At 42.3% G+C, this 144,179-nt stretch overlaps 1 protein-coding gene across 1 annotated transcript; it reads right to left on the bottom strand.

The window, feature by feature from the left end:
- Window positions 1–30,217: 30,217 nt before the first annotated feature.
- On the bottom strand, window positions 30,218–142,853 carry LOC137379822 (thyrotropin-releasing hormone-degrading ectoenzyme-like). The gene is made up of 20 exons (XM_068051197.1): window positions 142,715–142,853; window positions 140,490–141,760; window positions 113,577–113,850; window positions 106,634–106,760; window positions 85,173–85,327; window positions 84,924–85,037; window positions 83,537–83,674; window positions 80,553–80,618; window positions 73,297–73,362; window positions 70,095–70,282; window positions 67,143–67,231; window positions 63,720–63,853; window positions 63,562–63,617; window positions 60,960–61,107; window positions 57,001–57,098; window positions 54,438–54,545; window positions 36,633–36,800; window positions 36,389–36,529; window positions 36,164–36,245; window positions 30,218–30,962 (listed from the first exon to the last, which is right to left on the bottom strand). Exons 2-20 carry the CDS (start codon window positions 141,221–141,223, stop codon window positions 30,819–30,821), a joined length of 3,030 nt encoding a protein of 1,009 aa, XP_067907298.1. The 5' UTR covers window positions 141,224–141,760; window positions 142,715–142,853; the 3' UTR covers window positions 30,218–30,818.
- Window positions 142,854–144,179: the final 1,326 nt, after the last annotated feature.

The following is a 144,179-nucleotide window of genomic DNA, read 5'->3' as shown; positions in this document are numbered from 1 at the left end:
TTACACAGAAGGAAAGGAAAGAAAAACTTGCACTGATATAGTGCCTTTCACAACCTCATGATGCCCCAAAGTGCTTATAGCCAATGAAGCAATGATGTTGCTGTCTGAAATTGAAGTTATGTAAATGTAACAAATAGGGGTGGCACCTCTCCTTTCTCTTTTTTTATTTTTTTTAGTGATCAAACTCCAGCTGAAGCTTAGGGGGAGATGGTGGTGTAGTGGTAATGTCACTAAACAAGTAATTATAGTGATCTAGGCTAATGCTCTGGGGGGTCTGGGTTCAAATCCCACTATGGCAGCTGGTGGAATTTAACTTCAATGAATTAATAAATTTAGTTAATTAATTAAAACCTGGAATTGAAAGCTAGTCCCAGTAATGGTACCATGAAACTATCATCACTTGTCATTAAAACCCATTTGGTTCACGAATGTCCATTAGGGAAGGAAATCTGCTGTCTTTACTTGATCTGGCCTACATGTGACTCCAGACTCACAGCAACATGGTTTACTCTTAACTGCCCTCTGAAATGGCCGAGCAAGTCATTCAGTTCAAGGGCAATTAGGGATGGGCAACAAATGCTGGCCTTGCCAGTGATGCCCACATCCCATGAAAGAATGAAAAAAAACAATTACAGGCATGAGAACAGCCAACTCCCAAAGCACCATTTTAGTTTTTATGAAGATAGTTTCCTTATTACTAATCTTAATTACTTTGAAAATATATGGCTTGATATTAGCATGTGAAAGCTTGTGTTCATAAAATTCTTTAGTCTGTCACCTTTCAAAGGAACAGTTAAGCATTTGCTCACTAATATTCACAGTGTAATTTCAAATCTGTACTCTGCAAATTAATTTTTATTTGAAGGAATAGCTCCCTGCTTGGCTGCTGGATTAATAACTACAAATTTGAGGTGTCTATGTTCTTTCTGCAACAGATCGCCAAGAGTGCATTTTACACTACAAGTATTGGTACTGACACAGACACGTACTATGCCAAGTGATGATTTTTTTTAATCCGTCAGCTGGAAACCTGAATTAAATTTTAAAAAAGGAGAAAGGAACAGAAAACAGGTGACTGCTAGCAACTAAAATAGCCACTGAAATTGGCATCAAAGTTCCTTGCGTTAAGAGGGAGTCGAATTGTTTGGCCATTGTTTATCCAGAACAATAACTTGAGAAGTTTGGAGTGGCTCACCTGGCCAGTCTCCATTAACAAGACATTACAGGCAGTCTTGGGACATTGGATTGGTGGAGACGGACCTCTGAAAGGTAATCACTTGAACAATGGGACCCTGAAGGAGAGAAGGGAAGTCCTAGACATGAACTAATTAAGTCGCAAGAGGAAATATACATTGAGCCATCATGTGACAGGCTTACCATCTGTGTGTTTAAGCTGTTTTTTTCTCTCTGCAGCAGACAAGCAACTGACACTGATCAGAAGAGACCCAAGTAGGGCTCCTCTCTCTATCTCTTTCTCCACAGTCCACCTGGCAAATTTCAAATCCTGCATGCTGGCCATGCCCACATAATTCTATCATTGCTGCAGACAGAGACCCTGTGAAGGAAACCATCTGCACAGCTTTTCTCCAGGAAAACCCCGAATCTGCTCAACGCTACAAACCAGAAGCTTCAGGACCACTGAGTTCATCCGGAAGACAACTGAGTCACCAAACTCCACAGAGTGTATACCCCTTTTTATTACTCCAGACTCTAATCTGACTAATCTATCCTTCCCCACTCTGTAACCTATTTGTGTGTGAACCTCACATATGTGGGCTGAATTTTATGAGTACACTGCAGGGGTTCATTTAAATAGAGGGGGCAGAGCGACCACCCCCGATGACGTAAGTGGGCAGCTGCCTTGTCCCCGGCAATGGCATCTGGCGTCACTGCACAGGCGCCATCGCCATTTTTAAAGGGCTTTAAGCCCTTAACACGCATTCAAATTTTTTAAGATGGATTGCACTTAATATGTTTTTAATAAATAATTAGGAGATGGAGGCCCTTCCCCAACGCCCCCAATGGTTATTTCATTGTCCAAATTGACCATCCATTGATTTGACAAAGACCCAAACTTTCCCCCCAACCTTCAATCTTTTGCTCCTCAACCCCTTCCCACCATCCCACAGCCAGGTAAAATTGATCTCCCCACTCCTCCACCCCTCCCACCCTGAAAATTCTATTGCTCATCCCATCTCACCAGGTTCTCACCCAGAATTCCATGCAGAGTTCCGAAGGTGCGCAGAGCAAATATTGGAGTGGGATGGCCACCGCCTGCAGGTAAATTAATTTGAATGTCATTCGGGTTCATTTTAATATTGAGATGAAGGGCCCGCCGCCTAGCAGTGGAGGGGCTGCACCGAGGTCCCCCCGCCGCCAATAATATACAGAGGGCCCTTCTCGACGTCACGGGTCGAGGTGGACCTCTCCCCGTAGCATTTTACTGGCCCCTGCACCATGACCCGAAGCATCGAGGGACTGGTAAAATTCAGCCTGTGTGTGTGTGTGTGTGTGAAAGTTGGAGCATAGTTTATTATTTTACTTAGATCGGTTTAAGGACAATAAAGCCAACCTTTTTCTTTGTTAAACTCAAGAAAACGTGTCCGATTGGTTCTTTTATGATCATAGCACATAAATAGTGAAACACTTACTGAATTGGCAAGTACATTCACTTTTATAAAAGAAATAAACCCTGTTGCGGTGAAACAAGAAGAAGGAAAAGATGGGAGCCCTTTGCCACCTCATCACCTGATCATAACAGTACAAAGCTGTTTTGCTTCACACCAACGTTACATTTAGAGAATAACTGGAGCCTGAATCCAGAGTCAAGGCCCAATTTAACATCAGAGTGAAAGTATTTCACTCCACTTCCTTTCAGCTCCACATTCGGGTAATTATTTTTTTAAAACAAGCTTATCTTTTTGGTGGCAAAGTCAACAAATTTCTAGGCCATGGCATCCTTTGCAATGTATTTTACCCTGGTGGCTTTGATGTACATGTAGTAACCTGCTCAGAACTTCTCACATATAAACTAAAGGCTTTGAACAATAGTAATAGTCTACATAGGGTACAAGTATTAAGAGTGTCAAGCACCTAACACTGAAAAATGTGAGCACTTCACAAAGGGTTAAAAGCGAAGTCTGAAGGAAGCGATGTCTTAGAGAATGATGTGCTAAATTACTTTGTTAACATCCTGCAAACTATGTCTGATTGAGCTTGTCAAAAAGCGGAGACGGTAAGGCAAAATTATGGTAGTATGACTGAGAGATACGGGAGAGGAAAATATCTTGGATTCAGTCCCATCAAAATTCATTAGCGGACTCCAGTATAGCCTAATGAGCAAAAGCCATGTATAATTACAGATGTAATTTTAAACTAGGGCCTCTTTTTGCAGACTATTTAATCAGTAATAGTAGCCTTTGTGGCTGTTTAAGAATGGAGGAGGAAATGCAGTACAAAACAAGGAGCAAGAATTGGTTTGTGGTATACAAGAAAATGCAATTGATTTTAGTATGTAAGGAGTCATTTACTCCTTTACAATGACATAATTTATTATTGTTATGTTTTCAAAGAAGAGAAAATGTCAGCCTAAGCAAAAGTTAACCAAATTATGAATAGAAAGGGGCTATTTAGGGATTAATAAGAATGCATTTTAGTGAATAAGAAAATATATCAGAAATCAAATTCGAAAAAAAAATTATAGCTCACTGATGTTGAAATATTTATTTATCTATTGTTACATTGTAACTTTTCTGTATATTTTATGACAAATCTTTAGAAAAATATAAAAAGCATCAATTTTAGTAAAATGTATATTTTTATGTATGCATTTTGCTTATGCAAATAATCAGCACATCCTTCATTTTTTTCAGCTAAATCTAACAATCAGAAGGCCAAATGTTGCTCGAGTCTGACAGGCTTTTATAGATGTCAGAATGATTTAAAGATTGCTGCAGATGTATGCACATAGGATATGGCTGCCTGATTTGCTTGAGACCTAATTTTAGATGAACTGCCATCGGCAAGTCTTGAATGAAATGTGCAAATAAGCAAACAGCAGTGAAAAAATCCGGTGCATTTGTGATCAGGGTCTCTTTCCTTGATAATGTCTGGAACTAAATAGACTTTATTAACGGCAGATGTAAAATGTGCTTCATCTTTTTAATCTTTGCCATGGGTATTTTGTGTATTTTTTTTACACACAAGGGAGCATTTCTTTTAAATGCATAGTCGACAAAAGACTGTTAGTTACAAACTTCTCCTCCCAAATTTGCTCAGTTTCCAACACTGAATTTTTAAACATGTCGTCATATCTTCTGTCAGGACACATTTCGGAATGAATCTATCCTGAACATTTTTTAAAATCATTCACTCATCTAGCTTAACTTAATTAGTCAAATGCCATGTTATGGCCCACATTTTTTAAAAAAGCAGGGTTAAAAGGAATATTCAGGAGGAATAGGAGACTCGCAGATTGCATATTTTCATGTGTAGACATTGGGGAATTCAGGAAATTGAAAATGCTCATTGTCAGTTTGTGATTATTTTAACAACCCATCCAACAAGAACACTGAACTGTTTCTGGAGGGGGAATTTTAACTGGGAGCGAGTTTTGGGCAGGCAGTGGGTGGGGCAAGAGTCAAACTCATCCGATGTCATCAGTGTGAAGCCCAGTCAATTTTAACTCCCAGATCTTATTTGCATCTGATTGCTGGGCAATTGCATCTGGAATGGGCAGCCCACCTCACTTTCAGGGCGGGATTTCGAATGGGCCTCCTGAGGTGTGTTTAAAGCATAATTGCACCTCGTAAGGGGAGGTTGCATCACTTCTGGCAGATTTGTTTCTGATACTGCTGTGGGGAAGAAATGAGTTGCAAGGTTGCCCCCAATTTTCTATGATGCCTCCCTGGAGGTACTGGTGGAAGAGGTGAGAGTAAGGAGGAACATTCTCTTTCTCACAAAAGGGAAGAAGTATCCAAAAATCAATGTACAGTGTTACGAACCCCGTGGAGAGGAGATCAACAAACAAAAAGAAACAAACAAATTTACTGAACGACCCCAATAAAGAAAAACAAAATGACAAGATTTCACTTTTATAACTTTTTCTCGAACAATCAAGCCAAAATCAATATAAATTAAACATGAATTAACAGACAAAACATGGTCAAGATATATATTACAAGTTACACATTAACTATTGTTATGACTGAGGCAGGAGAAGTGCACTGTTTATTCTAGTCCCACTTCTTCACAGGTCACAACATATATTTACATTTTTGCACTTAACGATACGGTCAATCATATGCTCTACTTTTCCCAATATAAAACACACCAACTAGGTTTCTTTAACAAACAACAAAATTATCAGTTTATTATAAAACAAGTCTTAAGGAGCAATGAAGTAAAGCATAAACACACAGATTGAAATATAAAAGCTCCTATTTTACCTTAGCCCCCCCACACACATGCACACGTACATACACCAGTTAACCAGAAAAATAAAATAGAACTTTGCTTTAGAGCTCTGTTACAAAAAAAACAGATAAAACAACACTTAGGCTGAATACTTGCTCATCCTTCAAGAAATAAGAGAAGATATGGAAAGATGTCCTTTGTTTTGGTTTGGCATCTCAAATGCGCATAGATGGTTGTCACTGGGATCTTCCTAGAACAGTGCTTTCTAGGTGATGTTGAAGATCAGTTTGGGTAGGCTTTCCAAGAAATGTAGCAACAGAGGTTTCAGATAGGCCTTACAGCAGAAATATAGCAATGGGGTTTCAGTTCCCACACATTCGATACACAGGGTTTCTTCAAATTTCAGGAGGAAAGAGGAGACTGACACACTGGATATGCAGGGTTTCTTTCAAAGGGAGAGAAAGAGATGAGCTGGGTTTCCTTTGCAGGCAAACACCAACTGTCTTCCAAGCAGTTTACACTCCAACTCACTGTCCAGAGCGAAACCAAAACAATGTCATAAGAATCAAGCCTCCTGACCCCTATAAATCTTGACCTGTCACTTCTCTGTAATCATCTTCTCCAAGTCAAAACAATAAGCTGGGTAATTATCTGCAAACAGGTGCCTTCCAGTAAGGGCTTGTTTACAAAGCCAAGTCCAGGAACCTTCTGGTGACCTCTTTTAAAAAAGCACAAAGTTCAGCATTTCTTCAAGCTTCCAGACAAATCAATGTCCATAATTCAACTATAAGTCCTTAAAAAACATATTTTACAAAAAATAGAAGCACTTTCATAACACTATCAAATACAACAAAGATCGATCTCACATATAAGCTCTGAACTTCCTCAGGTAAATCTCCAGCTTCCCATCGGACAGCAGTTCCCCTTCAATCCGAACTCCACGAGTACGGTCTCCACCAAAAACGGCGCACTACTCCAGAACCTCCTCAGCTCTGCTCAGGACATTCTTGATGGCATGGATCCATCAGTATTACCTTAAGTAACTGAAACAGCTGCAGCCACTCATATTTGCCTATGGTCAGCTCCTGGATTCAGCCTCCACTCTCTTCAGCTTGCCTGTACATTGCAATCTTATAATATGAGCTTGGATGGCTCTGAGTCTGTTTTATCTGGTTCCAAACAGTTCTGTCTCCCCAGAACCCTGAAGTTTTTATCTTCGCTTTTAGTCAGGGACTGTCTCAAAAAAACAAGCTTTGAAACTAGAATCAGTGCACCTAAAAGAACATTCAACAAGTCATCGCTTCAGACAACTGCTTGCACAAGCTCCTCCACTGGTCTGGCAAACCGTGGACTCCATCACAACAGCAGGCTTGGAGAGAGGTGATAGAGATGGTCAGTTCTAGCAGCATCACACCCAGACCCGAATTCAATCCAGGAAATGGTTCCAGGATCAGAATGAGCAGCAAGGGGGAGAACAGCTCTTTATTTCCAGGTGTTATACAGAGATGGAGAAAGTGTCTTTGACCCCTCCCCCAGAAGAGTGAACAATCTCATCTTCTTTTCTACTAATCACAAGTCCACATTATATCATTTCTCATTCCTATTCCAAGCAGATATTCACCTCCTGCTTGTTGCCTTCACAATAGCCACAAACAGCATGCTGTTCTCATAAGGTAACAATTGTAAAACAAGAAACTGCTTTGATGACTCCATTCTCAGTTCACACTCCGGCCACATTCTTTCCACTGATCACCTCTCATCCCGTTTGCGGCTCACTTCTTCTCATACTCAGTTTACAGGTTGCATGAAGACGGCCAGACATGCACAATCCTTCTCAATAGGCACTAACTAACTCTCACTTTCTGTCTACAGGAAAAAAACAGTTCACGACACTTGACAGAAGAGAACCAAACAACATCCAGGACCTGACCGAAATGAAGTAGGCAGGTCTGAATATTGTTGGTTTAGCAACAGTGCAAAGTTTGAGAAATAACAAGGCTGGGGGCTTAATTGAGCAAGGTGTCTGCCTATTGCTCATCCTCTTTCATTTACCTCAAACAATTGTATTGACAATGTCATGCAGCATTGTGAAGCCTGACACCTACTGTCTATCCTATTTGTGTCATGCTAACAGTTCTTCCTTTCTCTAGGTTCTTCTCAGCATCTGGACCCTCCTGAGGAGGGTTTGAAGAAGGACTATCCTCTGGAGGGTGCATAGTCATATGTTCCATCCCTCCAAGCACTAGCACAGAGACTGGCACCCCAGGTGGGTTAGACAGTGGGTTTAGAGGAGTCTGCACATGGTAAAGAATCTAGCATAAAAGTGAACAGGAGCTATTGGAAAGGATAGCCCAGGGATGGCTCACTAGAGAGAAAACTCACCTCTAAGTTCTGCTGAGGAAGACAAAGGTGATGACTCCAGGGGTACAGCCTTCAGTAGAAAACAGGTTTCAGCACACATTTATGGTGTATTGGATAGACCGCCAAGGAGTTGCTGGACCACATCTGAAAGTTTGGTGGAGTCAGCTTTTGGTTTGCATGACGTACTTTCCGAAAGCATCGACGCTCTGCAGCCTCCCATGGAGCATGTGGCAATCTCTATAGATGTTGCAGCCAGAGCATCACACCAGGAGTCAGTGTCACCAACTTTTTAAAGCTCCAAATGTTACCATCTAAACTTTTGGTTCCAACGTATGTTCAACCTTGAACAGATTGGTTGACCATATTGATATTGCAATGGCCTCACTGATCTCCTCAATTCTGCTGTCCCACAGTTCAGTGCCAGAAAATCAGCTGGCCAGACAAAGTGCTGCAGTCTGCAGCTGGGTCCCCGCAGGCTCAAGCTTTCAGATGTCATCCACCACCAGCATCCCCAGGAACAGCAGGAGTAGTCTTCTATCAGCTATGCTGAAGCCACTGGGGAGCACCTTGTAGACAGTTAGGAAACCATTATGGAAGATAAGGCACTTAAAGGTGATGCTTGAAAGAGATATTAGCTCAAGGCAATCATTGTGTTTTACATTAATCTTTTCACATTTATCTGCAGTATGGTTTCATATGCATCACTATTGTCAGGATGCCATAGGGTGGTTGTTTCAAATGCTCTTTGTTGCCGGGATGAAGGAAATAACAAACACTGTTAATTATAAGAGCTTGTGTAACATTTCAGGGGAATGAACAGGTAAACTGTAGCTCTGAGATACCCCATTACCCCTGGCATCTCTGGATACAATGGATGCTCTTTCTTCTGCTCTTTCCATGCTATTACCCAAATCTTCCTAATTAGATGATGAATATTCCTCTTTGTAAGGTTGTGAAACATGCAGTATGCTAACGTAATGCGCGATACTCTCTGTGGGCCCGTCCGATCCAGGCACCTAAACATTGTCATACTCACGGAATCATAACTTGCAAACAATGTCTCAGATACCACCATCACCATCCCAGGGTATGTCCTGTCCCACTGGCAGGACAGACCCACCAGATGTGGCAGCACAGTGGTTTATCGTCGGGAGGGAGTTGCCCTGGGAGTCCTCAACATTGACTCCGGACCCCATGACGTCTCATGGCATCAGATCAAACATGGGCACAGAAACCTCCTGCTGATTACCACTTACTGCCCCCCTCCCATGCCCTTGGCTGATGAATCAGTGCTTCTCCATATTGAACGCCAATTGGAAGAAGCACTGAGGGTAGCAAGGGCACAGAATATACTCTGAGTGGGGAACTTCAATGCCCGTCATCAAGAGTGGCTCAGTAGTACCACTGTTGACCGAGCTGGCCAAGTCCTAAAGGACATAGCTGCTAGACAGGGTCTGTGGCAGGTGGTGGAAACCAACAAGAGGGAAAAACCTACTTGACCTTGTTCTCACCAATCTACCTGTCTCAGATGCATGTTTCCATGACAGTATTGGTAGGAGTGACCACCGCACAGTCCCATCTTCACACTGAAGATACCCACCATCATGCACCATGCTAAATGGAATAGATTTCGAACAGATCTAGAAACTCAAAACTGAGCATCCATGAGGCACTGTGGACCATCAGCAGTAGCAGAATTATATACAACCACAATCTGTAACCTCATGGCCCGGCTTATCACCCACTCTACCATTACCACCAAGCCAGGGGACCAACCCTGGTTCAATGAAGAGTGCAGGAGGTCTTGCCCAGGATCAGCACCAGGCATACCTCAAAATGAGGTGTTAGTCTGGTAAAGCTACAACTTGCATGCCAAACAGCGGAAGCAGCATGCGATAGACAGAGCTAAGCCATCCCACAACCAACGGATCAGATCTAAGCTCTGCAGTCCTGCCACATCCAGTCGTGAATGGTGGAGGACAATTAAACAACTGACAGGAGGAGGAGGTTCCACAAACATCTCCATCCTCAACAATGGAGGAGTCCAGCACATCAGTGCAAAAGACAAGGTTGAAGCATTTGCATCCATCTTCAGCCAGATGTGTTAAGTGGATGATCCATCTCGGCCTCCTCCTGAGGTCTCCAGCATCACAAATGCCAGTCTTCAGCCAGTCCGATTCACTCCACATGACATCAAGAAATGGCTGAAGGCACTGGATACTGCAAAGGCTATAGGCCCTGAAAGCATTCCGGCAATAGTACTGAAGACGTGCTCCAGAACTAGCCGCACCCAAAGACAAGCTGTTCTAGTACAGCTACAATACTGGCATCTACTCAGCAATGTGGAAAATTGCCCAGGTATGTCCTGTGCACAAAAAGCAGGACAAATCTGACTCAGCCAATTACCACCCGAGCAGTCTATTCCTGATCATCAGCAAAATGATGGAAGGGGTCATTGACAGTGCGATCAAGCAACACTTGCTCAGCAACAACCTGCTCAGTGACACTCAGTTTGGGTTCTGCCAGGGCCACTCAGCTCCTGAACTCATTACAGCCTTGGTTCAAACATGGACAAAAGAGTTGTACTCCAGAGGTGAAGTAAGAGTGACTCCCCTTGACATCAAGGTGGCATTTGACTGAGTATGGCATCAAGGAACCCTAACAAAACTGGAGTCAATGGGAATCAGGGAGAAAACTATCCACTGGTTGGAGTCATACCTAGCACAAAGGAAGATGGTTGTGGTTGTTGGAGGTCAATCATCCCAGTCCCAGGAAGTTACTGCAGAAGTTCCTTAGGGTAGTGTCCTAGGCCCAACCATCTTCAGCTGCTTCATCAATGACCTTCCCTTCATCATAAGGTCAGAAGCGGGCATGTTTGCTGATGATTGTACAATGTTCAGTACCATTTGTAACTCCTCAGATACTGAAGCAGTCTGTCTCCATATGCAGCAAGACCTGGACAAAATTCAGGCTTGGACTGATAAGTAGAAAATTACATTCCTGCCACACAAGTGCCAGGCAATGAACATCTCCAACAAGAGAGAATCTAACCATCTCCCCTTGATGTTCAATGGCATTACCATCACTGAATCCCCCACTATCAACATCCTGGGGGTCACCATTGACCAGAAACTGAACTGGACCAGCCACATAAATGCTGTGGCTACAAGAGCAGGTCAGAGGCTGGGAATTCTGCGGCGAGTAACTCACCTCCAGATTCCTCAATGCCCGTCCACCATGTACAAGGGACAAATCAGGAGTGTGATGGAATACTCTCGCTTGCCTGGACGACTGCAGCTCCAACAACACTCAGGAAGCTCAACACTATCCAGGACAAACCAGCCCGCTTGATTGTCAACTCCAACCACACCTTCAACAAACACTCCCTCCACCACTGACGCACAGTGGCAGCAGTGTGCACCATTTACAAGATGCCCTGTAGCAACTCACCAAAGCTCCTTCGACAGCAGCTTTCCAAACCCACGACCTCTACCACCTAGAAGAACAAGGGCAGCAGATGTGTGGGAACGCCACCCCCTGCCTGTTTCCCTCCAAGCCACATACCATCTCGAATTGGAATTATATTGCCATTCCTTCACTGTCACTGGGTCAAAATCCTGGAACTCCCTTCCTAACAGCACTGTGGGTGTACCTACACCCAAAGACTGCAGCAGTTCAAGAAGGCAGCTCACCACCACCTTCTCAAGGGCAATTAGGGATGGGCAATAAATTCTGGCTTAGCCAGCAACGCCCATATCCCCCAAACAAATAAAAAAAAATCTTATAGTGTGTTCAGTGGGAATAAGGTGATGGAATAAGCTAATATGGTCAAATGCCTTACTTTGTGCTGTAAAATTCTATGGTTGTGTATACTGTTTTATAAGAACAAAAGTGTTACATGTGCAAAGTGTAATGTATTATTCTGCTGCAATGGTGGATCTATGCCCCTTTAAGGTTACAAAGCCTAATGGTGTAGCTGAACACAGCATGAAGTAAATCAGACTTTAGTTACCGTTTTCAGGAAAGTTTGCAAATTGGAAGGTGATTTGATGCCTTTCTTTCTGCTTTTTTAATACTTTGAATACGTTGAAGTGTGATATCTGAACCGAGATGAATGCTCTCAACTTTTATATAGATATATGTGGCTGAATTTTGTCATGTACCATCAAGTCCCACTACTGGAACCAAAGGCAGATGGTGGGACGTGGGGCAGCATATTACCTCTGGCCAATTAGTAGCCCAATCAGAGGGCCGGCAGCTCACCTCCAGCAGTGGCCATTGCTAGGTGTTGCAGCTCCATAGAGAGGGTGCCTCAGTGGCGGGTGCTCTCAAAGAGAGTTGAGGTAGGTTGGGGAAAGCCAGGGCCTGGCAGCCAGACTGCGGCAATCAGGGGTGGGTGGGTGCCGTTGCCACGAGGACAGTCGTTGTTGTCAGCGGACCCCTCTGTGGGCCATGGAGTGTCCATTAAGAGGGGCTCCGCCCAGCTCACGGAGGTGGGAAGTGGCCCTTAATTGGCCACTTAAGTGGCTCAATTGGCCACCCAACTTTCTCACCACTGTCAATATGGCACAGTGGTGGGAAGATGTCTGATTCCCCTCCCAACTCCTTCCCCGGACATTTTGCCAGCCCTCTTGTCTCCCTGCCTGTCGCTATTGGGCTGGGAAGATTCAGCCCATGGTGCCAAATACTGAATCAGTTTTTTTTTTATTCTTTTCTCTTGCACTGTAAAGATGGCTACAGCTACTGGTGAGTGATCCTGCTTTTTTTACTCAATCTAAAAATGAAATACTCTTAGAAATTAATTGCATGTTCACAAAAATAAAATCAGTGCTCAAATTTCAACTGTATGCTATTTTGGAAATAGATAAAATAAAAAAATTATGATTCAATGGTTATGCCTGGATAGATCTGTTATTGGAATCATCTCATCACATTGAAGCAGAGAGGTTTGGTCATCAAAACAACTGCAATAATTCAATACAAAAAAAAATTCAGCCAAGTACATTATCATAACTTTCCTTTGCTCTTGTTCACAACTGTAAGCCTCAAGAGGCTTAAGAATTGGAATAATTTGAGCTATTCTTCCTTTCAGATCTCATATTTATTAATATATGCCATACAGCGTACAGTAAAAAGAAAATCCTTGCAAAGTTTTAAGCCAAAAGAGTAAAAATATTACTTTGCCTGAAGTGCAGTGAAAGTTGCAGCTGTCTGTTCTTAAAGTAAATCTGAGATTGATTTTACCATTTGCTTTGAAAATAACATTCTATTTTAATATTACACATTATTGATATAAAAACATTTCTAGAGGGCAGCTTACTTTTTCTCCGGAATACACTATTTCAAATTGTGTGAACAATTTATTTGTTACACAAAGCTATAAATAGCGTAACCTATAAATATATATTCTTTGATCTAAAACCAGAAGACCACTCAGTTAATACCTGCAGAGTGAGGGAGGTTATATATTTAAGTCCAGTTCAAATCTGTTAAGGATTAACACAATCACCTAAGTACTGTGATAACAGTACAATATTATTTGATTAGGAGGTTCCTTTAATTTGAATTTAGCCTCCTGCTGAGATAAGTAGAATCCATTCTGGCTGAAAGCTTACACCACTGCCTGATACTGGTCTAAGCAGTGTATAGGGCACATAAAAGTAATGTTATGCAGGATTTTCAAGAGTTTCACATATTGGTTTCTTGATAATTGGAAACAAACACTTCAAACAATATTCCTAAATCTCCAATGGCACACCAAATCATAATTTTCTATAAAATTCAACTAGTATTCAATTTGGTACTCCTGTATCCAAACAAAGCATTGACTTTGAATATAATCATTCATAATTAGGATGTCAAGAGATATAATGTGAATCAAATTTGTGACTTGAAAGGATAAAAATTAGGTTTACGAGTTCTTGACTCCCATTTCCGGACAGAACTCTGAATCATTTGTTGTCTACTTTGGATTACAAGTTTCTATCGTTTTTGGTAGGTAAAGAAAGAAACAAAGAACAATTTATATAGCACCTTTCACAACCTCAGGACATCCCAAAGTATTTTTGTTAAGTGTAATTACTGTAGTAATGTAGGAAATGCAATGACCAATTTGCACACAGCAAGGTTCCCCAATCAACAATGAAATAAATAACCTGAATATCTGCTTTTAGGTTTTGGTGAGAATATTAAACTGTAGCCCAACTGTCTGTTTGAAAGACATTAACTAATCCTTTATCTTGATTTTGGAGTTTTACAAATTTGTGTATGTGCACCCATTAATGTTAAAGCAGGAAAGGCAAGCAGTAATAATCTTGTTTTTATAATAGCAACATTGTCACATTTGCATTGCATTACAAATTTGTATGATTCCTATTCCTTCGAGGCCTGGGTGTTCTTGTACGCCAGTCGCTGAAAGCAAGCATTCAGGTGCAGCAAGCTGTTATGAAAGGTGAATGGTATGTTGGCCTTCATTGCAAGGGGATTTAAGTACAGGAGCGAGGATGTATTACTGCAGTTATACAGGGTCTTAGTGAGACCACATCTGGAGTATTGTGTGCAGTTTTGGTCTCCTTATCTGAGGAAGGATGTTCTTGCCTTGGAGGGAACGCAAAGAAGATTTACTAGGCTGATTCCTGGGATGGCAGGATTGACATATGAGGAGAGATTGGGTCGACTAGGCCTATATTCACTAGAATTTAGAAGAATGAGAGGGAATCTCATAGAAACTTATAAAATTCTAACAGGGCTAGACAGGCTAGATGCAGGAGGATGTTCCCCATGGCTGGGGAGTCCAGAACCAGGGGTCACCGTCTCAGGATACAGGGTATGCCATTTAGAACCGAGGTGAGGAGAAATTTCTTCACTCAGAGGGTGGTGAACCTGTGGAATTCTCTACCGCAGAAGGCAGTGGAGGCCAAGTCATTAAATATATTCAAGAAGGAGATAGATATATTTCTTAATGCCAAAGGGATCAAGGGTTAGGGGGAGAAAGCGGGAACAGGGTACTGAATTAGACGATCAGCCATGAATTTTTTTGAATGGCAGAGCAGGCCCAAAGGGTCGAATGGCCTACTCCTGCTCCTATTTTCTATGTTTCTATGTTTCTATTGATGTATTTCAAGGAAATCATGGTTTTTGATCTAGGTCAGAATTCAATGGCATTGAGGCACTGAATTCAAATAGATTAAACATTTCAATTGAGGCTGATTGATCCATTGTTCATAAGAAGATCCTCATCCAAAGCTTGCCAATTCTTCTAACTGAGGCCTAACCATTGCTTTGTACTTGTTTATCATTATTGTGGAGGCTGTCAGTTAGCTGGAGTGTGATGTAGAAAGGCACTGACAGGGTGGGTTCAATCCCTGTATTGGCTGTGGTAGTTTATGTCTCCTTGCCTTACCCCATGCTTGTGGAGTGGTGCCCCTCACTATACATTGCCAACTGTTTCTTGCTAATGGAGAGAGATTCCTTTGGGACTATGACTAGAACGATTATTACTTCTTTATTTTTGTTCTCAATCTTTCTATTTGTAAAACCTCAAATGCTGTTGCCTTTTTCATAGCTTCATCTACCACCACTCACATTTTCAAAAAATTATGTTGTTGAAGTCCTGATCCATAAACTTTAATGTTTTTCCATTGGGTGTATGCTTTCTTTTCATTTGAATGATGTGCTATTTTAAAGGCATTGTTAACCAACTTAAAAATAGAGAAGTGTCATTGTGCATACTTGAAGCCTTAATCTGCCTTTTCACCAACAGTAATTGCAGCCTATGATGCTCAATTGGCTGTCAGAACTGTTTAAATCATTACATACTACAAGCATTAAAACAAAAATAAAACATTTTACAGAAACCAACATGGGGAGCTGAATTTTGTGTTCTCACAAAATTGCTTCTAGTCTGGAATTAATGACCAATTAGGCTATTACACTCCTACAGATTAATATCATTCTTCACATTTTCTCATGCATTTCAATTGCACTAATATGGATAGTGTGGGCTCTCTCTAATTACTTTTTCTTTATTCTTTCATGGGATGTGGGTGTCTCTGGCAAAGTCAGCATTTGTTGCCCATCCCTAATTGCCCTGGACAACTGAGTGGCTTGCTAGGCTATTTCAGAGGACAATTACAAGTCAACCACATTGCTGTGGATCTGGACTCACATGTAGGCCAGATCAGGTAAGGACAGCAGATTGCTAAAGAGCATTAGTGAACCAGATGGGTTTTTACAACACTCGATGATAGCTTCATGGCACTATTATTGAGATTTACTTTCAATTCCAGATGTTTTATTAATTAATTAATTAAATTTAAATTCCATCAGCTCCATGGTGGGATTTGAACCCATGACCTCAGAGCATTAGCCTGGGCCTCTAGATTAGGCATCCAGTGACATTACACTTTGCCACCACCTCCCCCTGCCCTTGCCTTGTGTAGAGTAGATTAAGTGGTGATCTAATTGAGGTGTTTAAGATGATTAAAAGAATTGATAGTTTCTTTCTATTCACCCTGTTTCCATTGATGGGTGAGTCCAGAACAAGGGGGCATAGCCTTAAAATTAGAGCTAGGTCTTTCAGCAGTGATGTCACACAAAGCAGTGTGGAAACCTGGGCCTCTCTTCTCCAAAAAAGCTGTTGTGGGTATGTCAATTGAAAATTTCAAAACTGTGATTGATAAGATCTTTTGGGCAAGGGCTATGGCACCAGGGTGGATACATGGAGTTGTTACAAATCAGCAACAATCCATTTGAATGGTAAAACAGGCTGGAGGGGCTGAAGGACCTAATCCTGTTTCTATATTTCTACTTACAAAGAGGCCTCTAGCATAGGCTGGCAAACAAACTGAAAACAACATTCAAAGCTGCCAAGCATAAGCAGGTGCAGTTGGCCAATAGTCCCCGAGTCTGATAATAAATATGCTGTAGTAAAATCTTAAATGGAGAAATCTCAACGTCATTTTTAGAATTAGGTCCAACTCAGCAACATTTTGACTCCACTCTCCTTGTTTAGTTCCCAAACCCTGGCATTGACAAAAATGCAGTGACAAGAATGCTCAAATAAAGCTAGCTAAAATATACACACCAGGGAACATCTTCCTTCTGTCAAAAAAGCTGCAACTAACCTTGAAGAAACCAAACATGCATATAGGACAGCAGATGGGCATCTTCCCAAACATTCCTTGGAGGAAAATAAAACGTACTTTCAAAGTAACATTTCAGCAGTTTATTTGCTGTCTCCAAATTCTTGGAAAACAAACAACAAATAACCAACTGTCACAAATTATCAGCTCATCTTATAACTTTTCTGTATCACATTTATGTGCAGCTAACATTGGAAGAAAAGTAACACCTGATGAATTGGTTCTGACAGCCTCCAGTTCCACGTCCAGCCAATCTGATTAATACTGATAGTCTTCAACCCCGGTGAAAAAGTTGGATTTTCTTTTAAACGCCAAAGAATTTGGCGCCAGTTGGAATATTGTTTGCTTTACAAAGTTGACGGTTAGCATACATGTGACTGTTGCCGGCAATTTTCTTCGGGATTCTCCCAATCAGCTGCCATAACTTCAGCAGATGATCAATGCAAACCCCCAGTTAAACTGCGTAAACAGAGGTTCCCACCAATCTTCTGCTGAGGATATGGCAGCCGATTGGAAGAACCAAGCCCCCCAGATCCCATACACCTGTGTGTATTTTTCTTGACATTAGGTTTGCCAACACTCCCACTTTCATAATGAGTCTCCTGAAATCGAGCATAGCTGCTGGCAACTCGAGAGAAAGGTTTGTTGTATTGCCAGTCTTTGCATATGCATCAATGCAGCAGTCTATCCATGTGGCCCACAGCTCTAGCTCCCCTTCAGTTTTCACTCAGGCAGCAGTTGCACTAGGTTCCACTATGCAATGTTTTTTTCCCAGTTCCAGCCCCAGTGGCATCACCCCCACCACCGCAGGAGGAGTGTGTGATGTCCAAGAACGGAGCAGATTTTAGTTCAGAGTTGTCACCGTCACACAAAACTCAAGTCCAAACCAGAGTCCAAGGAGATAAAGAGAGAGGTGAGCGTTTGTTAAAAGTGGCACCAGCTGGGGAGTCTGAACTCACCTTTTACAGTGCAGGGACATTCTTTCTGAAGTTTCAGGGTGAGTATCAGCGGATTACTACAGGTTACAATTCGGATGTCGGGTTGTTACATCTAATACTACCAGTTACCTATAGAGTTATTGGTTTACTCTTGGTTATGAGGAAAATCTGAATGTTACCACCATTATTATTAGTTATCAATGCAATTTCAGTGAGTTATCAATCATTGATGGAATCAAAGTTTCTTGCCACCTCTGGTTCCACATTGTAAATCATTTCCACCACCTTCGGTTGCCCCACTTTACCTGCTCACAGGTGATCTCCTGTTTCTTAAGTTCTCATACAACACAAGACTATGAGCAAAGATACTCAACCACAGGGTTTTACAAGCCAGTGCAGTAACATTTGAAGAAAAATGTATACGGCGACTATTGAGAAATAAGTGTTCTCTCAATTGCAGGAAAGATCTTCACAAGAGTCCTATTAAACCATCTAATAGACAGCCTTGTAGATGATGTCCTCCTAGAATCAGAGGGCTGGATTTTGTGCTGGAAACGGAGCTCCTAGTGCCGTGAACCCCACCTCTGCCTTTTTGTGCCCCCCCCTCCCCGGAGCGTTCCTCTAAATTTCACGAGCTGTGATCCCCGTCCCTTTAAAGACAGGGATACCACCTCCAATCAGAGGGCTGGCAGCTCAGCAGCTCAGCAGTATCGGTTGCGCCACCGAGAGCAGTGGCCACACCCAGTACTGCAGAAGCCTCGGATCCAGAGCGAACGGTGGAACCTCGGACTTCAGGTAAATGAGGCGGGGTTGCTAGGGCCAGTACAGAAGGCCCCGGAGAGGGGGGCGGCAGGGTGGTCATGCAGCCCAGGGGGCGAGGGTCCCGGGAGGTAAAATGGTTCCCAGTGGCCCCACATTGCACACAAAGGAGGGACCACACCTCCAAGCCCGCAGGAATGGCATCTCATGTTAAAAGGCATCCTCCCTGCGTGGCAGAGGCACACCTCTCTGCCATAAGATCCCAGTGGCAGCAGGAAGAGACCCTTAATTGACCGTTAACAGGCTACCTAAGGGGCTCAATTCGCCTCTGGGCGGGAAGGCCTTTGTCGACCTATCTCACCCCTGGGAAGATCACTTGCCAATGGTCCACCCACCCTCCTCCCCCCTCACCACCCATCGTGATACTCCATGCCCCCCACCTCTGACCCTCCCTCAGGGGACCACACAAAAACCCAGCCTGGGTGTGGTTTTAGGACTAACCATGGAACACCTGATATAGTGATTGTAGCAAGACAACTAAAAGAAAAGTGCAGAGAGCATCATCAGGATCTACATATGCTGATCATAGACCTAACTAAAGCTTTTGACAGTGTGAGTCAACCTGGTCTGCAAGCTAGGATGTCCGAACAAGTTTGTCAAAATCCTGCGCCCACTGCATGATGACACGGTTGGATGTGTTTGTGCCCGTGGTAAGATGTCCAATGACTTTGCGATAACCCGTAGCATAAAGCAAGGATGCATCATGCCTCCCCAGTGTTTCAATCTCTTTGCTGCAATGCTGAGGAAGCCACTAGAGACAAGTCTGCAGGCATCAACATTAGGTTCTGTTTACAAAAACTTCAATCTCTCTTCAATCTCTCCAGACTGCATGCCTCCACCAAAGTCACAGAGGCAGTAAACAGAGAGCTTCTGTGTGCAGATGACTGTGCCCGAGCTGTCCACAACAAGGAAGACATCCAGACTATGGCAAACTAATTCTTGAGTGCTGCCAAAAACTTTGGTCTCCAAATCAGTGTCTCCAAGACCAAGGTTACATTTCAGCCAGCACCAGATACACACTATGAAGCACCAGCCATAACGGTTGATGGCACCAGTCCCAAGGCTGTAGAAAAATTCTCATTCCTTGATAATGTGCTCTCTAGGGATGTCACTATTGATGAAGATATCCGTGCACGCATCCAGAAAGCAAGCTCTGCCCACGGCCAACTCCATGATCGTGTCTGGAAGCAGCATGGCATTAAACTGAAAACTAGAATCAAACTCTACCAGGCCATTGTCCTTACCCCTTACTGTATGGGGCAGAATCCTGGGTCTGCTACTTGCGCCACATCAAAGCTCTGGAACGCTTCCACCAGAGACACCTGAGGTCCACCATGAGAATTCGATGGCAGGACAAAGTCACAAACAACAAGGTCCTCCACGGTGCTGGGCTCAACAGCATGAAGACCACCCTGCGGAAAATTCAGCTTAGATGGGCAGGCCATGTCTCCCACATGGATGATTACAGAATTCCCAAGCGGATCGTCTATCGGGTACTGTCTCAGGCCAAACGACATCAAGGTATTCAGTACAAATGATATAAGGATACCCTAAAAAAGTCTTACAAACTTCTGTATTGTAGACCATCTCTCTTGGGAAAACACTGCAGCCGACTGGCCCCCAAGCACCAACAACAAGGGCGGCACAGTGGCGCAGTGGTTAGCACCGCAGCCTCACAGCTCCAGCGACCCGGGTTCAATTCTGGGTACTGCCTGTGTGGAGTTTGCAAGTTCTCCCTGTGTCTGCGTGGGTTTTCACCAGGTTCTCTGGTTTCCTCCCACCACCAAACGACTTGCAGTTGATAGGTAAATTGGCCATTATAAATCGCCCCTAATAGAGGTAGGTGGTAGGGAAATATAGGGACAGGTGGGGATGTTGTAGGAATATGGGATTAGTGTAGGATTAGTATAAATGGGTGGTTGATGGTCGGCACAGACTCGGTGGGCCGAAGGGCCTGTTTCAGTGCTGTATCTCTAAATAAATAAATAAATAAACAACAATATGAACTGCCAGCTCTGTGGACGTCTATGCCAATCCCGCATTGGACTCCTCAGTCATGAGAGGACCCACAGAAGACAATGAAATCATTTACAACTTGAACATACTCGAACAACGAGGAATCTACCATGAATCAAATGTTACATGTGGTCAGAACATCACATGATCAAAGCTCCAGAAAGGCCTCCTTGGCAACCCTTCCTGACAGTTAATAGCCAATTACATTTATACTTAAAGCTGATTGTTTCTTTTATTGAAACATCTCATTTTATTTCATCTATTTTACAGTGCTATGCTGACTGATTTCATCTTTTTGATCCCTTTGCTGATGTGCCAAGAACAAGACCTGCTTTGCCAAGATATTGGTTAAAAATATAAAACAAAGTCTGTTTCTGCAAGCTCGTTCCAAAATGAAACAGATGGAATTCAGTTGGTGTAGCATCCCATCTCAGGTGGTATTTTGGCATTTTCTTATCAATTTGGAACTGTCCCAGTTGTATTAGACAGACATTGTGCAGCAAGGTTTTGTGCACATGCATAAAGATATGGCATTGCTGTCAAACTCAGAGCCACATTCCAGGACAAAACTAGATGTCAGCTCACAATAAGTACACTTCAATTCTTGAGAGGATTGGGTGGTACATTGGTTCATCGCTGGTGCCTGGATTTGACTTCTGCCCAGACTGATGGCATGAAAGGCTTCTGTGTTTGTTGGCTGTCAGGAAACTATGTAATGTTAATTCAAAACATCTCCTACTTGGCCCACAACACAAAACAACCTTTAATGCAATTCTAATTGGCATCCTCAGTGGCTATTGTGGAAATGTAAAATGCTGCACTAATATTACTCTTCTCGGGTTTATACTGAAGAGCATCCTTACTGATTGGAAAAAATGAGCACCTAATGCACTTGTATTACATTTTTCTGTGTTATTTTTAGGATGGCATTTAGTTAAAATGTTAATGCCTACCTAAAAATAGAATGCAGAGGAAGGTAGTGAGAAAGCTTTACAGTGCAATCGTGGTTTAAGGACAGCTAAATGCCGACATTTGGGGCTGAATTTTCAGGTCCCGCCAAGGTTGGCAACAGAGGTGGGGGGGCCCAAAACTACTGGTGCTGGCTGGAATACACAATAAACAGGAGGATATTGAGAGGGGTAGAAGAAGTGAGAGACCTTGGAATGCATGTCCACAGGTCCCTGAAGGTGGCAGGACAGGTAGATAAAGTGGTGAAGAAGGCATATGGAATGCTTTCCTTTATTGGCCGAGGTATAGAATACAAAAGCAGGGATGTAATGATGGAAATGTATAAAACGCTGGTTAGGCCACAGCTGGAGTATTGCATACAGTTCTGGTCACAACATTACAGAAAGGACATAATTGCTCTGGAGAGAGTACAGAGGAGATTTACGGGAATGCTACCAGGGCGTGAAAGTTGCAGCTATGAGGAAAGATTGGATAAACTAGGGTTGTTTTCCCTAGAACAGAGGAGGCTGAGAGAGGACTTAATTGAGGTGTACAAAATTATGAGGGGCCTAGATAGACAGGAAGGACCTGTTTCCCCTAGCGGAGAGGTCAATTACCAGGGTCACAGATTTAAGGTGATTGGTAGAAGGATTAGAGGAGACGTGAGGAAAAACTTTTTCACTGTGAGGGTGGTGAGTGTCTGGAATTCACTGCCAGGAACGCTGGTGGAAGCAGAAACATTCAATTCTTTTAAAAGGTACCTGGACACGCATCTGAAGTTCTGTAACCTGCAAGTGGATCAGGTGCTGGAAGGTGGGATTAAATTGGGCGGCTAGTTTGTTCGGCCAGTACGGACACAATGGGCTGAATGGCCTCCTTCTGTGCCGTAAGTTTTCTATGGTTCTATGGTGTGCTGGTTTTCCAACCCCATTCCCAGCGGTAACCATTTTTGCCGAGGCAGTTTCAGGGCTGGCATGGTTACCTGCCCCCATGAGGTAGGCAGCCAATTAGGCTCATTAACAGCCTTGTTAAGGGCACTTAAAGGAGGCTGACTGGGATTTTCCAGTTGGCCTCTAGTTTCCCAAGCTGGCGTGGGCAGCTTAACTGTCTGGAGGTGGGTGCCCAGCCAGGGTCCAGCGCTCCAGGCCGGCCTAAAGGCTCTCCCTCTCTCCCTGCCTTGGGTGCAAGTGCAACCAAAGGCCATCCTGCAGAGGGACTTCCCCCCTCCCTTACTCCCACAGTGGTGGCCTGGCTGTCGTAATCTTTAAATGTTTTTTATTTAAAGATTGAAAAATGTTGGTGAGATGGTGCCTCCATATTGAAGCGCCCTCTCAATGACTTAGCATTCATTGCAGGCTGCTGCTCCTCTCAAGCCGGAAGGCAACTGATTGGCCCCGCATGCTTCATGAACCCGCCCACTGCCCTTAATTTGACAGGGAACCTGTCTCCATGCCAATTAAGGGGGAGCCTCCGTGAAAATCCCAAAGAGGATTATTCTCCCCCCATCCCCAGGGGTGGCGAGGGGTGTGGGGGGGGGGGGGCGGGTTTGAGACCCGGAAATAGCCTGACTCTTGTTTCCAGCCCCTGCGTGAAAATCCGGACCTCGGTATACAGAACAGGAATGTCCCAATGCTAATAGCCTTCTTGAGAACAAAATTCTCAATTTTTTACTGGATATAAACTATAATTCATCTTGGGAAGCTATCTAAAAACAAGTATGAATATTGAACTTACTCTCCTTACAGTAATAAGGATGGATTTAAGACACATATCTAAAAGTTGCAGCACTTCACTGGCAACATGGTTTTTTGATAGGATTGATTTCTGTATTTTTTTCCGGATAAACATAGAAAACACAAGCATAGTAAAACAACAAACATTGAATGATTCAGAACTCAATCGCTTATGGAGAATCTATTTGACTGGAATCTGGTGGTCGCATTCATCTTTCAAGTTGTAGTAGGAATTATCTTTATGGTGCCTCATTAAAACTGCATCAGATACCTTGGATTGCTCTGGTGTCTTTGTGTTAGATACACATAAGGCTAAACTTCATGAGACTTCAGTCTTGGTGTGGAGCCTCACTTGATGGGAATACAAATCGAAGAGTCAGACATGCAGACCTCCATCCTCCAATTCTCTTCTGTTCTATGGTTGCAATCAAAAGTAAATCATGATGACTTGGAAGAAATGGCATTTTGAAAGAGTCGATCACTCCAAAGAAATGATGGGCTGGATTTTAAGCTGCCCTCGACGTCGTGATCCGTGGCGGGGGTGGGGCGCGGGGGGGGAGCGGAGGGCCTGAAGATGGCTCTGGATGAGGCCCACCACAGACCTCAATGCCGGCAGGGCTCGTCCTGATCCACCCGGCAACGGCGAGGCTCCATGGCGACCCCACCACCATTGGGCGACGGGACCACAATTTGATTATTTAAATCAATAAAATTAATAAATTTAAATATACTCATCTTGAGGGCCCGCTGTGATCTTCAGCGTGGCGGCTGGCACTCCCATGCCTTCAGATCCCCGTCCAGGGAAATGAGGCACCACACTGGTAGGGAGCGGAGAGGAGGTAAGTTTATCAGTGCGGGGCCAGTTGGGGGTGGGGGGGCAGGGAACGGGGTCAAATAAATGTCATGGGTGTCGGGGATGATGGGAAGGTTTATACTTTAAACTTTGTGCAGTTTTGGGGGGGAAGGTCAGATGTTAAAGATAAGTGGTTTGGGGGGAGAGGCAAATAATTAATGTCATTGTTATTGGAGGGTGGGGGAGGGGAGCTGACGTCATTGCCAGGGATGGACAGCCCACCCTCTCCACCTGATTGGGAACTAGGCCATCCTGGCTATTTAACTGAGCCGCTGCACATAAGAATCCAGCCTGATGTTAGCCGTGGCTCAGCTGGTAGCACTCTTGCCTCTGAGTCAAAAAGTTATGGATTTAAGAGCCACTCCAAAGATTTGAGCACAAAATCTGGGCTAACATTCCAGTGCAGTACTGAAAGAGTGCTACACTGTCAGAGATGCCACCTTTTGGATCAAACGTTAAACCAAGGCTCCAGCTGCATTCTCAAGTGGATGGGAAAGATCCCAATGGCTCTATTTGAAAGACAAGGGGAGTTCTCCCCAATATCCTGGACAATGTGCATCCCTCAACCAATATCAATACAGAAGACCATCAGGTCGGCATTACATTGCTGTTTGTGGGGCATGCTGCCACAAGTTGGTTACTGTATTTCCTACATTACAACAACGACTAGGCTTCAGCAGTACTTCATTGGCTGTAAAGCACTTTGGGAAAGGCGCTATGTAAATAAAATAGAAGTCATTGGAATATTTGGACAACTAAACCATAGAAATGTTACAGGGCAAAATAAATTTGTATGAGCACCATACATTTTATGTATATTCAATAGAAATAAATGCAAAAAAAGGATAGCAGCCAGGAAATTTATGGATTTGTGTGCATGGAAGTATGACATTTAATTTGGAGCTTGAAGTCAGAAAACCTTGCAAGCTTGATATTAATATCATTGTCAAATAAATTCCTATATTTTTCATGAATATACATTCAAACATGTTTTTGCCTGGCAGAAATGGCTCACATCTAATCTAAAGGAAATATTCAAATATCAGATGAATCCTGGACTTGTCACTTATAAGCAGCTCTAAAATCTAACAGGGTAGAGAGGCAGAATTAGTGGAAGATCATTGAACAAAATCATATTGAAACATGTTATTTCGAGTATTGTATGATCACAATGTTCAACATAATGAAAAAGTTATTGCGAGAACAAAAATTGAAACCTTAACTTTGATTTTTATTTTGCCAAAATTAGTGAAGACAGGAATTGCACCCTTTTAAAGTTTACTTAGGAGTATTCAATCGAGCAAATTTGGGAAGTTAAAAACAAGCAGCATACTTACTGCTCAAGTCCTAACCATTTCCGATTGTTATGTTAACCACAGGGTTTTGCAGGCAGATGAGGTTCCCACCTAAAACAGACAGGAGTTTTGTGTATTTATAGAAATCAGGGCCCCATTTTGTCGGTAGGATCCTGATGCAGTTTTAACCAGAGTTTGAGTAGGGAGGCCGCTGCAGCTTTTCTGCTGAGTGGAAACAGATCTGCAGCTGGTCTGAAGACAGAAGAGGCCCTTCCAGTAAGTCTGAAATATTCCTTTTGGGGCCAGGATCAGCATGAGTGTTCCTCCAAGCCCCACATGGAAGGTCACAGCCTTGCGAGCTCCTCCTCCTCCCTCTTGTGAGACCCTCCCGAAAAATCTTCAACACTACTTACCTGGAAGCTGGTACAACATCTTCATCTGTCGGCGGCTATTCTGCACCCTCGTCACACCCATTCCAGGCAGGAGGTGGACCAGTGGAATCTAAATGAGGCCTGGCAGTTAAAATCGCTGTGGCCCCCTGCTGCCTCTGCCAAGTGGGAAATGAACTTGCCAGAGCGATTCCCCATCAGAAACCAATTTTGAGTTAAAACCTGTTGCTTGGTCTTGGCTCTCCAGGCTGGATCTTATTCAGCTCCCAACATCGGGCTCCGTGGCAGGGGAGGGCCGGCAGATAGCAGCAGCCTGCCATGACGCCCTACACTGGGATTGCCGGGCCTGATCTTCCCAGCAACAGCAAGGCTCCTTGGCAGCTCCTCCACCGCTCAGTGACGGGACCCAACTTTAAATATTGAAATGAACTTTATGCATACATTTAAATACAATTCCCCGTAATCTTGCTGTCAGATCAGGATCTTCCATGAGAAGGGTGCCACTCATGCACCTTCACTTTCCCGTCCAGGGAAAGCTGTCGCCACTGAGGTGGGGAAGGGGGGATCGGAGCATTTTCAGTGTAGTGGGGAGGGGGGGTGGGTGGGATGATTTATAGCGTAGAGGGGGGAAGGGGTGAACTCTGAACTTTGTGCAGTTCAGGGGAGAAGGGATCAACTCTGCAATTTCAGTGTAGTGTGGGGAGACGGGTCAGACATTTATTGTCAGTGCAGTGGTGAGGGGAGTACAGAGGCAACTCTGCATTCTCTGAACAGGGCTGGTAGCCCTTTATAAAAGGCGCCAGTGCAGTGACAGCTAACGCTGTCATTGGTGTTGCCGAGGCCGTCCACACCACATGATTGAGGGAGCTGCCGCCCTGCATATTGTAATGAGCTGCCAGGGTCAAGAACGCAGTGGTGTGGGAGCATGCGACCCGTGCATGCTGGCTGCCATTTTTTACGCCCGCCACCACTCCCCATGGCAAGGAAACAAAATTCAGCCCTCCATGTGCCATGCCATCGAACACCGACAAGACATTTTCTACTCAATTGTATTTATGCATTTGTAACTGATTAAGATAAGCTTTACTTCACAACACCTACCATGGTATAATATATGGAGATTGATACAATGCTGGGAATTCACAGAAACACAGCAATTAAAATGTTCAGTTGCTCTTTGTCCCACAGCTCCCAGGCAAACAAGTGTTTTAGCTTATTAATCTGCAGTTTGATTACATTCTTTATGTGATATCGATCTGGGTGTCAACCATACAACAATAAGTATAGATTTACCAGCAACCATCAGATACCAAATGGCAACAAAACTTAGCTGATGATTGTTGCTGAAATTAAATTCAATCTTAAGTTTGTTATAGTTAATTTGTTATTTATTAACCATATGTGAATAAAGCACATGAAATTTCATATCATCTGGTGTGCTGAGAAAATGATTAAAAGATGTTGGGATGAATTTTCCAGTGGCCGTCGGAATCCCAATGTCAGAACCATATGCCGGTCCTGTCCCTGATGGTGTCCGAGTGCCACCTGCCTGCGTGATCTTCCCTGAGATGGCCAATTTACAGGCTGCCTCTGGGAATCCAGTCCAATTCGGAGTGGCAGGCAGATGGGGTGTGCAGGCGGGAGGGCCCATCGGAGCACCAAGGCTGTGGGCGGCTGGTAGCCCCACCAGGAGAGGTAGGAGCTGCTGATGTAGGTGAGGGACTGCTAGGACACCTCAAGTTGGAGGCACCCTCTGAAGAGTTATGAAATTGTTCAAAGTAAGTGTGATTACAACTGCCGGCCAGCATTGCGGCCTGATGATCATTGCGGCTCGGTGGGGGGGGGGATTTAAAGGAGGCGTCGATGGCCCCAGGCTTGCCACCGGGGAGCCTTCTCCAATGAACTGGCAGCCTCTACATGGGGCAGGGGGCCCGTCCCAACTGGCAAAATACCACTGCCATCACAAAATGAACCCTAAATAGGGCCTTAACTGCCCAAATTGGCTGCCCACCTCCATGGCACCCTCCCGGCCTCCAATCCCAGCTTCATGGGGCCATGAAAATTAAACCCATTATTTCAGAACTTGAAAAGAAATAACTACTTTAAGCAGAGCATCAAAATGAATTTACAAAACTCATTTTCTCCACGCTAAATTATCTAGTGGGTTCTTAATTGATTTTCCTCTTCACATTCAAAGTGGTGCATGGAACTGGATAATATCAATACTTACAAATGAAACTCAGTTTTCTCAGTTTTTACTGCTCTCTGCTGCCAGAAAGTTAATCTCATTTGACAATATTGTATAGCTTCTTACCATGTACACCACTTCAATCAAAATGTCACTTTAGTTCTGTCATTGCCAGGATCATCCTACATTCAACAGTTTGGTGTAGAAATTTGCTTGGGCCTATTTTTGGGTCCAGACTTGGTGCTACGCAGGCAAGCAGAAGGCCCAAAACATGTTTGAAATTAGGCCTCGGGCCTCAGTAGCATGTTCTGCGTCAGCTGTCACCACTTGTAATGCACCAACAGGCAGCTTGCAGTTTGAAGAAGCTGAATGGTAGGCTACCTGCTCCACTAGCAGTGCCCTGCACATATGCCCTGGGAGAGGAGTAGGAGTGGGCAACAGTGAGGGATGGGGAGGGGAGTGGGGGTGGAGATGAGTGCAGCGACAGCAAAAACATTTGCTTCTCTTGGCTCCACAGGAAGGCTGCCTAAAAAGTGGGCTCAACGAACTGAGCAATGATGCAAATACACAAATAGGCTGGAATTTTACGTTGGGCGAGAGGCCCTGTCCACCGGCCGAAAAGTCGGTGGTGAGCCCGTCTTCGCCGGGCCTGGGGAGCCAGGCTGGGATTTCTCACATAATAAAAGCAAAATACTGCGGATGCTGGAAATCTGAAATAAAAACAAGAAATGCTCGAACCACTCAGCAGGTCTGGCAGCATCTATGAAAAGAGAAGCAGAGTTGACCCGAAACGTTAACTCTGCTTCTCTTTTCACAGATGCTGCCAGACCTGCTGAGTGGTTCCAGCATTTCTTGTTTCTATTTGGGATTTCTCACACCCCAGGCCCTTAATTGGACATGAGCAGGACTTACACCTCCTGGAGGCAGGAAGTACTGCCTCATGGAGCTGCTGGCTAATCAGCGGGCCGGCAACTCTTAGTCCCAGCAGCGCCACCAGGAGCGGTTGCCACTGCTGGGACTACACCCAACCACAACAGCAAGGACGGCCCCGGAACTACGGTAAGATTTTGGGGCCTCGGCGGGGACAATCGGCCGGGCCCCGGCGAGGCAAGTGGCCAGGGTTGGGGGGTGGAGGGGTGGAGTCGGTTGTGGGGGAGGAGTATGCATTGGGGGCGGTTGGGGCTTCGGGGACGGCACTCCGTGGGGTATAGGGTGCACAGGGCACCCCCGCAGTCCGCAAGAAGGCCGCCTGGTTTTACCAGGTGGGGTTCTTGAGGCCTTTGCTGTCTGGCCGCTGAGGATAAAATACCAGCGGCGGTGGGAGGAGGCCCTTAAGTTCCAGTTAAGTGGCCACTTAAGGGCCTTGATTGGTCTGGGACGGGCGGGCCGTTTCTTGCCTCCGCCATGCCGCATAAAATTGCAGCGGGGACGGGAGGGGCTAGGGAACGGCCCCCCACCTCCCACTCAATTTTACGCACCCCATCCCCCCAACCCCGCCACCAGCTCGCATGTTTGAGGACTATAAAATTCTGGCCACAGATTTGGAGTGAGTTGTCTCACTGCTAAGTTTGCCAGCATTGCACACATTTTACACCCAATAAAATGAGGAGTTGCTACCTGTTGGTATTTGCTGATTTCAACCACGATGGAGGGTGCCACAAATTGTTTCAGCATCCCTGGGTTTGGGGAAGGCAGCTGGCGAGGAATTTCACTGCCTTGTTTTAATGGAAGTTGTACACCCGAAATGTTAACCTGTTTATTCCCTTTTGGATCCTGAGTGACCTGCTATTTTTTTTGGGACTCTTAGTTTTTGTCTTCAGATTTCCAGCATTTTCAGGTTTTTTTAAATTCCAATAATAATGCCATCTGGAAGTTTGCAGATCTTCACATTGAGCAAGAATATGATTGGTCTGAGCTATAATGGGTTCAAAAATATGTTTAAACTCGTTGTCAAGGCTTACACACAAGTAATGGTGATTTGGGAGAGGTTCTGAAGGAAGATATGTTTGTGTGAAAACATACACCAGTGTGGAGGGCAGTGGGGTGAAAAAAGTTTTTTCTTAAAAAAACTTAGACAGCAATGTATTAGGTTACTGTACAAAATTTTATTAGGCTTAAAATTTCATATGTTTCTGTTTAAAATACATATGCTATAGGTTTTCATTTAGAAAATCCACATTAATAACATAAATGGGCTAAATTAAAACTTTCTTTTTATTTGTCAGTGTTCTGTGGAATGCTTCTCAAATTGTACTTTTTTATTTAAAAAAATTGGGTTTAACCTCCAATTATCATGGTTTTAAGCACATGTTTGTATTTCTGTAGGCTGCATAAATTAATTCCAGTGTCCAATTTTCCATACTGATTGTCCATAACAGTCATTGTGCTTTAAAACATTTGCATAATATTACCATTTTTCGCTACAAGAACATTGCAAATACACAAAATTGAAAATTTTGAAAGCTAGCATGCTGGAATACAGAAGGGACAAAATAATCATGCATAAAATACATCTCAATTCATACCTTTCTCCACTGACTGTTAATAACATGCACTTTTAATCCTCCCCTCCAAGGAGAAATGATGTAATCTGCAGAAAAATAACCAGTGCAAAATCTGCAGTGCGGTTCTTTTTCCCCTTTCTCACAAATTAGAGAATTTTTAAATAATACAAATGCATCGACGTACTTCATGCTATAAATATTTAGAAGTGTTACAAACTAACTGTTCAGGGATTTCCTGAGCCATTGGAACAGCTCGGCTTCAAAGAGACCATGCCATCGAACATTTGCTTCCACAATTTCAATGGCTTGTGCAAACGAAGCATCTGTTCCCTCTCCGAGATTCTGTATAAACTCCTTCAGCTGTAAAATTGAAAGCATTTTATAAGCAGCTTGGAATCATAAAAAGCTTGCTGTTGTAAAAGCTGGTGATGGTGTCTTTTACAGACAGATACATTAAATAAAAAGTCTGGATAATTTTATCTGTAATTTTGTTTTTACGTCGGAAAGCTCATTTGAACTGTATTTATTTGTGATCTGATGCCTTGTAAACATAAGGGGGTAGGGTTAGGGGTTTAGACCTCCACCCACAATAGGCGCTAAGCTGGCAGGAAAGGCCTTGCCATTTGCCCAAAGCTAATGTTGGGTGCCTCACACAATTTTCAGATTCTGGACTCATTTGAATGTAGGTTGCGAGCTGCAGGCACTGAATGGGTGGTCCTGCCGCAGCCCTTTCTTGAGCAATCCCTTTAAGGACCACGGTTAGACTGGCACACTCTGTCTATCTGAACCTGAAAACTGCAAACAGTGACCTGCAATGAACCTGGGACCTCAGTTTGTATCTGTAGACTGCACTCCTCCTCTACAAAATATGTGGGCTTGCTGCCACCCATTTACAGGCCCACTTGAGAATTGCATCAATGGGACTGGCGAGATGTCCTAGCTGATTATCCACAGATGAGACAATCAGCTGGTGGCAGTTGAAAACAACGCCCTTTGGTTTCTGAAGTTGAGGCTGCAACATCTCAACTAACAACTGTTTTCTGTTATAACATCAATTTCGAAATACTTTGTTGCTACAATAAGGCAACTTCAATTAACTGGTTTAGTTGCTTCCCAATTCAATTTGTTTTAACTGTTTGGGATGTTGTCAAACTGCTATGTTCCATTGACTAAGAAGCAATTAATAGATCAAATGCGTGAAATATCTGAATTACATTAATCACTCTGAAGGAGCTTTGCTCCAATTTGAACAAATTTACATCACAAGCATTTTGAGTAGTCACATTTATCATGAAAGAACAAATCAACAAAACCAAACAGTAGATTATGATTAAAGTAAACAAAATACTAAATAACTGCATATATTCCACATAGAATTTCTAAGCTACAGTTGTTTTGTTAAGTGCTTCATTTTCTGTTGATAAAAAGATTACTTTTCGCACCGTGTACCAGATGACCTTTTACTGGTTACACAATATCACAGCATAAGAGTTCTCATGTGCTTTGTCTAAATAAACACATATAATGCAATGCACTGCAAAGTTCTCAGTCTGAGATGATTTCGAAATCTTATATAATTCAAGATGTATTTAAAAAATCCTTCTTAAACTAGTTAAATCTTAAAATTGCACAGCTTTTTGGTGGTAGTACTGCTTCGTAACAGTATAATGCTGTTAGATTGATTCTGAAAATAAGTCAATAACTTCCATGTTTCAATGAGTCAATAGCTGCCTTCTGTTTAGTTAAATGTTGAACTGGTACCCCTAGGATTTTATTCACAATGTGGGAGTTATTTATTTCTGAAGACGCTGCTGTTGGCAAGCGATTATTGCTATTTTATTCTGCGATCTTAAAAGGTGTTGCACTACAATATCTGCAATAAATCATTACAGCATTTTTGACCAACCAGGAGTTCGGCTTTACATTTCAGAGGGTCTCAAAGGGGTTAAGAGTTGCCCAGAATACACAACCTCTAATATGATGCCTCTCACAGTCAAAACAATCAATACCAAGGAATGTTTAAGTATGTAACTCTTTGGCAAATCATTGATATAACTATAATAATGATACAAGCAGAAAATGTAAGAAATAGGAGCCGTAGTAGGCCATTCGGCCCTTCAAGCCTGTTCCGCCATTCAATAAGATCTTGGCTGACCTGATCACGGCCTCAACTCCATTTTTCTGCCTGCCCCCCATAACCATGACCCCGTTGTAGATCAAAAATCTGTCTAACTCAGCCTTGAACATATTCAATGACACAGCCTCCACTGCTCTCTGGGGTAGTGAATTCGAAAGATTAATGATCCTCTGAGGGAAAAAATTCCTGCTCATCTCTGTCCTAAATGGGAGGCTCTTATTCTGAAACTGTGCCCCCTAGTTCTAGATACCCCCACAAGGGAAAACATCCTCTCAGCATCTACCATGTCAAGACACTCAGAATCTTATATGTTTCAATAGGATCACCTCTCAATCTTCTAAACCCCAACCCGCTCAAACTTTCCTCATAAGACAACTCCTTTATTCCAGGAATCAACCTGGTGAATGGTCACTGTACTGCCTCCAAAGCACGTATATCCCTCCTTAAATAAGGAGGCCTAAACCATACACAGTACTCTAGGTGTGGTCTCACCTATACCCTGTACAGTGGTAGCAAGACTTCCCTACTTTTATACTCCATCCCCCTTGAAATAAAGTCCAGCTTTCCATTTGCCTTCCTAATTACTTGCTGTATTTGCATGCTTACGTTTTGTGATTCAGGTACGAGGACATTCAGATGCCACAGCATTCCGTAGTTTATTTCCATTTAAATAATATTCTGCTTTTCTATTCCTCCTACCAAAGTGGATAACCTCACATTTTCCCACATTATACTTCATCTGCCAAATTTTTTGCCTACTCACACAAGCTATCAATATCTCTTTGTAGACTCTTTATGGTCCTCCGCACAACCTGCTTTCCATTTACCTTTGTATCATCAGCAAATTTGGCTGCAATACACTCGGTCCCTTCATCTATGTCATTCATATAGATTGTAAATAGTTGAGGCCCCAGCACTTGTCCCTGTGGCACCCCACTAGTTACAGTTTGCCAACCTGAAAGTGAACCATTTATCCCTCCTCTCTGTTTTCTGTTAGCCTATCCTCTATCCATGCTCACATCTTACTTCCAACACCATGAGCCTTTATCTTGTGCAGTAACCTTATTTTGTGCCACCTTATCGAATGCCTTTTGGAAATCCAAATAAGCTGCATCTACTGTTTCCCTTTATCCACCCTGCTTGTTACATCCTCAAAGAATTCTAATAAATTTGTCAAACACGATTTCCCTTTCATAAATCCATGTTGACTCTGCTTGATTGTATTATGACATGATTTTCTAAATGTCCTGTTACTATTTCCTTAATAATGGATTCCAGCATTTTCCCAATGACAGATGTTAGGTTAACTGGCCTACAGTCTCCTGAATTCTGTCTCTCTCCTTTCTTGAATAGAGTGTTAAATTTGTGGTTTTCCAATCTGCTGCGACCTTCCCATAATCTAAGGAATTTTGGAAGATTACAACCAATGCATCCACTATCTCTGCAGCCACTTCTTTTTAGACCCTAGACTGCAGGCCATCAGGTTCAGGGGACTTGTCAGCCTTTAGTCCCATTAGGTTTCCTTGTACCTTTTCTCTAGTGATAGTGATTATTTCATGTTTCCCCCTCCCTTTTGCCCCTTGATGTTCTACTGTTCTTGGATGCTGTTAGTGTCTTCTACCATGAAGATAGGTACAAAATACTTGTTCAAAGTATCTGCCATTTCCTTGTTTCCCATTATTAATTCCCCAGTTTCATTCTCTAAGGGACCAGTGGTTGCTTTCGCTCTTTAGCTACTCTCTTTTTGTCTCCTTGTAGAAGCTCTTACTATCTGTTTTTATATTTCTGGCTTGTTTACTCTCATAATCTAATTTCTCCCTCTTTCTTAAGTCATCCTTTGCTGGGTTCTAAAATTTTCCACATCTTCTAGCCTACCAATAATCTTCACAACATTGGGCGCCTTTCCTTTCAATTTGATCGTCCTTAACTTTGGTAGTTAGCCATGGATGGTTCATCCTTCTCATAGAGTCTTTCTTTCTCAATGGAATATATCTTTGTTGAGAGTTATGAAATACCTCCTTAAAAGTCTGCCACTGCTTACCTTTTAACCTATTTTCACAGTCTGCTTTAGCCAAATTTGCATTCATACCTTTGTAATTGCCTTTAAGTTTAAGCCACTAGTTTCAGACCCTCAAACTGAATGTGAAATTCATCATGTTATGATCACTCTTCCCTAAAGAATCCTTTACTATGAGATCATTAATTAATTCTGTCTCATAACACATTACCAGGTCTACAATAGCCCCTGTTTCCTAGTTGGTTTCACAACATATTGTTCTAAGAAAGTGTCCTGAATACACTCAACACCGCTCAATTCCTTCTTGTATACTCAAAGTGAAGCCTTGGAGAAAGCTAAAATTTGAGAGGAAGCCTTGATAATATTGTTTATTTACAAAATCTAAAATATCAGTTAATTTAACCCTGAAACTGTTGGTGGTAATTATGTGGTCTTGACAATTCTCTATGAATCTGCCTTAGTCTTGCACATTTGAAAGTTAAATTCATAATTAGGAATTATTTAAAGAACCCAACAGGATAGAAATTGAATCTTGTTGCAACAATTTAATGGTGGGGGGGGGGGGGAAAGGGGGGCAGAAGGACCAGTTTCGAGGCCCAATGTTCTGCACCCAAAATACACATGAAAGAAATCTAACCTAACAATGGGTCAAGCCATATTTTAGGAGTCCCTGTCAACTCCCCAAAACAGACATTAATCATTTTACATATGCAAATGAAAGAACCAGCACCTGTGTTGAGGAACTGAGTTGAGATGAGCTGGGCCAGTGCTGGGTTTGTTCCGCTAAGGATTCCTCAGGGACGGATACTTTTTTTAAAAAGTTGTTGCTGTGAAGCAGGACCACTCCCCATTTCTATAATATCCCAATTGCCCCTTTTCAGCAGCACTCTTCCCTCTCCCCCCTCATTACCACTCCTCCTCCTCTGCTGAGACATAACTTCGGGCCACCACCAATGACAAAAAATAGCCTGATATTCCATTAAGTTACATTAATATTAATTTTCTTAAAATGGCTGAGCTGCTTTTGGAGGTACAACAGGTGGCTGGCTCATCCAAATAATATAAATGAGGCCCCAGGTCCAATTTCAGACTGGCCTGGGGCCTTGCAGTTGGGGTGTGTGGCACCCACTTGAGGCTCACAAAAGGGCCTTAATTAATTTCAACCCCTCCTTCTTTGTTTAAAGATGTACCTCCTCTGGTGTATTACAACAATTATGCTAAAATAAATGGGATACTGACAATCTCTTGCTCGAGCTTGGGGTCAATATGAATAGTGAAAACATGAGCTTTAGATACGAGCTGTTCCAGCAAGGGCTTGTTCTTTTGTTTGAATGTTGTATTCTTAAGAGAGATAACGTGAATCAAGTTCTAACAGAGAAAATTCTCATGTGTGCTGGAACCATTTACCTCCTTAAGTTCAGCATCCGTACTCAGAAACTCTGTCACACCTTTGATGAGTTTGGAGTTCATAAACAAAGCTTCGCCATATCTGTAAAAAAAAATTCTAATGCTTAATTAATAACATATGCTCCCTGCCTAAATCAGACATTTTATTTTGGCTTCATTTTCAAAACAACATTATATTTGCCTGTTCCAATGAATGATTCCATTGAATAATTGTGCTTTGTTTACCTTGAATTAAAAATGGCCCACTTATCCCGGAAAAATTTCCAGGCTAAATCTCGTCCATTTGGATATTTAGCCACATGAATTATAACATCTATTGTATTCTGATCAGGAACCAATTGGGAGTTTAGTGACAGATTAAGAAGCCTGAAAAGAAAAATCAGTTATATAGGTCCTTAAAATATTTTCATTTTTAAAAAAGATTAAAAAAAAGAACTTCCAGTTTAACACAATTTAATAGCTGATTAACCTGTTCAGCAAAAATGTATTTTTGCTGCATGCCAAAGCCTCCAGTAGAATTTTCTTCTCCGAAACTGCAGTTGAGGATTGGTATTTGCTCCAGATAAATTCCCACACATTGTCATCCATGAGGGAAATCCCAGTGCAATAGACAATGTCTCTAACATTTGGTGGTATTCTGAAATGTACCAGTAAAAATGTTAGGATTTGACAGTATCATGCTCAATATAATATCTTGAGCAATTGCTCCTGATACCAGGCTGTCACGAGGAGATTGCTGTGCTTGCATATTGTGTTTATGCACTAATAATGCATGCATAGGGCGTCATGAGTAACATACAATTTATACTAATGCATTTCAATAGCTTGATGACAGTCCAGGTGAACCTTATGTTTTATATAACTGCTTGAACTCATGATTTGAAGATTATTCTGTACAATACACAACATTAAAAAAATTGAAGCTTAAAAAAGAATTCTTATTTACTTCTTGCTTGAAGTGGTTTTCTGCATTCCATGTTTCAGTCACTTTATGGAACTGGCTATTACTAATTATGCAGGGTGTATTGATGCCAGTAAATGTGTTATAAATGGAATAACTGGTGGAAGAAACAGCAGGCTTTAATTTGGGTCTAAATTAAGCTCTTTAAACAGTTTTCCTTTCGTCAAAATATTTACAGTTCTTAACTATTCTAGTTTCTGATTTTTGCCTGAAAATATGGGCTTTTATAACTGCATGATTGATAAAGCAGGAGCTTCAAGTCCTCCCACCCCAGAAATGATACCAGATCAGAAAATCAATCTTATGTTACGTGGCAAGAAATGTTGGCAAAGTATTTTTCTAATTCGGAAATGATGAGGATCCACACAGCTTTTTAAAAACTAAGAGGCAGCACAGTGGCGCAGTGGTTGGGCGGCACAGTGGCGCAGTGGTTAGCACCGCAGCCTCACAGCTCTAGCGACCCGGGTTCAATTCTGGGTACTGCCTGTGCGGAGTTTGCAAGTTCTCCCTGTGACCGCGTGGGCTTTCGTTGGGTGCTCCGATTTCCTCCCACAGCCAAAGACTTGCAGGTTGATAGGTAAATTGGCCATTATAAATTGCCCCGAGTATAGGTAGGTGGTAGGGGAATTGAGGAAAGGTGGGGATGGGGTAGGAATATGGGATTAATGTAGGATTAGTATAAATGGGTGGCTGATGGTCGGCACAAACTCAGTGGGCTGAAGGGCCTGTTTCAGTGCTGTATCTCTAAATAAAAAGAGTAGGATACTTCTCATGACTTTGTCACCTCTAGACTTGACTATTCTAACATATTCCTAGCTGGCCTTACACTTTCTACGCTCTGTAAACTGGAGGTCACTCAAAACTTTGCTGCCCATGTCCTTACTCGCACCAAGTCCTGTTCACCATTACCCCTGTGCTCGCTGACCTACGCTGGCTCCCAGTCAAGTGGCACCTCAAATTTAAATTTCTCATCCTTTCTCTCTATCTCTGAAATTTCTTCCAGCCCCACAACCCTCTGAAATATCTGCACTCATCTAATTCTGGCCTCTTGAGCATCCCTGATTTTAATTGTTCCACAATTAGTGGCCATGCCTTCAGCTGCCGAAGTCCTAAGATCTGGAATTCCCTCCCTAAACCACTCTGCCTCTCTTCCTCTCTTTTCTACTTTAAGATGCTCCTTAAAATCTACCGCTTTGACCAAGCTTTTGGTCACCTGCCCTAACATCTCCTTATGTTGCTCAGTGCCATATATTGTCTTATATTGCTCCTGTGAAGCATCTTTGGATGTTTTGTGTTAAAGGTGCTAAATAAATTTGTTGCTGTTGTATGTTATCTGAAGTGGAAAGATAGTAAACTGACAAGACACTGAGTCGCAGGAGATTTTATACTTTCAAGGTGCGATTAGTAAAGGCTCCCTGATGCACACTAATGGCGATGAATGTTCCTTTACATAAAGAAATGGCTATGCATGTACAACAAGGAGAACTGCATTTAACAATCTCCTTAGTGGTGAGTTAAAAGGACAGTCCTAACATCTGACTGTTGAAGGTGCAATCTATCGTATATGCATAACTGATAAGTTTTCAATATACTGCATTTGTAATGATCTGCTGAATAGCCCTGAATTGCTAACTCTTTAACACAACACAGGTAAATGCTCTGATAATATTTATGAATACCTTTTGATGGTTTGAAGATTCTTGTTATGTTTCGTGTTACATTATTATCATGCAGTAAATAATGCTAAAGTGACGTAGGTTGGCATTAATGCTAACTTGTGTATTCTGATGTAGGTTTAACATAGTGAATATTTGATACAAATTTACCTAACACAGCAATTCAGCCCATTATTGGGGAGCAGGGGTTGGATATAATTAATTAACATCATATGACATGCTCCAAATGAAAAATGTTGTATTCTACCAGTGCTCTATACACCCTTAGACCAGCCTTTATTACTGATGATAGACAGAATTCAACTCTACCTCTGAAATGAGACAGAACACTAGCATGGCAAGGAATGAAACCACTGTACGTAAAAGTGAGATAAACTTTAAAGATTAAATAAATAAATCAGGTAAAGTTAATTTTCATTTCTTCGCTAAAACCAATGTACATTCCAGTGCAGTTGCCATCACTACAACTAAATGGAACATTTGTAAATGGTAGAATTTATTTTAAAAGACTCTTGTGCAGGGGGAGATGGTGGCATAGTGGTAATGTCACTGAACTAGTGATCCAGTGGCCCAGGCTAATGCCCTAGGGACATGGGTTCAAATCCCACCACAGCAGCTGGTGAACTTAAATTCAATGAATTAATTAATTTAAAAATCTGGAATTGAAAGCTAGTCTCAGTAATGGTGTTATGAAATTATCATTGATTGTTGTTTTAAAAAAAACATCTGGTTCAGTAATGTCCTTTTGAGAAGGAAATCTGCTGTCTTTACCTGGTCTGGTCTACATGTGATTCCAGACCCACAGCAATGTGGTTGACTCTTAACTGCCATCTGAAATGACCTAGCAAGCCACTCAGTTGTCAAGGGAAATTAATGATGGGCAACAAATGCTGGCCTTGCCAGCAATGCCCACATCCCATGAATGAAAGAATAAAAATGTGCTGCAATAAGCATTGTAGTTCTATTCACTGAACAATGTGTGTAACAATGAAGTGACAAATGAAAAAGAATATGGTATTATAACATATTTTAATCCAATCCATGTTCTGTTCTTTTCACTGATTTATTGATAGTCCTACAAAAGCTTGGTAGCCACCATCAGTCGAAGGATCTTCCATGAGCAATGTTAGCTTAAGAACCGAATGCTGGGTCCCTGAAGCCCTGCAGAAGAGCTTGATGGAGCTTTGAATAGGAGTATGGTCATTCCACCACTCTTCAGCATAGTACAAGGCCCAATCACCAAACACCATGGCATCTTTTCAGTGGCTTTTTTGATTCTCAGTGCCTTGTCTTCTTTCATCACTGTCCTCCTCCAAAATGATCATTGCTTCAGTAAAGATGGTTCATCTATGAAGACACTGGCCGGAATTTTATGCCGCCCCTGCATCCCCCCCCCCAACAAAGAGCGGGTTGGTGGCGGGGCGGGGGCATAAAATGGAGTGGGAGGCTCGAGGGGCCCTTCCCGACCTGCTCCCACCTCCGCCGCTATTTTACATGGGGAGGCGGCAGCGAAAATCCGCCTGCCCAAGGCCAAACAAGGCCCTGAAGTGGCCAATTAATGGCCACTTAAGGGCCTCCGCCCGCCGCCACGGGGATTTTACCCTTGGCCAATCGGGCAGCCCAGGTTTGAGAAAAGCCGCCTGAGAAAAGCAGGCAGCTTCCTGTCGGCCTGGGGGTGGGGGGGTGGTGGGTGTGGGTGGCCCTCATGATCAGGCACCCTGTGCCTGACGAAAGGCCACCCCCAATGCCCCAACCACCACCAACACCCAACACTCCCCCTATCCTCCCAATCGACCACCCGTACCTCACCGGGGTCCGACCATTCACCTCCGGCGAGGCCCCAAAACCTTACATTTTGCCGGGGCCGTCCTTCCTCTTGTTCTCAAAGTTGGGTCGCAGTCCCAGCAGTGGCCACCGCTCTCGGTGGCGCTGCTGGGACTAAGAGCTGCCGGCCCGCTGATTGCTGGCAGCTCCTTTAGGCAGTACTTCCTGCCTCAATGAGGTGGAAGTCCCGCCTCAGACTAATTAAAGGCCTGGGGACTGCAAAATGTGGTCCAGATCCCCAGGCCCGGTGGAGGCGGGTTCGCACCGACTTTTCAGTCGGTGGATGGCTCCCATCTGTTGAGGGTAAAATTCAGCCCATTGTTCCAGAAAATACTTTGGACTGAACACACACTGGAAATGAAGACAGATTAATGCAGATGGCAGAGTGACACACATCCATTTACACAATTTAACAGATGGGTAAAAACACAGGTCTTCCTTCATATGATTTTATAACTTTACAAACTGCTATTAACAAGCAGGTTTAAAAATGTTATGAGCCTTACTTTCAAGTTAATTTTATTTTACACTTACCAGGTTGTTCTAAAAGTAGATTGAAATGTTTTCCAACCATCATTTTGTACCAACAATTTTGGGGGGTTTTGTAGCTTCTTTGTTTTGATGTGGATTATTATTTATTATATTCAGTTTTCATCTGATACCCTTGGAGATCATTGTTGTATTTGTCGCAACCCACTGAAATATTACTGATTTAATTTGCTACCATGGTCCAAGAATTCATGCCATATTTCTGTGATTGATCGAGCAGACTTTGTACCAAAAAAGCTTTATGTTTGGTTGATTCTTTGATGGGTATATACAATACAATTCAGCTTCACAAATATATGGTTGTCTCCATTTTATGTTTCCACTTTCCCTCCTTTACCTCAGCAATGTGATAATTCACATTCATCAGCATATATTTTCAATACATTCTTGGGATGTGCTCAGTGCTGGTGCGGCCAGTATTTATTGCCCCTCCCTAGTAGTTCTGAGAAGGTGGTGGCAGACCGCCTTCTTCGACCACTGCATTTGTAGCGATTTGATACAACTGAGTGGCTTGCTCGGCCACGTCAAAGGGCAGTTAAGTGTCAGCTGCATTGGTGTGGGACTGGAGTCACACATTGGTCAGACTGGATAAAGACTGCAGCTTCCCTTCCCTAAAGGACACCAGTGAACACGTTACTTATTATGGCAATGCAACTTTTATCACTTTTACTGATGCCTGCCTTTTTAAAAAAAAACTGAACTCAAATTCTCAAACTGCCACAGTGGAATTTGAATACATATTCACTAGATTACTAATCCTGCAATTTATCACTACACATCCTACTTCTCATCAACTGCTTCACCCCTGTGCATTTTAAATTAGTTAAAATTATTCAAATTTATAAGAAGCACCTGATTGGACGTCTTGTTGCTAGGAGTAGGTTATGATGCTGAACATTGGAGCATGCAGCGTTCATGAATGAGCAGCAAATGTAAAAACTTATTGCCAGGTAACTATCGAAATGTTCCACGTGCTGCAACTAGTCATCACACTAGGAAGTTTATTTTCGCTGAAACGTTTTCACACAAGTACTTCACAATTATTCCATAACTAAAAATTCATTTAAAAGGGGATATTTTATCATTTGGGTGGATGGTTGACAGAATATGTGGGCTGACCACCCGGGGTGTGTATCGGGAGGTCCAGATCATTTAAGGGGCCTCATTTGAATAGAACTGGGTGTCCTGATGCAGTTTTCTGGATTCAAGTCGGTACAATATTGTACAGCCTAAAGGCCTGCTACCTGACCCGAATCCGACGGGACCCGACAACATGTGTCAGGTTTGGGTCGCACTTCCGGGTCCGGCATTCAGGCTCGGGTCGGGCGGGGTCAGACACGGTCTATCACAGGTAAGTGGTGCCACTGTTAATTTAATTTTTGGACTAGAAAGGTGGTTTTGTTACAGTTATTTTAAGCTTGTGCAGATCAGCAAGAAAGTGAAAAACGGAAGGTAAATTAACTGATGGTCAGGTCGGGCACAGGAAAAATGGAAGGATTCGGGCTGGGTCGGTGTCAGGTCGGATGTGGTTCTGTGCGGCTCAGGTCAGGTTTTTTTTTTGGGCAGATCCGAGCAGGCCTTTAGTACAGCCCGCAGATTGCCAAGCCAGCAGCAACATATGGCCATGATTACAGGAAGACTTGGTGGAGCCATCCTGCTCCTCATGACACGCAAAATATTTTTTTCACCTCCTATTGAGGAGTTCACTGCTTCTTGGCCGACAGGTTCTACTTGATGAAATGTCTCTTGCGGTCGCTCCGCTCAGTAGGCCATAGAAATGGCTTTGAGGCCTTATCTACATATCAAGAATTTCAACTTAAATGTAACCTAGAAGCTCTCGCCTGATTCAGACAGGCACCTTATTAATTTATTAAACCAGCAGAGGGAAGATGACAGTGGGGTGGAAACCCAGCAATAAGTTTATCGCTCTGATTTCTACTCCTGTACCACCTGGTTTCTGCCATGCAGAGGGAGTTAAACCTTAAGGGACATCTGTATTATACCATACTTAATGTAGCGAGCTCTAGACCTAAGATGTTTCCTGAGGATTAGAAAATTGATCAAGAGTTTGCTTTGATACCTGAAATCCAAAAATGAACATTCATAAAAATATGCTCATGGCTACTTCCACAATCTTCAGGAAAAGACATTACTTATTACAGCTCAGAAATTAGGAATCAAAAGAGTGACGTGTTCAGAGCAACTGTCAGTGCTTGACACTGAAAAATTCATCAGAAGCTTGGTCTGCCATATTTTTGTGAAATAGTATATTTAAATGTTTATTTGCTTAACCATTAATTCATTCCTAATGTTTTCCAACATGATAATTATTGGCACAGTGAATATTTTAGTCTGAAGCTCTAACAACACAATACTTAACCAGCCCTCCAAACTTAGTCATTATTGGTCTAACAGATTGCACAGGAATATCACTGCTCAACTTACAGCTCTCAGGTAGTAACAAGCCATTTGGGGATATATCCTATTATTAATCCAAACTTGGCATCAGGTGGCAGGACCGTATCTCCAACACAGAAGTCCTCGAGGCGGCCAACATCCCCAGCTTATACACACTACTGAGTCAGCGACGCTTGAGATGGCTTGGCCATGTGAGCCGCATGGAAGATGGCAGGATCCCCAAAGACACATTGTACAGCGAGCTCGCCACTGGTATCAGACCCACCGGCCGTCCATGTCTCTGCTTTAAAGACGTCTGCAAACGCGACATGACGTCCTGTGACATTGATCACAAGTCGTGGGAGTCAGTTGCCAGCGTTCGCCAGAGCTGGCGGGCAGCCATAAAGACAGGGCTAAAGTGTGGCGAGTCGAAGAGACTTAGCAGTTGGCAGGAAAAAAGACAGAAGCGCAAGGGGAGAGCCAACTGTGTAACAGCCCCGACAATCAAATTTTTCTGCAGCACCTGTGGAAGAGCCTGTCACTCTAGAATTGGCCTTTATAGCCACTCCAGGCGCTGCTCCACACACCACTGACTACCTCCAGGCGCGTATCCATTGTCTCTCGAGATAAGGAGGCCAAAGAGAGAATCCAAACCTGTTGTTAGGTCTGTGTTAAAGATGGCAGCTTATAAAAGTCTTTTATCCTTAATTATACTTTTTGATGGGTTTTGGTTAATAGCATATTTTTTTAAAATCCCTCCTACTTTCCTCTCTTGACAGTATTGACTCCTTGCGCAAACAGGCCAATATTCATGCATGTGAACATTGACAGTTATTTGATAGCAGGGGTGCATCATAGCCCAACACAGTGTTATTTATCCAATATTCACTCGTGCACTTCCAGCAAGGGACGTTAGATATCAATCCATATTCATTGGCTGATTTTCCTCATCCTAGTCCAAGGCCAACTACAATGTTCCGACCACTGTCCCGATGAGATCAAGTAAATCACAGCTGAGATTAAATCTGAGGTGGATACTAACTGCAGAAACCTGAGCTCACTGACCGAAGTGATACAGATGGTAATACATGGGCAATATACTCCCCACATTAGAGTTAGAGAAATAATAAAATAAAGATAAAAGTCCAATAGTGAGCCGCTTCTTTGTTGATTCAATTAGAACAGTGCCAAAAGCCAGCCTGTAAATATCCTACCCAGAGGGTTATCTCTGAATGATTTTCCATATCCAGAGTAATGCTCTGTTGAAAAGGATTGAATAGCTGACAGGAGCACAAGAGGACAACTGAATGAAAATAAATTAGACGGAAACCCAGTATGAGCAGCAAATACAATATTCAGTGCGACTCTCAAATTCTTCGGTCAAAATGTGAAAATGTTGATTTCTAAACGTGCTTATATGTAATGGGGTTAATTTTATTAGAGGTCCATTCTGTCAATTGAGAAACCTCGCCCATTGGCACCACAGATCAGAAATACGGGCACATACTGCCCACAATTTCTTGACCATTTATTTTAATGGTGGAAACTTCATAGGCAGCACATATCTGAATTTCCAATTTGCACTGCTAGAGGACAAACCGCGCTGTCTTGGTTGCACAGCCATATATTACCTACATAGCCATGTCATAGAATCATAGAATGTCTGGAGCACAGAAGGAGGCCATTCAGCCCATCCTGACTGTGCTGGCTCTCTGCAAGAGCAACTCACCAAGTCCCACTCCCTGACCTTCCCCTGTAGCCCTATAAATTTTTTCTCTTCTGATAATTGTCCAATTCTCTTTTGAAGGCCTTGATTGATATATTGATATATATAAAACATATATATATATAATATATATATAAAATTACAGCAATCATCTCTAATAGTATTCAATTACTTTTGGAAACAATTCCCATTCCAAAATGAAGTTTTCTTTAAATATGCAGGAACTCTTTGTGCATTGTGCAGGCAATTGGCAAGATATCACGGCCAGATTTTTACAATTATCCCATGCCACATCTCAGTGATCACGCAATATTTAGAAGAAAAAATTATTGCCAGGACAAAAGTATTTATAACAAACATCAACCAGTAATTTTAAAAATGGTTACATTGACCCAGTTTGTACTGTTTTCCTCTGTAGTACAAATGCATTTTCAATGGTCTATGTCAAATGGTATGGCAAGTACTAAATTATGTCCTAACTTAATTATAATTAATCAAATATGTTGTTTTCTATCACCAGAATGTTTTTTTATTCTGATTTTTTTTTTTACAAAAAATTATGTTTGGTTTGAGTATTTATGATGCTTAAGTACCAGTTTGTAGATGCAAGCCGAGGAAGGGGTGGGGTGAAAGGGAAGAGACAGCAACCTTCATGAGGTCTTCCTGTTAAAGTAAGTTTTCTAATTTAAAAACCTGAAAACTAATGCTGTCAAGAAGACGACCGAAGTCTGGTCACCAGCCTCCCGGTCTAAGCAGTAAAGACCTGCTGGAAAATGGATTCTCTCAGGGACAACAAAGCCAAGAAATAGGACCAGCAACAAGAATATACCAGCTCAATGTTGAAGACCTATCGTGGGCAAAAAGTGAGCTACTCACAAAAGACCTCACTGGCAGGAACGTGGATATAGTCACCCTGCAAGAAACCCACATCACCGACCACTGCAACTCGTACCTCCAGGGTACCAACTCATTACAAGCAGGGATAACAAGACATACAGCCCAGTCACCTACATCAAGGAAAACCTCACCAAAGACACAGAAGACCGAAAATCAGATGAACCCTCCTCCATCTACATCAAAGTAGGTAAGCTCATCATCACAACTGTTTACAAGCCCCCAAATGACCTTTGACCCAACATTATAATACAGCCTGCAGCACACCCAACCATCTACACTAGTAACTTCAACAGCCAACATCACATGTGGGGGTACCCCAACAACAACACTGCGGGAGAACAACTGTCATACTGGGCCTCTGTGTATGACTTGAAACTTTTGTACGATGCAAAGCAGCCTGGCAATTTCCTTTCCGCCAGATGGAAGCAGCACTACTCACCTTATCTTTGCTATATGACCCATGATGTGCTCCTGACGAGTGCTGCCCATCTTCCCCCAGTCCCAACATCGCCCAAGCCTCATCCACATCTGCCTCAAGTGACCATCCAAAAATTCAAAGCCACGCTGGAATCCCCAGAAGGGTAACTGGAATGACTACAGCAGACAGATAGAAACCACCATTAACTGGATTCCACCACTCCCTGAAAACTACAACCACTTTACTCGACTTCTCAAACTGGCAGCCACCAAATTTGTTCCCCGGAGCTTCAGAAAAACCTTCATCCCTTTTTGGGCCCTGGAAGAATACAGGGAAAATGAGGACCCTGACATGGCAACAGTGCTTCTCAAGTCCCTTGATAAAGGATGCCTCATAAAATGGCGAGAAACAGCAGAGAACATTGACTTCACACATTCAAGCCAAAATGCATGGAAACTCCTGTGCTGCCAGGGAGCAGCCGAGCAAGAACCGCACCAACGGCCCAGGGTCAATGCCGATGCAGTCACTTCACAACTCCTAATAAACTCAAAGACAACAGTCAGCAGGAAAGATATGCGGATGGTAAAAGCAACCCTGATACAGTCTCTCAAGACTGTTCCAGAGCAGACAGACTTCTCAAGCCCTTACGCATAGCAGCCTGTAGCTACCAAGCCAGGCAAAACAGCAGGAGTCGATGGAATTTATCCAGAATTCCTGAAGAACATCAGATCACAGGGATGGAAGTGGCTAGCAAAGCTGTTTAGCAACCTCCATAGCACAGGTACCATTCCATACATTGGTGCCAATCTAAGATAGTGGCCATTGCCAAGCCAGGGAAACCACTCGATGATCCACACAGCTACAGCCCCATCACCCTGCTCTCAATAACATATAAGGTCCTGGAACACCTCCTATTAAACAGACTGTGTTCAGTCATGGAATCAGTGATGCGCCCTCCCCCCCACCCCCCAACAGGCAGGGTTACGCACAGGCCGCAACTACTCCGAGCAGGTCCTGACACTGACCTCACATATTGAGGCCGGTTTTCAGAAATGCCTGAAGAAAGGAACCATCTTTGTTGGCTTATTCTGTGCCTGTGATACAGTATAGCATACAGGCATGCTGCTGAAACTCTCCAAAATCATCTGCTGGGTGAAAACTCCATGATCAGCAACCGACAATTCCGTGTGCACCTTGGAGATCATATCAGCCGCTCACCCATAACCAACAACGAGCTCCCACAGGGAACAATTCTCGCACTGGCCCTCTTCTATATATGTTATATATATATATATATATATATATAATATATATATCCTCCCTCCCACAAAGTCAGGGCTATTCATATATGCTGACGATTTGGCCCTGGCTTTCCAGGCTAAAGAACTTCAGGACATTGAGAAAACACTCACTGAAGATCTATGTTCTCTGGAACTCTACTTCAGAAAATGAAAACTCTGACCAAAGGCGCCAAGACCGTCATTTCCACGTTCCACCCAAACAACTTGAAGGCCTGTTACGGACACATGATGAGGGGTGTGGGTGATTCCCACAGTTCAACTCCCGCCTGACTGCAACAAGTGTTTTTTTTGTTATTAGGGTTTAACCCCTTGGTGTTTTATCTGTCAAATAAGCAGACAGCAATAGGTTTTCTTGTAGGGTTAAAACTGATCAATTATTTCTTGATCAATATGCCTTATCCTGAAATTTTTGCAACCACATCCACTCACACACACACACACAAACACAAACACACACAAAAGGGGTAAGTTGTTTTAAGTTGGGTAGGTTTCAGGGTTGAATTCTCTTGGAAGCTAAGTTCTCGCTGGTTGCAGGCCTGAGGTTTTTATAGGTTTCTATCTTGGTTGAAAGTTCAGTTGAAGGCAGCGGATCACTTCTAATTCACTGCTGCATAAGTAAAGATACCCTTCTGGCTTCTTCCAGGTCCTTAGCTGGAAACAAGTTTCTTGGTGAGGCTTCTTTCTGGGTGTCTCTCCTCTCTCTCTTCAGGGAGCTACCTTTAAGGTTAAAAATGATTTTACACCTTTGTCTCTGTTGGGAGATGTGGATCTCCCTCCCTGTGGTGACCAACAATGGCTTAGGATATGGCTACTTCACACCTTCTTTGTTTCAGAAGAACCCATTCATTCAGGAATGTTTCAGAATGGGTGTAATTGACCCCTGCCAGTTCAAAAGGTATTTGAATATACAAAGGCCAAGTCGTTTACCTTCAGTGGCCATGTTTAGCAACATTATCCATTTTTTAAAAAAGGTTAAGTCAATTTTTTTTAACTCTTCAGTTTTAGTCTGGATTTTTTCATTGTCACACTTCTTGTACACATGACACCAGGGAAGAATTTCACGTCCAGTTCTGCAGTCAACCACTCACCCATTACCGAACGCCAAACAACCTTGCATCACTTTTGACTATACATTGACCTACCGCTAACACCTCCAGAACACCGGAGCCAAGGTCAAGGCAAGAGTGAATCTCATAAGAAAACTGGCGGGTGCCACCAGGGCCAGCAGAACCAACACACCATGCACTGCTTCACTTGCCCTGGTCTACCCAACAGCTGAGTACTGCTGCTCAACCTGGCTCAGGAGCCGCCACTCAAATGTGGTCGGTATCCACCTCTGGGAATTCATGAGGATTATTTCTGGAACGTTGAGATAAACACAGTTCGAATGGCTTCCTGCGCTAGCACACATTGAACCTCCAAGTGTCCACAAGGAAAACATTCTCCTCAAAGAACAACACCGGCCGACAACTAACAATTCACTCCCATTGATACAGACCTCAAAAAACCCCACACACTCGCCTGAAATTTTGCAGCCCCTACTGGAACACGCTCCACACCCTACAAGCCAACAGCAGCCCCACCTCTCAATGGTGCGCCTCCTGGTTGACTGCAAACATCGCCAACCGCAACCTGGTAATTGAACTGAGTGGTGAAGTCCCAGGTTTCAACCTCCCATGAAAAATCTGGACAACCTTCAACCACTTGAGGATGGGCCAGGGAAGCTATGGCGATTTGCTCCAAAGTGAAACATGAGGACCAGCTCAAATTGTGACTGTGACCATCCGAGTCAGACCATCGCCCAAATATTGAACTCTTGCCCTGAGACATCCATTCCTGGTGGCATCACAACCATTCGCACTGCATCAGCTGAAGTTGAAAGGACTGTTAAGCTCGACATCGAACTATAACTGCTTCCCCAGCCATACAAATATATATGTAGAAACCCTCTGCCATAGTTCCGAAAGAAAACTGAGTGTAACTGTCAATTTTAAATTTTCAAAAGGAATTTCCAGCATGTGTTCAATAGTCATCAAGTTTTCAAAACTGATACTTCTTTGTGGAGTCACGATCATTCTCAGTGAAGGACCAAGTCAAGACACCAGCTTTATTTCTGCAAAGTTTAGTTTAGTTTTAGCTAATATCTTTCAATATAAATATAGAGTTAATGCCAAAGAAATCTACTGATTTCTCAGCTGTCAACTTTTTGATTGCGTTACTTCTCAATAATTTACAAGAAGTATTTGAAGCAGAGTATGTCACCGATATAAACCAAATTAATTTGTAAATGTACTCAGTCCACCAAAAACAAGCTCCCTGCCTGCCTAACAGTGGCTGTACTTCAAAAATAATTCACCAGCTGTGATGCACTTTGGAATAACCTGGCCATTGATTAAAGATGAGTTCTATCTTTACTTGATCATATTTATAATACAAAGCCTCTTTGGAAGGCTGCTCCACCATCACCTCACTCTCACTGAAACCTTATCAACACTTTTGTCATCTCCAGACTTTACACATTGAACATGCTCCTCCTGAAGTCCAACCTCCACAAATTCTAACCCAACCAAGACGCCCCCACTTGCATCCCGCCCTGCTCTCCAAGCACCCCGATGCTTCAAATTCCAAATCCCTCCACAGCCTCACCCTACCACACCTCTGCAGCCTCCTCTAGCTCTACATACAAGCCTTTTTCCTTCAGTCTTCGAATTTTGCCCTCCTCTATATCACCTTGTTCAATTGCCATGGGAGAGTTTTTAGCCACTCCCTTCTCTATAACTCTGCATTTCGCTATTTCTGTTGTTATGACCAACCGCTCCTGTCAAAGCCCCCAACCAAAATATACGATTCTGATTGTGGTGGGACCAAAGCACTGTTAATTTAATCCTGTTGCTCCACAGATCGGCTAACATATCATTTAAAACTTTCCAAATTAAATAAAGACCCAGCCAAATTGTACCATCTATTAACCCCGGAATGAGGCTAACCAAACCAGGTGTCTTTAAATCAACAAATTAACTCATTAATTAGAAGAACTAAATTCTTAAACACTATGAAGATATAAACAACATTTAAAATAGAAAAAAGAGTCCTTGCAAATTTACAGTCCAATATTGCTTGAAGTCCCCACAGAATGTTGCTTTGAAGTCCTCACAGAATGTTGCTTTCCTTCTCCAGCGAATTTCAACAATTAATGACTTGTCAACACTTTCAACAGAATCAATCTGAAATTCGAGTTTTTGAGGGATAAAAGATTGTCACAGTCTAACATCCCATCCTTCAGTTTAAATTACCAGAGATCTCTGTTTTGGCTTGACTTTTTTTTAGAATTTTGAGAGATAATAATTAAACAGACTAAAATCCTCTTCCTTCAGTTTAAATGGTTGACAGCTCTTTTTCCAGGTGCTGCCATTACAGCTGTGTCCTTTCTCTGTGTGTTCTGTTAGAACAAACTGTCTTCAACTAAAAGCCAGTTCAAAACGGAATTGTAACAAATGTATTGCATGAGACTCACTCCCAGTGACTGTTTCTATGGTAACGAGAATGCACCCTTTGAATCGTAGTCTCCAAATGGCTGTTTGTAAGGTAACAAAAATGCACCTTCCTATAACTCCTAGGGCTTGTCGGCTCTTAAAGCAATACTGATCCTCTGCAAACTTAAAGACAAACCGAATATTCCAAAAAAAAACTACAGGACCATGACACTGTCCCTGTATTTAAAATCCTCCTCAACAGTTATATTTTTAGCCACACTTTGGATCATCTCTCCTACCTCTTGCACTACTACTTGGCATCCATTTCTCCTCTGTAAAACACCTTGGAGAGCTTTTTTAAAAAACATTAAAGGTGCTATAGAAATACAAGTTACTAGTGGTGGTCATATAACATCAACTTTGATTTATTTGCATGTTTAACATAGTGGAACACCTTAAGGCGCCCACAGTTCAGGCTAGGTTTATATCCCAATAGGGCCTATCCTGTCACAAAAAAAGCTGCATTCTTCACTGCAGTTCTTGGGTAATAATGAACATGTCCTGCAAAGTGGTACATTCCTGCAATGCCCTACAGAAGGAGTTTGGAATATCATCAAGGCCATGCAAGGGAGATGCCAAATAGAGCACCCGAGATAAAATTGTACAGGGCATAAATAAATTCTCACGAAACTTTAACAATCCAGCTTACAGTGTCATTATCAAAAGAAAGCATAGCAACATGTTTCCTGCCTTGCCATTCAAGAAATGTGTTGTAGTGCAGTATAAAGGTTGGTTTGGTGGGGGGGGTGGGGTTGGTGGGGGGTGTGAGGGGGGGGGAGGAGGGTTTGTTGAAGGTGAAGGAATCTGGAAGAGGGAGAAACAAGGAGACAAATGGGTATATTCAAGTTTCAGCAGTACAACAAAACTTGTGACAGGGACTACAGGAAATTAGACTGAAGCAGCCAACAGCATTTGGTTCCTTGTATTATATTGAGAGAATGCTATTTAAGCTAACACCTAATTAAATATGCACACATATGCATGCATTTGAATAACAGAAGTGTTTCATTTTGCGTTTTGTGCACAAAGTTCAAACAGTGGATTGGGAATTGAATCAACTAGAAACCACACTTAAATTATATGCCACAAGAGCGGTATTCACTTCAGATTTTGATTGTTCAGTAGAATTAAGTCTCTGGAAATATTCATTGAAAAAGACCCAGAAAGTCATTATTTTTTTTTTATTATTCATTTGTGGGATGTGGGTATTACTGGCTAGGCCAGCATTTATTGCCCATCCCCAATTTCCCTTGATCTGAGTGGCTTGCTCGGCCATTTCAGAGGGCATTTTAAGAGTGAACCACATTGCCGTAGGTCTGGAGTCACATGTTGGCCAGACCAGGTAAGGATGGCAGATTTTGTTCCCTAAAAGGACATTAGTGAACCAGATGGGTTTTTACAAAAATGGTTTCATGGTCATCATTAGACTAGCTTTTTTTTTAAATTCCAGATTTATTAACTGAATTCAAATGTCACCATCTGCCACGGCGGGATTCAAACCCATGTCCCCAGAGCAATAGCCTGGGCTCTAGATTACTAGTCCAGTGACATTACCACTACGCCACCACCTCCCTTTACTAAAAGCCAAGGAAGCTGCAGCTTATGATCAGTTCAGCAGTTTCTGGGTGAACCAATAAATTGTGCCAGCTTTCAAGGCTCTGGCCATTGCTATTACAAATGCTTTTACTGAAAATATAAAGTTATGGTGCTGTGGCAGAGACCACAGCTTAGTTTGAATTCTAAAATGACTCAGGCGTTGCCATTGTTTGCAGCACAGCATTGAAAAGACTTCAAAATACAGAATTTTAGTTTACACAGGCCATTAGAATCATACTTCTAAATAGAATGTAATTATTTTAGAATAATAAACAGGAGGCCTGTTAAGCACTAGGTTACTGGTCCTGTGTTTAATCACATGAATCATATCAGCCAGATAATTGGTTAAAACAATGTTGGGTCATCCATCACAGCCGTGATGTCATTGAGATTGACATTCTTCCCCTTGGTCAAATTTTCAATGAACCAAATAACATTTCAGCAGCTTTCAGCGTAAAACATATTATGATGAGTGAAATACAGTAATTTTACCTAAAGTATGACAAGATGTATAAATTCTAAACCTTTAAATTCCTTTCTTTTGAATAACGCTTCATCCATATTGTTTCAAACCCCTTGCTATAAACATGCTAATTCTAAAACACAGCTACAGATCCCCACAATATACACAATGGGTATAATTTTGATCTAGGGATGTAGTGTAAAACGAGCACAATCGGATCAACGGCCCATTATACACAGTTGAAAATTGGGAGGGATGTATAATGGGTGGCTGAATCAACATCACCAGTTTTACACGAGCACCCAGTGTCAAAATTACCTCCATGTATTGCATTGCTTGCTGCCCCTTTGATGACTACCAACCTTATAACAATCCTAATTGGAATTTTTGTGTTTTCACATATTAAAAAAATTAAAAGGCAATTGGATAAATGTTGATAATAGATAGTAGAGTCAAAGGCAGTAATACAACCTTAGATTTCAAATTCCAGTGAGACTCTTGATAGTTCCCCTTAACTCCACCTTATTTCACTCTTATTATCTATTGATGTGAACAAAATTTAGCTTCTTCACTCAAAGGATTGTGTATCTTTGGGATTCTCTACCCTAGAGAGTGGTGAATGTTCAATCATTGAGTCCATTCAAGACGGACAGATTTTTGGGTAGTAAGGGTATTAAGGAATGTGGGGATAGTGCAGGAAGATGGAGTTACCATAATCCTATTGAATGGCGGAGAAAATTCGAAGGGCCGGATGGCCTACTCCTGCTCCTATTTATTATGTTCTCGTGTAAATATACAATTATGATATAAATGATATTTTCTACTTTTTACTTTGCTATTTCATACTTCGACAAGAGTAAGTAATCTGTGCAAAGCCATTTGTAAATATGTTGTTTCAAACAAAGGTGATAATCTTAACTTTATGTTGTGCACCTGTTATGATCGCTTGCCATCCATTCTGAAAGAAGCAACACAGCTTTGTTGTGGCAGAGGGCAATACCAAATTTACAAGCCAAGATAATAACCTTCCGACGCAGTTCCCTGTTTGGAAAGGAAACAACTAGTCAGTGAAAAAGTTTTCCACCCAATGCAGAGTAAAGTGCTGATGAATTTTCAATGGACCTTATGACAGCTTAGCCTTATGTTAGACACAGATCTTGAAGTTTCACAAGTGGTAAAATTGCTTTTGCCATGGAGACATCAATTCATGCTGCCAAACATGTTCATGCAATGTCTTTATTGTAAAGATCTTGCTGTCATCAGCACACTGCACATGACAAGGCAACTTATTTTAAGGCAAAATATGAATGTTATCAGCAATTTAGCCTATTTTTTAAAATTGTAATGACTTGGTTCATGCAAAACACAGCTGAAATGTAAGTTTTTAATAAGCTTTGTTTTCTTTGTATTGCATAAGGGCACATTCATTGATCAGTTGTAGCCCCTAACAGAATAGTACATCATCACACTAGCTTATGCTACTTTTTCAGAAACTCTACTGACCCTAAATTAGTGCAGAACCACCCCGAGGAAAGAGCCTAGGCAGACCACAGCCACCAATTAAATTCATCCAGGTAGGATCCAAAAACCATCAGAATCTTGTGCATTTCGATGACTGTTTTAAGAGAATGGGTTAGGTTTTCAACTAACTGCTCCTATCAGGCAGAGCAAGTCTGGAGCCCACCCGATGGAATCGGACCAAGACCTGACTAATTTTCATGGTCGGGCATAATGAGTATTCCACTGACAAGCTGCTCAGATTTCGATTAGGGGGGCCCCAACAATCCAGTGGCTCCACTGTGGCACACCCCCGCTGCACCAGAGCAGGTAACAAAGTGGGAGAGGGGGTGGGGTAACGAAGGTTAGGCTACACAGGAATCGATCGGGACCTGGAGAAGTATTAATTAGCTGCCACCTGATTTCTGCAGGCACTCAGATGGCTTATAGCAAGGACTCCACCAAGATAGCAGCAACTGAGACGTCAGCAGGAACGTTGCATTCACCAATAGTTACCCAAGGTTATAGGGTTTTATAAAAAGGTTAACATTCAGCTTGCGACAAAATATTATTTCAAAATATGCATGTGATTTTCAGTTGGGTCATTTCCTTCATTCTGATCATTCATGACGTAACATCAGCTGCTACAATTTGGAGTGCATTCATAGCAACTTTCCTTACTGTGACTGCATGCAAAAATATGTGGTTCCGATCATAGGCTTTGTACTCTAGAGATCATATGTAACTTTGCCATAGCTTCAAATTTCACATAACAATCTAGAACTGCAAAGGCTATGGCTGGGAAATATGAATAGCAATGTAACACCAATGCACTATTAAGTAGGAATGAGAATTTGTTTATTTAAGCTTTGCCGTCAGCCTTGGTAGAGAGGCTCGATATTTGTCCCTTTGGGAAGGCCAGAGCTGTGACTGTATTTCATATAGACAACCACATGCTGGACATGTACTCAATCCGTCATTAGGGGACATAACACAATTTTTAAAATTGAGAATACCACCTCTAGTGACAAGAACTTTGACATGTACCTCGGATATCAACATGTACTCTGGTATTTGCCTGTCAGCATTTTGATGTCTATTCTGTCATTAGATGGATAAGGACCAGATTTACATTTTTGCCATTAACCAGACAAGGGTTCACTGTGTAATCTGCATCGAGGTTCCCATGTTTTGCAGTCCCAAATAAGCTGCCGGGGTTGAGATAGCACCTTCCTCCCCCTTCCCTCTAAAGCACTACAAACATTAAAAACAAAGTCATCTTATTTTGAGGTCGGGGAAACAATAACCTTTCTTTTGACCTCAAGCTCCTACCTAATGGCAACTATAAATATTGGGAAACTTATGGAATGTATGGGAAATGAGGACATGGCGACCAGTACAAATGTATCCAAACCCCTGAAGTGTTTCCAATTGGATAAATTGAAATCACTGCAAGTAAACTCAAAATGCTTCATTTTAGAGCAAGTGCAACGTGAACCCTTTCTCACCAGTAAGCTACTCGTATGAATGTGCCACCACTTGGAAAAATTCACACTCATGATAATACCTACTGGTCACTTAATTTCATACATGGTGATTCCAGGATTCCAGGGAGTTGTTCCCTGCAGCATCATTACTGACAAATTTACAATGGTACTAAAAACATTGTTAGCAGGGTCAACCCAGGATGAAAGTAATTTGGGAAATGGTCAGTAATTCTGCAACCAACCTGTTAAATTTAAATTATGTAATTCAACTTCAGTTTTCAAACTCAACCACTAAGAATCAAAGATTCTCAGACATTGAATTTTGCAGTTCAACAGTAACATGTGTAAAGAATGTCCTATCAACAGTCCCGAAAAATGATGGATGAGCATTGCACTGTTAATTTGACCACCATAAGACCCCATTTGAATTATGTCCCAAAAGTTATCAAATTGCTGACAAGCCAATATATCTATAATCAATTTTTAAAACTGGATAAAGTAAATGATTTAACTCAGTCTGGTATGATGCTTGAACAACAGAACTGTTTGCTGTCTCCTCTGGCCATCCCAGTAGGTTGTATGTTGGTGCAACTTGTTGCAGAATATATTGCTAAAGGAAGAAAAACAGGATGAGAAAACCTGTAAAGTTTTGTTAATATAATTTCATAAATGATCTAATATTAGCAATGTGTTAAGTTATGAATACTGTTGTATCGCATTTTGATAATGGCATACCCCTGAGGACTGTAAAGCAGATCTTGACAAATTCACTTGTTTGGCGTCCAATTCCTACACCCTGAAATTGTTCACATTTTTACACTTGTCAAATGAACATATAATTGCAGCAAACACTTAGGTCCTGAAATTCTGATCGTGGCCAAGGTGGAAAACCCAGTAGAACTCCTGGATGGGGGCTGGAAATTGGGAACTAAAGCTCATTCTGCCAGGATTCAGCGCATGTTTTACAGTGAGCCACTTAACAGACGGGGGCGGGTGGGTGGGGGGCGATGGGGGAGGCATGTCCAAATCATAAGGCAAGTGGGAGTGTGTAAGTGGGTTCCTGGGCTACACTGGGAGCTGAATTTTATGAGACCTCCAGCATCAGGGGTTGTGGCAAGGGGACTGGAAAATTCTTCAAGGAGAGGCCCGCCACGACCCCCAATGCCGAGAAGGCCCCGCCGCATTTTACTGGCGGTGCCAAGTGGCGGGCCCTTCATTTGCCTACTAAAACTTATGCAAAAAAATGTTAATTAACTTACCTGGCCGTCCCGCGCTGATATTCCAGCTGATGGCCGGAAGTCCCTTTTGGGGGATTCATGGCAAGAAACTGGTGGGGAAGGGGAAGGAATGAAATTATCAGGGCGGGAAGAGGTAGAGGAAAAACACTTTTTATTGGCCGTGGGGATGGTGGGAAGGGGTTAAAGGGCAAATGTGACGAGGTTGGGGAGGAAAGTTCGGGTTGGGAATAAAATAGATTTTCGAGATATAGGCCAATAAAAAAAAATAGGGGGGGCGGGGGGGGGGGGGGGGGGGAGTGGTTGGGAAAGGGCCTCCAGCTTTTAATTATTTTTATAAAGGGAATGCACATAAATGTAACTTTAAAAATGTAATTTTTTCCTAAAGGCTTGAAGCCCTTTAAAAATGGCACCATCACACCGCAGTGGCACCGGATGCTGTTGCTGGAGATGGAATGGCCACACCACCACCCCCACCCCCACCACCCCCCCCCCCCCCACCCCCGTCTATGTCATCGGGGGGCAGTGGCTCCACCCGCTCCATTTAAATGAACCCCTGCACAAAATATCACAGTTTGCAGCGCGCTAATAAAATTCAGCCCTGGGTATTCTGCCCAAGATGCACTCATCCATCCTCAGGGTACCTTCTAACAGCTGAGAGTTAGTGTGCATCCCAATAAGACCCCAGGAAAAGGCAAACCCTAACGTTAAGTAGAAGCCAGATTATCCAATTTGCCTTGTTCCACCCTCGGACCAGCACTATGCTGCTCTGAATCTCTCAGCATCCGTTGGGATTCCAAGCTTCTTCACAGCTGTGGACCATGTACCCCAAATATGTGATTAACCCTCTCCCAGTGATATGGGACAGGGTCTGTGTCTTTGACCACAAGTATCCAGGAGTTCGACTCGGTCAATCGTCTCACGTAATTTCAGGCCTGTCACTTTACAGGAATTTTTGACCATTTCTCCACAGAATGGATTTGAAAATGAGTTATATTTGTTTATTTTTTACGTTGAAGTGGGTTTGCAGTTTAAAAATTGTCCCTGCAATCATATACTGCAAATGCTGAGACAAAATGGAGTTTATAATGTCAATGAACCAAGTGTTGAAGATTTATCCCATGACCTCTGAGGATCAATGGGATAACAGATAATTGGTTACCTCATTTCAGACTTCCTACAAACATCCACAGCTATTATTGTTAGGGTGCCACTATTTGAACCCAGTATGGGGGGTCTGCCAAGAAATCATTTGTGGAAGTAGTAGATTTTATTGGCAGGCTTACTGGTGAATAAAGCTGAGGACAATTTTGCTGATACAGGGACAACTGAGATTAGCGAGAAATGGTCTAATTCAGCAATGAGGCTGACCAGAAAAAAATGAATGAACGCGCCATCAGTGAAAGTGTGGCATATTTCAATATTTTATTTGCTACGGGGCATAATAAAGAGTTATGTCATATGGGGTAGGGAGGATAATGGTTGCTACAAATATTTCTGTTCACATATCAATTGCGATATAAACAAACTAGCCTGTAAATCAGAATTTGTCCTTATCCCCTCAACCTGCATTTCGAAGGATTAGAGCAGTGCACACAAGGCTGCATTTGAAAGACACAGGGCTGAATTTTATGAGCGCACTGCAAATTGCGGCAGCACGCTCTGATCTCGTTGGTCCACTTGCGCGGATCCGCCAACGCTGAGACCCCGCTACATTTCGCACGGGGCTCGTTTAAATGGAGGGGACGGAGCGGCCGCCCCCAATGATGTCATCCGGGGGCAGCCGCTCCATTCTCGGCAATGGCGTCCGGTGCCACCACACAGCCGCCGGCGCCGTTTTTAAAGAGTTTCAAGCCCTTAGAAAAGTTTTGAGTTTGTAAGTTATATTCCTGTGCATTTCATTGAAAAAAAATCAATAAAAGCTGGAGGCCCTTTCCCAATGCGCCCCCCCCCCCCCACCGCCCCAATTGTTTATGGGCCTACATGACAAAAATAAACTTTAATCCCAATCCGAACTTCCCCCCCCACCCCCCCCAACCTCGTAAAATTTGCACTTCAACCCTTTCCCACCATCCCCACAGCCAATAAAAAGTATTTTTCCCGCTCCCCCCACCTCCTGCACTGATAATCTCACTCCTCCCCCCGCCCCACCTTTGGAGTTGCGGCCAGCGGCTGTAATATCAACGTGGTAAATTGATTTGCATCTTTTTAGCTTAATTATAATTTTGAAATGAAGGCCACTCTGCTTGGCAGTTGTGGTGCCGAACCAAGGCCTCACCGCCACCGGTAAAATGTGGCAGGGCCTTCTTGGCATCAGGGGTTGTGGCGGGCCTCTCCTGCAAGAATTTTACGGGCCCCCCCTGCCATTACCCCTGATGCCAGAGGCCTGATAAGCTTCAGCCCACAGTATCTAGTTGAGGTCATAAGATGTTCCTGTTGTTATGCCTTTCCATTTTACATTTCCATGTTATGATTGGATTAAGCAGAATGGGCACAATCCTGAACATAAGATGCAAGGACCACTTATGGGAATGGCCAATACTGCTGAACCCAAGGGAATGTAGAAGGAAGTCCTGAAATTTGTAACATGGCCCTTAGCTTCACTGTTATTTGATTAGTTCCTATTCTGAGCCACTCCTTTCTCATACACATCCCTTAGAAAAGAGCTGATTTACTTGTACTTATTTGTTTGCTAAGATAATAATAAAAAATACAAGTCAAGCTCAATTGCAGAGAAAGATAACAGGTGAGGGGACTTCTAGAGCACTGTTTTTTTTTAAATTATCATTTATTGGCATAATTTCTCAAATATCAGAGGTTTCATCATGGATGGATACCATTTGACCCATCACACCCAATTCTATGTTGTAGCTGTCAACGTTAATCCAATTTCCTGCTATTGTTCCTAACCTTTAATATTTTTCTTCAAGTATTTAATTAATTCCCTCTTTAATATCATGACTGACTCAGCTTCAATAGCTATTTGTGGTAATATATTCCTCATCCTAATAACCTGTTTAAACAAAGTTCTCTTGTGCACGTACATTTTCAAGTTAATTTGGTTAGCTAAGTCATTAATAAATCTAAGTAGTCCAAATTATAATTAACATTTAATGTCACTTTTTATCATTACCTTTCAGAACTAATGCTAACAAAAGCCTGTACTTCTTATTACGTTGCACATATTTTTGCTATTGAGTACATGAATCTTGCTGAAAATTGAACACTAAACTTACACTAAAAATGTTGTACTCCTTGTTCCGATCCACCAACTTGTCTAGGTAAAGCAGTACATTACTTGCAGCATGCCATGGAAGAAACTCTTTCTCCTTATAAAGATATTGTATAATCTCCAGGGGAATATTCTGTGGTAAATAACCAGCTCTATGGCAAACACAGAAGATCAGTCACAGATCAGTATTAAAGTACTGATAAAAATTAGAGCAATTACATTTCTAAGTATACTTATTGCACTAAAGCAACTTTATATTTCAAACAGTTCTCATGCAGAAAAGGTAAATAAAACAGCAATCTAATAAAATTAAGAAACATCATCGGTCTCTAATCACTTCAAACTGCAATGTCATCCAGTGTATTATTTTCCTGTCTCGTCTACGCACACTCTAACTTTTCCTGTCTCACGCTAACACATACTCTGGGCTAACTTTTCGAATTTACCGTCTGGACAACAAGCATCACTTGATCAGAGCTCGGCTGAAAAACAGATGATCGGCAGCAGAAAATCCTTCTGCACCTGCTTTCCTGCCTAAATCAGTTTTCAGACAGACCTTAAATGGACACCCAGCACTCTTAGCCAAAACAGGAAGGAGCTCTTTAAATATACATATCAGGTCCTGCCCTTGATTTCAATTACCTTGAAGAACGGGGCAGAGCATGCATAGCACAGTCCCACTTGCACCAGGCACTGAGAGGCTCTTGGCAGTCCTTAAAAGGAATGCTAGAGGCCTCACCAAAATGGTACACTTTTCTTTAAAAAAAGAAACATTTTTACAAGGCCAGGAAGAGCAGGAGCAGCAGCTGCTGGGCCATTCTCGTTTTCCCACCGACATCTCCTCTCCCTCTAACATGCCTTGCATGACAGCCCCCTGTTTGCTACAGCCAGCTGATTTTCCTACACAGGCATCCAACAAGCCTCAGTGCAGCACTTATTGAACAGCCAAAGCATGTTAACGAGGACCAAACCTGAAAGCAAGTCAGGGCTCCCAAATGCCACACTAGGCAGGCACTATGGGCACACCATCAATATTGTACCTGTTGGTGCCCAAGCAGAAGACCTCCCCCTTGGACTCCCATTTTCCAGAACTCAACTCCTCCCAGTGCATAAATAAGGCATATAGTGAATAGATGGCTATTATACCTAATAGATAATAGAAGAGCTCTCTATTTCTGGAACCAAGTATTGCAATACACACAGTGTTAGGCATATAATAATGTGAATTAATTCCCATCAGATTGGCATTAAGCATGCCTTGAGGGTAATAAAAAGGTAATTCCCAAGAGCATCTTGGCATGGGTATAATTAAAAGAAGAGATCTAACATGAATACACAGTACAATAAACAGCAAACAAAGCTAAGTGATGATACCTGCCATTCTATAAAGACCCCTGACTGGAAGTTCAGGCAATCTAAATGCAAAGTAAACTGACAAGTTACTATCAGCCTAAGTGACTAAATCTTTTCTCGGGGGACAGTCGCTGGATACTATTTACTAAATCTACAGTTAACCCCTTTCATCATTCCCCTTACATACTGGCATTAAACGCCACAATTTTTAAAAGGGAGTGGGTGTGCACAACAAATTTCAAAGTAAAAAGGTTGAGAATTGAAACAGTTTTCTTGACAAATTCTTGGCAAGATTGATGTTTTGTAAATGGGCAGCGACAAGTCAAAGAGGCCCTGACGGTACACCAAGGGATACTAATGCAGGAACACTCAATACCAACTTTTGAAATGGGGTTAAGATGTAAAATAGCACAGAGCAACATCAGACGATGCATTAAGTATTCCTACACCAATATCACATGGCATAATCTCCAAGTTGCAAAGTGATCTTAGAAAAATGCAGAGGCGATAATATAGTAAAACTGTAGTCATCTTCTGATTTACGACTGCGTGATAACAGTACTTCAAGGGATAATACTGAACTATGCTTATTTGTAATATAACCCATTATTAGTTTAATGTACTACTTGAACCTTGAAAGGATAGCCTACTAAGCATCATTCCAGCAAATCAGCTAACTAACTGTACAGTCGCATGAAGAGAAACAGTAATAGTAAATCTCTGATAGAGATACTGTATACAACACTCTTGAGCAAATACATACAAACTGTACAGGGCAAAAGTTGTGTTCCAAAAGTCCAATAGCCTTAATAATCCACAGGAGAGTAATTATCTATGCAGGACTAGACTTATTCATCTAATTAGTCGCTAAAGGCTAAAGTATCAATAACATTGAACATGCAATTTAAAGGAGGAATGGACCAGCATATCTGAAATTAAGTTGAGGTGGCAGGAAGAGCAAGGGCCTCCATCACTTTAAATAACAATAGCACTTAATACACAGACAAATACAGCACACAATCCTTACAACAAAACCCAAATTCAATTTAGTTTAAATCATTAACAACTTGTGTTATAGAGTACATAAAACAGCACCAGAGCAACTACTATTACACTGGTTAAGTTTTCTCCCAACCCCCATTACCAGTATTTTCTGATTCATTTTTTTCCTTGTTCATGTGGACTTTTAGATTAGTGTCTGTAGTTGCAGAGATTTACAGAGTTCCTACTTTTACATTAAATACAAAATATACCTGGCTAGATTGAAAGCATCATCGATCAGACCTGCCCGGTTGCCAACTGAGATCACCTGTTAGGGTCAACCACAAGAAGAAACTATTTCGCACTGAGAAACACACCAGATATTTGTGTTTAAAACAGTATAACTAACATCGCAGCGCATATTATTTACCTCAGGATTGGTCATGAGTTGTTCAATTAACAACCTCCAGTTCCTCAAATCATAGTTAACCCTAAAATAGCCAGTCTGATTAAGGTTTCCTAAAAGCCAACTATCTTTATCCAAGAAGCTGATTCTGTGATGCTCTATCAAATAGAAAGAAAACTAAAGATTAGTTAATTCAAAATTAGCATTCAGATACCTTCCATTTGACAAAGAATGGTTTCTGCCATCCTGGTACTTCTTCTATGAAAAAGAAAGGCAAGGAAGAACAAACTTTTGAAGTGAAGTGACTGTTGTAATTTAGGAAATGCAGCAGCCAGTTTGTGCACAGCAAGGTCTCTCAAACAGTGATATAATAATGACCAGATAATCTATTTTGAGTGATGTTGATTGAGGGATAACTATTAACCAGGACACTGGGGAGAACTCCCTTGCTCTTCTTCAAAATAGCATCATGGGATCTTTTGCATCACCTGAGAAGGCAGACAGGGCCTGGGTTTAATATTTCATCTGAAATGTGGCACCTCTGACAGTGCAGTACTGCACTGGAGTGTCAGCCTCCGATTTGTGTACTTAAGTCTGTAAAGTGGATCTTGAACAACTTTCTGACTCAGGCAAGAGTGCCACCACTGAACCACAGCTGAAATATAGAGGGTGAACACTGAACATATTACAGTTATTCATTATTGTAGTTTAAGAACTGGAACCAATTAACAGCCTGGCCCTAGAACTAACTCAGTTAAAGGTCTGAAAGAACATAACTTAATGATTCATCATGGGTAAAGTCTAAATTTCAATTGCTAAACCTCATTGGTACTATGAATATATTTATTTCAATATTCATCTCCACTCTTCATCTATACTTTTGGAATGAAATACAGATGCTGATTTTGAAATAATATTTAGACATTTTTAAACAGTTTTCATCAATTGAATTTACTCAATGGACTCTAATTATCACAACATTTTCACTTGAACCCAACTGAAAAGATTTCCAATAGAATGGCAAAGAGTATTATGGGAGGGTGAACACAGATGTATCATTATAAAATAAACAAGAAGTAATCCCATAGGCTGTTAAAAGATCATCAACTAGTTTAAGTAGTCATTAGCCAAGATGGAAGATCTTACTGGATATAAAGAACAAATCTTTACATATTGAAATATTGGTGTAGTTTTAAACGTGGGGTGTGTTTGGGTTGGGCGGGAAACCCCTGTGGGGAGTTCATTGAGAGTCCCTGGCCATTTTAACTCCCAAGCCTCACTTGAATAACGCAGGATATTCGCTCTTCTCAAACCTCTGACAGCACTGATGTCAGAGCTGATGGACAAAAGCAATAATATGGTTGGGAGCCCGAGGACACTGGGCACCCAAGGATATGGTCCTGGCATAATGTCAGTGCATTGGAGGGGGCTCGGCAGTAAAGGCCTGCTACCCAACCCGAACTCAACGGGACCCAATGACATGCGTTGGATTCGGGTCGGGTCGCTCTTCCGGGTTCGGCTTTCGGCCTTGGATCAAGTCAGTCCGGGTCTGGGTCGGGCTGAGTCCGGGTTGGGCCGGGTCCTGGTCAGACACAGTCCCACCGTATTACCTTTTGCTCTGCTGAGACGGTGAGTTTAGTAAGCATCAAAAGTTGAAAAACCTGCCTGAGCTGGGAATCCAGGATGTCAAGGAGGGAGACTCTGAGTCTGCGTAGTGAGCGACTCTTTTGTTGCTTCTCCGCACAAATTGAAAAAGTGAAAAACGGATACGGAATCTGAAGGTAGGTAAAGTGAACATTCCAGTGGTTGGGTCGGGCTCAGGTCGGGTTGGGCTCAGGTAAAAATGGAAGGACTCGGGCCGGGTCGGGCTCGGGTCCGATGTGGTTCTATCAGGTTTGGGTCGGGTTTTTTTTTCCTGGCCAGAGCAGGCCTTTGCTTGGCAGCCAATAATGGAGGCGAGAGGGAGAGGCAAGGCTGGGGCTTTGTTAGCCCAAGGGATCCTTGCAGAGCCCAGGGGAGCATTCCTATTCTTCTTGGCCTCCAAGGATTTGGGATCTCCTAGTACAAATACACCAATCACTATAACTTGCGCCACAGGTTAGCAAGGCCATAAAAAAGCAAACCAAGCTCAAGGCATTATTTCTAGATGGACAGAATTGAATAGTAGGGAAATGTGCTAAACCTGTAGCGAACCTTAGTTAGACCACACTTAGAGTACTACGTTCAGTTCTGTTCACCATATTATAAAAAGGATATAGAGGCATTGGAGTGGGTGCAGAGAAGGTTTGGAAAGGTGATGCCAGAAATGCATGAGGAAAGGATGAACAGGCTGGGTCTCTTTCACCTTGAAAAAAAAAGCTGAGGGGTGACCTAATAGAGGTCTTTAGAATTATGAAAGGTTTTCATAGAGTAGATACAGTGAGAATGTTTACACTTGTGGGAGCAAGCATCACTAGAGGCCATTAATATAAGATAGTCACCACAAAATCCAATAGGGAATTCAGAAGAAACTTCTTTTACCACAGAGTGGTTGAGAATGCGGAACTCACTACCACAGGGAGTGGTTGAATCAATTAGTATAGATACATTTAAGTAGGAGTTAGACAAGCATGTGAAGGAGAAAGGAATAGAGAGTTACTATGATAGATTTGGGTGAGAAAAAAATGGGAGGAGGCCCCAGTGGAGCATAAATGCCGGCATGGACTGGTTGGGGCGAATGGCGTGTTTCTGTGCCCTATATCCTATGTAGAATAGTAACATTTTCTAAAACGTATTGTGACTTCTGACCACTCTGCAATCCCTGCCACAGTTAGACTGTTGGGGTTGACCCCATACAGGCTGCAATTTTTTACTGTAAAGTAGACCATCCACTGCTTGTTCTCGGGTAAGGTGGTGGCAGGTGTATGGATCAAGATTGCAGCACAACTCCCCTCACTAATTTAACAACACTCGCATACCCCCACTAGCCCACACAATATCTGGCGGGGGAAGGGTTAAAATCCACTCCATCATCCTAACTTTCTGTCAAAAGGAATTATCAAATTACCTTTTTGACTATAGTAGTTCATCAGCAACAATCAGGGATTAAAAAAAACACTTTTAAATCTTATTTGCTTTCAGCACAAAGGCGAGTATTAGATGGCCTTGATTCTCGTTCATGATCATGTTAAATAACACAACAGATCACAGTCTGATGCATATACTCATGATAACGCCACTTAGATTTTAAAGCATCACACCACCAGAGAAACACATTTAAGAAAATGATCATATGAGGATCTGAGGACAATGCATTATTTACACCATAAAAACAAGTAAAACACCAACGAGAATATATAATTTCAACATCAAAATTTCTTAGCAATTGTTTACAAAGATTGAAATTCTGCAAGTTCAAAAAACCAGATTTATATAGTTGAACAAGATATTAATAAATTGTGGCAATACCTGTTTTGTTATTAATCCATATCATTGTCTCTGATAAGATATGGCTTAAGTTTCCTACAGCAACAGTGAGGGGAATTTCCCACAAATAGCTAGAAAAATAAAACACGAAAGGGTAGAAATTACTGTCAGCAATGTTATTATACAAACATTTAACCCACTCATACCAAATTCCTATCTCCGCTATATACAAAGGCATTATTCTGTTCACACAGTAATATCACAGATCTGTTATATAAATATGGAGTGCGAAAGAAATAGAAAGACTACTTTCAAATATCTATCAAATAAATTGTGGCTAATTTGATCACACCTTTCAAATGAGGCACATGTGCATTGGCTGTGTATCCAAAATCAATTGAAGACACTGCAGCTTGATTCACAATATCCTCATGTGGTAAATCCATGTGTACTCTAATTCCTAATGGTCCCAGCTTTAGTGAACTCATTCCAAATTTGATCAGTATCCATATCTTACTTTCTAATGCAAATTCACTTCAGAAGCCAATATAAATTTAGAATATCATACAATAGTCACTTTGCTGTTTGTAGTATCTATAAATGATTTGGAGGAAAATGTAGATGGCCTGAATAGTAAGTTTGCGGACGACACAAAGGTTGGTGGAGTTGCGGATAATGATGAGGATTGTCAGAGGATACAGCAGGATATAGATCGGTTGGGGACTTGGGCGGAGAAATGACAGATGGAGTTTAATCCGGACAAATGTGAAGTAATGCATTTTGGAAGGTCTAATGCAGATGGGAGGTATATAGTAAATGGCAGAACCCTTAGGAGTATTGACAGGCAGAGAGATCTGGGCGTACAGGTCCACAAGTCACTGAAAGTGGCAACGCAGGTGGATAAGGTAGTCAAGAAGGCATACGGCATGCTTGCCTTCATCGGTCGGGGCATAGAATATAAAAATTGACAAGTCATGTTGCAGCTGTACAGAACCTTAGTTAGGCCACACTTAGAATATTGCGTGCAGTTCTGGTCGCCACACTACCAGAAGGACGTGGAGGCTTTGGAGAGGGTACAGAGGAGGTTTACCAGGATGTTGCCTGGTCTGGAGGGCATTAGCTGTGAGGACAGGTTGGAAAAACTCGGATTGTTTTCACTGGAACAACGGAGGTGGAGGGGCGACATGATAGAGGTTTACAAAGTTATGAGCGGCATGGACAGAGTGGATAGTCAGAAGCTTTTTCCCAGGGTGGAAGAGTCAATTACTAGGGGACATAGGTTTAAGGTGCGAGGGGCAAAGTTTAGAGGGGATGTGCGAGGCAAGTTTTTTTACACAGAGGGTGGTGAGTGCCTGGAACTTGCTGCCAGGGGAGGTGGTGGAAGCAGATACGATAGCGACATTTAAGAGACATCTTGACAAATATATGAATAGGAAGGGAATAGAGGGATATGGGCCCCGGAAGTGCAGAAGGTGTTAGTTTAGGCAGGCATCAAGATCGGCGCAGGCTTGGAGGGCCGAATGGCCTGTTCCTGTGCTGTACTGTTCTTTGTTCTTTGAAAGGCAAGGTCTGTGCTTTCCTTAATAATATTTTGGCTTTTTGTAAAATTCAGTTTGGTGTCATGTGTTTGCTCATTGCTGGGGATCCAGGAATAATGAACTATTCCAAACTCCAATCCAATTCCAAACTTCCAATTGTAAAATTCCAATTTATTTTTCAATTCCATCACTACACAAGGTAATTTGTGATCCGACTGTTGATATTACAGCTGTACAAAGCACAAGTGAATGGTAAAAGCAACACATTATCATCTCGTAAAACAAAAATAATAACTGAGCTGCAATTGCAAATAATCGTTTCCTGAAACAGAATGCATGAAGTATTGAATTCTTTTCAAACATCAAACAGAGCACACGCTGAGTTCAAGGCTAATGAATAACATTTTGGTGCGATTTGCTTTGTCTTGGTGTCAGATCTTGCGCATTCTGATGTGAATTAAACATGCTGGATTTCCACCATATCAGAAAAGCTGGTAATGGAAATGTCAATATTTATTTGTAGCTTGTCAATGGACTGGAAGTAATTATGGTAGGTTATACATTTAGCCTGTTCTGATTTGCCCTTGTGTGGAACTGAGATTTAAAAATTCTATAAAAATTTCAGTAAATGCAGCATCCACATAATGGACACATTGGGGGGGAATTTTTCCAGCATCTTGGAGGTGGGTTTGAAGGATTGGGCTGGGAAAATAGCAAAAAAAAAATGCAACGAGCTGGCTCCTTAATGTGTTCCTGCCTCCTCGCACTTTTACCAGAGGCGGTTTCAGAGCGATAACGGCAACCCACCCAACAGCGAAGGGAAGCCAATTAAGGCAATTTTGAAGGCAATTAGCAGGAATTTTGCTGACGGTGCACAGGACTTCTGCTGTGTCTGTAGCTTGTTAGCCAAGAGCAGAACGGGATGTCAGAGCACCATGAGATTCATATGCAGTGGTCATTGAAAGGACAAAATTGGCAATCCTCAGGCATCCACAGGCAAACGCTTGCAATTGTTTGCTTGTCACCTGCTGGGCATGAGGAATTGGCTGCCGGTCCCATCAGCAGTATGGCACCTCCATCTAGTGCTACCCTGTCCTCCATTCACCTCAGCAGCACAGAGCATTCACTGTGGGTCTGCTGGCTGCCCTTCACTTCAATCAACCACTCTGATTGGCCCTCCCGCGTCTTCAGGTTGCTCACCGTCCCTAATTGGACGGAACTCCCGGAAGCGGCTTCTTAATTGGCCTCCTCCATGAAGATTGCGCCCACTGTCTCTCTATGCACACATACAACGTTGGACTTGCAACTCAAACTGGAAAATTCAGCCCATTATCTCATCTCCCAATAGCAATTAGGAGTTGCTTATATTGTACAAATATCAGTGTCAGCTTTTACACCGTGTGTCCTGTTTTCTTTCTAACTCTCTGTGCATATAAAATAAAACTAACACCGTTACCTGTTATTTGAAAAAACTGGATTCACAGATTTTGTAGTGAGATCATAGATGAAATGTTCTTGGCTGATTGTTAAAATATCAACACTGCTCTCATTCCTAACAATGGTGACAACAGGATAGCCCATCTGTAATGTCCATCGGTCCATAACTTCTTTGATGTTTATGTTTTTCCCAAATTTCTGCAATGCCTATGTAAAGGCAAAAATACTGGTATCTGAAGCATCACAAATGTTTTCAGTTAAAAGTAATCTCGATCGCAATAGGTTATTCAATGCCTATTATAATAGGGCTTGTACAATCACTAAACTTTTCACTCAGATGACTGCAGTAAAATAAGGAATCTCTCATACTATACTGAAGCTCTAATCAACCAGAAAAATTGTGCCTTGTGAGTAAGGAGTTATGACTGAATTGTATTTGAATAGGTTTTTAACTGGGTTTACAACAATGTGTATTTCTGTAGTGCCTTTAACATAATAAAACATCCCAAAGTGCTTCACAGGATCATTAGGGAAGCGAAGGTAGACACTGAGGCACAAAAGGATATTACGGAAGATGGCCAAAAACATGGTCAAAGAGGTAGGTTTTAAGGAAAACCTTAAAGAAGGAGAAATAGTGAGCTGGAAAGGCTTAAGGAGGGAATTCCAGAGCTTAGGGCCTAGGCAGCTAAAGGCACGTCTAGCAATAGTGGAATGATTAAAATCAGGAATGTTCAACAGATCAGAATTAGATGTGTGCAGATACAAACATAAACAAACCTCTGAGGATTGAGAAGCTGGAGGAGATTACAGAATTAGGAAGAGGCGAGGCCATGGAGTGATTTTAAAACATGGATGAGAATTTTAAAATTGAGGGATTGCTTGACCATGAGCTAATGTAAGTTATCAAGCACAGGGATGATGGGTGAACGAGACCTAGCACAAGTAAGGACACAGGTAGCAGAATTTTGGATGACCCCAAGTTTATGGAGGGTAGAATGTAGGAGGCCAACCAGGAATGTTTTGGAATAGTCAAGTTCATAAGGTAACAAAGGCGTGGATGAGGGTTTGAGTAGCTGATGAGCTGAGGCACGGGCGGAGTCGGGTGATGTTACAGAGGTGGAAATAGGCCTGCATCGTGATGGCACTGATATGTCATCGGAAGCTCATCTCCGGTCAAATATGACACCAAGGTTGCAAACAGTCTAGTTCAGTCTCTAACGGTTGCCAAGAAGAGGGATGGAGTCAGGAGCTAGGGAATGGAGTTTGTTGCAGGGACAAAAGACAATTACTTCAGTCTTCCCAATGTTTTGTTGGAGGAAATTTCATCCAGAACTAGATGTTGGGGGCGAAGCAGTCTGATAATTTAACAACAGTGGAGGAATCGATAGAGATGGTGGTGTGGTAGAGCCATGTGTTGCTAGCGTAAATATGAAAATTAACACACTGTTTTCGGATAATGTCACTGAGGGGCAGCATGTAGATGAGAAATAGCAGTGGGCCATGGACAGATGCTTGGGGGACACCAGGGGTAATGGTGCAGGAGTGGGGAAAGATTGCAAGTGATACTCTGACTATAATTAGATAGATAAGAATTGATCCAGGCGAGTGCAGTCCCACCCAGATGGATGTGTAGCTTAAACTAATTGCATTAATATAATTCAAAACCACTCATAATGCAGGATTTCATCTTTATCTCAAGAATATAAACTTTTGACTTGCCTGAGATTATAGCTTGAAGTTGAACCAAACCAGTAAAATCGAAGGAATTAAATATTTCTAGCATGGAAGGACAAGGAGGCAGGAGAGTCTCAAAAGAGGTTATGGAGCACATGCAAGATGAAATGATGAAAGTCCACAGGTAGAACAGGACACAATCTATTAATATTGATGAAGCAAGTGAGTTGCTTTACTTCCACATCAGCAAAGTGTATCTCTGGCAAGTACTCGAATAAACTTGAGGACTGATTTTCCAATTGGGCAATCCCAGCAGGGGAAGCATGGGTTAGGAAACTGCATTCCCACAAACCTTAATTTTCCTTCCAAAACAGATGGAAAATCAAGGATTGTGGGCCCATGATTTATCAACCCCAAAACTTTGAAAACCCAAAGCTTAATTTGAGTTTAATTTTGAAGTGCATTTTACCAAATGCAAATGCTTTACCACTATTTAATGTATATATTGTTCATTGTTGTTATTATAAACTAGTAAGAATCAGCTAGATGGTGTGTCTTATAAATGTTTGATTCTTACAGGACAAAAGATTACTTTTGAAACTTTAGTACAAACTTAACTATCATAGCTTGTGATAATATCGTTTGACTATGTACGGAGATGGACTGTATTGAGTGTCAAACTGAAATTTATTATTTACCAAACCATATACCTCTTAGTTCAGTATTATTAGTTATACAGCATACTTTGCATTTTTGTAGTGACAATAAATTGTTAGTCACACATTGCTACTATACTTGCACATACTGCACACACTCTCTCTATTCTAACCTCTCACCCAAACCTCTCTTGCCACTTTGAATGTCTTCTTACTGCTCTGTCCCTCTCAGTTCTGCTGGGCTCTTTAGTTTAATTAGATAACAATGTTAACCACAGTTAACCCTTCCATATAGCTATAATGAGATTTAATTCAAAAACCATCCAACCACTACAAAAACGTATGAGATGAATATATTTTAATATTTAGAAATAATGAATAAAAGTCTGCAGAATTAAAGCTATATGAATCATAACATTCATATATCACGATTATGCTGAAACTTGCAAAATAACTTGTCATTATCTAACTCACTACACATTTGGAATCCTGTGCTGCAAATCCAAGATGTCGCGATATTTTGCTACTCATCGTGACCCCCATCATTGTAAAAAAAACTCCACTAACATGATAAATAACTGTTCACAACTAACTCAAATTGTGTATGGTATGCAGAATGATCAAGGTTAGAGGGTGATTCAAAGGCTAATTGCATACCAGGGTTATGCTGTTAAAAGTGCTCGAGCTTTTTGATGTATTCTTACATTGTAACACATGCTGGTCTATGTAATATCCACTAAATAATACCAGTGGAGTCCGTGGTGATTAGTACCAATGGTCTCATGTTAACATAAATACAGGATATAACATGCAAAACTCAATAGAATGTTGCCACTATAATGTTTCAGTTCAGATTCTTCCCACACGTTACAATACTTAAAAAAGGGTTACCTCTGTAAGTTTGTTCCATAGATCATTTCTTCCAGCATTACCATACATGTGTTCAGTCAAAAAGTCCTAGATTGGGCAAAGATAAATCTGAATTGAGAAGACCCTTGATCCATGGCTGAGCAAAAAACTCTACCAAAAAACTGCAATTGTGTTAAGTTGTGCACGATTGGTACATGAGTTTACTTGTGGCCACAAATACCTTAAAACTATTAAGTCAAATAATTATATATCTTGACGCTGAAACTCTTCCACGTGAAATCTCACACCAGGAACAATATTTACCCACATTGTCCTAAAAGTTGACGGTGAAGAGCTGGCCAATCCTGAGTTATCAGTAATCCTGCCAGTTTCATATCTCTCGTGTCGTCACAGCTAATTAAATGATTTTTGTGACAACTTCAAAGGCAAAGGGCACTATGAAGAGCGGAATTCTGCAGAATATACTGCATAGTAGAGCCAAAGAAAAGCTGATTCTCCTGAAAGGGCACTTTTGGAATGAATTGGTGTGATAGCATTGTTCTTTCCAAATCTATGATGCTCACAGGAACGAAGGAAAAGCAGCAGTGTACCTGGCAAAATGTGACTGCCAGGGAGACAACTCTAGCCTCAATTTTAACTGGGGCGAGGAATGAGTGTGGAGCCAGCTAGGTGGGTGTCAGGCTCAGGTCGTTTTAACTCCTGGCCCTTAATTAAATAAGTCAGGTCTCACTTTCAACATCAACCTCCATGGGTGCTGGCAGCAGGAAACATCCCAGTTTTTTTCTCCTAAATGACTGGGAATAATTACGACCTTTTCCCTTCAGCCATTGCTGTCTGCTGGAACAATGCAATCAGCGAGCCTTACATAAGAATGATTCTGTTCACTCTGCGTGACGACAGTGTAAATCTATTCATAAAAGTGTCAATGATATTGTTATCAATACCAACTGGAGGAAATCTTCATGGATGCATTTCGAAGGTTATTACACTGACTTCCCCGACTATGTCAAACAATTTGCCATGAATGTGAAATTGTGTTGTCAGCTAATTTTGATAAAAGTTTTAACAGTCTAAAGGGGGGGTAAATGGCAAGTAATGTTGAAATAATAATCTTAACCAAACCATAACAGCTGCAGAATACATAAACTTTGTGCTGCCTGCTAATTTGCATGATAGCTGTGTGCAGTCAGTGTTAAACCTGCTGCTGAGTGGATGGATGTTTCAACAGGGGGCCGAGGTTTGTGTGATACTAGCACCACTTAAAGCTAGCCTGCACTACTTAAAGTCATCTTAAAGGGGAGGTACATTCAAGCTGGAGCAGGTGCTAGAACTGGTTGCTAAAGAGAGTGTAAGCAAGAAAGACATTAAATTATGGCACAACAGGGCCTATCCTGTATGCTTCAACATTCTCTGATGTTCCTCTAGACTTGGCGAAAGAGGTGAACAGGAGGAACGAGATCCTCTATCCAAGGGAGACCCTCAAAATAAACTGTACAAATGCAATTGGAGGAATGTCAGTGTCAGGGGTCTAATCCCAAGGACCTAGACGCAGTGCCACAAGAAGTTCAACGACTTCACACGAATGGTCAAGGTCAGTGAATTTGGCTTCAAATGTCATATACCACCAACTGCACCAGTAGCTTCATACACTGCTTGATGCAGCACACCCCCATCACTCAGCTATCAACAATCTCTATCAGTCACGTCTCCTACCTCACATTTATACCTTCACGTCACCCTTATACACTTAGCACTGCTGCAAGCCTCACACTTACATCTCAAAGCTTACACATACTGCCAGCTATTCAACCATGACAGCCACATCACTCAAACATATTGCACCACACGCACCGACACACATCTCTCTGCAGGACAAGGTAATGCATGACCAGAGACAGGAGCATGGATTCATGTCCTTACCCCAATGGAGGCGATGGTGCCATCATTGGAGCAACCATTGCAGAGGTTGTGGCCAGCGGTGGGGCTGAAACATTCAAGGATGACTGTATTCTCATACCTAATCAATTGTGCAGGGAAGTGGGACTGACTGATTACTCCACAGAGAGCTGGCATGGACTCAACAGGCCAAATGGCCTCTTTCTATGCCATAAATGATTCTAATCCTCCTTCCCACATCCCACAACCTATTCTGTTTCAAAAGCTTGTGTTTGCCTGTCCTCCTCTCACCACAACCTTCCCCTTCTGTCTTCCTCCTTTCAGATATCCAGTCTGGTCAGGCAGTGGTGGAGGAGCACAACTGGAAGACTAGGAAGACAGTGGTGAAGAAGAAAAAAACCGTCACTTGCACTCACACTCACCGCCACTAGTTCAGATGCTGACACTGCGTGTATTTTAGAGAATAGCTTAGAGGCAGGATCAGCATGAGGTCACCCCAGGCATGAGTGGTCTAGAGGCAGGAAAGGATAGTACAGGTGTCATTTCACTGGATGCGAGATCACACACAAGTTCTGCTGCAAAGGAGTCAGATGAGGACTTGGACGGGGTGGCCTACAGAAAAAAGCTGAGGGGTAATTATCATGAAATGTCTGGTGCTTGGCACTGCTCTCAGAAAGCCTGCGGTCAATGTCAAGGAGCTTGGAGGAGTCCGGCACAAACTTGGCACAGGGTTTTGCATAGAGCTTGAAGCACATCCTTTCCAGTGTGGAAATGCTGGCCAACTCCATTAGCACACTTGTGGGCCCAACCGTGGTGGCCGATGTCAGCTTCCATTGCGGCACTAGCAGAAGCCACTCAACATATGGGTGCTGTAGTAGACTGAAGTCATGCAAGCTCAGCCATGCTAGTCCTTGTAGACGTTAGCAACTTCAGCCAACTCTGAAAGCCACCAAACACTTCTACAATTGCAACGAGCCAATAGAAATCAATCAGCAACTAACCTGTAAGTAGCTGATGATGATCCCTTTAAATAGTGCTGGTAGCAAGACCCTTCCTGGTGCTGAACACATGTTCAGCTGTGCAAGGTTAACAGAGGATGTTGGCTGGAGTGTTGAGCTCCAAAATGGCAGCGCTGACCTCAAATCAGGCACCCAGCACAGCCAGCACCAGAAGTGTGCGTACGTGCTGCAGGCACCATTATGAAGACAAAACAGCACCCATAGTGACAAAAAAAAGGTTCAACAGAGCTGAATTTCACTGCCAGCAGTTTTAAGACACAGGTTCATTGGAGACTCGGTCTGCTTTTGGGAATGCCTGTTTGCCTTGAACTCGAGAAAAAATTGTTGGGAGAAAGCCCGGACTGTAACAATGCACAGTCACAGTTCCTTAATTTCAGTTGACACTGGTCTTTATTATGTATATAGTACATTCATTAATGCATTTTAATTAACATCTCAGTAGTTCCATGAGTGTTTGGCCTTATGCTGAGGCACATTGTGTTAAAAAAAAATTTTAAACAATCCCTGTGGAGCTAGGAGCAAAAACAAATTGCTCTCCACTATTATAATTGCACTGCAGGTAAGCAGCAATTTACTTCTACTGATTATTACACGTTATGGAAAGATTAACAATTCATAAGTTGTGCTCAGAATGGATTCGACAGACTAATGTTAAACATCGTGTGCTACCAACAGCATTCGTCAGCTGGGAATTTGCAATGAGAATAACAGTGAGGCTATCAGCGCTCTCCGCTATAGTGGAGGAAATCTGACAGCAACTTGTGGTGCTCCACATGCACAGTTAAATGCAGAAATTCAGAAGCTCCTGTCAGAGATACCCTGCTCCTCCACAGGGTGCGCTGTTGCAGTCCTCGCCGATAGATTTGGCACTGAAATGACCGCAACGACAGTACTTGACCATTAGCTCTGCACTAAAAATAGCTGAACAAGTTAGGGCTGGTGCATTCAGGACTAAGTGAGTTTTAAGTGGCATGGTAAGTGATAATCACTGGTGAATAGCCTCTCTGGCCCTGAAAATTTAATTTTACAATTGTGGAGTCTCATTCATTCAGAAGAAATCAGTGTTGGAGATTTTAGATTTTTTTTTAAACTTTTTCTGTCTATCTCATCTCTCCCCCTTAATGCCATCTGTCTTTTCCAATCTTTAATTCACTTTCAGTACATCATTTAAATCTAATTTATATTGTCTGCTTTATATTCCCTAGATTGGTCCCTGTGTGTCTAAGTGAAGATTCTTTAATCTGATTAGTTGAAGAGCCTCACTGTTGTTTGCCTTGTTCACAGACACCACAGGTCCCCTGTAGAGGCGAAAAGACACAGGATTAAAGGAAATCTTTGCTGATAAACCAGCAAAAAGTCTGTGGATTACTGTCAGTGAAAGTCATTCCTTCACCACTGAGAGCTAAAACCAGGCCATCAATTTTTAGCTCGTGAATGTAAGATATCTTGTTGATTCCAAATGCTGGTCGAACAGTAACTACTTGAAATAATGATCTGTGCCCAGTATAAATTTATATGACTATGATTGATATTTCTAAGCACATTTCTCCAATATTTGGTCTAGCCAGAGCATCATTCAAGGACACTGTTTATTAAATAGCCTTTGCACATTATAAAGTACTGATAGCATATTCAGGATACTGCAGTTTACTTACTGTCCCACTTTGGTGCCCATCACCAGCTAAATCAAATATACCAGAGCCAAATTAAGTAAACCAGACTCAGAGAGAAAAATTGCCATGTGAGCTGTGTTTAGCACCTTTTAGGTTAGTCTTAGCACACAAAGCAATTTAGATTCTTAACTACCTTCTCTTCTACATCAGCAGTGTATTTTATCAGCAACAAAAGAATATTTTGTGCAGGAGATAATATTCAATTTCTCACACAAAATATCCTGGCTTTTGAAGGAACCTGATAACCTATGCCAAAGGGTTTACTATTAGAGATTGGCTAGTCTCATTTAATCCACTCAGCTTGGGCTAGATACAAACCAAGATCCCAGAGGCAAAAGGGTTGGTGCTGATCCAATGAATCAGACAGTCCTCACAGCACCCAGAAGGCATTAGCTGGAGATCATGCTTTATGAATATACATTCATATATTCCAAGTTAGAGGGGAAGATGACAAGTGTTCTTTTTAGGGGGTAGTTGTCTTAGGTCTTGAGTTGACTCCAAGATGACATGTCAAGCAATGGAAATTTGGAAGTAAGTCAACAATCTATAGAAAATTGGTAATCCTGTATCTGGGCCAGACAGGTGTGTGGTATTCCAAGACACTTAAAATTGACCAGCTTATTGATGGATAATAAAAGCAAAATACTGCGGATGCTGGAAAACTGAAATAAAAACAAGAAACGCTGGAAATACTCAGCAGGTCTGGCAGCATCTGTGGAGAGAGAAGCAGAGTTAACGTTTCAGGTCAGTGACCCTTCATCAGAACTTCACAACAGCTTATTGATGGATCCTGGCAAGATAGACCTGTCACTAGGTAGTGGCATCCTCCCTATTTCTCTCCAAATAGACTTGCAAGCATCAGATGCTCAATAGTGCACTGTGCAGGTAAGTTCATCTCCAACAATACTCTGACATACACTTGGGGGTCCCAAGCTGAGGCTTTTATCAACGTATGACTAAATTTTCTTGGATTAGGTAAGTGCAGTGTCTCTCAATTGCAGAGAGTGTGCACTTCATAACAGAAAATAGAAACTCTACTTTAATAGATTCCTCAGTAATTTGGTTGGAGATTCTTAAACATGATGTTGGGCTTCCAGTTATATCAGAAACTTGGCTGAATAAAATGAATTGTAATATGATAAAGCTTTTGGCCAGCATATCTAGTTTTTAGTTTTTTGTTTTAGTTTTAGTTTTAGAGATACAGCACTGAAACAGGCCCTTCGGCCCACTGAGTCTGTGCCGACCATCAACCACCCATTTTATACTAATCCTACACTAATTCCATATTCCTACCACATCCCCACCTGTCCCTATATTTCCCTACCACCTACCTACACTAGGGTCAATTTATATAATGGCCAATTAACCTATCAACCAGCAAGTCTTTGGCATGTGGGAGGAAACCGGAGCACCCGGAGGAAACCCACGCAGACACAGGGAGAACTTGCAAACTCCACACAGGCAGTACCCAGAATTGAACCCAGGTCGCTGCAGCGTAGATACAATATACACTTCAAAATAAGAATTGCATTACCAAGGAATTGTATGACTGTGCAAGAACTGTACCACATCCATAAATATCTATGTTTTCACAGCCTTTAAAAGGTCACTATAAAGCATACAGGTGTTGAATGCTATTTGAACACATGGTTTGAGCAGTGAAATACCAGTTGTACCCAAGATCAAAGGTCCTCTCTCTTTCTAAGATTAGGAAATACATCTGTTGGCCCAGTTTCCACTGGCTTGATTATGGCAGTAAATCTGCTGACCGACCTCAGAATTTCTGATATACAGACATCCTCCTTCATCAAATTATTACCACCACCATTAGCACCAATCCGCATTTTCCTGGTAAATAGCTGCTTCTGACAAGGATCTAACAGTTCAACTAGTAGATTCCTAATGGAACCAGGAGTTGCCAAAATGTGTCTCCCACAGTCTGGCACCTTCCTGCCACCTGCTTTGACATGGGTGAACCTGTTGGCCCAACTAGGCACTTATTCTTTCTTTTCCCCACATGCCTTCTTTACAATGGGTTAATGCCTACTTAACAAAAGAAAAGGTCACTCAGAGAGGCTGCCGAGTGCCGCTTTTTAACAAAGAAATCAACAGTTGCCTCATGTATAACTAAGACCCCACGTAAGAGTTCCACAGGGTAAAAGTCAAAAAATACAATGCTGGAATATCTTCATTGGCTGAGAGAAATCCTACAAAAATGTCTTTGCTTAGATTATAAATTATATCATGTTCAGTTACATTTTACCACACAGCCTCAAATATATAACCTCAAGTTAAGAAATGGCAATTAATCAAATGCACAATATATTTTAATAGAATGTACTATTGCGTATGTTATTCATTGTATCTATCTTCTTGGCAGATATTGCCTTCTAATAGGAAAAGTATATTAGACTGTGGTATATGCAACAAATCTATATTATGTCCTGGGCCATTCACAATAAACACACGTTAAATGCTGAATACCTTGTTTAAGCTGTAAAAGTTACAAAATCTTAAAGTTACTAACATTGCAAGCACTCTCCAAACCTTAGTTATTTGCATTCTTGGGGTTTTACTGTACTTTCATTGAGAAACATGCACAACATACACAAACATCAATAAAATATGCACAACATTGTAAAATGATCATACGTAACCAGATATAAAATAATGCCTTTTCAAGACCTACCTGTAATCCTATTTGAAATATGTGCTGTCCCATAAAGTTAGCCACCATTCGAATCAATGCAGCACCCTAGGAATTAAAATTAAAGATCATTTTCATTAAAACAAATAACTAGCCAGCAAGAATTTAAACAGGAATCACCTCAATTTATGTTTTCATATGCCTGTATTCTTTTAACAGAAAATAACTGGTCACATGATGAACATATATGTACCCCAATATTTTCTTCTGCCTTCTCATAGCATAAATTTCCATTTGTTCTGTGATTCTGTGATTTGTTCTTGGACCACCCACCAATTTTGTTTAATGGCTCTGAGTGCAAAGGACTATGTAAGTTCAAGCTATGATACCCTGTATCTGTGGGAATCCAGCAATGTGAACAAGCCCCAGTGCTCTTTCTTCCTGCTTATTCGCCTGATGACGCCTCAAGAAACAGTCCATCAATGACCTGCCAAATCAGCATTTGCACACAAACTGACTGATGTTGGTGATGTCAATAGAAGCAGTTTACAAGCCAGAGGCATAGAGGTTTAGGGCTATGGTAATCTTCATTGCCACCGTGCATGCCCTGATGTTGGGCTCCAAGTCTCGCTCCAACAAGTGGCACATTTAAGTGGGTGTCTCTCTGTTGAGGCACAGCTGCCTTAAGCACAATGAGGTTCAGATACAATGTGCTAGATTTTATAAGTTCGCTGCCTTCAAAAATGGTGGCCCACCCGCGCGGGCTGCACATCGAAGAGCCGCCGCGATCTCATTTAAATAGTGGTGGAGGGGGCAGGCTGTCTGTCCCTGGCAATGGCGTCAGCTGTCTGTGCGCAGGAGCTGATGCCATTTTTATAGGGCTGTTAGCCCGACCGGCTTATTTAAATCTTTAAAGATAGACTGAATTAAATTTAATAGATTTCTTTGGCCCCTCTCCCACCGCCCCCCATAACAATAAAATTAATTATTTGCCCTTCCTCCCCCCCAAAACATTTACCTTTACCATGTGACCATCCGCTCCTCACCAAACTGCACAAACTTTAAACTACAACCCTTCCCACCATCCCCTACACCCATGACGTTAATTTAACCCCATCCCCCCCACTTCTGCACTGATAAACATACCTCCTCCCCCCTTCCCACCGGTGTTGCACCTCGTTTCCCCAGACGGGGATCCGAAGGCGCGGAAAGGTCGGCCGTCGGGTCGAAGATCGAGCAGGCCATCAAGAGGAGGCGTAAATATATTTAAATTAATTAATTTAATCGATTTAAATATTCAATTTGTGGTCCCTTCGCCCAGCAGCGGCGGGGGGGGGCGGGATGGGGGGGTTCCGCCACGGTGCCTCACTGCCACCGTGAGAATCGGGCCAGGCCCTGCTGGCGTCGAGGTCCATGGCGGGCCTCATCCGGGGCCCCGCCCACCACAGATCCCAATGACGAGGGCTCCTTAAAATCCGGCCCACTGTTTTATTTCTGAAGACCCACATGTTGTAAGGCCTCCTTAACCCTCTCTTTGCAGCCTATGCTTTTGTTGCTTTCCTTGCTGCTGCACTTTCTCCTAATTTCAGAGCCTCGGGAATAAGCCCAGCAGCATTCCCACGTTCAGCAACTGCGAATAGGCATACCCAGAGAAAGTGTTCAGGACATCCATAAATTCCGTCTTCTGAAATGTTTCACAGCCAATTGCGTCTTTAAGAAAGCAGCCAAAACCTGGGGCCCAAAAGCACCCTGAAGAACTAATATGTCCAGCTGCAAACCTACCTTAATGGAGTTGAGGACCCTTGCTGATCAGCCAAGATTTAATTTAATGGCAGAGCAGACTTAAGGGGCTGTATGGCCTACCCCTGGTCCAATGTTCCTTTAAATAGCATTTTTGAAGGCTGCTTCCCACCTGCTCCCACCATGATTTGCTGGGCAGGCTTACGGAGTAACATCTCAGGTTCTTGCGGACACCAGTTTCTCAAAGGATCCTCGTTCACACACAGGACTCTTACTAACATATATTAATGATGCCTGCATTTGTTCAGCTGGTGCTCAGGGATGCCTAATCAGTGCCTGAACCAATATGGCTTCGGACACACTTCCTGTACCATTCTGGCACAGGATGTCGCACTACAAAATTTGACTTTGCGCTGCCCTTTGGGCCCAGAAAACGAGCAAAACACATACCAATTTCTACCCCGCTCTTTCTACGTCTTTCTAACCATTGTTTCAACTGAAATTAATTCTTTCCTTCACCAATGTTTGTTGCTAAACCTCATAGAATCATAGAATAATACAGCACAGAAGGTGGCCTTTCGGTGAAATCTGTGTCGGCTCTTTCGAAGAGCAATCTAATTAGTCCCACTTTTTCCCCATATCCTTGTAATTTTTTATCCTTCAAGTATTTATCCAATTACCTTTACCAAGGCTACTGTTGAAACTCTATCCACCATCCTATCAGGCAGTGTATTCTAAATCCTAACCAGCAATTGTGTAAAAAAGTTTTTCCTCATGTTGCCTCTGGTTCTCTTGCCAATCACCTTACATCTGTGTGTTCTGCTTATGACGCAGCAGCCATTGAAACAGCCTCTATCTACTCTACCCAAACCTTTAGTGAATTTATAAACACCTCTATCAAATCTCCTCTGAGCTTTCTCTGCTTTAAGGAGAACAATCCAAGCTTCTCCAGTCTATCAACATGACTGCAATCCTCATCCCTGGAACCATTCTAGTAAATCTCTTCTGTATGCTTTCCAAAGCCTTCATGTCCTTCCTAAAGTGTGTTGCCCAAAATTGGACACAATACTCCAGCTGAAATCAAACCAGTGTCCTATATAGGTTTAGCACAACTTCCTGGCCCCTGTTCTCCACAGCTCCATCCATAAAATCCATTAGACAAAAACTCAGGAGTACATATCAATGTAAAGTTAAGTTTCAACATTTAGAAAAGGTAATTTCAGCTCTTTTTGAGATATTAATCTCGAGTTTCATGGACAATGCTAAACAGTTGTCAGCCACAGCACCTTCTTGTATGCAATCCAGTCAAAAACTCTATCAATGTCTGTTGCTTGCATGACCTCCTGGGATATCGGGTGAGAACTCGCCAGGCCATCAAGTAGCATCACTTCATGAAGGTCATCTGTCAGGAATCGCTGTTTCTCCTGAAATATTCACACAAATACAAAATCAAATCTTCGTGGATTCACAATCGATCGAACAAGCGTTATCAGCTTTTAAAAACACATTAAGGTCCTTGTCAAAATTACTTAAATAGCTCAGGTAAAAACTGCAAAGTTTAAAACGCTGGCACAAAATGCTAGTGAATCACAAATACATAAAGTTGTTACTCTGACTCAAAACTCATCATCAAGCAAGTATCTTCATTAACACAACTTATGTAATAAGCTCATTATCATTTTTATAGGGTTCAAAAGCAAAATTAAAAATGCTTTTACTGAATAGGAAACACTTTTAACAGAGGGGTGGATTCCAAATGTTATTACAGAAATGTAAGAAAGGTGTCTGGATTTAGTTCAAGATAAACAGTGTGTAACCTGCAAAAGACAAATAACATATATTGTCTATAACAAAAACAAAAAATGCTCGAAACTCAGCAGGTCAGGTACCATCTGTGTAGAGAGGAACAGCTAACGTTTCAGGTCAGAACTGAAAAAAGCTGAAATAAAAACAGGATATTTTAAAAACCTGGCAAAAAATACTCATACTTATTCTCACAATTACTCACTTTTTGCAGTTCTGATGAAAGGTCATCGAGCTGAAACGTTAGTTATTTCTCTCTCCACAGATGCTACCTGACCTGCTGAGTATTTCCAGCATTTTCTGTTTTATGCCAGATTTCCAGCTTCTGCAGTATTTTGATTTTATAGTATATATGCTCCCTGATGTTCTCGGGTGGAGGTCCATTGAAATCAATGAAAATAAAAAGCAGGCAGTTTCTATAACGGGTGTCCACATCATCACTTTTACGCCGGAAAAGCAAGGTGAAGATCTACCACAAACTTGATAAACTTAGCCAATCAGTTATAGAAAGCATGAAAAGACAGCACATTTTTAAAATCTTTTGACTGCAAGCTGAAAGTATAAGTCTTATGATAAAAACTAGTACTGAAATTTTGCCTTGGGAATCAAAAACTTAATCATGCATTCTTTGAACATTATATTTTCTTCAACAAAGAAAAGCACATTAATGGGATGCCTTTCTGAACAAATTTCACACTTGATGGTTCAAGTAATTATAGTATAATAGGCACTAACAGTTACATGCACAGTAGATTATACCTTGGAGCATTGTTATAAATAGAGTGTCGCTGATTCTGACAGAAATATAGCTAGTTAGTGAGGTGCGTAATGAACTGTAGATAGTCTGCAAAAATATGAGCTATGACTTACCATATTAAAGTCTGGGTAAAGGTAATCAGTACCAACATATTCGAAATAGTGAGCAAATCCCTCCTTTAACCACACATCTTCCCACCAAATTGGGGTCACAAGGTCGCCGAACCACTGAGAATAAAGACAATTCAAGCATAAAAACAGAGCAACAGGAATGCCCAAAAATCTCCATAAGGTTTGGAAAGAGATCTTAAAATTGTGATTACAAAATGATAAAGAATTCTTATTTTGACTCAGCATTTATACCTGATGGCAGATTTCATGTACGACAACCATGGTGACATCCAGTAAATAGGGAATGGATGAGACTCCAGGATCTAGCAAAATCTTTTGTTCTACAAAGACACTCAGTCCCCAGTTTTCCATAGCGGCATATGGATATTTAGGTACCGCTAACAGATCTGTCACAAAAGAAGACAAGCAATTTGTTTTTCTTTCCTCAGTTGCACTACTTCTTGTGAAGGAATATTTATGTCTGTTTTCTTAAAAGGTGTTTTCAGTACATTGGTATGAATTATATTAACAAACATCAAATGCATTGGATGTAAGGCACACCTCTCCCAGGAATTAGCATGACTGGAGATTGGGATAAGCAATCTGTAAAGGTGCATCATCCAGTGGATAGGATGTGCACCGATGGGCCTGATGATCTCTTCTTACCCTTCTTGTCGAATATCAAAGTCAATTTACTGGAGTACTTTAGGAAAGACTTGAGGGCATTGGAAAGAGTACAGAAAAGATTCACGAGAACGGTTCCAGGGATGGGGAACTTCAGGTACGAAGATAGACTGGAGAAGTTAAGACTGTTAATCTGTTAATTGTGTGTCAATGGTTTGATTATATGCAGGTGAAGGGTGTTAATTGGGGTCTTAGTTGAACACTTATAAGCAGACACTCACTGAGACTGCTGGAGGGTTTGAGTGAGGAGCTACATGTTTGTAATCCTTTTACTCTGCACAATAAATGTGAAACTGAGTAAATATAGCCTCCAGCATTATCCTTCCATAACAAGCTTTCTGGAATTTAACGAGAACTGTTTTTCTTGGAGAAGAGAAGGCTGAGAGGTGATTTGATAGAGGTATTCAAAATTTTTTTTATTTTTTTATTTTTATTTTATTTAGAGATACAGCACTGAAACAGGCCCTTCAGCCCACTGAGTCTGTGCCGACCAACAACCACCCATTCATACTAATCCTACAGTAATCCCATATTCCCTATCACCTCCCTACACTAGGAGCAATTTACAACGGCCAATTTACCTATCACCTGCAAGTCTTTGGATGTGGGAGGAAACCGGAGCACCCGGCGAAAACCCACGCAGACACAGGGAGAACTTGCAAACTCCGCGCAGGCAGTACCCAGAATTGAACCTGGGTCGCTGGAGCTGTGAGGCTGCAGTGCTAACCATTGCGCCACTGTGTCGCTCACTTATGAGGGGTCTGGACAGAGTAAATAGGGAGAAACTATTCCCAGTCTTGAAAGGATCAAGAACGAGAGGGCACAGATTTAAAGTAATTAGTGAGAGAAGCAAAAGTGGCATGAGGAAAAACTTTTTCACACAGTGAGTGGTTAAGGTCTGGAATGCACTACCTGAGAGTGTGGTGGAGGCAGGTTCAATTGAAGCATTCAAAAGGGAATTATACTGTTCTATGAAAAGGAAAAATATGCAGGGTTAAGGGGACAAGGCAGGGGAATAGAACTAAGTGACCTTTCAGACAGCCAGTATGGATATGATGGGCTGAATGGCCTCCTTCTGTGCTGTAACAATTTTGTAATTCTGTTTTGAGGACTCCCTTTTTCTAAGGTTATTTTCTTCTTTTTGCCTTTCTTGAGTTTATCTGCCATCTCTGCCTAACAGGGTGGGAAATATGCTCCCCCCATTCTTCTACCAACCCTATCTTGAAACCATTTACTGGGAGGTGCACGAGAATTGTCAGTTATCTTTAGAAATCAGTGTAGCTGGTATTATATAATATTGATTTGGGGTGTAAAACCAGCATTCCACTCGATCCCATGAATTTGCCGTCTGTCAAGTTCAGTTAAAACATCCCCATCAACTCTTCAGTCATGAAGTAGCTGAATGAGAAGGGATGGAGTGTATAAGATGCTAACTAGATTCAAAATATTAATGCTGAGCCCCAGTAAAGGTTTACCTGTGACTATATGAAAATTGGATAAAGTTACAAACTAGTGCAGGCAAGTTCAGGACAAGGGTTATGGTCCATCGTTGAATATATTTAGGGCTGGGATAGACAGACTTTTAGTCTTTCAGGGAATCAAGGGATACGGGGAGCGGGCAGGAAAGTGGAGTTAAAGCCCAAGATCAACCATGATCATATTGAATGGCAGAGCAGGCTCAACGGGACGTATGGTCTACTCCTGCTCCTACTTCTTATGTTCTTATAACATTGTCACATAAAGAGTGATCAACACCAGGAGTAGACTTTTGGTTACAGCAATGGAGGGCATAAAAACACTGGAGTTATTTAAGAAGGAGATAGATGCTATGATGGTAGTGAAAGGGGAATCATAGGTTTCTATGGGAGGGTGACCTTATGAGCCAGATGGCTTCCCTCATCTTTGCATAGCTTTGTGACCTTTTCCCCCATCGGAAAGTGCTTCCAGTTTGCTCCACCTCACAGCAGCATGAACGAGACAAGGAATTCAGCTTGTGAAGAATTGTGGAAATAGTGTTGGTACTCTAACATGTTCTTCCACCAACTTGTTCTGCAGCAAGTTTCAGTTTTCTGTGAAATCAGCTGCTGAAAGGAAAGCTCCCACATCTGGAAATGTACATACGTATGAGTGTTTAGTGATAGCAGATATTTCCAGGCACTGCAGATGTATCGATAAACTTCTGTTCCACATCATCCAAGTGAAATCTTGCCTGGAAAACTTATTACCGGCATTTAGACACAACAAACTCTGTTTCATCAATATGAGGAATACAGAAGCATATTTTGCACAATTTGTGAAGGTCTGGTTTGTACATTGGCAACTCATTAGTGGACCTCTTTCATGAGTTCTTGAAGCCCTATAAGTTTTAAACACCATAGCCATACACTCCTGTAATTTCATTCACAGTTTGCATTTGCTTATTTTCCATTTTAAAAAAATGTAATTTTAAGCCCATATACTATGTGGGTGCCTTTTAGATGCACTTTGTTTCAGCAAGTGTTCTAATTGCTAAGGCAAAGGGTAGACAATTTGCTAATCCACCCACATACACCAAGATAGTTTTGGTACGCCTCAGTGCTGATGTCAAAGATAAATGAAAAATGTAATTCAGTTTACATGATGGTTATTAAAATGTCACAAAATGATACATGAAAAATATTGAGAAAAAAAGAGAAGTTTTTTCTTATCTACAGACTTGTCAATTGCTTGCTACATCTTCTCACAAATTCCATAAAGAACTTTTTTAGAAATTAAAAAAATACAGCTAGCTATTACCTTCATTCACTGTACAGGTCTTATTGAAACACAGGGATGGATTTTAAGAGCCTGCTGTCAATCTCGGCGGCGAGCACATAACAGGCCACATGCTAAATGACACGGGGGGGCTGTCCGTCCTTGCAATGGCGTCAGCTGCCTTGCACATGTGCCCTGCCGGCACATTTACATTTTTAAAGAGGAAATCCACCCAAATTTAAATAAATAAATTCACAATGCCCCTTTTCCACACCCTCCCCCCCCCCACAATAACAATTACATTATCTATTTTCCCTTTCTCACTCTAAACACTTACCGCTCACATCTGACCTTTCCTCCCCAAACTGCACAAAGTTTAAGGTTCAACCCTTCCCACCATCCTCTACACCCAATACGTGTATTTGACCCCATCCCAACACCCGCCCCGACAAATTTATCTCCTCAGATGTGGTGCTGTGTTTCCCCAGATGGGATCTGAAGGCACAGAAGTACCGGCTACCGCGCCGAAGATAGTGGCGGGCCCTCAAGATCACTGGTAAGTCTCTGTTAATTCATTAATTTTATTCATTTGCATATTTAAAGTGTGGTCCCATCGCCCAGCGGGGGGGCTGCCACGGACCTTCACCGTCACCAAGAGGATCGGACCGGGCCCTCCTGGCGTCGAGGTCCGTGGCGGGCCTCCTCCGGAGCCACCTTCAGGCCCCCGCCCCCGCCACAGAACCAGACGCCTGAAGGAGAACAAAATCCAGCACATAGGAACAGGAGTGGGCCATTCAGATCCTCGAGTCTGGTCCGTCATTCAAGGAGATCATGGCGGATCCATATCTTAACTCCATCTACTCGCCTTGGTTCCGCAACCCCAAATAACCTTGTCCAACAAAAATCGATACATCTCAGTTTTGAAATATTAAAATTGCCCTAGCCTCAACAGCTTTTTGGGGAAGAGAGATCCAGGTTTCCACATTATGTTAATGACCTACTCATGGATATAGGCAATAAGGAATTGAGAAGGGATGAATAGGTGGGATTTTTTTGGCCCTGTGGGCACAGATGTCACAGTTTCTCTGGAGAGTGGTGTTGAGCCTGCTGCCTTAATGCCCTTAGTAATGCCATTCCATGAGGCACTTCGGGCATGGGCCTGATCCCACTTGCATTGCAAGAGGTAGGCTGATAGAAACTGGTTCCCCTGAGAAAGCCGCTTCCCCAAGACGCGAGAAACCTCAGTTTTCCATACTCCAAGGCTACCATCCTACTCATGCACCACTCATCTCCATCTCACTCAGGGAGCACCTCATAGCCGTAGCAGATTAAGAATCAGAGTAAGTATGTTTGTTGGCATAAATGGCAGTCACAATTTTAGGAAGTCATAGAAGAAAGGGAGAAAGGACATTACAGGCACTTTGTGGTGAGTATTGCTGCTTAAAATAAAGGCAGCTTGATCACAAAGAGCTGTCATCGACCTGAAACATTGCGCTGAATGTTGTTCTCCCCAGGCATTGGGTTCCATGGCGGGGGAGGGGTCCTAAACATGGCTCCGGATGAGGCCCACCACAGACCTCGACGCCGTAAGAGCCCGGCCCGATCCTGCTGGCGATGGCGAAGCTCCGATACGTCCAATATCGTTACGCATCACTGTAGGGCACATTTTGCAAGGTTGCATTTATGACATAGAGCCTCACTGGACTGTAATCCCAGATCAGAGGTAAGTCTGTAACACTAGGGGCTTGATTATGCAGTCTGCACTCCTGTATTGCAAGGCTCCATGCCAGGAGCACAAACACTCAAAATTACCCCAATAATGAATCCAAAACCTCCTACAGTTATACATGTAGCGTTTGACACAAATTGGTTTGTGGATTTGGTCTTCTGGCTGCAATATTTGTGTAGTAAATCTATAGTGCTGTCAGTCAGCCTTTAATAAACAGGCATCTAAGTATAGATGAATTGATGAATGCAGCAATGGTTGCCATGTCAACTGGAAAATAAACTGAAAGGTCATTATTTAGCAGTAAGACGCAACTCGGTAGAAAATATCCTTAAGTATACACTGTGCAGCTGCAATGGATTTAAGTGTTAACATTTGCCTGCAAAGTTTGGGCATGGCAAACTCTCAAGATGCTGTCATTGAAGAAAACAGCCTAAAGGTATCTTATGAAGACCAAATGGAACAGCATTCATGTCTAATAGGCACTGGCTCTTTGGATGGATGACAGCATCATGCTGGCTGCGCACCATGCGTCCTCACTGCATTTGCTACTTATTAAAATTTATTTATCATTTTGCAGTGGTATAAAGTTTTATTTCACAATTTCAAATATTCAAATATTGGGTTAATGGACTTGCTGACTTTTTTTTAATTTAGCGAAGTCAGTATCGCATTCCAGAGCACCAAGAATGAATGCTTACAGCAAAACCAGGTTCAAAGTTGATCTGCCACCTCCCCGTGACCCTCCTCAACACCACCACCTCACCAATATTATAATCTTTTACTCCGCAAACTGGAAAGGCAGCATGTACAAAATAAAATGTTTTAAAGTCACTAAATCATGAGATGACTATTTGTTGTAGGTCCATTGTGTATCAGTGGAGGTACAGCTGTGCTGTAATTTGCATAGTGTTCACTGTTAATATCAGGGTATCCAACTCACAAGTCCTAATATTAACTGTGAGCACTGAAGCTGATTCTAAATTTGCTGCTACAGTTTTTACCATTGTAGTCAGTGCATCATGGTTATGTCTATCAGGAGACACATTGAGCTCCAATTGTGCTACTGTATATATGGATATGCTACCTGCATTTCAGTTTGAATCAATGTAAAGCAATCAGCATCTATTGCATGGAGAGACACTTCCGTGCTGATTTCACAGAAATGTTGACATTGAAATATGACAAAAGGAGATGCTTATTTCCATCCTTACAGGAATATCGCAGAATCTTCCAGCGCAGGAGGCGACCATTCGGCCCTTCATGCCTGTGCCGGCTTTTTGAAAGAGCTATCAAGTTAGTCCCACTCCCCCGCTCTTTCCCCACAGCCCTGCAACTATTTCATTTTTCAAGCAGAGGTTCAATTTCATATTCTAACAGTTCAGAAAGCTCTCTGCAATGTGTTCGACTTTTCTCTAACATCCCGCAAAATTAAGTATCTCCTGCTCTCGTACAGATCCATGGCAGGGGTGGGGGAGGTAAGTAACTCTCCAGTACTTGCGTTTATATTGAGCTTTTACTGTAAAAAAAACATCCCCAAGGCACTTCACAGGAGCATTATAAAACAAAATTTGGTACCAATCCACATAAAGCAACATGATGACAGACCAAAAGTCTGGTCAAAGAAGTAGGTTTCAAGAAATGTCGTGAAGTAGGAAAGAGGAATAGAGATGGAGACGTTTGGGGAGGGAATTCCAGAGCATAGGTCCCCGGCAGCTGAAAGCATGGCCACCAATGGTAGCACGATTAAAAATCAGGGGTGCTCAGGAGGCCTGAATTAGATGATCGTGCTTAATATGCGAGCCATATACAGTGCGTGTGGTTAGCCAGTTCAACAATCGGCAGCGACAAAATGATCTTCCTCTGCTTCTACAATTTCGGACTTGATGCCCACATATTCTCCACCAGGGCTTCACTTGACAGTGATCAGGACCCAGACTAGGGGATACTGAGGCCAACACAGTGCTTACCCACCATTTCCCACAATTAATTCAGCACAGACCAAGGATTAACACTGGTTACTAGTCTGCAAGCCTCAGTACCACAGCATACTGCATGTCCTTTCTAAGCTCAGGAGGGATCGCACAAGAATTTTCCCTTCAACGATATGAAAACAAGGCTTCTGATTACCCAGCACCTCACCTCCTCTACCCCACAGTAATATTCCCATTTAAAGCTATTAAGCGCAAAATATATTTTTAAAAATCACATTCTAGTGAATATAGCACTACTCACAGATGAATCAGTTGTTTTCACTCCAAAACAAAATGTCAAACCACTCTACCACTGTAACCAACATTAATCCAAATTTATTAAATGTTCAGCCCTCAATTGGCAAACAAATCCCAGTGATAAAACTGAAACTATAATGCCTGACCTTTGCCAGTGCTTGTATGGATGATGTTTATTAAATGACAATCCATTCATATTTTCAACTGAAATGCCATTCTTATTGCCTAATTGGGACACCACAAGCTTTCTGTGTCCCTGAAACATCATTCTCCAATCAACATAAATGCTGCTCACTGCTGAATGGGCAGAATTAATTATTTTCAACTCTATATACATTCAAGGAACCACTGTTTAGAGTAATTTAAAAGGTGGAAATGTTATTCTGATCATACACAACATGGAAAACATCAAGAGTATGCTCGGAAATAAACTGCCTTTCCGTGAGGTACTAGCAGAATTAATGGTTTCAAGTACCGCAGGTGGGCCAGCAAGTGACTCGCAGCCTGCTTTATTTTGGTGCCAAACTAATTAATGACTGTTTATGCTGGCAACATTTCACAAATATTTTCACTGAGCATTTCTTTCAAACATCCGTTCATCACAAAAAGTAGTTCTGAAGGTTTGTCCACATATGCAAAGAGTAGCAATGTTGCTGTCCTCTGGCCAGTTCTATAGAAGCCCTTCCTGTATCGTAATGCTTAAAGTGTTGAGTAAGTCGGTTATCCCACCCAGTGTTCAAATTATGACGAGAACTTTAAGGAGAAGTATTAGTAAGCGTAGACGTCAACATTCCACCATGCATCCCACACCAATCATCGCAACAGGTTAAAGACCTGCTTCCATGGGCACAATGATGGCTCTCAGTAGACAGCATGAGTCAGTTCTGCAGTCTGTTTTATTGTACCTGAGTATGCACATATCTCACTGCTTCTCCTGATGGCTTCAGGTGACTTGAGGAGTTCACCATTTGAACAAATACAGGTTTAGACCCTTTCTTGTGCCACTGATATACGTTAACAGTTTATTTCCCACACAGTCAGTGTTTTCAGCGCAGTATCCATGGACCAAGATTAGGACTGTTGCAGCTGCCCTTCAGCCTGTGCCATTCCTGACCATTATCCTCGGTGCTGCTCCTACCTCTTAACGCCCCCCTGTTTTGCTGGGAAATTCTCACACGACCACAAATTCCCACCCACGTGTGCAGCAGTGTCCCTGAAACACAACAGCTGGGGATAGAATCCATGAGTAATACTCAGAGGCAGGGGGGAAGAAAATGTTAATCTTGGAGAGTAGGGAGGTAGGAATGCCAGTTTTAACTGAGGGGGAGAGGGAGAAAGGGAAAAGAGTACCAACATGACCTGAGAAGGCAGGGAGAGGAAAGGAAAGAGTTCTAGCTTGAATTCAGGGGAGAAAAAGAATCTTGCATCTATAAAGCATCTTATCTGTCCATCATAAAAGACCCAAAGTAGTTCACATACACTTGAAATGACGTCACTGTTATTTTGTAGGCAAAAGGGGAAGTCAAGGCACCCATATAAAAGATCCCACAAACAGCAATAAGATGAATTAGTGACATTGGTTAAGGGAGGGATGTTGGCCTTGACACAAGAGCTCCATGCTTCCAGAAACCTGGTGGTGGAGTTTGTGTCAGAACTCTTCCCAAGGGACCACAGTGATCCCAGGATCGCCCTGAGGACGGAAGGCAGCCACAGGTAAACTGCTGTTTCATTCACCTCCACCCCACCACTCCTCCCCAGCAGCACTGTCAGCCACACTCCTGTTTCTGCTCTTGTTCCCACTGGGTAGATACAGAAAATGGTGAGGGCATGGGAAATGTGGTCGTGTTACTCTTTCAATTGGTATGGCATACCTCAGGTAAGCTGCATCAGTCTCTGGCGCCTGGCAACAGGTCTCAGTCAAAATCAGCCCTGTGATCTTTCATAATCCTTTAGTTGAGCAAAATAAGTACCTACAGAGAGGCCAGCCAGTGAACGTTGTAATAGACAGGAATGAACAGCCTGAAATATTGATCTGAAAAGATTAATATGAATTTGGAATGTGTAGGTTATGCTGATTTCTTATTATGCTGGAGTTTAGATAGTCTCCAGGATATTCTGTGGGTGGTTAAAATGCTGAGCACTAAGCATGTTTGTCCAGATGGACATCACTCTAAACAGCAGCAATAGTAAATTAGCCACAATTACTTTAAATCATGTTCCAGTATCTTCTTTAGAGACCTACATAGTTTAACTTCAAAATTCATAGGATGTGAGTGTCGCTGGCTAGGCCAGCATTTGTTGCCCATCCCTAATTGACCTTGAGAAGGTGGTGGTGAGCTGCCTTCTTGAACCACTGCAGTCCATCTGATGCGGGTACAGCCACAGTGCTGTTAGAAAGGGAGTTCCGGGATTCTGACCCAGCGACAGTGAAGGAACGGTGATATATTTCCAAGTCAGGATGGTGTGTGGCTTGGAGGGGGAACTTGCAGATGGTGGTGTTCCCACACGTCTGCTGCCCTTGTCCTTCTAGGTGGAAGAGATCAAGGGTTTGGAAGGTGCTGTCAAAGGAGCCTGGGCGAGTTGCTGCAGTGCATCTGGTAGATGGTAGACACTGCTGTCACTATGCGTCGGTAGTGGAGGGAGTCAATGTTTAAGGTGGTGGATGGGGTGCCAAGCAAGCGGGCTGCTTTGTCCTGGATGGTGTTGAGCTTCTTGAGTGTTGTTGGAACTGCACTCATCCAGGCAAGTGGAGAGAATTCCATCATACTACTTGAGCCTCGTACATGGTGGACAGGCTTTGGGGAGTCAAGTGGTGAGTTACTCGCTGCAGAAAAAATTCAATTACTCACTCTTAGGTTAAATATCATGAGTTTATAAAATTTGTTTTCAACATTTTTTAGCATACTTCAGAACAAAAAGAAGTAGAATATCATTGTCTTTTTACATAACTTTTTTAAGTTTGTATACTTCCATTAAACAAATTTGTCATAGTCAGCGACCAGCTTCACCAGAAAAAATTGCAAAACCCTTATTATATTTTAATATCACGTTCAACAATAAAAAAGACAAAGGAAACAATAAAAAAAAAGACTTGCATTTATCTAGTGTCTTTCATGACCACCAGACGTCACTAAGCACTTTACAGCCAATGAAGTACTTTTGAAGCGTAGTCATTGTTGTAATGTAGGAAACATGGCACCCAATTTGTGTACAGCAATCTCCCACAAACAGCAATGTGATAATGACCAAATCATCTGTTTTTGTGATGTTGATTGAGGGATAAATATTGGCCAGGCCACCAGGGATAACTCCCTTGTTCATTGAAATAGTGCCATGGGATCTTTTACATCCACCTGAGGAAGTAGATGGGGCCTCGGTTTAACATCTCATCTAAAAGACGGCACCTCCAACAGTGCAGCACTCCTTTAAAAGGGTCAGCCTTGATTTTTGTGCTCAAGCCCTGGAGTGGGACTTGAACCCAGAACCTTGTGACTAAGAGGCAAGAGTGCTACCAACTGAGCAACAGCTGACAAAGAAAAATGAGGAAAAGGAGAGATAGATGGAAAAGACAAGGAAAGAAATCATTTACAAACTCTGTGCTCACTGACAAGTTGAAGAGCTGCTTATTTTACTCTTAAATTAGCACCGACTATTTTCGAGGGAAACTGGAACACATGGTATTATGCGATTTTTAAAATATATCGGCTGGATTTAATGCCCTCCACCACCACCTCCCCCCCCCCCCCCCCCAACCACCACCACCCTGGAGATGGGCTGGGAGGCAAGGGGGGCCTATAGAATTGCAATGGGAGGCAGGGGGTGGGGGTGGTTGAGGACCCGTTGTCTTCCCGTTGTACCGCAATTAAGTTGGGAGTGGAAAAGGCTAAAAACAGCCTTTCCCACCTAGAGGCCAATTGGGGCCCTTAAGTGGCCAATTAGTAGCCATTTATGGGCCTCTTCCCACAGATGCTAGAATTATGCCAACAGCTGGGGGGGAGGGGGCCTCTGCCACATGGGTAGGTCGCCCAGTGAAATGAGGTGGCAAAGATCGCCCCTCCATTAACATCTCCTCATGCCCCCATTGCCAGGGCCTGCCAGACTGGCTCCAGAGACCCCACCTCACCACCCTCTTGTCCTGGCCTCTAGTGATGGGCCAGCTCCCAGGCCTCCTGTATTAACAGCAGTAGCCACCGCTCCCAATGACGCTGCCTATACTACTGAGCTGCCAGCCCTCTGATTGGCCGACAGCACTTGGAGGCGGGATCCCAGTCTTAATAGGGACAGGGATCCCTGCGCGGGCTGTTAATTGCCTGAATGGTGTTAAATTGCACTGGGGAGCGCAGAAAGGCCGAGGCGGGGTTCCCCTCACCTCTTTGGCCTGGCACCAGGAGCCCTACTGGCACAACTAAGTCCAGCCCTATGTTTGCTTATTAAGGTGGCAAATCTGGAGATGGAACTATCATCCCCCTTGTCAACAAGTGACATCAACTAACAAATTCACCTTATCCCTGTAATCCGTGGCAGGATGTCATTTCATTCATGACGCTCTTTATCGTCCAGCTTCTGGGAGCAAGACAGACAAAAGAACATTAATTAGTGCGAAAAGCCTTACATTATGGGTTCACATCCACGAGCTACCAAAGTATGAATAAACCAGCACTATGCGAAACTTCAGTGCGAGGAAGCCAACATCCCTTTCAGATTCAGAATCTAGCAGATGTGGCAGGTCTGTGCTTCTGAAGAGAATACTACTTTACTGATTGAACAAAAGAGCACCCCAGTATTCCAGGTATTTTATACAATTTCTTCCAATCAGGCTGGTTCTCGCGTTGCATTTTGGCACAGGCTGATAGTTTGGTTTCCTTGTCGGATGTGTCAGGAGTTTTGAACAATTTTTGGTCAGACCATAAGGAAGGATACTTGAGTCAAAGCAGTCCACTGCACTATAGGAAAAACTAATAGCTCTTTTCATCCCACAGCTAGAATAACACCTATCAGCTGAGCATAAGAGCACAGCAAGTGCTGAGAGTGCTGGAAGAGTCTGTAAACCATTAAACTGCACTCAGGTCATATGGTCATAGTCATTACAACACAGAAGGAGAACATTCAGCCCATCAAGCCCCAGCTATTTCTTTGTAGAGCAATCGAGTCAGTCCCATTCCCCCGCTCTGTCACTGTAGCCTTGCAAGTTTATTTGCCTCTAGTGTATTTTCAATTTCCTTTTGAAATCATTCATCGTTTCCCCTTCCACAACCCTCACAGGCAGCAAGTTCCAAGTCATTACTACTTGCTGTGTAAAAAATATTCTTCCTGACTTTTCCCCCATATCTCCTGCCTAAAACCTTAAATATCTGACCCCTGGTCTTGGTTCAATCAGCCCCAGTGGGAACAGATTTTCTTTGTCTACCATATCTAAACCTCCCATAATCTTGGACACCTCTATCAGATCTCCCTTCAACCTCCTTTGTTCCAAGGAGAACAACCCCAGCTTATCCAACATAATCTTGTAGCTAAATTCCCTCCTCTCTGGAACCATTCTGGTAAATCGCTTCTGCGCCCTCTCAAGGACCCTCACATCCTTCCCAGAGTGCAGTGATCAGAACTGTACCCAATACTATGGTTGTGACCTAACCAGAGCTTTATAAAGGGTCAGCATAACCTCCCTACTTTTGTACTCAATACCTCTATTTATGAAGCCCAAGATTCTATATGCTTTGCTAACAACTTCTCAATATGTCCTGCCACCTTAAAAGGTCTATACATATGAACCCCTAGCTCCCTGTGTTCCTGCACACTCTTTAGAACTGTGCCATTAAGTATATACTGCATCTCCCTATCCCTTCAGCCAAAATGCATCACCTCATATTTGTCTGTATTAAATTCTATCTGCTACTTGTCTGCCCATTCTGTTAGCCTATCTATGTCCTGTTGCAGTCGATTGGTATCATGCTCACTGTTTGCCAGACCTCCAAGTTTGGTATCATTTACTCTGTATTTCAATATTCAAGTCATTTATATATATTAAAAATAATGAATGTAGCATGGTAACAATTTGAGGAGGCCAACACGAGATTGTCCCTTTATTGTATTAAGGAAGTGAAGGCAATTATAAATTGGATGCCAATGCGCCCACTTACAGGTTGCAATGAGGGCCAATTTCAAAGATTAACATTCTGTGTCCCGAAGACGTTCAAACCCTACATTGAGTTAGGCCACTTTTCAGACTTCCAGGGTAGCTGTGTAAAACAGACCTCAGACATCAGACCCATTACATATGCTAATGAGGGGCCTAGTACATGTTTTAGAATACTTTAAGGGAATTGGGCAATCCTGAGTGGAGTAGACATCAGATCTGTTCCACTCAGGTTTTCCAGACATGCCAAGTTTCCACCACCAAAACGGTGTTTTTTCTTAAAGTTTGATGTGAAGTTAGGGGAAACAGGAGTTCTGCTTCTGGCTCCACAGCCCTCCAAAGGGCCACTTCCGATTCACGATCATCGCCCTCCTTGACTCCAGGGTCTACCTTTGGCCCTGCTGCCAGGGAGGTAAACAGTCCAACATTCATACTTAGAAAATGGACGAGTCACCTGTGGAAGCGCAACAGACAGCAACAGCTCACCCAAATGATGTCAATAAGGCCCGAGGCCCAACTTTAGGCCAGCCTTACACATATTTGTTGGGGCAGCACTCCATGCATGGTGCCCATTTCAGGCCTGAAAGCTGCCTGGATTGGCTCCTGGATTGTAAAAGATGGCACAGTGATATGACAACTGAGAGTCAGGAGGTTTAGAAATAATCAATCAAATGGACACCCATTCTGATTAGCAGACTTGGTAAAGAAGGGGAGCTATCCCTGGCCTTTATGCAAGGCCTTTTGGGACAAAATACATTACAAGCACTAAACTTGTCTTTCAATTGTTTTCTCTAATTCAACCTCAGTTAACCCCATCCACCTAGGCCTCTGAAATTATGAACCAGAGGGTCTAATAAAAGTATATCCATTTGATTTAATAAAGCCTTTTCACTCATTCTGTGGGACTTAGGATAAACACACTGAAGATGATACCTTTCATTTTGTCTGGTTGGGGGAAGAGAAAAAGGAGCAATAGTGAATCACAGCATCAGTGACTAACAACAGGAGCTGCACAGGCTGGCGAATGGTATAGATGCACAGGGGAAGGATGGATAATGGCAGGTATGAAGCCAAGAGGATTTTACAGGTGAGTATATACAGGTACTACAGAGCAAATGTAGGAATCATTGTTGGGACAAGACAGATGGAAAGTCTCAATCAGTGAATATTAGATTTGGATATGGCCTTAGGTGTCTTGCTGGTGAAAACTCTTTAGCATATGAAATCAGGTCATTTGCTACAGGCTTAATACAAATACAATCATTGGTGCATACTTCAATACAACAGAATAGAGATTCCTTAGTAAAATATAGTTATTAGTTAAGCATAAACCAAAATCACAAGTTCACAGATGTAAGAGTTGCCATATTATTCTTTATTACTCTGCTCTGAAGCAGTATCAGATTTCATAAGGTCAAATTGCACTTCTGGCATTTCTAACAAAGCTGCACCACAGCAGCATTTTACAGCCAGTGATCAGTAAAATTAGCTCCCTTGAGATTTATACTCTGACTCCTTTACTGAGGCAGTACTAATTGTCTGCTTGAACTTCATCTCCCAAATATCCGCAGCATCCTTGAGCTGAACAAGTTACAGCTTCTGAAAATTCACTGTTAGAAATAATAATTTTATGAATATGAATAACCAATGTTTTAGTGAACTACATAGACACAGAACACACTGAATAATTGGTAATGTTCCCTAGTCTCCTTGGAAGGGCTAAAGTGTCAAGCAAGATACTTTACCATGGTTATAAAGAAAGGACTGCACAAAGATAATGCATGATGTGATCATGTTATTTAACCAATCCTATCTGTTGCTACCCATTTAATTTCTGAAAAAAGACAATAAGAATATTAGAACTAATACTACAGGTTGTGCAGCAATAAATATAATGCCCATTGTAAAATCTCTTGCTTTTTAACAGCAAGTTGTTCCGGACTGTCCTGAGCACACTGACCTCACCAAGGAATGATAATATCCTTTTAATTGCTACCTGTTCCAGAGTGAGAAAAAAAATTAAGCCAAAATTTAAGTACGCTGAATGCAACTGTAATTATTACTGAATATCTCCAGTCACCTTTACGTTAAAAGTTCTCTAGTAAATTAGCATATATTGTGGTAAGTTTATTATAATGTAAATTACTTTCTGCTCATGTATGTATTTTCCTCTAGTCAATAACCTATGGATAGTTTTGTTATGAAGTATTCTACTTCATAATTTAGTCAATAATCATCTGTGTATTTCCCATAGTTCCAGAGCTATAGAATGTTTTTAAATATTAAAAAATTAATAGAAATGCAACTGAGAAACAAACTGTGCCCTCATGTTTATTGATTTGCTCTGAAAGTACATTTTACCCTAGAGGGTAATTTCAACTAGAGCAGGAACACTATTAAAAATGTAAACAAGCCAACATAAAATATCCCATGGAGCCCACAGATTATACTACAGATTGGAAATAGGTTTCGATAACTCATAAGTGCTTGAGGCATGCGAGAGTCCCATTAATCTACATCATGAGAATGATAATCAATGCTGTGCTCTGTGGGACATGCAACTCATAATGCAGAGATTTATTAAAAACAACTAGTGCATTATGGTATGAGCCATTCTAGTTACCAAGGCAATGCAGATTTGCGCTCAAAGCTATCTCACTGCTAAAGAGAGATTCAAAATGTCACACGCTGAAACATCAGAAACAAAAGAGCTTTTTCTAAGCAAGGCTGATTTTATTTATCGAATAAAGAAGGGGTATTTCAGAGTAAATGATCATCTATTTATTGATCTCCTGTGATGTTGCACCTGGTAAATCAGAGAGTTTGATCACTCTCTTAAAAGTCTCTGATGGCTTTGTGTTGCTATTTGTCTCTCCTTTCCTGTTTCAGGTCTGTCTTTCTCCTCTCTTGTGCTTCTCTCCCTTCATATATTCTCCATCATGTCTTTCTCTATTTTTTGTTATTTCTTTTTGACGTAATACAACATGGTGCAGCAGGGAAAGGAATGGTGTAGGGTGTATTTGGGGGTAGTGTTATGTGCAAAATGTGGCAGCTCCCTTCTCCCCACTTGTGCTAACCCCACTCCTTCCCTATCATGTCCCCTACATCTTCAGCTTTCCACTATCTCCTTTTCCAAATCCCCCCTCTATGCCGCTCATGCTGGAAATCTGAAAACAAAAATAAGAAAAAGTTGGAAATACTCAGGCAGCACCTGTAGAGAAAAAAAAGTCAGTCAGTCAACAATTCAGGATTCTAAGACCCCTCCCACAGCATTCATTTTGTTTGAATGAACTGAAAACCAGACAGGTTCTATAAAGACCGCACACCCACCCCACTGGAATACTGCTGAAAAGTGAAAACTAAATCTACCCCATTGAGTCCAAGCCCAAGCTTCTGTGAGAGGCAAAGACCTTCAAGCAAAATCTTTAATAAAGGCATCAAAAGATACAAAATTTAGGCTGGGATTTTGTGAAGCTCCCTCAGGTGGGGTCGGAGGTGGGGGAGCATGGAGTATTGTGACGGGCAGTGGGAGGGCGCTGGGGCGGAGGGCCCGTATCCTCCCTGTCGCCTGGGGGCAGGATAGGCCGACAACGTCTGTCCCACCCAGAGGCCAATTGAGGCCCTTAAGTGGCCTATCAACTGCCAATTAAGGGCCCCATTCTGCCACTGCTAGGATCTTAAAATGAGCCGCCTGCCCTGCGGGCTTTGGGGGCAAGGGGTCCCTCCTTCGTGGGCAATTTGTGGCCCACGGGGACCCCCACTGGGAACATACTTTAGTAAAGATGTGAAGGCATTGGAGGGAGTGCAGAAACATTTCACGAGAATGGTTCCAGGGATGAGGAACATCAGTTATGTGGAATGACTGGAGAAGTTGGGACATTTTTCTCTGGAGAAGAGAAGGTTGAAAGGAGATTTGATAGAGGTGTTCAAAATCATGAGGGGTTTGAACAGAATAGGTAGGGAAAAGCTGTTCCCATTAGTGGAAGGATCGAGCACAAGAGGGCACCGATTGAAGATAACTGGCAAAAGAAGCAATAGCAACATGAGGAAAAGCTTTTTCATGCAGCGAGTGGTTGGGATCTGGATGCACTGCCTGAGAGTGTGGTGGAGGCAGGTTCAATTGAGGAATTCAAGATGGAACTGGATTGTTATCTGAAAAGGAAGAATATGCAGGGCTACAGGAGAATGGCACTAGGTAAACTGCTCTTTTGGGAAGCCAGCGCAGACACGACAGGCCAAATGGCCTCCTTCTGTGCTGTAACAATTCTGCAATTCTGTGATATTATCATACGTAAACTTTCAATCCATCAAAGAGAATTGGGCCACGGTGCCTGGCCCTCAACAACAAGCTCCATCATTTTCCTTCTCCAACAGTCAAATGTCCAAAATGTAATTTCTCCAACATAATCATCCAAAATATAATTTTACACTCACAGAATGATACAAATTTAATAAAATTCTTCAGCAAGGTACAATGAGACATTCAAACAACAGGAAAAGGAAAGAAATGTCATCGTGAGAGAAAGGTAATTTATAGGGAAAGGAAATGGTTCAAAATGTGAAATAAAAATGTTCAGTCGTAATATCTAGTATCATAATTGTATATATCGGGGGAAAATTTCCACTGTTCGCTCTCTTTGGAAAATTGCAAACTCGGGCAAAATTTTCTGAACATAGTCCCTCATGAAACAGTGAGACCATTGGCAGGTCAGGAACCCATTGACAGCTGGAGCGGGCTTTACTGAGGCTCTTTAACTGAGTCATGGCATTAGTTCCTGCTTCCAGGTGCCCTGACCAATCAGGGAGGCTGGGCAGGATGATGCGCTGAATCTGTCAATGGAAGGATTTTTTTATTTAATGGACCTTGACATGGGTTAGAAAGACTCAACAGGACATGCAGCAACCACAGGAATGGACAGGAGACCTGTAAAGGCTGCTCCCCAGCTCTCTCACTCTTAACTGGAGGTCCTGCCGCGGAATCTGAAGGACTGCAGTGAGCTGATCTTTCCCAAGCATGGGAGCAACAGGACAACCTCTCCAGCCAAACAGGTGTGTATGGAAGTGACTGAGGAAGTCAGCAGCAGATGTATGGTCCCTCCAGCCTGGTGACAGTGCTGCAAGAAATCCAGTATCTCAGGAGCGTGGGAAAGGTTAGTGGCATAGCAATTTCAGGTACAAAGCCCCACATCCTGACTTTCCCAGCGATCCTCAGAACAACACACCTTGCAGCTCCACTCATTCCTCTCTCTCCAGACACCTCACATCCTCATCAGAACAGCCAACACTCACACTCACCTATTGCCCTCTCACACCCATTCCTCACAGTCATCCTCCACAAGTAGGTCCTTCCCTGCTACCCAAACAAGCCATCACTAACGTTCATAACACTCTGCTTTATCTCCTTGCAAGAGAAGAGAGATTGGGGAGAGGCAGAGAACGGGCGGGCAGGGGGTGGGGGGGAGTGGGCCTCCGATGACAGGCACCTTGTCAGCCACTGGCAATGTGTGCCTACCTGGCCAACTGGGAAGGAGGTCCTGTTCCTGAAGGCTGCAGATGTCAGCAATGACCTGCTGTGAAAACCTGAGCCTCCTGAGGCACTGGTGCTCAGACATGTTGCGAGAGCTGATTCTCTGCCCATAGACTCTGTGTGGGGGGATCTCGCCTCCTTGGAGATAGATCCCTGTGTCCAACCCCTCTGCCCTGTGGAACGGTATGTGGCTAAGGAGAAGGCAGCTGGTGCTGCTGCTAGTGCTCCTGCTGATGATGATGATGCTCTTGGTATTGGTGTTGATTCACTTCCTTCTCTTGATCAGAGGTACAAGGTGGAGCTGCAGAAGCTGCTCCCATGCCATGGTGAAGGCTGGCAGCAGGGAAGTGGCAATCCCCTGTCAAGCAGTGAAAGCACTCTCGGAGAAGGAGTGCTGTGAGCAGAGGCCTCTCACCTGGCCATAGCTGCAGCTCTTCAATTTCACTGATCAAAGGCTTCCCAGCCTGTCAGATTCACCGAAGATGTAGTCTCCACTATGTACTCACCTCGGTGACTTTGTTGAGTTGCTGACAGTGCAGGAAATAGGTATGCTGGCTGTTAAAGCCAGGATACTTGTTAAAACACAAGTTAATGCACTATATGAATATTTTAATTACTTAACCGACAGTTATACGGAGGTTACCCGCTCACCTTCAAACCCACCTGGGTGAAACCCGGAAGAGGGCGGTATGATGTCAGGATCCTGACCCAAAGTCACTTCTCGGGATTTAACTCCCACCTCCCCTTGCCTGGGAGAATCCACCCCCATCCATCACCCCGCCCCCAACATTATCTGCTCTCATTGGTCTTTTCTACTCAATGTCCTTTTAGTTCAAAAAGTTGGCAAAGGCAAATATTATTATCGATTGTTTTTTCCAGAGAACACCATTTCATATTTGTAATAGTTAATGATGGCATTAACTACTGACTTTACTGTTCCATGTTCTGTCACACAACAGAATTGCTTCTGTCTTTAGACTATTATGTAAGACAATATTAAAATGTTTTTTAAAAGTTTCCAAAATAAATATATTTTAATCCAAAAAATGCTTCACAAATGTTCACACTTCACCAGCCAATATGATGGGAACAATCTGTACCACAGATTCCATCAGTTCCAGGAACTCTGTGTGCAGAAAAAGCATCCAAACAGATGACAATGTACTATAATAGTAAACTGGCATGCACAATGACCTCAGAACTATGATATACTAGACCGTGAATCTGTCCCAAGCTATTAATCAAACTAAACAAATGGAGCAGAATTACTATCTTTGCAAGAAACAGAAAATAAAGCAAGCGTGTTGGTCTATTTGTACTGCACAATCATATGCATGAACAGCTTTCATCATCTGAACACTTTTGCACACTGCCACTTGCAAATGAAGAGCATGATTGATATCTCAAGAATGAGTACCACGCAAACTTATTAAAGAGTTGCTGTATAGTCACTTTGCCATATGTTCTGACACTTAAATAATAGCTTGATGTCCTAATATCATTATTTACAGTCTCAGCTTACCTAAGTATTTTTTTTATTAGGCATTTTTGCACACACATAAGCTTGATGCACCAAGGACAATATAAAAATCCCACTCTCTAATGATTTTTCTTATATATTTGCAACAGGAATTTGTTGAACAGTTTACCCATATCATATTTCAATCATTTGCATTTCATGAAACTATTAGGGCTAACATCTTAATGTTGCACTTCAATATTTATAACAGTGCCTTAGCCTTCAAAAGTTAGAGTCAGAGTCATTTATGAAACAGAATTGGCTGCGACAGTGAAAGGTGCTATATAAATACAATTTTATTTTTCTCTTTCTTTTCAATGGCCTACCCCTGTCTCTAAGTTCCTACTTCCTCAGCTCTTGCCTCTTCCAGTTCTGTCTTTTCTTTGCTCCACTACTCGCATTTTCCTGCTTCTGCACTTCTTGCTCTCTTTTGCTTTCATTTACTTCTCATTCTCTTCCTTCACTTTTCACTTTTCTTCAGCTCTCATTGTCTTCTTTTACTCCTCACTCTCTCTTCACTTTGTGTGCTCTTTTGGCTTTCCTCTTTCACCTCTCAATCCCTCATGCTTCTTCACTTCTTTCTCCCCTTTTTCAATCCTTGATCTCTTGGCATCTTCTTCCACTCTCTCACGCTCTCTTGCTCTTTTCTTTCGCTTCTCTCTCAAGTAATGGAGACAAGTACATGTATCTTATGTATTAATGCAACAACATAATATCCCAATGCAAGTAAAAATATAACAATTCTCCCCTAGCTTCCAATGACAAAAATTGAAGGTTAAAAAGAATTAGCACGTTACAAAATATACAATCATTAAAGAACTTAAGTACAAAAATAGATGAATTTCCCAGAATAACTATAAGAAATCAGCTCAAAAATCTATAGATTCATAAGGACTGTCAGAGAATAAATTGTTGTAGCGCCATTCTCCTGTCAAAGAAAAACTATTCTGGGCATTTGGAAAGACAGGAAATTTGCACATCATCACAGTGTATAAGATCTGTCATAACGTTTGTGTGATAGTCAGTCAGACTTGCATCATTACAGGTGAAAAAATATTTACTAGTGGCTTTTATTGGGAGGCAGAGTGCCTTTTAAAAGATATATATATTTTACTAACTCTAGTATCATAAATGTATAACTGTTTAATTGTATCGCTTACCTAATTTTGGTAGAGAGTAGCTGACATTAAAGTACTCTTCATAAAATTCCAGCAGCCTCTTTGTTATATTTAAAGCATAGTCTCCAGATCCTCGTTGAATAGCATCTGGCCTGGCATACAGTCTCACCTTAAAAGAAGAATATCAGTTTGTAAAGTTACTCAGAACAGTCATACTGCAAAATATTTGACTAAATGTTAATCCACATGAAACCATTCCTTATCTATCCATACAAATACAGTAAAACAGTCGCACATAGCTGGAATGCTGTAGGTGAATACTTGAGATAAGAGTGTAGGATATCGTCACCGAGTCAGTCCAATGTCTGGTTAACTGGTCTGGTTATTATCCAGTGCTTCAAGTTCAATTTAAACAGCGTTCTATAAACTGATAGGAGAAAATTGCACTACTGCCAACTAGTATTGCACTGATGAAAACACAAAGATGAGGAACTGATTGAAGTCTAAATAGGACAACTGTAATATTGCATTTAACCTCAAATAATCCGCTCTTTCTGTAGTCAATGCAATTCTATACTGAACTAATACGCTGTAAAAATGTAAAGCAAACAGAATCAGGAAGCTCTATAAAACTAGGTAATGTTGTAACTCACAGTAAAGTTATTTCAAATACAAAATTAAAAGAATCCATTCCTATGATTTTAAACAGGAAATCCTCTGTAATATTGGATATTAGATTTATAATGATGTATTGTCAAATATATATTGTTTTCCTCCAACTGTATGGCTTACAGTGTTGTCAGTCATTCAATGTCACAACAATTCCAACTAGAAGTTCAGTTTGTCACCTCTATATGGTATCATATATTGTATGGTATAACATGCTATGTGAATCATACGTGCACATTCTAGCAGGTAATGACATAACCCATGCTTGATTCGGGATTTGTTCTTTCACTATAAAAATTAACTGTGCTTGTTCAAAATTGTAGCAGTGTTATCCAATCACTGCACTGAACATCAATCAATAAGGTGTTAATCTGAGTTAATCCATCCCCCAACGTTTCAATATTTCACAACTTCATCCAACATTAAAGAAATACATGAAATCTGAATAAAAGCAAAGTACTGCAGATGCTGAAAATCTGAAATAAAACCAAAAAGTGCTGGAAATACTCAGCAGGTCTGGAAGCATCTGTGGAGAGAGAAGCAAAGTTAACATTTCAGGTCAGTGACCTTCCATCAGAACTGTCAAAGGTTAAAAATGTAATAGGTTTTAAGCAAATAAAGTGGGAGTGAGGCAAAAGAGAACAAATGGGAAGGTGTTGCTAGGACAGAGGATCACAGAGAATAACTGACAAGGAGGTCATGGGGCAAAGGCAAAGACAAAGAGCGTGTTAATGGTGTGGTGAAATACAAAGCGTTAGTGCAGAAAGGGTGTTAAATGACAGAATAATGAAAGCCCTAGCCAAAAGCCAAACAAGAAAAAAAAGTAGGCAGGCACACGGTAAAAAAAGTGTAATGATGAAACAAACTACAAGAAAATGAAATAAAAATAAATAATACAAAGTAAAACAAAAAAAAAGGTAAAACTGAAAAAAAAGGGGGGCCAGTCATGCTCTGAAATTATTGAACTCAATGTTCAGTCCAGTAGGCTGTAGTGTACCTAATCGGTAAATAAGGTGCTGTTCCTGAATACAGTTAGGATGATCCTTGAGGAATACAGACCAACCTATGAAGAAAGACTGAAAAGGCTAGGGTTGTTTCTCTTAGAGCAAAGAAGGCTGAGGGGGGACCTGATTGAGGTATACAAAATTATGAGGGGCATTGATAGATTAGTTAGGAAGAAACTTTTTCCCTTAGCGGAGGGGTCAATAACCAGGGGGTATAGATTTAAGGTAAGGGGCAGGAGGTTTAGAGGGGATTTGAGGAAAAATTATTTCACCCAGAGGGTGGTCGGAATCTGGAATGCACTGCCGGAGGAGTTGGTAGCGGCAGGAACCATCACAACATTTAAGAAGTATTTAGATGAGCACTTGAAACGCCATAGCATACAAGGCTACGGGCCAAGTGCTGGAAAATGGGATTAGAATAGGTAGGTGCTTGAAGGCCGGCACAGACACAATGGGCCAAAGGGCCTGTTTCGGTGCTGTACAACTCTATGACTCTAACCTCTTGCATAGAGTACTTGTTTATTAATACATCCCGTTAGAAAATCTGCTATAGAAAATTCTGCATTTTTAATACTATGTACTCACAGCCAGGTCAATCGTCATTGTTAAATTCTAATGCAATATTTATACAGCAGCTTGCAGAATTTCTCAATTGGTTTGCAATTAAATGACCATCAGAAAATTCAGCTCATATATTTTAAAGCACTAAAATACTTCAGCATCCTTCGCAAAGGCCAATTTATTGATACATGCTAGCTTTATATGGGCCAGATTTGAGTTTGTAGTTAGAAATACTGAATGCAGCAGTGCAAATCTTATTTTTTGAGAGGCAGCACAAAATATGCTTTGTGCCATAGCCAGAATGCCCAGTGTCACCTCCAGCACTAGGCATAGGGATGTAGCATGAACAATGGAGGGACAGTACTGGTGGAAAAATGTCAGGTGAGTTCAGCATCAGAACAACTGGTTTTCTCCTCTTGTTGGTGTCAGGTAAAATAGCAGAAATAAAACTGAGATTTTCTCCTCAGATTGGAATTTTTTATAGAATATAAAGATTGTCTTCCATAGCAAGACAGGATTCTAAATAAAGTCTATGTTTTTTTAAAGTTAAAGCATTTAGCTGTATCATTGTTACCTCAAGAAGTTCATGTAAGACCAGTAGATAATGTAAAATGGGGTCTGGAGTCTGATCTCTTGTAAATAAAGCAGGAGAATAAAATTTAAGAGGCTACACTCTCTTTACTGTGTCATTGAACTTAACAACACAACCACACATGGGGGGGAATTTTACGGAGGTGATGGGGGTCTCGGCCATTGTCTAGAGACCTGTGTTGTCTCCTTTGGGGAAGGCCCACCTGGATAGAGGTTGGAATATGGCGGGGTCCCCATCTGCCACCATCCCACCCAATTAAATGCCCTTCCCGCCTCCAAACTCATCACTGGAGAGAGCATAACCATCGCCCATAGTGTCAGAAAGAGAAGCAGAACTTCTACAAAACCACATATCTTCACCAGGATAGATCAAATGCACAGTGCTTTCAATCAATACTATGTTAATACAGCTTTAATGAACACTGCCACTCAGGGGAAATATTGGATGTTTTTGCTAAATTGCAGCTCCTGCCACTTCATATCATGTAAGTCATATGTTTCTATTACCCAATCTGTTCTTCTAATAAACCTATCTAAATGAACTCCAATTTTCAGCGAAGTTGAGATGAAAAATCTCATAATGTTTTTTGTTGATTTCCAATAAACTACCACATTGTGAGATATCCATATTAATTTTTTAATGTACTGCGCACCACTGTCAGTATCAAAGCATCAAATTCAAATTACAAGCACAGAAAATGCTCAAATTGAGGTGTATGTTGCTCTGCTACGTTCTCTGTAAGGTTGACATCTGTGCAATGATGTAGCAAAATCAATAACCAATTTCTCAGAAAAGATAGTCTACAACTATGGCACACTGAGCAAATCATTCCCTTGGTGGCTTTCCAATGTCAGCTGTGACACTACAGGTGCAGTGAACAGTTAATGGGCATTTCCCCAGCTAAGAAGGGAGCTCGGAGAAATACTTGCCCAAGTGTTTCTTATGCAGCTCCAACTGATCAGTTACAGAAAAACATGAAGACCAAAATGAAGAAGGGAAGCTGCTGCTCCTTGTAGCTACTCCTACCAGGAGATCTGCTGTCATGGAAGGGAAGAAAATGCCAACATGAATCTTTCCCATTCATGTCCCAGAGTATTTCTGTATATTTTTTTCATTATCTGCCTGTCCTACAGAAAATTAATATTTATATTTGTGAGTGATTGATCAATACAACCTTACTTCATGTCTTAATCAAGTTGGTACAATTCTCCACCCAATTGAAATTAGAATGTTAAAATAACTGGAATTCCATTGGGGCATCGCTGCTCTTGAGATTAAAAAGCATGCGATTTTTTTCTTTCATCACTCTGCAGGCTGACCTGACAAAAGAAAAAGGAGTTTGAAAAATATAGTTTGACTGATTTTAGTGACTCATTTTGTGGAAGCTGCTGGTTCCTGATCTTGGACTTGGAAAAAAAATGTGAATTATTTGATTGGCAGATTGTATAGTGCTTTCACATTGCTGATTGGTGGTTTTTCCTACCTGTCCAGTGATTGGAAGCAGTTTACAATTACCTTGACTTAAATCAAGATTAAGGATATTTCAGCCAACCTGTATCAGCAGTTATACGTGTTTGACCAGAATTCTACGCACAGCCTGGTGGGGGGGGGGGGGGGGGGGTTGCCAATCCCATCACCTTCCCACCCCCGCTGCAATTTTACCAGCGGCCGGCGAGGTGACAAACGGCATGCCCACCCCCCAGGGCAATTAAGGCCCTTAAGTGGCCAATTAATTGTGACTTAAGGGCATCCTCCAGCCGCCACTGGTATATTACCAGCGGCAGGCGGACAGTTCAGTAGCTCTGAAGGCAACCCAGTAAAACCTGACGGCCTCCTTGTGGGCTGTGGGGGGGGGTGGCGGGGGGCCTCCTGATTGGGCACCCTGTGCCCAACTGAGGGTCCCCACAGCATAGCCGTCCTCATTGCAGCAGCTCCCCACAACCCCCGAGTGACCCCCACCTCGCCAGGGCCCAACCGATTGTGCCCTGTGAGGCCCCATACACTTACCTGCATTCCGGAGCCCTCGTCCGTGTTGCTGGTCCTGACTGAGTGCAATCCCAACAGTGGCTGCCGCTCCTGTTGGCACTGCTGGGATGAGGAACTGCTGGCCCACTGATTAGCCGGCAGCTCTTGGAGTCAGGTCTTCCTGTCTCTGAGGGGAGGAAGTCCCGCCTGAGGCCAATAAAGGGCCTGGGCCACGTAAAATTACGTTATGGCTTCCAGGTCCAGCAGAGGTGAGCACGCCCCCGACTTTTAGCTGGTGGGCAAGGCCTCCAGCATGACATAAAATCGTGGCCCTTGTTTCTTGCATTCTCTTGTTTTTGCCTTAAGTATATATACGCTGAGGTGTGAAATCTTTGAGGGTTGATGACAATGTTGACATGTGATGCTCTACAGACATATGCTTTACACTTGCAAGACACTTATGTAAATGGATGCAAATGAGCCCAAAGGTCCTCATGCTCAATGGCAGATTCCTGGAAAAGGTTAGGCACAAGAGCCCCAATGGAGAAAGGAAAGCTGTGGGACCCAGAAACTTTGGGACTCCACTCACACAAGCAGAGACTCCACATTTGTGCAGTGACCTGGAGCAGACAGAGATTCCATCCATCCCGAGCATGGTCCTTAATGTCAATGGGGACAGATCCGAGAGGAAGGATTTCCTGCGCTGGGATTTTCCTTGGCTCTGGCCTTTCTACTGCCAGGCTTGCAGGTCAGCCAGGTGGCAGAAGTGGGACCCACTGGCATCTTCAGACTGGAAGACCCGGGAGATTCTGGGCTGCATTGCGACGAGCTTCAAGGTTGGCGGCCCACATGCGCAGTCTTTACTCCGTGGAGGGGGCGGGCGTTCCATCTCCAGCAATGGCATCCGGCACCACTGCACAAACGCCCACGCATTTTTAAAGGGCTTCCAGCCCTTACATTTCATTTAAATTTTTACAGTTGCAGGATTTTCAAAAATTGAAGTTATCCCGACCCTCTCCCACTCCCCCAATTACCATCAAACTTATTACTTGCCCTCTCCCCTCCACAAAAAATCTTACTTGTGCTCCCGACCTTCCCCCAAAACCTAATAAACTATGAACTTTACCAATTGCCACCACCCTCTAGACCAATCAAAAATGTTTAACCCCACTCCTACCTCCCCCCGTCCCTGAAAACTTACCTGCTCCCCCCTCCCAACTATTCTTCCGCCTCGGACGGAGATCCAAAGGCGCGGGAGTCCCGGCAACCGATCTCAATATCGCAGTGGGATGGCCGCCACAAGGCCTCGCCGGCGCCGGCAATATGGGGCCGGGCCTTCCTGGCTTCAAAACTTGTGGCGGGCCTCCCCCAGAGACATTTTTCAGGCCCCCCTCCACCCCCCCCCCTCCCCCCCCCCACCACGATCCCCGTGTCGAGGTGCGGGGGTGGGGGTGCTGGTCAGTAAAATTCAGCCCTCTGTGTCTATCTGCTCGGATTGCCCTCCTATAAAGGTGGCTGATCTGCTGGTCCATCGGCGCTTGTTGATGGAACTCACCAACAGCCCTAAGCAGCCATTTCCCATCCAATGCACCAGTACGGACAGCCGCACCTGTCCACCATATGTCGATGTGTTGATCCCACACTGACACTGAAGGCTCTGGCGGGGTCAGCAGCAGATCTCAGCATCACTCACTCACACTTGTGCCAAAGGACTGAATCCAAGAGAATTCATTGCCAATATTCATAATCCCAAAAATTAAAACACAAGAGAAAAGATACAAAAAAAAACCTAAAATTAAATCGAAGCCATCAATATGTTCATGGTGCATAATGGAATTTTTATCTTTCCAAGTAACTATAAATTGATAACTAATAAATGGCAGTAAATGAAATCTAAAAGTCACAAAAAGAAATACATAGCAGATTCATAGCATACACAGCTGGAAAGAGAATAAATAAATCTATAGTTTGAGTGGAAACCCTTGGTCAGAACTCAATCTGGCTGATATCTAAACCTTTTCTCCTTTTCCAATGCTGCCAGGTATTCTGGATACTTTTCGCATTTCTATTTTTATTTCAGATTTTCAGCATTTGTTTCTCCTTCTTATCTCTAAATATCATTACATATTGTGACATTTTAAGGTGATAGTAATCCTATTGCAATGCTATTGTTGATGCACAAACACGAACTTACAGTAATGCCACTATTGGTAACTGTCTCCTTATAGGTGAAGTTGCAAATTGCCCAGGCCAGGTAGTACGTGGACATTCGAGGTGTTTCTGCAAACTGCTCAGTGACCCATCCTTCTTCCGCATGAATTATGGCACCAACAGGCATGTTAGACAATGCCAAGTAAGACTCTTGGTGCTTGATGGCAATTTTAAATGTTGCTTTGTATACTGGTTCATCAAAGCATGGAAAAGTCTTACGGGCATGTGTCGGAGAAAACTGTGTCACTGCAAGGTAGCTGGAAGAAAGTAGAAGAAGTTTATTAGGTACCTTCTGTAGGATTTAAAAGCGCAATTAAGCTGAGAAATGTTTAAAAGATAGTAAATCAAATACAGAGATTGTCAAAGGTTCAGGTTCTGGAGTCAAGAGACCACAAACAGGCTGGTTTACATTCCATGAAAAATATGTACTTGAAATAAGGCTGATTTAATGCTCAGAAGAGAGTTCTGGGAGTTCTAATGATGTACTAAAACTCAAAGCATATCAAGATTAAATAATTCAAAATGGACCATTTCCAAATCCTGAAAAAAAGTTCAATAATCTTTGACTATCTGGATCAAGTAAACCTGCTGTGCATTGCTGTACTATCACGTGCCTAGATTTATAAAGGTTACTTGAGTTTAACTGAAGACAGACATTTTTTTCAAGACCTTTCGACATTCCTTTTGGCCATTGCCCCATGAACATCATGTTGAGATTTCTTATTCTAGTATCTTCAGGTAACTGATTAGATCATTGGAAGCATGCCTTGCTGGCGGCAGAATACCGAGGGGGGTAAATTGTATAAGCTGCTGAAAACTGGAGCAGGGATCGCGGTGGGTGATTTACCCACGCCTGTTGACTGAAATGCAGCTTTGTGCTGTCTGTTCATTTGCACGACCTCTGCGTCCAGCCAGCACTGTTAATTAGCGTTAGCAGGTGGCTAATATCATCAGTGGCGAGCAAAAAGTCCTTCAGCACCTGCCACTCCCTGCAGAATTTTGCAAATCGAAACAACTATAAAAACACTTGTAGAATCAAAGCAACAGCCCGAAGAAATCAACCAGCAACGAACCTGTAAATAGTTGATAATTCCTTTAAATAACATTGATGGGGTTATTCTCCCTGCTGCTGAACATGTGTTCAGCTGTGCAAGGTTAAGAAAGGGTGTTGGCTGGAGCTTTAAGAACTGGACCCTTCTTTCCATATGCTAATTAGATCTTTGCATTAATTTAAATATAACCCACAGCGATCTTACCTTCAATTCCCGATCTTCAGCGCGACGTGTGGCACTCACGTGCCTTCACTTTCCCCACCAGGGAAATTTGGTGCCACCGAGGTGGGGAAGGAGTCAACTCTGCCGTATTTGTATAGGGAAGGGTGGGGGGGGCGGAGGTAAGGGGTCAACTTTTCGTTTGGTTGAACTGTCTGCAGCGCTGGCAACCTTTAACAAGTGGCTCCAGCACCTGCTTCCACATTAGTTGATGCCGTGACGGTGTCGTCAATGCCGCTTCTGCCATGTGATTGGGGATGGGTGGGACTGCCGCTGTGAATATGCGAAGTGGCCGCCCGCTGTGTAATCGCAGCAGCACAGCAGGGGCGTTCCTATGGGGGATGGCCGCTATGTTCCATGCCCGCCACCACTACCGGTGCTGGGACTACAAAATCCAGCCCTGACTGACGTTACGATCGACCTACGCCACATACTTCCGGCGCATGTTCATTGCGTGCAAGCTAATGCCGGCACCAATATCCAGTGGGATTCGCCACTTAAATGTGCGAGCATTTTGGAATTCTAAAGGCACTCCTAGACCCCAATAAACGAGTGCTAACAAGCTCAATCTGTCACCCAGACTCCTTTATGACTTCCTTAGAGCCTTGAGATTGAAATGAAAATGGCTGCATCAATCATAAATTCTCTACAGTCTATTAAGTTAAATACGGTTATTTCTTTTGTCATGCTAGACCCCCACCTGCCAAGAATGATGCATATTAATTTTGTCATATAAACATTGATTTGAAAACTGTTGCTGAAGTGAAGTGTTTTAAAAAAAATCACCAGGCCCTTGCCTGGAAAGATATTTGCATATTAACAGACATTGCTTGTGGAGAGAAAGGGGTTACTTCCCTTATCCAATTTAACCCACAATGGACTTTGAGCACCAGGCATTGTGTGTAAGACGAGACATTCCAGGGTCGGCTAAGACCAGGGAATCCACAAACAGATGTGGTCAGACCAGCTGGTCATGTGACTAGCCTGCTTGGCAACCTGGTTTTTCTGAATTGTACAAACAGTTTGAACTCAGAGTGTCTGTTTGCTCCTGGATTGAAAAGACCTCTCCTAGCTTGCTCGCTACAACCTCTCCTGCCTGCTCCCATCTCTTTCTCACGGAACTCCAAATCCACTGAAGACACATGAACCCCAAGAGAGAAAAGTCTCCTACAGCAAACAGGTTTAAGAAGAATACTGGGCGCCAACGAAAAGCAAGATCTACCTACAATCAAGGACTCGACAGTGAGCTCAAAGATCTGTAAGAAAAACCCTCTTCAGAGATTGCCTCAAACTTTTCCACCTTATTTCTTCTGCTCTGTTCGGTATCTGCATGTGTGTATCGGGTATGCATGCTAGCGTGGGTGGTTCATGTATCCATAGTGTTAACCGAATTAGAGTTTATGTTTAAGTTTAATAAATTTCAACCTTTCATCCTTAAACCTAAGAACACCTGTTTGTGCTGGTTTCTTTGCCTTATAATTGGAAAGCAGGGACCAAGGGGGAGCTAAAAACACAGTGTTTAAAAATAAAAACCTGTTATAGTAAGACCAGGAAGGTTGAGAGGGAACCCTAGACCCCTTTCTCACCTGGTCGTAACACTTTACTTCACAGATATTATCCTGGCAGCTTTAACTTCCAAATAATTGTTCATATGTATCAGTTTTGATTTACACTGCTCCACTGTTCACAGCAAACTATGCTAAGTTATTGTGCAATCTAGGAATTTTAATCTGCTCGTCTAACAGCCACTGCCCTCATCTACCTTGCATTACAACCTCTAATTCTATCATCCACACTGGTATAAGTAGATAGTGTGTGTGGTTCTCCAATAGAAAGACAGCTTCCATAAGCAGACCCTTATACATGCCACTAGGTTTAGTATCCTCTAATACTGATCACTAGAAAATATACCATCACAGTCTCCTGTCTCTTCCAAAAGGACAAAATTAGTATGCTGTCAGACCAATGTATATTGGTGAAAACTGCTTGGAAAGATTTATTCACATAGGAGCAGGAAAAAAATGAAGCTATTTCAAATAGAGTGGCCAAATTGAAATAATACATAAAACCGTTTCTAATCGAATAAAAACATCTGAAATCCTTGGATTCCTTTTCAGTAGCTTCTGAATAACAGTTTCTCTTTTAGTTCATTTTAGCCCCCCAAGTGCCTCTACTCTCAATAAGACTAAGAGGGACTCTGTGAGGCTGTTCCTGCATTATAAATATGGATGTTCTTTGATGTAAAGTAGCCCCTTTTGACAATTAAACAATTTCCTCTAAATGGCTAGGATATTAAAATATTACCTACCTACTTTAAAATGGTGTGAATGGATGTTTCCCAGCCATCTGAGTTTGAAGTGTTTGTTTTTGACACCTGACAGCAACCTGTCTGGTTAGTTGAAATGGGAATCAGCACATAAGGCAACTAAGCATTGGCTCTGACAAGCCATTAGCGCTTTCCAATACAAGGATTCACTTGGACAGCATCTTAATCTTTAAAATGACATATATATAATTTTAAGATCTCCCCCACATTGATCAAAAAACTTTCAGAATCTATCCTGTCTCTTCATTTCAATGTATAAAGCAAAAAAGAAAAAGAATGAGCTATATAGCCCTTTTTGTGACCTAAAGACACCCCAAAAATCTTTACAGCCAAAGAAGTACTTTTGAAGTGTAGTTACTGTTTTAATGTAGGAAAATGTGGAAGCTAACTTGCACACAGCAAGATCCCACAAACAGCAATGTGACAATGACAAGATAATCTGTTGATTGAAGTGAATGTTGGCTAAAGGATAAATATTAGCTACAACACCAGGGAGAACTATCCTCCTTTGAAGTCTTACCATGCAGTCTATTACATCCACCTGAGAGGGGAGACTGGCCTTGGTTTAACATCTTATCTGAAAGACAGCACCTCTCACAGTGCAGCACTCCCTCAGTACTGTACTGAGGTGTCAACCAAGTTTATATGCTTAAATCGCTGAACTGGGTTAGGAATCCACAACCTTTTGACTAAGAGGTGAGAGTACGACCACTCATCCAGGCCTCAAGTCAAATGAAATTAATATTGGGAGAGAAGTATAAAATGCAACTGAATTGATATCACCCATCCTAAGCTATCAAAGTCAAAATTACCCCTTAATTTCTCTATACCAAAGCCTGAGAAGAAGATATTCTGGGATAATATTGGTCATTTTCCTGTCAGACTTCCTTTACAAATTATTTTAACAAATGGTGAACAAATTAATATTTGCACAATTATCAAAAAGCCTTTAATTGAGATGGTCAGTAGCTTGATTTAACCTTAACAATCTCTGTTTTAACATACCTATATTAGTGTCCTGAATGGCTGTTTCAGGATTGCTTAATGTTCCCATTTTGACAGAAGGAGTAAGAGACAGAAAAACTGGGAAGCAAACAATGAAATATTGGCTGAAATGTTTACAAGGAGAAAGAAATGTCTAATTTCCAAGTCAGGAACAGAAAATGTTTGCAATGCTAATTGGACAACTAATCTGTTGAGTTTATCTGTGATTAATCATCAAAACAACACTTGGAATTTTGACAAAGATTTAAAAAGCAACAAATACTGTATAAATATAGTATTTTCTCAGTGATGAAGGACTAGGAACTGTGGAGGAGGAAAGGGATTTATGTGTCCAAGTACACAAATCATTAAAAGCTTGTACCCTGATAGAAAACATCACTAAAATGGCTAATGGAATATTGACCTTTATCTCAAGGGGGCTGGGATACAATGGGCAGGAAGTTATCTTCAGTTGTACAGAGCCTTGGTCAGACTCCATTTCAGGATAGAAGTCCACAATATTCAAAGCTCAGGTCACCCGGCAAAAAGCGTGGAAATATTTGTCATGAATAAAAACAGTTCTGCAGTAAACACTTTGTATTACCAATTGATCAGATCAAAGATCATAACCCATAAGAACAAAACTTCACCAAAAGCCTTAAGTAAGATTACAGCCTTGTTATTATTTCGTGGTACCTGCTTTATTCAGTTACACTTTGTTGTCCACTGGGCTCCATGTTATCTAAGCATTAAGGCATTTGCATGGAAAGATTGATGGCAGCAACATAATCCTTGCAAGATTATTAAATAATTTACAGGTAATTTGGCCAATATATATCATAACCTGATAACTACTAAGCATTTATCATTTTGGAGCCAACACATTTTGGTTGGAGATTTGCAGACTGCAAGCAAATTGATTAGATTTTAATGATTTATCTAAGTAAAAAATGGCCATAATAATACTTTGCAATTTTAGTCATGAAAATGCAGCCATCTTAATGCAGCATATTATCCTGAAGGGGAGTACTTCCAATACAAATTAATCCTCTCTAGAAATCTGTGAGAAGTTGGCTAGTAATGAACTCTGTAACAATAGAGATGAAAAGAAAAACTGGGAATTTTGGCACATTGAAATAAAAACAGAAAATGCTAGAAATACACAGCCAGATTATCAGCATTCAGAAGAAAAACAGAAAATGCTTGATTATAATCCCTTTTTACATGCTGATGAGTCTGCTGTGTATTGTTTAAATGTTTTTATTACCAACATGCCAAGATCAGAATTTAAAACTGGAAAGAATACTCAGACCCACTGGCTGTAGTAGCAAATCAGTTGAAAACTGGCCCACTAAGTAGGCCATCCATTCAAGGAAATTCCCTGCAGCTGCTCATGTTCTGCCAGAAGTGCGGCAGAAACCAAACTCACATGCATAAACAGGTTTACACCACGTTTACACTGAAGATATAGTGATAGAGCAGGAGCAGCTCCGAGAAGCCTCCCACCCAAATCTTCTCCAGATAACATGAATTGAAATTGTAGGTCTTAATATAGATGCGTTTTGGCAGGCACCAATTGGAATATCTCCTCTCACACTGTTGTTCTGATGTGTACTCCACATTTCCACTAGAGAAACATTCCCTTTATCATTTTAATCTTCACATGAAATAGTTTATTCCCACAGTTTCTGAAAGGTGACTTGTTTACTTCATTGACGATAAAGTGAACTTCTCTTAAGTATACAACTAAACATCCATCCACATTTACCCAAGACATACAGGATGAGATATGAAGTGCTTCCATGATTAAATCAAGTGTGATGGAGTCTGTGTGTGCAGACTGCTATCCGAACAGTTGACCTGTTGAATGTACGGCTAGGTGCACTGACTTTGGATTCAAAGCTTGTATTTTTTTTCTGAGACAGTCCTTTACTGGAAAAGGAAACTAAAAGCTTCAGAGTTCTGGGGAACACAGAACTGGTTAGGACCCATTAAAACAAACAGACATATGATCAGAGATGTGACCAGAGACGTGTGGCTGGAGCTCAGGTTTCCATTTACAAGATTACAGCCTGCAGTGCTAAAGTAAACAGCAACCTGTTGTTTTAAAAAGAGACCAGCTGCTGTAATTGCAGCCTATTTTCTCAGAGTTGGTCCTTGGCAAATACAGATTGCTCCAGCTGTTTTCGGTACCTTAAAGAGTTACTCATGGACTCACGCCATCAAGACTATCATGAGCAGGGCCGAGGATATTGAGAGGCGACAAGACTGAAACATTGAAGGGAAGACTGCAACACTTGCTATCGACGAGAAGGCATCACATCTGTGTCTTGGAAGACAGGATCTGGAGATCTATCTGAAAAGCTCAGCGATCTGAAGGACTTTGTGGCTGTAGCTGGTACTATCTTGGCTGTAAGGGCTGCCCAGGAGAGTTGTGAAATATATCTTTGTTACATCTGATAATTAATGCATAATCTTTATGCTATGTATTAGTTCATGTTTAATTTATTTTGGTTTTAGTTTGAGTGTTAAAGTAAAATTTCTAAAACTGAAATCTTGTCGGTTTGCTTTTTTTTGTTCGAACTTGGGATCAGTCGGGGGATTAGATTCTTTTGCTTTATAAACTCCACGGGGATCATAACTCTAAGTTATATTTATATGAATAGAGGTTTCAGCCAAATTGAGGAAGTCAGAGCAGGAGTTTCAAAGCTTTATGGAAGGAAGTTTGTTTGAACGACTTTGACCAGAACTTAGGGATAGAAAGGGTAGAATATTGCGCTAAATTTTCCTCAAAACGCTTTGGTGTAGCACAATTGCAAATGTACTTGGGAAGATTTCTTTTGGAATACAAAAACTTAGGAATTGTTAGAAGAAAGAAGATCAACTTCCATCTACTTTCCCCTCCACCATCCTGGTAGTTGCATTATGTATTGATAATGGAGTTGATGACTATTTAGGGCAGTCAATCTCTATCAATTAGACTACAACAGGCTCAGGCACAAAGCGAGGTAAACCTGCCAGTGGTAAAAAGCTTTCAGAACCATACCTTCAAAGTCACCTGATTTTTTGAAACATGCTACATGTACTGTATTTCAGGTCTCCAATATACCATCCCAAAATAATATTTCCTGAAAGAAATCTATCCAATTTGTATACTTAACAAACATCTAGCAACATTCAGTGTGAACTTTGTAGTCTATCTCTTTCACCGAAGTTTGAAATTCTGATATGAATGTATCAGACATAACACATCCTAATGAAACTTCTAGACTTTTGTCCAGTCACCTTGTGTGGTACTTTTTCTCCCTCATAGTGATTGCTGAGAATGATGAGTCACACAATGAGATGCAGGCAGACCCACCCCCATCCAGAATGTGCTGGTATACCACTTGCTCTTTGTCACATTGAGCCCTGTTGGAGCTGCTCATAATTGGTTAGCATGCTTTCTTCTACTGGCCTGGAGTAGTTACATTCAAGTTGACCGTGATGACAGCTCCCCTCTCCATACAGTGTGGTTGTACTTTCCATGCTGAACTTCAGCTTTTTCACCCTTGTTAAACACCATTTTAGCAGATAGCCAAGAAGCAGCAGCCAAGCAAGTGAGGCACACACAGCATTCAAAAAACACTCATGTAACAATTTTTGTCTTATCACTTTACCAACAAAGGCATAAAAATGTTGAAGTATGCACGCATATGCCATGCAAATGTGAGTATTGAGATCATGTGCCCAACAATATTGTCTATTACTCATTCTTTATTTACTAGTCAGGAAGGCAATTAGCCACATTGGATTCCCAATTAGAAAAACATGGCTAATGGTTAATGTATTGGACAACTCTGAACTATTCCAAGTGCGTCATATGAATTGTGATTCCAGGTGTGAGCCAGGAAGTGTGATGCTCACAAATGCATGCAGATGACGCATTTACACTCAGCATGCATGCATCACATCAACATCATCCAGTACACAAAACATCAACATTAGTTGCCAACAACTTATTCAATCCAGGATTTCAATCAGACAGTCTATAAAAAATGGTCCAGATTTTGCTGCCAAAATAACACTAAGGCTAATGACACTCGCCTTTAGTTTTTCATAAATGTTACAGCAGGTGTACAGTTAAATATAAATATCCAAACTTTGCTGTATTTGCACGGTAGATACAAACTAAAGTCATCGAGAGATACAGGCACTGAAACAGGCCCTTCAGCCCACTGAGTCTGTGCTGGCCAACAACCATCCATATTATACTAATCCTACATTAATCCCATATTCCCTACCACATCCCCACCATTCGCCTACCACTTACCTACACTAGGGGCAATTTACAATGGCCAATTTACCTATCAACCTGCAAGTCTTTGGCTGTGGGAGGAAACTGCAGCACCTGGTGGAAACCCACACAGTCACAGGGAGAACTTGCAAACTCCACACACGTAGTGGATTGAACCTGGGTTGCTGCAGCACTAACCACTGCTGTCCATGCTAATGACAAACTGGGATGGAAGAAGGAGGTACTTGGATTTGAACCAGGGACCTCTTGATCTGCTGTCAAATGCTCTCCCACTCAGCTATACCCCCTTAATATTGCCACAGAAAGTTGTCTTGTCATCACAAGCAGCAGTACCCTTCAAATGACCTGATAAGTGTTAATTACTGCCAACCAATCTCTCTTGCACTGAAAATCAATTATTACAAATGTGGAGTCTCATTCCTTCAGGTTTTAATTGTTGGAAATCTTTTTTTAAAAATTGCTTTTTGCTTTTCCTTTGTCTTTTTTCACTGTCTTAATCCAATCTTTCCTTCCATCTCTTTATTTCTCTTTCTCGACCTGATTTGACACTGAATTTACCCATTCTAATTTACACTTCCTTCTCAGTCCTTGCATTGTTAATTTCTCAATCCTTCAATCTGATTGGTTAGGGAGATACCTTGGTCGTTACCCTGTTCACTCAGCTCCCAGATGCCCAGTTTCCCTCACTGCCCCATTGTCACCTAGCATTTCCAGCAATTTAATGGGCATGAATATTTTAAGCTGAAGGGTACAAGGGAAGGTCTAACTGGTAGCAGAAGTCATTAAATGTCCTGCTACAGCAAAACTGGCCCAATAATACATGCTCCATCACATATTATAACATTCTTGTTATTGGAAAACAATGTATCTGTGATTCACTGTGAACAACAGCATGGGGAATCTATTAGTATATATAAAAACACTGCATCTAGTGCATACCTTTCTCTGTCATACTTCAAGTATCACGCCGTCACACATGCATATTTCTCTGTCATTCTCAAAAAAAGTATTAAAAAGCAAGTCTGACCTCTAATTAACCTGAGCATCAGTTAAGACTAATGAGCTTCTGATTGATCCAAGCCAGGGAAAGCAATTACAGCTTGGGGCCTTAAAGCAGCACACAACTATACTTCAGCAGCAGAGTAACACATCAAGCTTTGCATGGTGTAATGCCCTTTTTCTTGTAAACCAACATTTCATCTGACCTACTCTAGTAGCACCAGGAGGTCTGCTAGTGGTATTCTCATTATGGCAAATCTAGTGGCAATGCCAGGTTTCCATGGTAATTTACCAATGGGAAACCACATTTTATAATGATTAACATGATTATTCATCCAGTGATAATATATAAACTCATTGGGCTGAATTTTATAAGCTCGCCGCCGTTCTTGGCAGTGAGCTGGAAAGAGGGCTCTGCACTGCTAAGCCCCCCACCTCCCCCCAATATTTCGCAAAGGGGCTCATTTAAATGGAGGGGGTGGAACAGCCGCCCCCAATGATGTAGAGGGGTGGAGCTCCGTCCCCGGCAATGGCGTCCGGTGCCACCGTGCAGGCGCCAGCGCCATTTTTAAAGAGCTTCAGTCTCATTAAAATTTTTAAAGATCCCATTTGAAAAATAAATGCAGAATACTTTTACTTTGATTTCCTTCTCCCACTCCCCACGCTGAGTCTTCATTTAATAACTTGGCATATCCCCCAAAAAAACACTTCTTGAAATTCTGAACCCCCCCCCCCCCTCCGACTTCAGCACCTTTGACCCTCAATCGCTTCCCATCATCCCCATAACCAACAATCATAGTTCCCCCCTGCTTCACCCCCCACCCTGAGAATTTCACTCCCACCCCCTCCCCACCAGTGTCAAGGGCCCCGCCACAACCCCTGACGTCAGAGGGCTAGTAAAATTCAGCCCATTATCTCTACATTTTTCACTTAATTCTCAATTTGAATAGAGAAAATAACTGATTTATACTCCTGAATTCCTTTCAAAGCAATATTTAGAACTGTTCACTCTTGTTCTTGAGCTCTGCATACTGTTGCATTGCATCTTTATCATGCATATTATGTATTGTATAATGCTTATTATTCATGTGGTACAGTATCTCAACTGGAACAATTTTCCACATTTTTTTCTTGATAGCCACATTCATCTGACAGCTTCAAGGGACTGCTCCTACATCATTTTCCCCTACTTTTGGATATCTAATAATATTTAGTAGAGGCTTCTCTTTAAACCGTAGAATAAACACTCTGCACAATATCAAACGCTCCACTAAAGACCTGTCAGTTCCAGAGTGTATTTCCAAACCAAGCGAAGCAACACATCTGTCCCACTAATGCTAGCAGAATTCACATGACCAGTGTAGAACTAACCTATCTATCTGCTTCTCTTTCCCAGCGGAGACATGATGATCAGCCACACAATGATAAAAACCCTGGAATTCATGCTGTGATCCAACTGAACCAATGGACTTCAGAATCCATAGCAGCATTTTGTGCCTATGGAGGGCGAGAAGACTTGAGTTATTTTGTGTATTCACTCATTCTCACTTTTTAACCCTTATTTTCTTTGCTACTGCTTCATGCTGGGTTTTAGTAACAGTGGGAAATCTGGGCACCTCATTTCAGACAGATGAACATGTTGGAGGTACTTTCACAATCAGTCTGAGTGTGGCCCACACCAGTTAACGGTAATGCAATAACTGTTAAGGATTTCCATACTTATACACATTTCTCTTCTTTTCTCTTTGTTTTTCATTTACCATTTATTGCCAGCAGTAGGGCCGTTGGGGTAAAACCTGCATTGTGGGTCGGGCAACCATTACACAAACTGCCAGATTTAATTGGCCAGTTTTGTGCCGTGGCAATAAGTTGAAAACTGCCTCGATCATGTTTTATCGTATAACAATTATACTATTGGAGGATTAAAGAGCAGAAAAGTAAATTGGGGTGCACTTTAATGCTGGAAATTTCCTGGGAGGTGTACCCTCTCCACCACCTAAACTTCACCAGACACAGAGCAGGAGCCCTGTTTATGCGAATAAACAAGCGGCAGGGTTTTCCCTCAGGCCCAAGTCAGAGAAGGAGATGGGCATACCTGGAGGAGAGGCCGAAAAGATATTGCTAGCCGTCGATGAAGGGGGTGGAGTGCACTCCTCCATGTCTGACAGCATGCCAAAGGCTCAGCTGCATTGGGAAGCCTCAGCAGAGGCAAATTCTCATGATCTCCTTCTTGTGTCTCCCATAGGTTCTGTATTGGAGGGGTAGTGCCTGAGTCCTGTCACGGCACCGGGGCCATTGCAAGAATCTGAGACAGCAGAGCCTGCACCATCTCATTTTATAAGCGCACCTGCCACAAGCACAGAAACACTCACATTGGTGGGTCCTCACATGCGCTTAGGTAAGGTGGCACTGGGTGAAGAGTACAGCACGAGTGAACAGGAGGAGGTGAAAGAGGCAGAGGAAGCTGTGGGCAGTCCCCCTCGGAGGATAAAAGGCAGACACAGCTATTCTCAGCTTGGCGCAGATGCAGGGCCTCGGGAGTCACAAGCAAGGAGGCTCTACTTAGATCAGCCACAACAGATATGTGCCCACATGTCAGAGTTCCCTGAGGCACTGCGGGGTCCTGGGCTGAGAATGGAGGATTTCATTCACCTCATGTGCGCAACCATAGCTCAGGGCTTTGAACGCATGAGCTCCACCACTGAGAGAGTGGCCAACCTCATGGAGAGCCATATGGCAGCAATCTGAGTGGATGCATGAGTAGCGCACTGACAGGCATAGCATCCATGCAGGCAGAGACGTTAACAGGCTGCCTCCACTACATCCAAGGCCACAAAGGGAGCACTGCGTAGAAGTGGCCGAGAGCGGAGGCGACCACGTCGGGCGGAGCACTGAGTGGGTCACTGGTTTGCTTCATTTGTAACTTTGTAACTTTTTGGAACACAATGCAAATATTGCCACATGACGCCTGATATGTGAGCTTCAATTTTTTAATGCCAAAAATCAAAAAGAGCAAAGAGGTGGCGAAAGGAATCAAAGGTCTTTGAAGGAGGACAGTGAGACCGCTGGACAGATCTGCACCTGCATTGAGGGTAAGAATGGATCCTTTGCGTCTTCAATGCAAGTGCTCTCACAGGCAGCTCAAAGTGAGCTCCAGACAATGCCGTCCTCCTGGCTTGGAAGGCCTCAGCTGAAATGCGCCTGGATCAGTTACTCCTTGACATTGACAATATCCTGATGAGACCCTCGTGTCCTGCGCTGGCCCCGGCTGCCTCCCTGCACAGGCTGGGCATCTCTCTGTTTTGCATTTTCTCCTTCCTCCTCCTCCTCCTCGTCCTGTTCCTTCTCTTCCTCGATGAGCTGTGTCATTCCAGGGCCTTACCCACATCTAGGTCCAGACCTCTCTGGAGGGCCATGTTATGGAGAATGCAGTAGACCACCACAATGTGCTGAGACCCTTGCAAGAGTGTACTGCAGGGCACCACCAACTGGTCCAGGTACCGGAACCACATCTTCAGAAGCCTGATGGCCTGCTTGATGGTGGTCCTTGTGAGGGGATGGCTTCAGTTCTAGCACCTCTGTGGCTTTGTCTCAGGGTCATGTAAAGGGGTTAGTAGCCATCTCTTCAAGAGATAACCCTTGTTTCCTAGAATCCATCCATGAAATTTGGGGAGTGGAACGAAGTGCTGCAGCACCCTGGACTGACGGAGGTGAAGCAGTCAAGGCAGCTGCCAGGATAGTGAGCACACACATGCAGGAAGCTCGTGTTGTGGTTACAAGGAATGGATGCCCTTCTTGTTGATGAATATCAGTGGCCACTCACTCAGCACCTTGATGGCCACATGGGTGCAATCGATGATGCACTGCACCTGGGGAAATCCAACGACAGAGGCAAATACTGCGAGGGCCCACATGCCTGCTTCCGCAAATAGGGCATCAATGACCTGCGAGATGCAATGGTGTGCTGCTGCTTGAGAGATGCTACCAAGGTCCGTTGCTGATCCTTGGAAGGAGCCAGAGCCAAAGAAGTTCAAGACCACAGTGACTTTGAACTGCTACTGGCAGGGCAAGGCAAGCAGTGCTGCGAGTTGTGAGGTCTTCCACTACGAGGGCACAAATCTCAGTGACCATCTGCCTGGATAGGCACAGTCTCTTGCAGCACTCATTGTCTGACGTGTCCAGGTAGCTCCACCTTCAGCGGTATGCCCTATGCTACACCTTTTTCCTTTCCTCTGCCCTCCTCATGCCCAGGTGTCTGCTTCTGAGGATGTTGACTGTCTTTGCCACTTGACCCAATATCTGACAACCGTAATCTCATCAACAGCTGTTGCCTTCGTCATGCTTAGCTGCACTCGCAATGACTTCTGGAACCCTAACCTTCTGATCTTAGGGCCCCACAATGCCAGAGAGTCACGACCCCCTCCACTGCCCAAGCATGCACAGAGCACTCTCCTGGCAACCCGGGTTCAAATCCCACTAGGGCAGCTGGAATTTAAATTCAATGAATCAATAAAAATCTGGAATTGAAAGCTATTCTCAGTAATGGTGCCATAAAGTTTATCGTCGACTGTCATAAAAAAAATCTGGTTCACTCATGTCCTTTAGGGAAGTCAATCTGCCATCCTTACCTGGTCTAGCCTACATGTGACTCCAGACCCACAGCAATGTGGTTGACTTTTAACTGCCCTCTGACACGGCCTAGCAAGCCACTCAGTTCAAGGGCAATTAGGGATGGGCAACAAATGCTGGCTTGCCAGCGCTGCCCACATCCCATGAAATAATTTTTTTTTAACTCACCTGTTGGCACCTGTGTGCCCAAGGCTGAGTGCTCCATTCAGCCCTGTTTCTTTTTATGGGCCCACCTAATTACATGGTGTGACCATGACTGGCTTCCCACTGTGTTGCCATTTCCATGCACCTGAACTGTCCCTGATCCAGAGCACAACCCGTGCACCCCCACCAAAATTCAAAACTGGCCTCTAACAAGCAAAAAATTAGCTCATTAATAAAATTAATTGGCCTCATTTGTAAATCAGGTGGGTTTCTGGGCCCCATCTCCCTCCATCCTCAGGAAAATGACCGGAGGCAGAAACAATGATATAAAATCGGCATGCTAGTCAGTGGCACTAATTTTCACACCCGCCCACCCCCACTGTCACCCCCATTGGAACCTAATAATCCTGCCCAAGCCATGTGCTGCACTCTGGGCAAAGTTGTGCTGGCAGAACTGGAGCAGCTCTGAGACCAGCCATTGATTTCACAGCACACAGTCCTGCAACAGCACTGGTTATAATCAGAAACAAAAGTACGTTTTAAAACTTAATGTTATGACTTACAAATTAACTTTACATGCTGTAAAACAGATGGGATAACAGTTTAATCCTTTTTGTTTCACTTGTTGGACTGATATGAAGGAACGCAGACACTTGGTTAATGAAGTCTTGAAATGGAAAATGTTGATTTGTTAATGACACGGAAAGAAGTTATAGAGCAAATTCAGTTTGCTTAATAGGGGATCTAATTAGAGATGTCTAGTATGTGCCCCTCATGCTCAATTTGTTTGCTTTGTTATCATTAAAATCAAACAATTAATTTGTTTCTTACTCACTTATTTGCTCGTATCTGTGCTCAGAACATGTGCATGTTGTTGGAACCTCTATGCCCATTGCATTAACCTACAAGCATGGGTAATATGCAAATATGCATCCGTTACAAATTCAGGACTTTCCACAGACACGTTCTTGAATCCATTGGCATCTGTCACTCCTGCCAGTAGATTCCATGCCTATATATGCCAAAGTTGAGTTAAACAGCCTCATAATTTACTTAAATAATACTGTAACTCACGCATGTTACAATAGACCCCCCGGTGATCTGAACCAGATATCCGTATCTTTTGCAATTGTGCTTCTTCAATCTTTTCAAAGGTTAACTGAGAAACCATTTGGTCTGTCAAGGCCAGTTTCGAATCATTAAGCTTTTTTATTTCACAGCAAGTGATCATTTTGATATGTTCACACTCACTTAAACACTACAGCTTGTCTTTGCATAATTACACAAAATATTGAGCATACCACACTTTCCCCTAGCAGTGGGTCATACTACTCGACATGAGCAAAGTAACTCTTAAATGACCTCCTGTATTCTCTTTCTGAGCCTGACCATCAGATGCCCTCACAGCTTTCTGTATTGAAAACCTGACTGACTACCTATATTTCCATCTCTGATTTTCCATACCCCGAAAGGGTAGAATCAGAGCATCCTAACCCAATGGGCTAATGGTGTTTATTGATTGATTGCTAACACAGGCTAACAAATTGCGTTTTTTTATATTTTATGCAGAAACAATATCAAAGCCTAGTTCATTAGCATGTTAACCACCCATCATCTCAGTGCTTTGTTTCAAACTTATGTGCATAAACTTTGCTTTAAGAAACCAACATTTAAAAGTCACTCTTTTGCCCCCAATCTTTCCTGTGGAAAAATTGTCAAAACATCCTTAAACATCACAGCCTCAAAAATTACTGCATGTAACAGACTTCAGTTTGCCTGGAGCATCTGTTGTACATCAGCAAAACCAACAACTACCTTATAAAATAGTTTCTTCAAAAGGTCATAGAGTCATTGCTAATGTATTTTAATATAGAAGTGATGTATTGTAAATTATTTAGAACACATCACTGAGATGTTCACTCTTACTTAAACAGTACATTAACAGAACCATCAGGCCTGATCCCTACAAAAGCAAAATACTACATATGCAGGAAATCCAAAATGAAGAACAGAAAATGCTGGAAATACTCATCAGGTCTGGCAGCAACTGTGGAGGAAGAAACAGAGTTAACGTTTCAGGTCGATAACCTTTCATCAGAGCGGGATGAAAGGTCATCAACCTGAAACATTAACTCGGTTTCTCGCTCCAAGAGGCTGCCAGACCTGCTGAGTATTTCCAGCATCTTCTGTTCTTTATTTAATATTAGGGCTGATCCATATATTGATCTTTGATGAAAATTAATGCTTAATGCCATTTCATTTCTCAATTGCCATTCCACGACATTTGTGAAATAGAAGTATAGTAGAACTGTAGGACTGTAATTACTGTTAGAGAATTGATCTAAAACCACAATATTTTCCACTGCAGTGAATAGAACTGTGCTTAATTGAATTGTCCTTAATAGCTCAGTTACGTACTTTAGTTACAACAAATGGGACTAACAATTTAAATGTTTGCCTAAAGCTTAAAAAGGGCTGTCGAATTGACGGCCTGTGGGAATCATTTTTCACCTCAGCATCTGTGAATGAAAAAGAGTATGGCTTATTAAGGGATGCCTGACATAGGCATGTGCGAGGAAATTTGGCTTAGCGCTGCACATAGTGTACACCAGCCTACTGTGAAATGGTGCACAAATGTCTAGTTTGCATGTTCTGAGAACTTCGGAATTCAGCTAACAAAAAGGAGTAGATGAAATTGAGGACACCCCCTTCAAGTTATTTCCTGTTCTTCCACTTGGTTGTACTTTTGTTATATTAACTTGCCAGCAAAAATAATAGTTAATAGACCATCCTCTTAGCCCACAGGGTTAGAAGTCGATTGCTTTCATTTCCTCCTTTTAAAAATGATCTGCACACTACATGCAGACAAGGCTGATCATAACTATACATAGAGGCTGATTATTTGATCCCTTCCGCACAGCACCAGGACTCATTCTCAAGATTAGTTCTACAGCAGCTACCCAAAAACGAGTTAATGTCACCACATAATGAAAGGTCAGCTCATTATTATGCTTATATTTTGCTCCCAGCTTGTTGCAAAGTACACACTGAAGAGGAAAACCAAGTTCGCAAAGGTGCAACGTCCAGAGCCAACACCTCATAAAGGGCGGCTAGTGCTCTGACAAGATGTTTTTTGGGGGTGAGATGGAGCAAGTGCAATAGTGGTGGCTGTAATGAGTTCTTTATGTTGTCTGATGCAGCATAAATGAGATGCGTGGAGTCCAGTTGGTTGAAGATCTCAAACAGGTTTATTACAGCTGAACTATTATATACAGTACAGAGCAATCTATTTACAGAACCTTACCCTGGGTGTTACAGTTGCAGAGTGACTTTGGCTTTGAGTCACATTACTGCATCCTGGTACTTAGCTCATTAGCATACTAAGATCTCAAAGGGGCATCACTCTTAAATCATACAACGTCCCCTTTCTTTCCACAGATAAGTCTCATATGCTAAACGTAAAAACACATAAAATTAGATACCATAAAATTGGTTATAGGGGATATAGATTATAAAATTTACAAGTATACAAGCTTAAGAGTCCATATATAATTTTGGTGGTTTGACAACTCTTCCAGATCTGGTTATGGTATAACCTTCTGGGGATGTCATCCTTGGCTGTTTTTGGTTTGCAGACATGTTGTCACTGTGTCAGTTGTTGTCCTGTTGTTCCATCACACCCTCATCATCAGAGTGTGTTCTTTCGAGTACGCTGTGCGCAATTGGAGTATTGCACACTTCTCTTAGTTAGCTTCATTTCCTTCTCAACACCACTCCGCCAGGTGTTGTAACCTCATCGGGCCTAGGCTCACTGCATACTTTAGATACCACCGCAGGTAACCATGTTCTGATTGTGGGGTGTATGACCCTGACCTTTTGTCCTATGTGCAGCTGAGGTAGTTCCACCCTGCATGTCAGTCATGCATCATCTTCATTCTCCCCTGTTTTTCAAGCAGTGGTTCCTGCATCTCGGAGAATTTGGACAGTTGATGGCTTGGCAGAGTTGTCTGCATTTGTCTGCCAAACTTGATCTTTGCTGGTGACAGTAAGCTCATATCCATAGGTGTAGCTCTAAGGTGGAGCATGGCTTCAGGCTAAGTGACTTGACTGTGCGAACCACTCACTGAGCAAGACCGTTTGATATAGGGTAATGTGGTGAGGACGTCACATGGTTTACACCCCATTTGGCACACATATCCCTGAAAGGTGTGCCCATTTTCAGAAATGATTTCTTCAGGTGTGCCAAATAGACTGAATATGGCACTCAATGTGTCTGCGACGACTGTGCTTGAAGTATCGTTTACCTGTCTGACAATTGGAAATTTGGAGAAACAGTCGCTAAGATGAAGTCATCTCCATTAACAGAAATTAGATCAGTGGTGATTTTGGACCAAGGAACTGATGGAATCTCATGAGGATGTAGAGGTTCTTTGCGTTGTTGTGGCTGGTGGCTGTGGCATGCCTTGCGCATCCTCACTAACCTTTCATTGTTGATCCCTGGCCAACAAACAGTGTCTCATGCCAGTCGTCTTGTTCACTCTATGCCCATATGGCCTTGGTGATGTTGTGACAAGATATCCTGTCAGAGAGCTTTGTGCACAATCACTTGCTTTCCCTTGAAGGTTACGCCTCTCGAGATACCGAGTTCATCTCTGTAAGCCCAAAAGCATCTGAGGGTTTCTGGCACCTCTTTTACTATGTCAGGTCAACCTTCTATGACGACTCTCCACAGTGCCTTCGGTTGCGGTTCATCGGCTGTTTCTGATTATAGTTGGTCACATTTGTGCTGACCAAAATGCAATAAATTGATTTTGAGCACATCTTCTACCTCGATGACCATGCTGTCTACTTGAAAATCCAGTGGAACTTCTTCATTCTTATTCAGGTTTGGCAATCTGCTCAGCGCATCCGAGGTGACCATTTTGGTATCTCGCTTGTAGCAGACGACGTCGTACCCCTGTACCTTCACCGAGAGCCGCTGCAGTCGAGGTGGTGCGTTTGGCCATAGTTTGCGCCAGGTCATCTCCAGTGGTTTGTGATCGTTTTCCACAATGAACTGCTTACTGAACAGATAGGTGTGGAACTTTGTGATCCCAAACACCAGAGCAAGTGTTTCACGCTCTATGTTTGAATAATTGGATTGTGCTGAGGAGAAACATTTGGACCCGAATGCAATTGGTTTGCCATCCTGCAGGATGCACACTCCTAGCCCTTTCTGTGAGGCATCGACTTCCAGGATTATCTTCTTCCTTGGATTGTAGTACTGCAGGGTACAGGTTTCTGCTGATAATGCTTGTTTGAGAGATTCAAACATATGCTGATGGTCCTCCTGCCATGCAAACGGTACGTCTTTCTTTAAGAGCTCTCTCAGTGATGGTGCTTTGCCAGAAAAATTTGGAAGTATGGTGCCAAGAAGTTGAAAAATCCAAGACAACTCTGGAGCTCTTCCTTGTCTTATGGAGTAGGCATATGCCTTACATCTTCGATTTTGCCTGGGTCAGGACGGATTCCACAACCTGAATAGATGGAGCCAAAGAATTTGATCTGACTTACATTCATCTGACACTTCTTGCTGCTAAAAACGAGCCCTTCGTGCCGAGCTACTGCCATCAGTGAATGGAGATTTCGATCATATTCTTCTTTGGTTTTGCCCATCACCGCAATGTCATCAGCAATGCATATGCATCCAGGCACGTTTTATATAATTCTGTTCATATGCTGCTGAAACAGATCTTGACTGACAGACAAGTCGAAGGGTAGTCTCTGAAAGCTAGTGACTTCTTGAGATTCCTTAGCTAGGTGTACCGGCCAATATCCATGTTTAGCATCCAACTTGGAGAAGAATTTGTCTCCTGTGAACTTGGTACTCAATTCCTCTAATGTCATAATCTTGTGGGGGCATCTCTTTGAGGAGAGGTTTAGACGTCTCGGATCTGGACATACCCTGATTGCTCCATCCTTCTTCAGTACACACATAATTGAGCTCCACCAGTCTGTGTGATGATGCACACGACGGATGATGCCATTGCCTTCCATGTCATCTAACTCGCGTTTAACCTTTTCTTGTATGTTATGGCTGCACTTTCTGGGAGGGTCGACTGACGGAATTGCATCCTCTCTGAGGTGCAGTACGTCATCCCCTTTGAAATCTCCTATGGCGTTGATCTTGTCTGGTACATTTGTTGTAGGTCATGGACTGACCAAATGTGGGTACCCTTGGTCTCTTCTGCTGTAATGGGGACCTTGATGACCTCATGGACAGACACAATGTTGAGGTCCTTGCATACTGGTAGTCCTGCCACCGCTGGTCCGCTCATGTCTATTAGGTAGAATGTTTGTGGTTTCTATGCCAACTTTCCATATCTGCATTGCACTGGATTTTAAGAGCCCGCTGCCGATCTCGACGGTGAGCTCAAAAAATGGTGCCACAGCAATCTCAAGCCTGACAGTTCATTTAAATAGCCGGGGCAGCCGCATCACCTGAATCTCGTGGAGGGAGCGGGCTGTTCATCATGGGCAATGGCATCAGCTGCCTGTGCGCAGGCACGGGCGCATTTTTTAATTTAAATTTAAATTTTTAAACACATAGCCCCAAAATTAAATAAATTTATTATGCCCCTTTCCTCCCCCCAATAACAATGACATTAATTAGTTGCCTTTCCCTCCCAAAACACTTACCTTTTACGTTTGACCTTCCCCCCACAAAACTGCACAAAGCTTAAAGTTCAACTCTTCCCACCATCCTCTACACCCATTACATGCATTTGAGCCTGACCCCGTACCCCACCCCTGCACTGAAAATCTTACCTCCTCCCCGCTCCCCCCTAATGTCACGCCGCCTTTCCCTGGCTGGGGAAATTGAAGGTGTGGAGTGCCAGCCGCTGCACCGAAGATCACAGTGGGCCCTCAAGATTGAAGGCAAGTCTATGTAAATTTATTAATTTTATTTCAATATTTTTATTGAAGTCCCGTCACCTAGCGGCAGGGAGGCCACCAAGGAGCCTCACCACTGGGAGGATCGGGCTGGGCCCTCACGGCGTTGAGGTCCGTGGCGGGCTCATCCGGACCCATCTTCAGGCACCCCCTGCCACAGATCACGTGTTGCGCTCTTGGTAAATTCTAGGCCTTAGTGTTCCACTGAAAGGGAGGGATTACATATTTATGCCGATAACTTGGCAGTTGTCAGTTGTATCATTGATTTCCAACGACTCTGGTACATATCCTCCAGGATTCGAATTGGTAGGATATTTGCACTGGTGCTGGTGTCAATCTTAACCTTGAGTATATGTTTGCCAGCTATGTTTGGGCACATGATGTTAATAGTGTCGAAAGCTTCCAGTTGCTTCACTGTATGAACACGATGTGTCAGGTTCACAATGTGAAACGCCTGCTTGTCTTCTGGCTGAGAGTCACTCTTCATTGAGTCTTGTCTCAGGTCTGTTTCGTTGTGGATTTCATGTATCAGCTTGCACTTACGCAGGTCACTGGAGCTCTCCTTGCTTCTGTTGCCCTGTTGCTGCACCTGTTGTCTGTTTGCTTGCGTCCTAATGTGTCTTCTGGCTGTGTCTTTAGAGCCAGAATTCCTGCATAGGTGGGTCCAGTGTCCTTTTGCACCTGTCCTTGTACAGGTCTTGAAATGCAGGACAACTTCATAGTGAGTGGGACCAACCACACGTAACACACAGCTTACTTGCTCTTTTTGACCTGCCCTTTAATGCTAAAATCCACAAAAGCAAAAGATATGCTGACCCTTGCAGAAGGTCATTCAGGAAAAAATACTTGTTCTTATGTAGGGCTTCCACTTTGATGCCCTTTTTAAATAGATGCTGTGCATCTGAAATGCATATAATTCAGTGACTTATTGAGCTGGTGTGCAGACTCTGAATATACTATAGGCTGACTGACTGCTGAGCACCTCCAATAGATCAAGTCTCGAGCCTCTGTGCCCAATAATAAAGGGTTATTATATGCTTTTGTATTATTAGCCCTATAGATTCTGCCCACTGCGTGAGACAAAAATAGCATGGGCAAGAAAACAAGAAGCCCAGCACACACTTTTTCGTACCATGAATGCAAAAAGGTAAAACAAGGAGTGGAAATTAAAACATACCGCAATAACACGCACACTGGTAATCTGTACTTAGAAATGAAGTGAGAGTAGAGATTTTCCCAAAAAAGCCATGTGGTCTATGCATGCTGTTACGACTGGGTGAGGAAGAGCTCTAGGGCTCCCCTCTCAGCCTTTTCCTGTTTTGGCCATAACAAGGTTTAACTTTTAAAAACAGAGAGTTTTTTGCTTCCTCTCAGTGAGTCCTTGCTCACTGCTCTCTATTTGTAATTGTAAAGAAATCAACCAGACAGGTTTTCTCAGATTTAAACAAGAAAGGTGTAAGTTTATTAACCTTAAAACTCTAACTCAGTTAAAACTAAGAATAAGCGACACGACCACGCTAGCATGCATATGCAATAAACACACACACACAAAGGAGGAGAAAGAATTAAAGTGGAAAGGTTTGAAGTAGTAGATGGAATTCAGTTACTGGTTTTGGGTTGCATGTAAAGTCTTTGATTGAAGTTAAGTCTTGCGGTTCTCATTGGGGCCCAGTGCACACTTTCAAACTTGTTTTGCTGGTACCAGAATGTTGCAGGGGTCTTTTGTTTTGAGGCTTGAGTTACTTCTGTGGGTCCCTGGAACTTTGCATGAGAGAAAGAGACAGAGAGACAGAGAGAGGGAGACCTTCCTCCTTGGTTATCAACTTGCAGTCTGTTCCTTTCTGTGTCAGGCACAATTCAAAAGGCCCCAGGTTGGCCAGTAGCTTAGTCATGTGACTAGCTCCTTGTTTGAAACAGCCTCGCCTGTGAGCTTTGTGGATTCCTCCAAGCTTACCAGACACACTCAGTGGGGGGTGGAATGCTGGCTCTGACACATTCAATGACTCTCAATGGCTTTTGATCATCACTATTGACAAAACCCATCTGGCTAATTGAATCCAGGAGTACTTCCATTGTCTCTCTGGACAACAGTCTCTTGGAATGCAAATATGCAGCCATGTTTTCAGTAACTCAGTCCTGTGGTCTTTTAAAACTAGTTATGTTCAAAGTCCAGTAACAGCTCAAATAGTGTTCTATATGGCGAAATTAATATGTTTCCATTTGGCAGGTGTGGTTTCTGTCACAATGCATATAAACATTTTTTTACAGGCTAAATAATGGTGCGTATTTGCTTCTCTGCACTAACTTTAACACAAAAGCAGAACTAAGTGAATCGATGAGCATAGGTCTGAGTTAGAAATGAATCATTCTTTCATTATTAACCAATGCCTTTATTTTCTATTCCGTGTTTAGGTGTGTACAGGAAGCGAGGCAAGTAAAAAGTTGCCCTGTTTAGGATTGAACTGCTTAAAAACACTGAGAATTCCTCAGCATCTGTGTTATAGGATGTTTAACTATTTACTCACAGCAGACCTGTAAGTAGTGCTGAGGATAAGCAAGATGTCAAAGCATGAACAAATAGTAGACAGTGGCAGACCTATGGAAGATGCTGCGATGCAGCCATATCGCAACTGCTAGCTTGTCTTCATTCTGCACTGCTGCGCAGCAAGCAGGTGTTGTGCACTCCACAAACAGATTCACAAAAACTTCTATTTCATCTAACTGGCACTTTGCTTTCATTATTTCATTCTGGCAGGTGAATGCTCTTTGGCCATTTCACCTCTCTTAACATTTGCAAATTTGGAAATATCCTCTCGATCAGAATGTTGTTTTCACTACACCAGTGTATTCCTCCATTACTAACATAGAAGACATGGGTCAATAACGCATTCTGTGAAAAAGAGGAAAATATGAGCCAATGCTGTACACTTGAAAGAAAGAATTTCCATTTATACAATGCCTTTGTCATCCACAGGGCTTCCCAAAGTGCTTCACAACCAAAGAGTTGTTTTTTGAAATATAGTCACTGTTGTTTTATAGATAAATACTGCCGCCAATTTGTACACAGCAAGATCCCACAACCAAAAATGAGATGAACGATCGGTTAATCTGTTTTGGTGGTGTTGGCTGAGCGGTTAATGTTGGCCAGTACACTGGCAGAACTGTTCACTCTTCTTCAAAAATGTGGGTTCTTCTTAGATACTGCACTAATGTGTCAGCCTAGATTATATCCTTAAATCTCTGAAATGGGAACTTCAACCCACATCCTTTGCATAAAAGAGTAGGGAATCAAACAATTTTTCAATTTTTGGCACAGCTTATTAATACCACATACTCCTAGGTCAGCTGTACCATAATCAGATGTATAGTCAAACTCCCTCAATTCTATTCGCCTTCAAAAAGTATTGTAGCTTTTCTATAGTATTTCATAAAGCCACCATGAGACTGTTTACTAAGTCACATCGGCACATTAGCTGTGGGATTTTCTGTGTTTTAGCATCATTGCCAAGCAATTATCCATTGCAGTGAACCCTTCTTATTTAAACTGAAATATTGAAGTGCCAGTATGATTTTTTCATGTTATCACAACGGCCTATCAGAGTTAGAATGTGATATTTTTAATACTGATTAGTGTTGAATTCTGGACAATTTTATAGTATGAATAAACATCCACAAGGAAGTGGGCTGAGGTTGTCAAAACCTATTCCGAACAGAAACCTCACTGCCGGCAGAGAAATTAGCTTTTCATCCTTTCGAACTCAGCGTGAATCAAATCAGAACAAACTTTGTGAAAGAAATTAGCACAATTGAGCTCCACCTGTTATTTTCTCTTACGCTCCTTAACATAATGGGAAATTTTCTGAAATGGACAGAAGATTTATTTAGCAAAACTTGTACATAACCAGAATGGCTATTCTGTACTTGTTCTGTGCCAAGCACAGAACAAATTGGAACTGGGTAACCATTCATTTTTGTACCATTTGAATGGAATTGAATCTGATAACTCTACATTTTTTATGTAACCATTAGCCTGCCACGAAACGTTCTGCACTTAGAGTTTGCTGTACAGGACTGCTGGATTCGAAGCAGCAAGAGCAGATTTTATATCTATGTATTAGATGTCAATAAATGTAACAATTTTTTCTACTAACACTGCTTAAAAAGTCATAGCGGCTCTGTGTTCACTGCTAAATCCAGTTGTAAATGGGCTTCAGACAGTAATATGAATTTATAGTTATGCAGCACATTTGGCATTAGTGTGACCTGATCTTTCACACCAACACTAATGCCAAATGTGCAGTATTATACTGCTGGGTTTTTTTTGTAGAAATCAGAATCTGGCATCAATAGCAAGACCATCTGGAGGAGCTGCTGTTATCTCACTTGCGCACCACTCCATAGCCAGTAGACTGCATAAATTCATTACTTTAAAAAGTATTTTTTGTAAATGTATCATGGTTCAATTTCTGATTGCTGAAAAGAGCCAATTATCGCATTAATTCTTTTCAATCATTAGAAATGTTATTAGGAGGCTGAGCCTAGCAATGAGAGCTCTGTGGCTCTGTGGAGTTTGGTTTCCCCACACTCAGTGATATAAGCAGACATGATAACAGCAGCCTCTGCTGGCACTATGTTAACAAACTATGCGTCGGAACTAAGAATTACTAGCTGAAAAAGACCAAGGTCCATCTGGGTTGCCTTTTTGCATCAGGTAGTCGCATGATACAACGATAATGGAGTTGTTGACTAATCATAGTCATCCATCTCTATTGATTAATCTACAACAGATCCATACATGACCTAGTTGGTATAACACCATGAGTGCACAATACTTCTTAATTTGGGAGGTTTTCCATATGGTGCCTGGATACTTGTGGACAGAGTTGAGAGCCTATTTCTAGCAGCTAATAAAGAATATTAAACCACACTTTCTATTAATAGCAGTAATTCAAAATTAAAGTAACTTTTGAATAGTTTAAAATAATAGTTAAGAGTCCAATGGAATGCTATTTAGGATAATCGATAAATCTACAATTTCCCCTTCAAATCTTGAATTTCCCCGAATTCATGCATTATCCCAAAGATCTATCTTAGACTATACAATATATCACAATGCTGCTGTGAGTCTGTTTATATATTTCATCTGCATTTTTAAGTTTTTTCTGATTTTGCAATCATCCATAACAACAATCGTTTTGATATAAGCTAAAGTGCTTGGAAATTGCTCAACAGTTCAATTCACATTTTGTTCATGTTTACTATTTTCAAATAGGCCAAGGTGGTAAGCAACTACTTAACTTTGGGTAAACTTACCTTCTCTCTCCACTTGTGACATAGGAGCTCCGAAAGAAGCCTAGCAGTTCATCTGCTATATTGGCACTGTATTTTATTTTTACAGTGTAACATTTCTGTGCCTTCAGCTCTCTGGTCAACATAATCACTAAAACTTGGTTCTGAGGATATAAGAAATATTTTCTAATCCCAAGATGGTCAGAGCTGTTTGCAACAGTAACTTCTGCCCCTTCAACCAGCAGCTTGTCTGCATGCAGCACTATGTATTTAGTAGAGCTCACACAAAGCATCCAAATGCTGACTTCTCCAGAGAAAGTAAAGTTGTCCATGAAAGCTGTTATGTTCAGATCGTAATTATAGGGTTTTACAGAAGCGGGCAGTCTCAGCTGTGCCCATGGCTTTCCAGCAGTTTTACTATGATTGGGGTTGCTGAGGCTCTCTTTAGTCTGGTTGAACTTGGCCCCATGATGCACAGTGGCATTCACTACCCTGTTGCTGCTGTCATTAGCACACTCCTCAAACTTGACACTCAGAAGCACTGCTATGATTGTGACTATGATAAGACCCAAGATGGAAATGGCAAAACCCAGTACAAGTCTCCTGTGCACGGTGATATGTCTTTCAGTGGTCCTCGGTCGAACCACCACAGAGTCGGCCCACTGGTCAGACAATCCCCTTCCATTCCTCATGGAGTCTTCTTCTATTACCATCTGTGTGAAAGACATGTTTTTGTCTCGTTTATCCTCCAAAGCCATCACACTTGTGACTGCTAGTCTTTAAAAAGGCGCGGGTTACAAGAAAGAAAATAGTGAAATAAGTGCCTCCTTGTTTTTGACAGTCTAATTCCAATGTTCTGAAGAGAAGCAGGTCTTTGCTCTGACTGAGAAAAAAATCCAATCTTCTGTCAATGGAGGTTTTCTTTAATTGCATTTAATATTGTCTGAAAAACTAAATGTAAAAGAGATTGTATTCTCTCCGTTAAAAGAAAGGCTGTTTGTCAGGCAGCAAATCACATGCCACTTGTCACCTTCTCCTGCAGGTCCATGTTTTCAGATATTTACGGCTCAGTTTTTTAAAAGGAATACTCTTCTGATGAAAGATCTGGCCTTTGCTGTGGGTAGCACTGGTGGCTGTTGGCAGTGGCAAATCACCATTTCCACTGCCTTGGCATCTAGTGTGAGTGGAAAAATCTGAAGCTGAATAATCAAAATTCCACGGTCCAACACGTTCCTGGTCAACCTTCCTGAGAAAAATGCAGATCACCAAAGCAACAGCTATCACATCTTTGCAACCTGTTAAAGAAGAGAGATTCAGTTAAGGGTATGGACATGAGGCTCCAGCAAAAGACCCTGATAACAGTGGGAGATCATATTCGGAGAGCTTGGCAAACTGACATCTCATAAGGCAAAAGCAAAATACTGCGGATGCTGGAAATCTGAAACAAAAACAAGAAATGCTGGAATCACTCAGCAGGTCTGGCAGCATCTGTGGAAAGAGAAGCAGAGTTAACGTTTCGGGTCAGTGACCCTTCTTCGGAACTCAAGTTCCGAAGAAGGGTCACTGACCCGTTGACCCGAAACGTTAACTCTGCTTCTCTTTCCACAGATGCTGCCAGACCTGCTGAGTGATTCCAGCATTTCTTGTTTTTATCTCATAAGGCAGCCTTGCTGCAGGTTGGTACCAAAACCACTTTCTGGTAACGCTCATATTTAATAATAAATCATCGATTCTAACTAAGTTCAAGCAGCACTCCTTCAGATTCTACTCCTCCCAAAAACTAAAAGAAAATAGTAAATGTAACGACTTGCAATTCTGCGAAACAAAACTTGAACCGGCTAATACCATCTTAAAGGTAACATGGTTTTTTGGTATCTGATTAAAATGCACACATAAGCATATCATAAAAATAAATCGTAATAGCAGTAAAATCACTGAAAACCTGGTTACTGCTAGTGAGCCCTGTACATGTTAACACACTGGTACAGTCAGGTTCGGTGATCTTCTTAAGATGAATCAAAGCAAGAGATACTGTCCCAAGATAAAATGCTTCTGTATGGTCGGGGTCCCGACTCAAGTCTGATTCTCTTACTACACGACAGTGCGAGATTACGTGGCTAACAGCTCCTTATTAATTTTTCATAATATATATTTAATATACTATATTTAAACAACCCTGAGTAAATTCCATATATACATAATATATGTGGAATATAGATGTACTTTAAAAAGTCTCAAAAACCGTTCACCATTGCTGCCTGGGGATCCCTGGAGAAGTGCTAGTAAAGAGAGAGCGATGTGTGTTCTTGGTTGTGAGTAGGCAGGTTGAGGAAGAAGTTTCCGCTCGCTTGCAGTCCTGGCTGCGCTCTCTGCCTTTGCTCCGTGGTCCCGCTGCAAACACTGGTGCCCGGGAGAAGAGCGAGGATGATCGACAAGTGATCGGAGCGCCCACAAGCGGCACTTGTCTGCCTGCACCTCCCCAAGCCAGCCGCCCACATCCATACAGGGCGATTGGAACATTTCCCCCCGCACCCCCCCTCCCACTCACCCATTCAGTTTGTGCAATTACAAATCTGCTGCAGTTGTATATTTTTAACATGTTGGAAATGCGCCCCCCCCCCCAGAAACCGCTTATATTAAAACATCGTTAATAAATGAGTTTTTCAACTTGCAAAAGAAGCTGCAAACGCTACTTAATTCATTTAGCATGTGTGTCATTCGTCCCGACATCATAAAGTATTTGCATGCCATATAGACGGAGAGTTAGAGAGATGTAAAGCAGTCGGATTGAACCCCCGGATCGGATTTGGTCCATGTTGAGTGAAGTTTTAATCGGGGGTTTATAAAATTCCCCTTTTATTGATAATTTTAGTTTCCCGCTATTAAAGCATTGATGTCTCACAACACGGATATTTAAGGGTTTAATTCTGGACTCGTTCTGTATGAGGCGATGAACAAGACTGTTCTAATATGCCATCGCTGTTGTGACAGTGGTTCAGTGAGTACTGCGCTGGTAAAGTACCAATAACCCCACCTGGCGGTACTTACTGGGTCTCTCCAAACTGAGCTCTGAAAGGCAGGCATAGGATAAATCAAAGCTGCTTAATAAAGAAAAACAATGGAGTTTCTATGAAGTGTTTTAAACTGTTAATATAACCCGTCTATGTGGGCTGCTTTCAGTAAAACATTTACTGTCAAGTAAAAGCAAAATGCTGCGGATGCTGCAAATCTGAAATAAAAACAGTGCTGGAAATGCACAGCAGGTCTGGCAGCATATGAGGAGAGAGAAAGAGTTAATGGCTGGAATTTTACAATGGACGGACGGGAGCCAGACTGGGAGCAGTGGCCACTGCTGGGACTGCAGCCCAGCCGACTGAGGAGGATACCAAGGAACCGGTACTGAAGGTAAGTTTGGGTTACCTCACCAGGGGATTCGGTCTGCCCTGGTGAGGCTAGGGTGGTCATTTGGGGGGAGGGGGGGGCGTCTGGATGCCGGGGTTGGTTTGGGAGGCGGGGGTGGCCCTCAATTGGGCACCCTGTGCCCGATTGCCATCCCCCCACCCACCCACCCCCGGGGTGCGGAAAGGCCGGCAGCTATATTTGGGCGGCCTTTCACGTCCCCGGCACACCTGCTTGCCATGGTAAAATACCCGTGGAGGCGGGCGAGGGCCCTTGTGACCACTTAAGGGTCTTGATTGGCCTCAGGCAGGCGGG

Source organism: Heterodontus francisci, chromosome 18, assembly GCF_036365525.1.
Source record: "Heterodontus francisci isolate sHetFra1 chromosome 18, sHetFra1.hap1, whole genome shotgun sequence".
Classification (NCBI taxonomy): domain Eukaryota; kingdom Metazoa; phylum Chordata; class Chondrichthyes; order Heterodontiformes; family Heterodontidae; genus Heterodontus; species Heterodontus francisci.
This window is presented reverse-complemented; position numbering and strand designations above follow the sequence as displayed.

Coding starts and splice junctions, on each gene's coding strand:
- LOC137379822 (XM_068051197.1), bottom strand. CDS start 141,223: ATGGCTTTGGAGGATAAACGAGACAAAAACATGTCTTTCACACAGATG. Junction 83,675..84,923: donor TTTACCCAGACTTTAATATG/GTAAGTCATAGC, acceptor TGAATATTTCAG/GAGAAACAGCGATTCCTGAC. Junction 30,963..36,163: donor CGGATGCTGAACTTAAGGAG/GTAAATGGTTCC, acceptor TCAATTTTACAG/CTGAAGGAGTTTATACAGAA.